This window comes from Schistocerca nitens, chromosome 1 (assembly GCF_023898315.1).
Source record: "Schistocerca nitens isolate TAMUIC-IGC-003100 chromosome 1, iqSchNite1.1, whole genome shotgun sequence".
NCBI classification, from domain to species: Eukaryota; Metazoa; Arthropoda; class Insecta; order Orthoptera; family Acrididae; genus Schistocerca; species Schistocerca nitens.
Genome location: NC_064614.1, coordinates 1,302,392,890 through 1,302,537,068, shown reverse-complemented (window position 1 = coordinate 1,302,537,068; position 144,179 = coordinate 1,302,392,890). Strand labels below are relative to the sequence as shown.

The 144,179-nt window shown below is 42.1% G+C and overlaps 1 protein-coding gene and 1 non-coding gene across 3 annotated transcripts; both read left to right on the top strand.

The window, feature by feature from the left end:
• The first annotated feature begins 50,643 nt into the window (after positions 1–50,643).
• Positions 50,644–119,715, top strand: LOC126240049 (uncharacterized). Of its 2 annotated transcripts, none has more exons than XM_049947902.1 (3): positions 50,644–50,777; positions 105,513–105,637; positions 119,279–119,715. In XM_049947902.1, exons 2-3 carry the CDS (start codon positions 105,524–105,526, stop codon positions 119,489–119,491), a joined length of 327 nt encoding a protein of 108 aa, XP_049803859.1. In that variant the 5' UTR covers positions 50,644–50,777; positions 105,513–105,523; the 3' UTR covers positions 119,492–119,715. The 2 variants fall into 2 exon arrangements, with proteins under 2 accessions (XP_049803859.1, XP_049803860.1); XM_049947903.1 differs by lacking the exon at positions 50,644–50,777 and adding an exon at positions 56,637–56,737.
• Positions 103,079–103,153, top strand: Trnas-cga (transfer RNA serine (anticodon CGA)). Its single transcript has one exon. It is a non-coding gene; the product is annotated as a tRNA-Ser (tRNA).
• Positions 119,716–144,179: the final 24,464 nt, after the last annotated feature.

The following is a 144,179-nucleotide window of genomic DNA, read 5'->3' as shown; positions in this document are numbered from 1 at the left end:
TTGAATAAGGCATCGGCAGAGGGAGGGTGTTACGGTTACAGAAAACAGGCAGTGGTGCATCGGCTGGATGGTATTGGAGTCCTAGGAGAGCTGCCATGCGGCCACCAGAGCCTTGCTACTCACTTGGAGAGAAGGCGGCATGAGGCCTCCATATTTCAATCGCGACGAATTACCTCTGTCGCAATGTCAATGGGACGTTGCAAGGAAAACAGAAAACATTTTGTGGTAGTTCGGAAACCAGCTACTGGCACCCAGAAGAGATTAAATGAACCGACGGCAACTATGTTCGTCCCCTCGAGAGAAGTCAATATGGTGATGTAGCATTTAATAGCGACACTCATTGTATAAGGCAATGGCAATGGCAGGGTGCTACGGTTACAGAAAACAGGCAGTGGTGTATCGGATAAATGATACTGGAGTCCCAGGAGACCTGCCATGCGGCGACCACAGCATTACTACTCAGTTGGAAGGAAGGCGGCATGAGGCCTCCAGATATCAATCGCGAAGAAATTCCTCTGTCGTAATGTCAATGAGACGATGCAAGGATGACAGAAAACATTCTGTGGTACTTCGGAAACCAGGTACTTTCACCCAAAAGAGATTAGATGGAACGAAGGAAACTATCTTCGTCTCCTCGAGAGAAGTCGTTATGCTGATTGTAGTATTTAATAGCGACACTAACTGTATAATCCATCGCCAATGGGAGGGTGCTACAGTTACAGAAAATGGGCAGTGGTGCATCAGATACATGCTACTGGAGTCCCTGGAGAGCTGCCATGCGGCGGCCACAGCCTTACTACTCACTTGGAGAGAAGGCGGCATGAGGCCTCCAGTTTTCAATCGCGGCGAAATTCCTCTGTCGCAATGTCAATGTGACGTTGCGAAGATGACAGAAAACATTCTGTGGTACTTCGGAAACCAGCTACTGGCACCCCGACGATACTAAATGAACCGATGGGTACTTTATTCGCCTGCTCGAGTGAATTCAATATGGTGATTGTAACATTTAATAGCGACACTAATTGTATAAGGCATCGGCAATGGGAGGGTGCTACGGTTACAGAAAACCGGCAGTGGTGCATCGGATACATGCTCCCGCAGTCCCAGGGGAGCTGCCGTGCAGCGACCACAGCCTTGCTACTCACTTGGAGAGAAGGTGGCATGAGGGCTCCAGATTTCATCGCGACGAAATTCCTATGTCGCACTGTTAATGGGACGTTGCGAGGATGACAGAAAACATTCTGTCGTACTTTGGAAACCAGCTACTGGCATCTTGAAGAGATTATATGAGCCGACGACAACTTTTTTAGTCTCCTTGAGAGAAGTCAATATTGTGATTGCAGTGTATAGTAGCGACACAAATTATATATGGCATCGGCAATGGGAGGGTGCTACGGATACAGAAAACGGGTAGTGGTGCATCGGACACATGCTACTGGAGTCCAGGGAGCGATGTCATGCGGTGACCTCTGCCTTGCTACTCCCTTGGAGAGAAGGTGGCATGAGGCCCCCAGATTTCAATCGCGACGAAATTCCTCTGCCGGAATGTCAATGTGATGTTTCGAGGATGACAGAAAACATTCTGTGGTACGTAAGAAACCAGCTACTGGCACCCAGAAGAGACTAACTGAACCGACGGCAACTTTGTCCGTCTCTTCGAGAGAAGTTATGCTGATTGTAGTATTTAATATCGACACTAATTGTATAAGGCATCGGCAATAAGAGGGTGCTACGGTTAGAGAAAATGGGCAGTGGTGCATCGTATACGTGCCTCTGGAGTCCCAGGAGACCTGCCATGCGGCGATCGCAGCCTTGCTACTCTCTTGGAGAGAAGGCGGCATGAGGCCCACAGATTTCAAACGAGACGACATTCCTCTGCCGGAATGTCAATGTGACGTTGTGAGGAAAACAGAAAACAATCCTCGGTACTTCGGAAACCAGCTACTGGTACCGACAAGAGATGAAATGAACCAGCGGCAACTTTCTTAGTCTCATCGACAAAAGTCAATAAGGTGATTGTAGCATTTAATAGCGACGCTAATTTTATAAGGCATCGGCAATGGGAGGGTGCTACGGTTACAGAAGAAAGGCAGTGGTGCATCGGATACATGCTCCCGCAGTCCCAGGGGAGCTGCCGTGCGGCGACCACAGCCTTGCTACTCACTTGGAGAGAAGGTGGCATGAGGGCTCCAGTTTTCAACCGCGTACGAAATTCCTCTGTCGCAATGTCAATGTGACGTTGCGAGGAAAACAGAGAACATTCTGTGGTCCTTCGGAAACGAGCTACTGGCACCCAGAAGAGATTATATGAACCGACGGCAACTTTGTTCGTCTCCTCGAGAGAAGTCAATATGGTGTTTTTAGTATTTAGTAGCGACAAAAATTGTATAAGGCATCGCCAATGGCAGGGAGCTGCGGTTACAGAAAACCGGCAGTGGTGCATCGGATACATGCTACTGGAGTTGCAGGAGAGCTACCATGCGGCGACCACAGCTGTGCTACTCTCTTGGAGAGAAGGCTGCATGAGGCCTGCAGATTTCAATCGCGACGAAATGCCTCTGTCGCGATGTCAATGGGACGTTGGGATGATGACAGAAAACATTCTACGGTACTTCGGAAACCAGCTATTGGCACCCAGAAGAGATTATATGAACCGTCGGCAAATCTCTTAGTCTCCTCGAGAGAAGTCAATATGGTGATTGTAGGATTTATTATCGACACAAACTGTACAAGGCATCGGCAATGGGAGGGTGTTACGGTTAGTGAAAACGGGCAGTGGTGCAACGTATACAAGCTACTGGAGTTCCAGGAGAGCTGCCATGCGGCGACCACAGCCTTGATACTACCTTGGAGAGAAGGCGGCATGATGCCTCCATATTTCAATCGCTATGAAATTCCTGTGTCGCAATGTTAATGGGACGTAGCGAGGATGACAGAAACCATTCTTTGGTACATCGGAAACCAGCTACTGGCACCCAGAAGAAATTGTATGAAGCGACGGAACTTTCTTAGTCTCCTTGAGAGAAGCCAATATGCTGATTGTAAGATTTAGTAGCGACAGAAATTGTATAAGGCATCAGCAATTGGAGGGTGCTACGGTTACAGAAAACATGCAGTGAAGCATCGGATACATGCTACTGGAGTCCCAGGAGAGCTACCATGCGGCGACCACACCCTTGCTACTCTCTTGGAGAGAAGGCGGCATGAGGCTTGCAGATTTCAGTCGGGACTAAACTTCACTGTCACAATATCAATGGCACGTTGCGACGATGACAGAAAACATTCTGTGGTACTTCGAAAACCAGCTACTAGCTCCCAGAAGAGATTAAATGAACCGACGGCAACTTTGTACGTCTTCTCGATCGGAATCGTTATGGTGATCGAAGAACTTAGTACCGACACAAATTGTATAACGCAACGGCAATGGGACGGTGCTACGGTTACAGAATAAGGGCAGTGGTGCATCGGACACATGCTACTGGAGTCCCAGGAGAGCTGCCATTCAGCGACCACAGCCTTGCTACTCTCTTGGAGAGAAGTCGGCATGAGTCCTCTAGATTTCAATCGCAGGCGAAATTCCCGTTTCAAAATGTCAATGGGACGTTGCGAGGATGACAGAAAAAATCCTGTGGTTCCTCGGAAAATAGCTACTGGCACACACATGAGATTAAATGAACCGACGGTAACTTTGTTTGTCTCCTCGAGAGAAGTCAATATGTCGACTGTAGTATTTTATAGCGACAAAAATGTATAAGGCATCGGCAATGGAAGGGTGCTATGGTTACTGTAAACAGGCAGTGAAGCATCGTATAGATGCTACTGGAGTCCCAGGAAAGCTGCCATGCGGCGACCAGAGCGTTGCTGCTCTCTTGGAGAGAAGGCGGCCTGAGGCCTCCAGATTTCAACCGCGACGTAATTCCTCTGTCGCAATGTCAATGGGACGACGCGTGGATGACAGAAAACATTCAGTGGTACTTCGGAAAACAGCTACTGGCACCCAGAAGAGATTATATGAACCGATGGAACTTTCTTAGTCTCCTCCAGTGAAGTCAATATGGTAAGATTTAGTAGCGACACAAATTGTATAAGGCATGGGCAATGGGAGGGTGCTACGGATACAGAAAACATGTAGTGAAGCATCGGATACATGCTACTGGAGTCTCAGGAGAGCTGCCATGCGGTGACCACTTCCTTGCTACTCTCTTGGAGAGAATGTGGCATTTTCAATCGCGACGAAATTGCTCTGTAGCAATGTGAATGGGACGTTGCGAGGATGACAGAAAACATTCCGTTGTACTTCGGAAAACAGCTACTGGCACCCAGAAGAGATTATATGAACCGACGGAACTTTCTTAGTCACGTCGAGAGAAGTCAATATGGTGATTGTAGGATTTAGTTATTGTGGTCTTCAGTCCTGAGACTGGTTTGTTGCAGCTCTCTATGCTACTCTATGCTGTGCAAGCTTCTTCATCTCCCAGTACCTACTGCAACCTACATCCTTCTGAATCTGCTTAGTGTATTCATCTCTTGGTCTCCCTCTACGATTTTTACCCTCCACGCTGCCCTCCAATACTAAATTGGTGATCCCTTGATACCTCAGAACATGTCCTACCAACCGATCCCGTCTTCTGGTCAAGTTGTGCCACAAACTTCTCTTCTCCCCAATCCTATTCAGTACTTCCTCATAAGTTATGTGATCTACCCATCTGATCTTCAGCATTCTTCTGTAGGACCACATTTCGAAAGCTTCTATTCTCTTCTTGTCCAAACTATTTATCGTCCATGTTTCACTTCCATACATGGCTACACTCCATACAAATACTTTCAGAAATGACTTCCTGACACTTAAATCTATACTCGATGTTAACAAATTTCTCTTCTTCAGAAACGCTTTCCTTGTCATTGCCAGTCTACATTTTATATCCTCTCTACTTCGACCATCATCAGTTATTTTGCTCCCCAAATAGCAAAACTCCTTTACTACTGTAAGTGTCTCATTTCATAATCTAATTCCCTCAGCATCACCCGACTTAATTCGACTACATTCCATTATCCTCGTTTTGCTTTTGTTGATGTTCATCTTATATCCTCCTTTCAAGACACTGTCCATTCCATTCAACTGCTCTTCCAAGTCCTTTGCCGTCTCTGACAGAATTACAATCTCATCGGCGAACCTCAAATTTTTTTTTCTTCTCCATGGATTTTAATACCTACGCCGAATTTTTCTTTTGTTTCCTTTACTGCTTGCTCAATATACAGATTGAATAACATCGGGGAGAGGCTACAACCCTGTCTTACTCCCTTCCCTTTCATGTCCCTCGACTCTTATAACTGCCATCTGGTTTCTGTACAAATTGTAAATAGCCTTTCGCTCCCTGTATTTTACCCCTGCCACCTTTAGAATTTGAAAGAGAGTAGTCCAGTCAACATTGTCAAAAGCTTTCTCTACAAATGCTAGAAACGTAGGTTTGCCGTTCCTTAATCTTTCTTCTAAGGTAAGTCGTAAGATCAGTATTGCCTCACGTGTTCCAGTATTTCTACAGAATCCAAACTGATCTTCCCCGAGGCCGGCTTCTACTAGTTTTTCCATTCGTCTGTAAAGAATTCGTGTTAGTATTTTGCAGCTGTGACTTATTAAACTGATAGTCCGGTAATTTTCACATCTGCCAACACCTGCTTTCTTTGGGATTGGAATTATTATATTCTTCTTGAAGTCTGAGGGTATTTCGCCTGTTTCATACATCTCTCTCACCAGATGGTAGATTTTTGTCAGGAGTGGCTCTCCCAAGGCCGTCAGTAGTTCCATTGGAATGTTGTCTACTCCGGGGGCCTTGTTTCGACTCAGGTCTTTCAGTGCTCTGTCAAACTCTTCACGCAGTATCTTATCTCCCATTACATCTTCATCTACATCCTCTTCCATTTCCAAAATATTGTCCTCAAGTACATCGCCCTTGTATAAACCCTCTATATACTCCTTCCACCTTTCTGCCTTCCCTTCTTTGCTTAGAACTGGGTTGCCATCTGAGCTCTTGATATTCATACAAGTGGTTCTCTTCTCTCCAAAGGTCTCTTTAATTTTCCTGTAGGCAGTATCTATCTTACCCCTAGTGAGACAAGCCTCTACATCCTTACATTTGTCCTCTAGCCATCCCTGCTTAGCCATTTTGCACTTCCTGTCGATCTCATTTTTGAGACGTTTGTATTCCTTTTTGCCTGCTTCGTTTACTGCATTTTTATATTTTCTCCTATCATCAATTAAATTCAATATTTCTTCTGTTACCCAAGGATTACTACTAGACCTCGTCTTTTTACCTACTTGATCCTCTGCTGCCTTCACTACTTCATCCCTCAAAGCTACCCATTCTTCTTCTACTGTATTTCTTTCCCCCATTCCTGTCAATTGTTCCCTTATGCTCTCCCTGAAACTCTGTACAACCTCTGGTTCTTTCAGTTTATCCAGGTCCCATCTTATTAAATTCCCTCCTTTTTGCAGTTTCTTCAGTTTTAATCTACAGGTCATAACCAATAGATTGTGGTCAGAGTCCACGTCTGCCCCTGGAAATGTCTTACAATTTAAAACCTGGTTCCTAAATCTCTGTCTTACCATTATATAATCTATCTGATACCTTTTAGTATCTCCAGGGTTCTTCCATGTATACAACCTTCTTTCATGATTCTTAAACCAAGTGTTAGCTATGATTAAGTTATGCTCTGTGCAAAATTCTACCAGGCGGCTTCCTCTTTCATTTCTTAGCCCCAATCCATATTCACCTACTATGTTTCCTTCTCTCCCTTTTCCTACACTCGAATTCCAGTCACCCATGATTATTAAATTTTCGTCTCCCTTCACTATCTGAATAATTTCTTTTATTTCATCATACATTTCTTCAATTTCTTCGTCATCTGCAGAGCTAGTTGGCATATAAACTTGTACTACTGTAGTAGGTGTGGGCTTCGTATCTATCTTGGGCACAATAATGCGTTCACTATGCTGTTTGTAGTAGCTTACCCGCATTCCTATTTTCCTATTCATTATTAAACCTACTCCTGCATTACCCCTATTTGATTTTGTGTTTATAACCCTGTAGTCACCTGACCAGATGTCTTGTTACTCCTGCCACCGAACTTCACTAATTCCCACTATATCTAAATTTACCCTATCCATTTCCCTTTTTAAATTTTCTAACCTACCTGCCCGATTAAGGGACCTGACATTCCAAGCTCCGACCCGAAGAACGCCAGATTTCTTTCTCCTGATAACGACATCCTCTTGAGTAGTCCCCGCCCGGAGATTCGAATGGGGGACTATTTTACCTCCGGAATATTTTACCCAAGTGGACGCCATCATCATTTAATCATACAGTAAAGCTGCATGCCCTCGGCAAAAATTACGGCTGCAGTTTCCCCTTGCTTTCAGCCGTTCATCAGTACCAGCACAGCAAGGCCGTTTTGGTTATTGTTACAAGGCCAGATCAGTCAATCATCCAGACTGTTGCCCTTGCAACTACTGAAAAGGCTGCTGCCCCTCTTCAGGAACCACACGTTTGTCTGGCCTCTCAACAGATACCCCTCCGTTGCGGTGGCACCTACGGTACGGCTATCTGTAACGCTGAGGCACGCAAGCCTCCCCACCAACAGCAAGGTCCATGGTTCATGGGCGGGGGGGGGATTTAGTAGCGACAAAAATTGTATAAGGCATCAGCAATGGGAGGGTGCTACGGTTACAGAAAACATGCAGTGGTGCATAGGATACATGCTACTTGAGTCCCAGGAGAGCAGCCATGCGGCAACACATAGTCTTGCTACTCTCTTGTAGAGAAGGCGGTGTGAGGCCTCCAGATTTCAATAGGGACTAAATTTCACTGTTACAATATCAATGGCACGTTGCGAGGATGACAGAAAACATTCTGTGGTACTTCGGAAACCAGCTACTGGCCCCAGAAGAGATTATATGAACCGACGGAACTATCTTAGTCACCTCGAGAGAAGTCAATATGGTGATTGTAGGATTTAGTAGCGACACAAATTGTATAAGGCATCGAAAATGGGAGGATGCTATGGTTACAGAAAACAGGCAGTAGTGCATCGGATGCATGCTACTGGAGTCCCAGGAGAGCTGTCATGCAACGACCACAGCCTTGCTACTCTCTTGGAGACAGGACAGCATGAGGCCTCGAGATTTCAATGACGACGTAAAACCTCTGTCGCAATGTCAATGTGATGTTGCCAGGATGACAGAAAACATTCTGTGGTACTTCGGAATCCAGCTACTGGCACCCATAAGAGATTAAATGAACGGATGGCAACTTTGTTTGTCTCCTCGAGAGAAGTCAATATGGTGATTGTAGGATTTAGTAGCGACACAAATTGTATAAGGCATCGACAATGGGAGGATGCTATGGTTACAGAAAACAGGCAGTAGTGCATCGGATGCATGCTACTGGAGTCCCAGGAGAGCTGTCATGCAACGACCACAGCCTTGCTACTCTCTTGGAGAGAAGGCGGCATGATGCCTGCAGATTTCAATCGCGACGATATTTCTCTGTCACAATGTGAATGGGACGTTGCAAGGATGACAGAAACCATTCTGTAGTACTTCAGAAACTAGCTACTGGCTCCCAGAAGAGATTAAATGACCGACGACAACTTTGTTAGTCTCCGCGATCGAAGTCGATATGGTGATTGTAGTATTTAATAGCAACACAAATTTTATAAGGCATCGGCAATGGGAGGGTGCTACGGTTACAGGCAATGGGCAGTGGTGCATCGTATATGTGCTACTGGAGTCCCAGGAGAGATGCCATGCAATGACCACAGCCTTGCTACTCTCTTGGAAAGAAGGCGCCATGAGGCCTGCAGATTACATTCGCGACGATATTTCTCTGTCACAATGTCACTGGGTCGTTCAGACGATGACAGAAAACATTCTGTGGTACTTCAGAAACTAGCTACTGGCTCCCAGAAGAGATTAAATGATCCGACGACAACTTTGTTAGTCTCTGCGATCGAAGTCGTTATGGTGATTGTAGTATTTAATAGCAACACAAATTTTGTAAGGCATCGGCAATGGGAGGGTGCTACGGTTACTGAAAACGGGCAGTGGTGCGTCGTATACATGCTACTGGAGTCTCAGGAGAGCTGCCATGCAACGACCACAGCATAGCTACTCTCTTGGAGAGAAGGCGGCATGAGGCCTGCAGATTTCAATCGCGACGATATTTCTCTGTCACAATGTCAATGGGACGTTGCGAGGATGACAGAAAACATTCTGTGGTACTTCAGAAACTAGCTACTGGCTCCCAGAAGAGATTAAATGAACCGACGACAACTTTGTTAGTTTCCGCCATCGAAGTCGTTATGGTGATTGTAGTATTTAATAGCAACACAAATTGTATAAGGCATCGGCAATGGGAGGGTGCTACGGTTACAGAAAATAGGCAGTGGTGCATCGTATACGTGCTACTGGAGTCCCAGGAGAGCTGCCATGCAACGACCACAGCCTTGCTACTTTCTTGGAGAGAAGGCGGCATGAGGCCTGCAGATTACAATCGCGACAATATTTCTCTGTCCCAATGTCACTGGGACATTGCGAGGATGACAGAAAACATTCTGTGGTACTTCAAAATCTAGCTACTGGCTCCCAGAAGAGATTAAATGATCCGACGACAACTTTGTTAGTCTCCGCGATCGAAGTCGTTATGGTGATTGTAGTATTTAATAGCAACACAAATTTTGTAAGGCATCGGCAATGGGAGGGTGCTACGGTTACTGAAAACGGGCAGTGGTGCGTCGTATACATGCTACTGGAGTCTCAGGAGAGCTGCCATGCAACGACCACAGCATAGCTACTCTCTTGGAGAGAAGGCGGCATGAGGCCTGCAGATTTCAATCGCGACGATATTTCTCTGTCACAATGTCAATGGGACGTTGCGAGGATGACAGAAAACATTCTGTGGTACTTCAGAAACTAGCTACTGGCTCCCAGAAGAGATTAAATGAACCGACGACAACTTTGTTAGTTTCCGCCATCGAAGTCGTTATGGTGATTGTAGTATTTAATAGCAACACAAATTGTATAAGGCATCGGCAATGGGAGGGTGCTACGGTTACAGAAAATAGGCAGTGGTGCATCGTATACGTGCTACTGGAGTCCCAGGAGAGCTGCCATGCAACGACAACAGCATAGCTACTCTCTTGGAGAGAGGGCGGCATAAGGCCTGCACATTTCAATCGCGACGATATTTCTCTGTCACATTGTGAATGAGACGTTGCGAGGATGACAGAAAACAATCTGCGGTACTTCAGAAACTAGCTACTGTCTCCCAGAAAACATTAAATGAACCGTCTGCAGCCGGCCGAAGTTGCGGTTACAGGCGCTGCAGTCTGGAGCCGCAAGACCGCTACGGTCGCAGGTTCGAATCCTGCCTCGGGCGTGGATGTTAGTGATGTCCTTAGGTTAGTTAGGTTTAACTAGTTCTATGTTCTAGGGGACTAATGACCTCAGCAGTTGAGTCCCATAGTGCTCAGAGCCATTTGAACCATTTTTGAACCGTCTGCAAATTTGTTAGTCTCCGCGATCGAAGTCGATATGGCAATTATAGTATATAATAGCAACACAAATTGTATAAGGCATCGGCAATGGGAGGGTGCTACGGTTACAGAAAACGGGCAGTGGTGCATCGTAAATGTGCTACTGGAGTCTCAGGAGATATGACATGCAACGACCACAGCCTTGCTAGTCTCTTGCAGAGAAGACGGCATGAGGCCTGCAAATTCAAATCGCGACGATATTTCTCTGTCACAATGTCAATGGACCGTTGCGAGGATGACAGAAAACATTCTGTGGTACTTCAAAATCTAGGTACTGGCTTCCAGAAGAGATTAAATGAACTGACGACAACTTTGTTAGTCTCCGCGATCGGTTATGGTGATTGTAATATTTAATAGCAAAACAAATTGTATAAGGCATCGGCAATGGTAGGGGGCTACGGTTACAGAAAACGGGCGGGTGTGCATCGTATACATCCATATGGAGTCCCAGGAGAGCTGCCATGCAACGACCATTGCCTTGCTACTCTTTGACAGAAGGTGGCATGAGGCCTGCAGATTTAAATCGCGACGATATTTCTCTGTCACATTGTGAATGAGACGTTTCGAGGATGACAGAAAACAATCTCCGGTACTTCAGATACTAGCTACTGTCTCCCAGAAAACATTAAATGAACCGACTCCAAATTTGTTAGTCTCCGCGATCGAAGTCGATATGGCAATTATAGTATATAATAGCAACACAAATTGTATAAGGCATCGGCAATGGGAGGGTGCTACGGTTACAGAAAACGGGCAGTGGTGCATCGTAAATGTGCTACTGGGGTCTCAGGAGAGATGACATGCAACGACCACAGCCTTGCTACTCTCTTGCAGAGAAGACGGCATGAGGCCTGCAAATTCAAATCGCGACGATATTTCTCTGTCACAATGTCAATGGGACGTTGCGAGGATGACAGAAAACATTCTGTGGTACTTCAGAAACTAGTTACTGGGTCCCAGAAGAGATTAAATGAACCGACGACAAATTTTATATTCTCCGCAATCGAGGTCTTTATGTTGAATGTAGTATTTAATAGCAGTACAAATTGTATAAGGCATCGGCAATGGGAGCGTGCTACGGTTACATAAAACGGGCAGTGGTGCATCGTATACGTGCTACTGGAGTCTGTAACATTATGTGATTGCCTTATCATTTTAAATCATTCACTAATCGAGCAGTCGCTCGGCAACAGCAACAGTTAGCAAATAATGTTGCGAGATTGTAAAAGGTGAACGACCTGTGACGTAACTTGTTTATTGTCGAAGCGCCGTCAGAGATGCAGTGAGTTATTGACTTTGAAAACCGCGGCGCGAAAAACGGACAGAAGAAGAACACTTTTACACATTTTTTTTTTTTTTTTTTTTATGTATGAGATATTCTCGATGAACAGTTACTCATTCTTCTCTTGTCTCTTGTAACTTGTGTCGGACGCGCATGTCTTGCCGCCGTATTATTATCGTTAAAAATAATATTGTTTTAGTGTAAAGAAAATGTGTAATACTAAAAGTGCCTAGCAGTAGATTTATCGTGCGGCGTGTATGTGAAAACGTCAAAGGAATTGTTTTCATTACGAGAAGTGCCAGTCAAAACGGCATCCATGTTAAATCCTTCATTGCAGTGTAAGTTCGTCTATTAATTGCCATAAATTCAGAGTTAAATGGAACTGGTGTATGGACTATTTATTTAATATAGAATCAATGTCTCACTCCTTCATGAAGTTATTTAATTTTCTTTATGTTTCTGCCAAATAGAGAGTTCACAGTCACGAATTCTTTCGTCGAAATCGGACGGAAGTTGTATGCGGCAAAATATTTTCTCCGCGCCATATTCTACTGGTAAATGCATGATAAACTACGGTCCCTTAGGAAATTCATGTTGAGCTATCCAAAAATAATTATATTTTGAATAGGCATTGACTCTCCTCTGCAATGCAACTTCCGACTGATCAGACGATCCAACAAGAAACAGCCGCACATGGTCGGCGTTCGCAAATATGTTTCCACCGCTGATTATAGCTATATGTTACAGCACAAAAGTAGCATATTGTTATAATTAGCGACTACGAACGGGGACATTTATAACTGTATGTTTATGTATACACATTACGTAAACATATCGTTATAATTGGCGCCCGAACAGGGACCCGAATTAAAAAAAAAACTTAAAGGAATAAAAATTTATGTAAGATAGGCATTGTGGAAATATTCATAAATAATTGCAGCTAATCTTGTGCTTTTTATTTGTTACATGACATCAAACGCCATCCAATAAAATTTCCATTGAGCGAAAGAAACGAGATATTCAGAGAAAATTACGGAAGAGAGATTTTTTTTTTTTTTTTTTTTTTTTTTGGAACCGAATTTGTGCGAAAATCTAGTTGCAACGCCCAAGGCAGTCATCAACAACGTAAGTTAAAATTTCGTTAGCCATAGCCAAGCTTCCTTAATTTCATCCGACATTAATCAATTTGTGACGATCTTTAGTAGTTGCAGTAAAAATTTGCTTTGAATTCAGTAGATTGCATTTAGTACAGTAGAAATTTCTTCAAATATTGTTTGAATTACAATGTTGTGTATTGCATATCGTTTGTTTTTAAATGTCCGCTGCCTGTTCACGGAGCTGACCAGCCTTAGTTTTCATTTGTTTTGAACAGTGTGCAGCCATACTTTCTTTACGGTCCAAAATAGTCTCTTGTTCTCGTGACGTGCATCTCCCGACATTCCGATCTTGTGACGTAGCAGTGACAACTGACTAGCAACCGATAAATTACATCTCTGTCGACAGCTGACGGCCGTAGATCAAACGAACTTCATTGACTTACTGTTTGTAAATAAGTGAGCTATGGCAGACGATAAAATGTCATCACTAGATTCAAATGAACAGAATGAAACGAGTGAAGTGTCGCGTCGCTTACGGTCCCGCACGATAATTAGTAGGGCTGAGACACCAATTGAAACAATTGTAGAAAGTGAAGTGGGAATTCTTACGGACTTTGGTGCCTCACACCATAATGTTACTGGTACTGAACTAGACAATGCCAGCATAGTTTCTGCCACTAGTAGTCGTAGCCATATACCGGTTACAAGGGAGGCAGGTGAAAGCAATTCAGGGATAGTGACAGACGATGTATTCAAACAGCTACTGAGTCAAATAAGTCAAATGATGCAGGACGGAAATCGCCAAATGTTAGCCTCTCTTGAAGATAAACTGTCTACAGTAAACGAAGAAATAAAAACTGTTAGAGAAAACGTAGCCAAAGAAGTAGCAAAGCAAGTTAAGGATGCTGTTTCTCAAATGCGAAGTGGAATAATTATCGAACTGAATGACACTTTAGCTACCATGCAAAGCGAGACAGCTGACATCCGAAACGCAACCAAGAATCTTGATTCCACCGTAACCACGGTTAATCACAGATTAGACAGAGTAACTACGCAGGTAGAAAAATTAACCGAGGGAATGTCAAACTTGACTCTGGAAACGGAAACGAAAGTAAAGGAGAGGCTAGATAGTCATGAGAGAGAATTTAGAGAAAAGTATGAGAACTGGATTGCTGGAAAGGACAAATTTGTCGAAGATAAAATTAACAAAGACCTAGTAGAGACTGTGAAAGCAACCACTCTTGGTATCTTGCCAGCTCCTGGAAGCTCCGGAGATACCGTAATGTCTGAACTCGGTAGCATTAGGCGTACCCTTCAGCAAGAATTACCAAATTGGAAGCAAGAGGTAACGGAACAGCTAAATAACCTGAAGGCACAAGTGAGTAGCAGTTCCCGAATACAGAGACCGAATTTTCCTAACTCTTTAGCCTCAGAGGAAGAAGATGAATTATTTCGTCAATTCCGAATACATGTTGTATCTAATGAACACACTTCACCACCACATATTCCAGTTAGTCACCGAAACCAAGATTCTGACTCAGTAGTAAAAATGATGAAGGAAGAAAGCATGATAAAGCATCGAGTTTTTCAAACCTTTAACCCGGAAAAACGAAATATCCACCCAATTGTTTTTCTTCGTGGATTTTCCGGCATTTTTCCAAATTCATGGACTGATAGACAGCGTATCCAAATTGTTACCGGATATATAGGTGGCGAATCGGCAATATGGGGAACAGAAATGGTTGATAAGTGTCGAACATATGAGGAGTTTGAGCACTGTTTCCTCAGCAAATTTTGGAGCGAAGGTGTTCAGAAGCGCCTTCGAAAAGAAGTCTATAATGCAGAACAATTTGACCCCAGGAATAGTAGCCTGAGAAAGTACTTCGAAAAATATCTTGGCAAAATTAGGTATTGGGATAACCCTATCAATAGTAAAGATGCAATTATGATTCTCAAGTCTAAATTACCCATTTCGATTCGTGAAAAGCTGATAGCCATACCAGATGATGATCCAGATACCTTTCTGTCGATATTAGATTCCCTAGACCTGATCTATGAGGACATGAGAGCTAACAAACCGCGGAATACTCCGCACAATTCTTGGCCACAACATTACGACAGTAACGGCTATGAAAAGCCAGGGAACGATTCAAAAAATAGTAACGATTGGCAAAACGGAAATAAAGGCAGTGGGTATCCGCACAAAAGGAATAGACATAATCAACACAACCGATTCAATCCCGTGTATAACACGACTGGTAACCAGTACGGCAATCAATCGTACAAGCAGAAGTTTGGAAACGGTTTCAGTCAAAAAGATTGGCAACAGCAGAGCGGATCGCAATGGAATGCACCGTACTCGCGCAGCCAACACTCAGATTACGGGCAGCAACAAACAGCTGATAACGCCCACTCATACCAATACAACTCCGCGCCTAGTAAAAATCAAGCGCAGGGAATGTACAGAAACACACAGTTTAACGGCAAACCACAGTGTGAAGGTGGATTTCACAGTAACAATTCCGGAAATCATAATAGTAATAAAAATCATCAGACCCCGCGAAGGCATTACAATCCCCCTGTATTTTTCGCAAACGCGGAAGACAGTAACACGTATTGGACACCAGAACAAACGCAGCAACATTTTGACACGAGGTTTGTGCATAACAGTAATTTTGTTCCTCAGTGTTCTCATAATGTCAGATTGGTCGAACTTTCTAATGATGAAGGCCAATCAAAACCACACAAACAGGAAAACTAAGTTCAGCATCTGAAAGCTCCGTAAGCGATGCTGTGAGACAGAATGGGGCTACCACTTCGACGGAGAGACTAATCATGACGTACTTGTACTGAGATACAATGACGGGATTGATATGAGACAAGAATTATTACAAGAGAAAGAGACGACTGACGGTGATGAACCGATAGATGACCAAAACTTCCTATAGCCGGAATTTTGACGACTCTAATCCTAGATACAGGTGCCAATATTAATGCTATGTCCTTATGTTTCTATAAGCAAATTAGTACATTAATTGAAATTCCAACATTACCCGTCCAAGGATGTTCAAGTCAATTCAATTCCTAAGTGTAACAACATAAGCGCTAGTTTAGACGCCAGAATAAGACAAGCTCGAACAACGTTGACCACCCAAGCCAATTTACGCAAGAAGGCGTATGACAAACATATTAATAAGGTGTTAACTTATAAAGTAAGCGAAAAGGTCTTCCTAAAAACACACTTTAAACCATCGTTGCTCTTACACAAAAATCGAAAATGGTAAAGTCTTTTTGAGGGACCTTACGAGAGCCTTCGTATACTGCATACAGGTTGTTATCTGATTTCTGAACCCGCAAATGGAAAAATAAAAGGGTTATACCATCACTCTGATCTTAAAAAATATCATGCTACAGAATAAGTCAAAAGGAAAGCTTTATAATGACAAGAGAAGGTTAGCCGCTAGTGACTAAGTGACAACTGATTTGACTTCGTTAAAAAAAAATGCTTAGAATATATTACACGACAGTGAGTCTATCTTGCTATACAGCAGACAATTTAAAATATGTTACCTTGAGCCATAATTTAAGTACAGACAAGCTGATAAATGAAAAAAAATTCTTGTTTAACAAAGAACGTGATCAACTCCAAGAACTCTAGTTTTAAGATTTAGTTTTAAGGAGATAATATTTAAGAGAGAAAAATGAAATATAAAGCGAAGGATGTGCCTAACAAGCCGGCTTCTGCGATATGAAATGCTAAAGAAGTGAAAATAAAACATAGTATGTAAGAATTTTTTTTTTAAGTTCAAGGAGCAATGATCCAGAAACGAAATTTATTTTCGTCAAGGACAAGGGTCGCTTGACAATTATTAGTTCCTGATCCCACTAAAAAGGAAAACAAGTAACTAGTTTCTAAGTCAGCTATGTCTAGATTAAGTTCTAATGTACATAGAAATCTGGAACAGGTTCATCTCTGCATTAAAATAAAGTAATGTTCACGAAGCATGTGAGTTACTTGTAAGTACCAACATGACCACGAAAGCGCTATCCTTCAGCTAGATAAACAAAGTAGCATTAATTGTAATTGAAATACGCAGGTCAGATACATTCAAAGCCATAAGTGAAATAAATACCAAGTATAAGAGCGTAAGTGGCAAGGACAAAGCAATGATGACTTAAGGTCATATATAGAGGTCAATGCAGTGTAGCGCAAGCAGGCGTCAAGGCGAGAATAAAATGACAATGAAACAGCCGGCAAAACAACGCAACTAGTTCTTAATTGGAGCGCGTACGCAGACGTACGGCGCAAGGGGAAATTAATTTCTAAGTCATAAGGAACAAAGAGTTGTTTGCTAGATTTCTTCTTCTATGTATTATTATACCTATGTCTTTCTTCTGAATTTGTTTAAATACCCTAACCCGCCTAAACCCGTCCCGTAGACTTGACGTCACAGATTGAGAAATGCGGTTGACGTGGAAGGCTGGTTTGGCATACGATTTTCAAAAGGAAACGCGTGAACGAAATCGGGAAAAGCTAGTTTTGAAATGTCTTTATTTTTCCTTTTAAAGTCAATCCGAGACGGAAACCGAGATCGCGATAAGGAATTTGAATATTTTCTTGAATGGTGTTCTGTTCTCATGTGCGAGGGCGATCAAATGTGACTGATTGATCCTCACATCTAGTAAAAAGAGAATTTTTGTTGAAATGACAATGAATCTAATAAATAGAAAGAACGGTTGAAATGAATTAAAATAATAATAATTGCTAACAGATCGGAGAAACTAATGTATTGTGACTGTGAACTAAAAGCATAATTAGTCTTAGAGAAAGATGAGGAACAATGTAAAGCGAAATGTTAAAGATAGTTACCAACAAAGTAACAGATTTTGAAATGGACATGATAATCGAAGCTCTCAATTAGCAAGCTTCAAAGTGAGACAAACTATTTGATTATAAACTGTAAAAAAAAAAATGTGTACATAGTAGTGTATAAGTGAAGGCTTAAAATGGTGTGGAAGTCTGCCACAGACACGATGAAGATAAAAAGTGTTAAACGTGCAGATAGGCTGACGGACAATGATAGTCCGGTTGTGTAACCGAAGGCGGTGATGTGATTACGTGCAGTGCATCGGAAACCAAGTGTGTTAGCTGCTTTGCAAAGTGCGAGCGCTAGCCTACCTTAAAATCTTCAAAATCGGCTGGAAAATGTGGAGACAGGGATGGTTTCAATGGAGTCTCTGTCCCTGGTAATCCTCGTCCCTCCGCACCAGCTCAGCAAACCACAACACCATCGACGCAATGTGTTCGCTGAACCGTGCGCGGAAAAGCTGAAGTACCGCGTGGAGGCTGGTGAGCGCCTCGAGTTGCGATTCAGCTCTAACAATCAGCCTGTGTCAACGTACATCGACGCAACAAACGCGTTAAATTTAAAGTGATGTACTAGCACAGCACTCCCGCTGCAGTTCGTCGAAACGGACTTTCCATGAAAGCCGCTCCCAAAATAAAAGACTCTTATATGAGTTCACAACCATGCTAATGTTATATCCCGTGAATGAAATGCGAACAGCCAAACCACACGCGAATAGTGACAAAGTCAAATTCCTATGAATCCCAAGTCCTATAATTAGATTTAAGCTTAGTTCTTACACTAATGGGTATTTATATTTTTTGTTACATGTAACGTGTGTACGTAACGTGCGAGTGAGACTCGCCCGCCAGAGCTGATGAAAAGTTTTCTACTCGGAGACCGCAAAGTAACGATCCAACTTCTCAAGGCATAAGCTTCACCTGGAGAAGAATCAAATTTTAACTTTCCTGTCAATACACAGGAAAGTTAAAAATCAATACACACTTCCCCCATGAACCATGGACCTTGCCGTTGGTGGGGAGGCTTGCGTGCCTCAGCGATACAGTTGGCCGTACCGTAGGTGCAACCACAACGGAGGGGTATCTGTTGAGAGGCCAGACAAACATGTGGTTCCTGAAGACGGGCAGCAGCCTTTTCAGTAGCTGCAGGGGCAACAGTCTGGATGATTGACTGATTTGGCCTTGTAACATTAACGGCCTTGCTGTGCTGGTACTGCGAACGGCTGAAAGCAAGGGGAAACTGCAGCCGTAATTTTTCCCGAGGACATGCAGCTTTACTGCATGATTAAATGATGATGGCGTCCTCTTGGGTAAAATATTCCGGAGGTAAAATAGTCCCCCATTCGGATCTCCGGGCGGGGACTACTCAAGAGGACGTCGTTATCAGGAGAAAGAAAACTGGCATTCTACGGATCGGAGCGTGGAATGTCAGATCCCTTAATCGGGCAGGTAGGTTAGAAAATTTAAAAAGGGAAATGGATAGGTTAAAGTTAGATATAGTGGGAATTAGTGAAGTTCGGTGGCAGGAGGAACAAGACTTTTGGTCAGGTGATTACAGGGTTATAAATACAAAATCAAATAGGGGTAATGCAGGAGTAGGTTTAATAATGAATAAAAAAATAGGAGTCCGGGTTAGCTACTACAAACAGCATAGTGAACGCATTATTGTGGCCAAGATAGACACAAAGCCCATGCCTACTACAGTAGTACAAGTTTATATGCCAACTAGCTCTGCAGATGATGAAGAAATTGATGAAATGTATGACGAGATAAAAGAAATTATTCAGGTAGTGAAGGGACACGAAAATTTAATAGTCATGGGTGACTGGAATTCGTCAGTAGGAAAAGGGAGAGAAGGAAACATAGTAGGTGAATATGGACTGGGGGGAAGAAATGAAAGAGGAAGCCGCCTTGTAGAATTTTGCACAGAGCATAACTTAATCATAGCTAACACTTGGTTCAAGAATCATAAAAGAAGGTTGTATACCTGGAAGAATCCTGGAGATACTAAAAGGTATCAGATAGATTATATAATGGTAAGACAGAGATTTAGGAAACAGGTTTTAAATTGTAAGACATTTCCAGGGGCAGATGTGGATTCTGACCACAATCTATTGGTTATGAACTGCAGATTGAAACTGAAGAAACTGCAAAAAGGTGCGAATTTAAGGAGATGGGTCCTGGATAAACTGAAAGAACCAGAGGTTGTAGAGAGTTTCAGGGAGAGCATAAGGGAACAACTGACAGGAATGGGGGAAAGAAATACAGTAGAAGAAGAATGGGTAGCTCTGAGGGATGAAGTAGTGAAGGCAGCAGAGGATCAAGTAGGTAAAAAGACGAGGGCTAATAGAAATCCTTGGGTAACAGAAGAAATATTGAATTTAATTGATGATAGGAGAAAATATAAAAATGCAGTGAATGAAGCAGGCAAAAGGGAATACAAACGTCTCAAAAATGAGATCGACAGAAAGTGCAAAATGGCTAAGCAGGGATGGCTAGAGGACAAATGTAAGGATGTAGAGGCTTGTCTCACTAGGGGTAAGATAGATACTGCCTACAGGAAAATTAAAGAGACCTTTGGAGAGAAGAGAACGTAAGAATATCAAGAGCTCAGATGGCAACCCAGTTCTAAGCAAAGAAGGGAAGGCAGAAAGGTGGAAGGAGTATATAGAGGGTTTATACAAGGGCGATGTACTTGAGGACAATATTATGGAAATGGAAGAGGATGTAGATGAAGATGAAATGGGAGACAAGATACTGCGTGAAGAGTTTGACAGAGCACTGAAAGACCTGAGTCGAAACAAGGCCCCGGGAGTAGACAACATTCCATTAGAACTACTGATGGCCTTGGGAGAGCCAGTCATGACAAAAATCTACCATCTGGTGAGCAAGATGTATGAGACAGGCGAAATACCCACAGACTTCAAGAAGAATATAATAATTCCAATCCCAAAGAAAGCAGGTGTTGACAGATGTGAAAATTACCGAACTATCAGTTTAATAAGTCACAGCTGCAAAATACTAACGCGAATTCTTTACAGACGAATGGAAAAACTGGTAGAAGCGGACCTCGGGGAAGATCAGTTTGGATTCCGTAGAAATGTTGGAACACGTGAGGCAATACTAACCTTACGACTTATCTTAGAAGAAAGATTAAGAAAAGGCAAACCTACGTTTCTAGCATTTGTAGACTTAGAGAAAGCTTTTGACAACGTTAACTGGAATACTCTCTTTCAATTTCTGAAGGTGGCAGGGGTAAAATACAGGGAGCGAAAGGCTATTTACAATTTGTACAGAAACCAGGTGGCAGTTATAAGAGTCGAGGGGCATGAAAGGGAAGCAGTGGTTGGGAAAGGAGTGAGACAGGGTTGTAGCCTCTCCCCGATGTTATTCAATCTGTATATTGAGCAAGCAGTAAAGGAAACAAAAGAAAAATTCGGAGTAGGTATTAAAATTCATGGAGAAGAAGTAAAAACTTTGAGGTTCGCCGATGACATTGTAATTCTGTCAGAGACAGCAAAGGACTTGGAAGAGCAGTTGAACGGAATGGACAGTGTCTTGAAAGGAGGATATAAGATGAACATCAACAAAAGCAAAACGAGGATAATGGATTGTAGTCAAATTAAATCGGGTGATGCTGAGGGGATTAGACTAGGAAATGAGACACTTAAAGTAGTAAACGAGTTTTGCTATTTGGGGAGTAAAATAACTGATGATGGTCGAAGTAGAGAGGATATAAAATGTAGACTGGCAATGGCAATGAAATCGTTTCTGAAGAAGAGAAATTTGTTAACATCGGGTATAGATTTAAGTGTCAGGAAGTCGTTTCTGAAAGTATTTGTATGGAGTGTAGCCATGTATGGAAGTGAAACATGGACGATAACCAGTTTGGACAAGAAGAGAATAGAAGCTTTTGAAATGTGGTGCTACAGAAGAATGCTGAAGATAAGGTGGGTAGATCACGTAACTAATGAGGAGGTATTGAATAGGATTGGGGAGAAGAGAAGTTTGTGGCACAACTTGACTAGAAGAAGGGATCGGTTGGTAGGACATGTTTTGTGGCATCAAGGGATCACAAATTTAGCATTGGATGGCAGCGTGGAGGGTAAAAATCGTAGAGGGAGACCAAGAGATCAATACACTAAACAGATTGAGAAGGATGTAGGTTGCAGTAGGTACTGGGAGATGAAGAAGCTTGCACAGGATAGAGTAGCATGGAGAGCTGCATCTAACCAGTCTCAGGACTGAAGACTACAACAACAACAACGTCAATACACAAACAATGAAAGCGTAAAAATTATAACAACTAGTGAGCAATGGAAAATGGACACGTGTGAGAAATTCCATGTGTGAGAAGTATATGTGTATAAAAATGGACACGTGTGAGAAATTCCATGTGTGAGAATTGTGTGAGAATTATGTGTGTATAAAAAGATGAATCCTATGTGTTTTCTTTCAGGAACAAAGAGCCTATGAGCTCTGGACAATAACTTGAGGCCACAAAGATGGTCGGTATGAACTCTGTAAAAAAAGGACTGTGGTGTCACCGCTAGACACCACACTTGCTAGGTGGTAACTTAAATCGGCCGCGGTCCTGTAGTACATGTCGGACCCGCGTGTCGCCACTGTGGGATCGCAAACCTAGCGCCACCACAAGGCAGGTCTCGAGAGACTGAGGAGACCTCGTCCCCAGTTGTACGGACAACATAGCTAGCGATTGGACGTGCTAAGCCTTGCTCTCATTTGCCGAGAGATAGACAGTAGAATAGCCCTCTGCTAAGTTAAATGGCGACCACCTAGCAAGGCGCCATTTGTATCAGTGCCAATAGCTTACGAGTATGCAGGAGAGATGTATTCCAACAAGAGAATAAAGTTAAGTATTAAAAAAGCTACGTATTTTTCTTTAGTGCATTTATAAGTCTCATGTTCCAGACTTCACGCCCGTCTGCGTTAGCCTTGCGTGCCCTATCGGCTACAGCATTGTGTCTGGGCTGTATGGTCTAGACACAACAAGGACTGTAATGAGTAGAATGTCCATTGTAAACTTCGTAGATTTACTGTCTTAGTTTTTTAATTTTTTGTGTATCTTTACCTTAAGAACTGACTTTGTCTATAATCAAATGACACGAATACTGTGTTTGATCAATGTAAATCTGTAAAGTACTCAATCCCATAATGTTAACGGCGACATGTGAATCTTGGTAATCTCTTTGATTTCCAAGATTCCCATGGAAGGCAATGTAACATTATGTGATTGCCTTATCATTTTAAATCATTCACTAATCGAGCAGTCGCTCGGCAACAGCTACAGTTAGCAAATAATGTTGCGAGATTGTAAAAGGTGAACGACCTGTGACGTAACTTGTTTATTGTCGAAGCGCCGTCAGAGATGCAGTGAGTTATTGACTTTGAAAACCGCGGCGCGAAAAACGGACAGAAGAAGAACACTTTTACACATTTTTTTTTTTTTTTTTGATGTATGAGATATTCTCGATGAACAGTTACCCATTCTTCTCTTGTCTCTTGTAACTTGTGTCGGACGCGCATGTCTTGCCGCCGTATTATTATCGTTAAAAATAATATTGTTTTAGTGTAAAGAAAATGTGTAATACTAAAAGTGCCTAGCAGTAGATTTATCGTGCGGCGTGTATGTGAAAACGTCAAAGGAATTGTTTTCATTACGAGAAGTGCCAGTCAAAACGGCATCCATGTTAAATCCTTCATTGCAGTGTAAGTTCGTCTATTAATTGCCATAAATTCAGAGTTAAATGGAACTGGTGTATGGACTATTTATTTAATATAGAATCAATGTCTCACTCCTTCATGAAGTTATTTAATTTTCTTTATGTTTCTGCCAAATAGAGAGTTCACAGTCACGAATTCTTTCGTCGAAATCGGACGGAAGTTGTATGCGGCAAAATATTTTCTCCGCGCCATATTCTACTGGTAAATGCATGATAAACTACGGTCCCTTAGGACATTCATGTTGAGCTATCCAAAAATAATTATATTTTGAATAGGCATTGACTCTCCTCTGCAATGCAACTTCCGACTGATCAGACGATCCAACAAGAAACAGCCGCACATGGTCGGCGTTCGCAAATATGTTTCCACCGCTGATTATAGCTATATGTTACAGCACAAAAGTAGCATATTGTTATAATTAGCGACTACGAACGGGGACATTTATAACTGTATGTTTATGTATACACATTACGTAAACATATCGTTATAAGTCCCAGGTGAACTGCCATGCAACGACCACAGCCTTGCTACTCTCTTGGAGAGAAGGCGGCATGAGTTCCTCAGTTTTCAGTCGCGACGACATTTCTCTGTCACAATGTCAATGGGACGTTGCGATGTGACAGAAAACATTCTGTGGTACTTCAGAACATAGCTACTGGCTCCCAGAACAGATTTAATGAACCGACGACAACTTTGTTACTCTCCCCGTTCGAAGTCGTTATTGCGATTGTAGTATTTAATTGCAACACAAATTGTACAAGGCATCAGCAATGGGACAATGGGAGGGTGCTACGGTTACAGAAAACGTGCAGTGGTGCATCGTATACGTGTTATGGAGTCCCAGGAGAGCTGCCATTCAGCGACCACAGCCTTGCTACTCTCTTGGAGAGAAGGCGGCATGAGGCCTGCAGATTTCAATCGCGACGATATTTCTCTGTCACAATGTCAATGGGACATTGCGAGGATGACAGAAAACATTCTGTGGTACATCGAAAACCAGCTACTAGCTCCCAGAAGAGATTAAATGAACCAACGGCAACTTTGTACGTCTTCTCGATCGGAGTCGTTATGGTGATCGAAGAATTTAGTACCGACACAAATTGTATAACGCATCGGCAATGGGACGGTGCTACGGTTACAGTGGTGCATCGGACACATGCTACTGGAGTCCCAGGAGAGCTGCCATTCAGCGACCACAGCCTTGCTACTCTCTTGGAGAGAAGTCGGTATGAGGCCTCTAGATTTCAATCGCAGACGAAATTCCCGTTTCGAAATGTCAATGGGTCGTTGCGAGGATGACAGAAAACATCCTGTGGTTCTTTGGAAAATAGCTACTGGCACACAGATGAGATTAAATGAACTGACGGTAACCTCGTTTGTCTCCTCGAGAGAAGTCAATATGTCGACTGTAGTATTTTATAGCGATACAAATTGTATAAGGCATCGGCAATGGGAGGGTGCTGAGGTTACTGTAAACAGGCAGTGAAGCATCGTATAGCTGCTACTGGAGTCCCAGGAAAGCTGCCATGCGGCGACCAGAGCGTTACTAATCTCTTTGAGAGAAGGCGGCCTGAGGCCTCCAGGTTTCAACCGCGACGAAATTCCTCTGTCGCAATGTCAATGGGACGGTGCGAGGATGACAGAAAACATTCAGTGGTACTTCGGAAAACAGCTACTGGCACCCAGAAGAGATTATATGAACCGACGGCAACTTTGTTATTATCCTCGAGAGAAGTCAGTATGGTGATTGTAGCATTTAATAGCGACACTAATTGTATAAGGCATCGGCAATGGGAGGGTGCTACGGTTACAGTAAACAGGCAGTGGTGCATCGGATACATGGTACTGGAGTTTCTGGAGAGCTGCCATGCGGCGACCACAGCCTTGCTACTCACTTGGTGAGAAGGCAGCATGAGGCCTCCATATTTCAATCGCAACGAAATTATTCTGCCGCAATGTTAATGGGACGGTGCGAGGATGACAGGAAACATTCTGTGGTACTTCGGAAACCAGCTACTGGCACCCAGGATAGATTAAATGAACTGACGGAAACTTTGTTCGTCTCCTCGAGATTAGTCAATATGGTGATTGTAGCTTTTAAAAACGACACTAATTTTATAAGGCATCGGCAATGGGAGGGAGCTATGGTTACAGAAAACAGGCAGTGGTTCATCGGATACATGCTACTGGAGTACCAGAAGAGCTGCCATGCAGCGACCACAGCCTTGCTAGTCACTTGGAGAGACGGCGGCCTTAGGCCCCCAGATTTCAATCGCGACAAATTTCCTGTGTCGCAATGTCAATTGGACGTTGTGAGGATGACAGAAAAAATCTGTGGTACTTCGGAAACCAGCTACTGGCACTGAGAAGAGATTAAATGAACTGACGGCAACTCTCTTAGTCTCCTCGAGAGAAATCAATATGGTGATTGCAGTATTTAGTAGCGACACAAATTATACAGGGCTATTACAAATGATTGAAGCGATTTCATAAATTCACTGTAGCTCCATTCATTGACATATGGTCACGACACACTACAGATACGCAGAAAAACTCATAAAGTTTTGTTCGGCTGAAGCCGCACTTCAGGTTTCTGCCGCCAGAGCGCTCGAGAGCGCAGTGAGACAAAATGGCGACAGGAGCCGAGAAAGCGTATGTCGTGCTTGAAATGCACTCACATCAGTCAGTCATAACAGTGCAACGACACTTCAGGACGAAGTTCAACAAAGATCCACCAACTGCTAACTCCATTCGGCGATGATATGCGCAGTTTAAAGCTTCTGGATGCCTCTAAGGGGAAATCAACGGGTCGGCCTGCAGTGAGCAAGAAACGGTTGAACGCGTGCGGGCAAGTTTCACGCATAGCCCGCGGAAGTCGACGAATAAAGCAAGTAGGGAGCTAAACGTACCACAGCCGACGGTTTGGAAAATCTTACGGAAAAGGCTATAGCAGAAGCCTTACCGTTTACAATTGCTACAAGCCCTGACACCCGATGACAAAGTCAAACGCTTTGAATTTTCGGCGCGGTTGCAACAGCTCATGGAAGAGGATGCGTTCAGTGCGAAACTTGTTTTCAGTGATGAAACAACATTTTTTCTTAATGGTGAAGTGAACAGACACAATGTGCGAATCTGGGCGGTAGAGAATCCTCATGCATTCGTGCAGCAAATTCGCAGTTCACCAAAAGTTAACGTGTTTTGTGCAATCTCACGGTTTAAAGTATACGGCCCCTTTTTCTTCTGCGAAAAAAACGTTACAGGACACGTGTATCTGGACATGCTGGAAAATTGGCTCATGCCGCAACTGGAGACCGACAGCGCCGACTTCATCTTTCAACAGGATGGTGCTCCACGGCACTTCCATCATGATGTTCGGCATTTCTTAAACAGGAGATTGGAAAACCGATGGATCGGTCGTGGTGGAGATCATGATCAGCAATTCATGTCGTGGCCTCCACGCTCTCCCGACTTAACCCCATGCGATTTCATTCTGTGGGGTTATGTGACAGATTGAGTGTTTAAACCTCCTCTACCAAGAAACGTGCCAGAACTGCGAGCTCGCATCAACGATGCTTTCGAACTCATTGATGGGGACATGCTGCGCCGAGTGTGGGAGGAACTTGGTTATCGGCTTGATGTCTGCCGAAACACTAAAGGCGCACATATCGGACATTTGTGAATGCCTAAGAAAACTTTTTGAGGTTTTGTATGTGTGTGCAAAGCATTGTGAAAATATCTCAAATAATAAAGTTATTGTAGAGCTGTGAAATCGCTTCAATCATTTGTAATAACCCTGTATAATGCATCCGCAATGGGAGGGTGCTACGGTTACAGAAAACGGTCAGTAGTGCATCGGATACATGCTACTGGAGTCCCAGGAGAGCTGCCATGCGGCGACCACAGCCTTGCTCCTCTCTTGGAGAGAAGGCGGTATGAGGCCTCCAGATTTCAATCAGGACTAAATTTCACTGTCACAATATCAATGGCACGTTGTGAGGATGACAGAAAACATTCTGTGGTACATCGAAAACCAGCTACTAGCTCCCAGAAGAGATTTAATGAACCGACGGCTACTATGTTCGTCTTCTCGATCGGAGTCGTTATGGTGATCGAAGAATTTAGTAGCGACACAAATTGTATAACGCATCGGAAATGGGAGGGTGCTGCGATTACGGAAAACAGGCAGTGGTGCATCGGACACATGCTACTGGAGTCCCAGGAGAACTGCCATGCGGCGACCACAGCCTTCCTACTCTCTTGCAGAGAAGGCGGTATGAGGCCTCCAGATTTAAATCGCGACGAAATTCCTTTGTCGCGTAGTCAGTGGACATTGCGAGGATAACAGAAAACATTCTGTAGTACTTCGGAAACCAGCTACTGTCACCCAGAAGAGATTAAATGAACCAACGACAACTCTCTTAGTCTCCCCTCGAGAACTCAATATGAGGATCGTAGTATTTAGTAGCGACAAAAAATACATAAAGCATCGGCAATGGGAGGGTGCTACGGTTACTGAAAACGGGCAATGGTGCATCGGATAAATGCTACTGGAGTCCCAGGAGAACTGCCATGCGGCGACCACAGCCTTCCTACTCTCTTGCAGAGAAGGCGGTCTGAGGCCTCCAGATTTAAATCGCCACGAAATTCCTTTGTCGCGTAGTCAGTGGACATTGCGAGGATAACAGAAAACATTCTGTAGTACTTCGGAAACCAGCTACTGTCACCCAGAAGAGATTAAATGAACCAACGACAACTCTCTTAGTCTCCCCTCGAAAACTCAATATGGGGATCGTAGTATTTAGTAGCGACAAAAAATACATAAAGCATCGGCAATGGGAGGGTGCTACGGTTACTGAAAACGGGCAATGGTGCATCGGATAAATGCTACTGGAGTCTCAGGAGAGCTACAATGCGGCGACCACAGCGGCGACCACAGCTACTCTCTTGGAGACAAGGCGGCATGGGGCTTGCAGATTTCAATCGGGACTAAATCTCACTGTCACAATATCAATGGCACGTTGAGACGATGACAGAAAACATTCTGTGGTACTTCGAAAACCAGCTACTACGTCCCAGAAGAGATTATTTGAACCGACGGCAACTTTGTTCGTCTTCTCGATCGGAGTCGTTATGGTGATCGAAGAAGTTAGTAGCGACACAAATTGTATAAGGCATCGGCAATGGCAGGCTGCTACGGTTACAGAAAACAGGCAGTGGTGCATCGGATACATGCTACTGAAGTTGCATGAGAGCTACCATGCGGTGACCACCGCTGTGCTAATCTCATGGAGAGAAGGCGGCATGATGCCTCCAGATTTCAATCGCGACGAAATTCCTCTTGAACAATGTCAATGTGACGTTGTGAGGAAGACAGAAAACATTCTGTGGTGCTTCGGAAACCAGCTACTGGCACCCAGAAGAGATTAAATTAACCGAAGTCAACTTTGTTCGTCTCCTCCAGAGAAGTCAATATGGTGATTGTAGCATTTAATAGCGAAACTAATAGTATAAGGCATCGGCAATGGGAGGGCGCTACGGTCACAGAAAAGAGGCAGTGGTGCATCGGATACATGCTACTGGAGACCCAGGAGAGCTGCAATGCGGCGACCACAGCATAGCTACTCACTTGGGAAAAAGGCGGCATGAGGCTTCCAGATTTCAATCGGGACGAAATTCTTCTGTCGCAATGTTAACGGGACATTGTGAGTATGACAGAAAGAATTCTGTGATACTTCGGAAAGCAGCTACTGGCACCCAGAAGAGATTAAATGATTCGACGGCAACTTTGTTCGTCTCTTCGAGAGAAGTCAATATGGTGATTGTAGCATCTAATAGCGAATCTAATTGTATAAGGCATCGGCAATGGGAGGGTGCTACGTTTACAGAGAACAGGCAGTGTTGAATCGGATACATGCTATTGCAGTCCCAAGGGAGCTGCCATGCGGCGACCACAGCATAGCTACTCACTTGGGGAAAAGGCGGCATGAGGACACGAGATATCAATCGCAACGAAATTCCTCTGTCTCAATGTCAATGTGACGTTTCGAGGAGGACAGAAAACTTTCAGTGGTAATTCGGATACCAGTTACTGGCCCCCAGAAGATATTAAATGATCCGACGGCAACTTCGTTCGTCTCCTGGAGAACAGTCAATATCGTGATTGTAGCATTTAATAGTGACACTAATTGTTTAAGGCATCGGCAATGGGAGGGTGCTACGGTTACAGAACGCAGGCAGTGGTGTATCGGATACATGCTACTGGAATCCCAGTAGACCTGCCATGCGGCGACGACAGCCTTGCTACTCACTTGGAGGGAAGAATGCATGAGGCCTCGAGATTTCAATCGCGACGCAATTCCTCTGTCGCAATGTCAATGTGACTTTGCGAGGATGACACAAAACATTCTGTGGTACTTCAGAAACCAGCTACTGGCACCAAGAAGAGATAAAATGGACCGATGGCAACGTAGTTCGTCTCCTCGAGAGAAGTCAATATGGTGACTGTAGCATTTCATAGCGAAACTAATTGTATAAGGCATCAGAAATGAGAGGGTGCTACGGTTACAGAAAACGGGCAGTGGTGCATCGGATACATGCTACTGGACTCCCAGGAGAGCTGCTATGTGGCGAACACAGCCTTGCTACTCACTTGGGGAGAAGGCGGCAAGAGGCCTCCATATTTGAATCGCAACGTATTTCCTCTGTTGCAATGTCAATGGGGGTATTGCGAAAATGACAGATAACATACTGTGGTACTTCGGAAACCAGCTACTGGTACCGAGAAGAGAATAAATGCACCGACGGCAATTTTCTTAGTCTCCTCGTGAGAAGTCAATATGGTGATTGTAGCATTTAATAGCGACACTAATTTTATAAGACATCGGCAATGGGAGGGTGCTACGGTTACAGAAAACAGGCTGTGGTGCATCGGATAGTTGGTATTGGAGTCCTAGGAGAGCTGCCATGCGGCCACCAGAGCCTTGCTACACAATTGGAGAGAAGGCGGAATGAGGCCTCCGTATTTCAATCGCGACGAATTTCCTCTGTCGCAATGTCAATGGGACGTTGCAAGGATGACAGAAAACATTCTGTGGTACTTCGGAAACCAGCTACTGGCAACCAGACGAGATTAAATGAACCGACGTCAACGTTCTTAGTCACCTCGAGAGAAGTCAATATGGTGATTGCAGTATTTAGTAGCGAAACAAATTATATAAGGCATCGGCAATGGGAGGGTGTTACAGTTACCGAAAATAGGCAGTGGTGTATCGGATACATGCTACTGGTGTCCCAGAAAACCTGCCATGCGGCGACCACAGCCTTGCTACTCACTTGGAGAGAAGGTGGCATGAGGCTTCCAGATTTCAATCGCGACGAAATTCTTCTGTCGCAATGTTAACGGGACATTGTGAGGATGACAGAAAACATTCTGTGGTACTTCCGAAAACAGCTACTGGCAACCAGAAGAAATAATGAACCGACGGTAACTTTGTTCGTCTCTTCGAGAGAAGTCAATATAGTGATTGTAGCATTTAATAGCGACACTAATTGTATAAGGCATCGGCTATGGGAGGGTGCTACGGTTACAGAAAACGGGTAGTGGTGCTTCTGACACATGCTACTGGAGTCCCAGGAGAGCTGCCATGCGGCGACCACAGCATAGCTACTCACTTGGGCAGAAGGCGGCATTAGGCCTCCAGATTTCAATCGCGACGAAGTTCCTCTTTCGCAATGTTAATGGGACGTTGGAAGGAAAACAGAAAACATTTTGTGGTAGTTCGGAAACCAGTTACTGGCACCCAGAAGAGATTCAATGAACCGACGGCAACTATGTTCGTCCCCTCGAGAGAAGCCAATATGCTGATTGTAGCATTTAATAGCGACACTCATTGTATAAGGCAATGGCAATGGCAGGGTGCTACGGTTACAGAAAACAGGCAGTGGTGTATCGGATAAATGATACTGGAGTCCCAGGAGACCTGCCATGCGGCGACCACAGCATTACTACTCAGTTGGGAGGAAGCGGCATGATGCCTCCAGATTTCAATCGCGATGAAATTCCTCTGTCGCAATGTTAATGGGACGTTGCGAGGATGACAGGAAACATTCTGTGGTACTTCGGAAACCAGCTACTGGCACTCAGGATAGATTAAATGAACCGACGACAACTTTGTTCGTCTCCTCGAGATTAGTCAGTATGGTGATTGTAGCTTTTAATAACGACAATAATTTTATAAGGCATCGGCAATGGGAGGGAGCTATGGTTACAGAAAGCAGGGAGTGGTGCATCGGATACATGCTACTGGAGTACCAGAAGAGCTGCCATGCAGCGAGCACAGCCTTGCTAGTCACTTGGAGACAAGGCGGTCTTAGGCCTCCAGATTTCAAACGCGACAAATTTCCTGTGTCGCAATGTCAATGGGACGTTGTGAGGATGACAGAAAACATCTGTGGTACTTCGGAATCCAGCTACTAGGTCCCAGAAGAGATTATTTGAACCGACGGCAACTTTGTTCGTCTTCTCGATCGGAGTCGTTATGGTGATCGAAGAAGTTAGTAGCGACACAAATTGTATAAGGCATCGGAAATGGCAGGGTGCTACGGTTACAGAAAAGAGGCAGTGGTGCATCGGATACATGCTACTGGAGTTGCCGGAGAGCTACCATGCGGCGACCACATCTGTGCTACTCTCTTGGAAAGAAGGCGGCATGATGCCTCCAGATTTCAATCGCGACGAAATTCCTCAGTCGCAATTTCAATGTGACGTTGCGAGGAAAAAAGAAAACATTCTGTGGTGCTTCGGAAACCAGCTACTGGCACCCAGGATAGATTAAATGAACCGGAGACAACATTGTTCGTCTCCTCGATTGGAGCTGTTATGGCGATCGAGGTAGGGACACAAATTCTATAACGCATCGGCAATGGGAAGTTGCTACAGTCACAGAAAGCAGGCAGTGGTGCATCGGATACATGCTACTGGAGACTCAGGAGAGCTGCAATGCGGCGACCACAGCTTTGCTACTCACTTGGAGAGAAGGCGGCATGAGACCTCCAGAATTCAATCGGGACGAAATTCCTCTGTCGCAATGTCAAAGGGTCTCTGCAAGGATGACAGAAAGAATTCTGTGATACTTCGGAAAGCAGCTACTGGCACCCAGAAGAGATTATATGAACCGACGGAACTATCTTAGTCACCTCGAGAGAAGTCAATATGGTGATTGCAGCATTTAATAGCGAAACTAATGGTATAAGGCATCGGCAATGGGAGTGTACTACGGTGACAGAATAAGGGCAGTGGTGCATCGGATACATGCTACTGGATTCCCAGGTGAGCTGCCATGCGGCGACCACAGCCTTGCTACTGACTTGGGGAGAAGGCGGCCTGAGACCTCCAGAATTCAACCGCGACGAAATTCCTCTCTCGCAATGTCAATGGGACGTTGCGAGGATGACAGAAAACGTTCTGTGGTACTTCGGAAAAAAGCTACTGGCATCCAGATCAGATGAAATGAACCGACGACAACTTTCCTAGTCTCCTCGAGAGAAGTCAATATGGTGATTGTAGTATTTAGTAGCGACACAAATTGTATAAGGCATCGGCAATGGCAGGGAGCTGCGGTTACAGAAAACCGGCAGTGGTGCATCGGATACATGCTACTGGAGTTTCAGGAGAGCTACCATACGGCGACCACAGCTGTGCTACTCTCTTGGAGAGAAGGCGACATGAGGCCTGCAGATTTCAATCGCGACGAAATTCCTCTGTCGCAATGTCAATGGGACGTTGAGATGATGACAGAAAACATCTACGGTACTTCGGAAACCAGCTACTGGCACCCAGAAGAAATTATATGAAGCGACGGAAATTTCTTAGTCTCCTTGAGAGAAGTCAATATGGTGATTGTAAGATTTAGTAGCGACAGAAATTGTATAAGGCATCAGCATTTGGAGGGTGCTACGGTTACAGAAAACATGCAGTGAAGCATCGGATACATGCTACTGGAGTCCCAGGAGAGCTACCATGCGGCGATCACACCCTTGCTACTCTCTTGGAGAGAAGGCGACATGAGGCTTGCAGATTTCAGTCGGGACTAAATTTCACTGTCACAATATCAATGGCACGTTGCGAGGATGACAGAAAACATTCTGTGGTACTTCGGAAACCAGCTACTAGCTCCCAGAAGAGATTAAATGAACCGACGGCAACTTTGTACGTCTTCTCGATCGGAGTCGTTGTGGTGATCGAAGAACTTAGTACCGACACAAATTGTATAACGCATCGGCAATGTGACGGTGCTACGGTTACAGAATAAGGGCAGTGGTGCATCGGACACATGCTACTGGAGTCCCAGGAGAGCTGCCATGCGGCGACCAGAGCGTTGCTACTCTCTTGGAGAGAAGGTGGCCTGAGGCCGCCAGATTTCAACCGCGACGTAATTCCTCTGTCGCAATGTCAATGGGACGGTGCGAGGATGACAGAAAACATTCAGTGGTACTTCGGAAAACAGCTACTGGCACCCAGAAGAGATTATATCAACCGACGGAACTTTCTTAGGTTCCTCCAGTGAAGTCAATATGGTAAGATTTAGTAGCGACGCAAATTGTATAAGGCATGGGCTTGGGAAGGTGCTACGGATACAGAAAACATGCAGTGAAGCATCGGATACATGCTACTGGAGTCTCAGGAGAGCTGCCATGCGATGACCACTTCCTTGCTACTCTCTTGGAGAGAATGTGGCATTTTCAATCGCGACGAAATTGCTGTGTAGCAATGTGAATGGGACGTTGCGAGGATGACAGAAAACATTTCGTTGTACTTCGGAAAACAGCTACTGGCACCCAGAAGGGATTATATGAACCGACGGAACTTTCTTAGTCACGTCGAGAGAAGTCAATATGGTGATTGTAGGATTTAGTTATTGTGGTCTTCAGTCCTGAGACTGGTTTGTTGCAGCTCTCTATGCTACTCTATGCTGTGCAAGCTTCTTCATCTCCCAGTACCTACTGCAACCTACATCCTTCTGAATCTGCTTAGTGTATTCATCTCTTGGTCTCCCTCTACGATTTTTACCCTCCACGCTGCCCTCCAATACTAAATTGGTGATCCCTTGATGCCTCAGAACATGTCCTACCAACCGATCCCGTCTTCTGGTCAAGTTGTGCCACAAACTTCTCTTCTCCCCAATCCTATTCAGTACTTCCTCATTAGTTATGTGATCAACCCATCTGATCTTCAGCATTCTTCTGTAGGACCACATTTCGAAAGCTTCTATTCTCTTCTTGTCCAAACTATTTATCGTCCATGTTTCACTTCCATACATGGCTACACTCCATACAAATACTTTCAGAAATGACTTCCTGACACTTAAATCTATACTCGATGTTAACAAATTTCTCTTCTTCAGAAACGCTTTCCTTGTCATTGCCAGTCTACATTTTATATCCTCTCTACTTCGACCATCATCAGTTATTTTGCTCTCCAAATAGCAAAACTCCTTTACTACTTTAAGTGTCTCATTTCCTAATCTAATTCCCTCAGCATCACCCGACTTAATTCGACTACATTCCATTATCCTCGTTTTGCTTTTGTTGATGTTCATCTTATATCCTCCTTTCAAGACACTGTCCATTCCATTCAACTGCTCTTCCAAGTCCTTTGCCGTCTCTGACAGAATTACAATCTCATCGGCGAACCTCAAAGTTTTTATTTCTTCTCCATGAATTTTAATACCTACTCCGTATTTTTCTTTTGTTTCCTTTACTGCTTGCTCAATATACAGATTGAATAACATCGGGGAGAGGCTACAACCCTGTCTTACTCCCTTCCCTTTCATGTCCCTCGACTCTTATAACTACCATCTGGTTTCTGTACAAATTGTAAATAGCCTTTCGCTCCCTGTATTTTACCCCTGCCACCTTTAGAATTTGAGAGAGAGTATTCCAGTCAACATTGTCAAAAGCTTTCTCTAAGTCTACAAATGCTAGAAACGTAGGTTTGCCTATCCTTAATCTTTCTTCTAAGATAAGTCGTAAGGTCAGTATTGCCTCACGTGTTCCAGTGTTTCTGCGGAATCCAAACTGATCTTCCCCGAGGTTGGCTTCTATTAGTTTTTCCATTCGTCTGTAAAGAATTCGTGTTAGTATTTTGCAGCTGTGACTTATTAAACTGATAGTCCGGTAATTTTCACATCTGCCAACACCTGCTTTCTTTGGGATTGGAATTATTATATTCTTCTTAAAGTCTGTGTGTATTTCGCCTGTCTCATACATCTTGCTCACCAGATGGTAGAGTTTTGTCATGACTGGCTCTCCCAAGGCCATCAGTAGTTCTAATGGAATGTTGTCTACTCCCGGGGCCTTGTTTCGACTCAGGTCTTTCAGTGCTCTGTCAAACTCTTCACGCAGTATCTTATCTCCCATTTCATCTTCATCTACATCCTCTTCCATTTCCATAATATTGTCCTCAAGTACATCGCCCTTGTATAGACCCTCTATATACTCCTTCCACCTTTCTGCTTTCCCTTCCTTTCTTAGAACTGGGTTTCCATCTGAGCTCTTGATATTCTTACGTTCTCTTATCTCCAAAGGTCTCTTTTTTTTTCCTGTAGGCAGTATCTATCTTACCCTAGTGAGATAAGCCTCTACATCCTTACATTTGTCCTCTAGCCATCCCTGCTTAGCCATTTTGCACTTCCTGTCGATCTCATTTTTGAGACGTTTGTATTCCTTTTTGCCTGCTTCATTTACTGCATTTTTATATTTTCTCCTATCGTCAATTAAATTCAATATTTCTTCTGTTACCCAAGGATTGCTACTAGACGTCGTCTTTTTACCTACTTGATCCTCTGCTGCCTTCACTACTTCATCCCTCAAAGCTACCCATTCTTCTTCTACTGTATTTCTTTCCCACATTCCTGTCAATTGTTCCCATACACTCTCCCTGAAACTCTGTACAACCTCTGGTTCTTTCAGTTTATCCAGGTTCCATCTCATTAAAGTCCCACCTTTTTGCAGTTTCTTCAGTTTTAATCTACAGGTCATAACCAATAGATTGTGGTCAGAATCCACGTCTGCCCCTGGAAATGTCTTACAATTTAAAACCTGGTTCCTAAATCTCTGTCTTACCATTATATAATCTATCTGATACCTTTTAGTATCTCCAGGGTTCTTCCATGTATACAACCTTCTTTCATGATTCTTAAACCAAGTGTTAGCTATGATTAAGTTATGCTCTGTGCAAAATTCTACCAGGCGGCTTCCTCTTTCATTTCTTAGCCCCAATCCATATTCACCTACTATGTTTCCTTCTCTCCCTTTTCCTACACTCGAATTCCAGTCACCCATGATTATTAAATTTTCGTCTCCCTTCACTATCTGAATAATTTCTTTTATTTCATCATACATTTCTTCAATTTCTTCGTCATCTGCAGAGCTAGTTGGCATATAAACTTGTACTACTGTAGTAGGTGTGGGCTTCGTATCTATCTTGGGCACAATAATGCGTTCACTATGCTGTTTGTAGTAGCTTACCCGCATTCCTATTTTCCTATTCATTATTAAACCTACTCCTGCATTACCCCTATTTGATTTTGTGTTTATAACCCTGTAGTCACCTGACCAGATGTCTTGTTACTCCTGCCACCGAACTTCACTAATTCCCACTATATCTAAATTTACCCTATCCATTTCCCTTTTTAAATTTTCTAACCTACCTGCCCGATTAAGGGACCTGACATTCCAAGCTCCGACCCGAAGAACGCCAGATTTCTTTCTCCTGATAACGACATCCTCTTGAGTAGTCCCCGCCCGGAGATTCGAATGGGGGACTATTTTACCTCCGGAATATTTTACCCAAGTGGACGCCATCATCATTTAATCATACAGTAAAGCTGCATGCCCTCGGCATGCCAGATCAGGCCAGATCAGTCAATCATCCAGACTGTTGCCCTTGCAACTACTGAAAAGGCTGCTGCCCCACTTCAGGAACCACACGTTTGTCTGGCCTCTCAACAGATACCCCTCCGTTGTGGTGGCACCTACGGTACGGCTATCTGTATCGCTGAGGCACGCAAGCCTCCCCACCAACAGCAAGGTCCATGGTTCATGGCCGGGGGGGGGGGGGGGGAGGGGGGGGATTTAGTAGCGACAAAAATTGTATCAGGCATCAGCAATGGGAGGGTGCTCCGGTTACAGAAAACATGCAGTGGTGCATACGATACATGCTACTTGAGTCCCAGGAGAGCAGCCATGCGGCAACACATAGTCTTGCTACTCTCTTCGAGAGAAGGCGGCTTGAGGCCTCCAGATATCAATCGGGAAGAAATTCCTCTGTCGCAATGTAATGTGATGTTGCTAGGATGACAGAAAACATTCTGTGGTACTTCGGAAACCAGCTACTGGCACCGAGAAGAGATTAAATGAACCGACGGCAACTTTGTTTGTCCCCTCGAGAGAAGTCAATGCGGTGCTTGTAGTATTTAATAGCGACACTAATTGTATAAGGCATCGGCAATGGGAGGATGCTATGGTTACAGAAAACAGGCAGTAGTGCATCGGATGCATGCTACTGGAGTCCCAGGAGAGCTGCCATGCGGCGACCACAGCCTTGCTACTCTCTTGCAGAGAAGGCGGTATGAGGCCTCCAGATTTCAGTAGGTACTAAATTTCAGTGTCACAATATCAATGGCACGTTGCGAGTATGACAGAAAACATTCTGTGGTACTTCGGAAACCAGCTACTGGCCCCAGAAGAGATTATATGAACCGACGGAACTTTCTTAGTCACCTCGAGAGAAGTCAATATGGTGATTGTAGGATTTAGTAGCGACACTAATTGTAAAAGGCATCGGCAATAGGAAGGTGCTACCTTAACTGAAAACAGGCATTGGTGCATCGGATACATGCTACTGGAGTCCCAGGAGAGCTGCTAATCGGCGTCCACTGACTTGCTACTCTCTTGGAGAGAAGGCAGTATGAGGCCTCCAGATATCAATCGGGACTAAGTTTCACTGTCACAATATGAATGGCACGTTGCGAGGATGACAGAAAACATTCTGTGGTACTTCGGAAACCAGCTACTGGCCCCAGAAGAGATTATATGAACCGACGGAACTATCTTAGTCACCTCGAGAGAAGTCAATATGGTGATTGTAGGATTTAGTAGCGACACAAATTGTATAAGGCATCGAAAATGGGAGGATGCTATGGTTACAGAAAACAGGCAGTAGTGCATCGGATGCATGCTACTGGAGTCCCAGGAGAGCTGCCATGCGGCGACCACAGCCTTGCTACTCTCTTGCAGAGAAGGCGGTATGAGGCCTCCAGATTTCAGTAGGTACTAAATTTCAGTGTCACAATATCAATGGCACGTTGCGAGTATGACAGAAAACATTCTGTGGTACTTCGGAAACCAGCTACTGGCCCCAGAAGAGATTATATGAACCGACGGAACTTTCTTAGTCACCTCGAGAGAAGTCAATATGGTGATTGTAGGATTTAGTAGCGACACTAATTGTAAAAGGCATCGGCAATGGGAAGGTGCTACCTTAACTGAAAACAGGCATTGGTGCATCGGATACATGCTACTGGAGTCCCAGGAGAGCTGCTAATCGGCGTCCACTGACTTGCTACTCTCTTGGAGAGAAGGCAGTATGAGGCCTCCAGATATCAATCGGGACTAAGTTTCACTGTCACAATATGAATGGCACGTTGCGAGGATGACAGAAAACATTCTGTGGTACTTCGAAAACCAACTACTGGCACTCTGAAGAGATTAATAAACCAACAGCAACTTTGTTCGTCTCCTCGGGAGAAGACAAAATGGTGATTGTAGCATTTAATAGCGACACTAATTGCGTAAGGCATCGGCAATGGGTGGGTGCTACGGTTACAGAAAACAGGCAGTAGTGCATCGGATACGTGCTACTGGAGTCCCAGGAGAGCTGCCATGCGGCGACCACAGCGTTACTCTTCTCTTGCAGAGAAGGCGGCATGCCCGCATCTCGTGGTCGTGCGGTAGCGTTCTCGCTTCCCACGCCCGGGTTCCCGGGTTCGATTCACGGCGGGCTCAGGGATTTCCTCTGCCTCGTGATGGCTGGGTGTTGTGTGCTGTCCTTAGGTTAGTTAGGTTTAAGTAGTTCTAAGTTCTAGGGGACTGATGACCATAGATGTTAAGCCCCATAGTGCTTAGAGAAGGCGGCATGAGGCCTCCAGGTTTCAATAGCGACGAAATTCCTCTGTCGCAATGTCAATGTGATGTTGCCAGGATGACAGAAATCATTCTGTGGTACCTCGGAAACCAGCTACTGGCACCCAGAAGAGATTAAATGAACCGACGGCAACTTTGTTTGTCTCCTCGAGAGAAGTCAATATGGTGATTGTACGATTTAGTACCTACACTAATAGTGTAAGGAATCGGCAAAAGGTGGGTGCTACCTTAACTGAAAACAGGCATTGGTGCATCGGATACATGCAACTGGAGTCCCAGGAGAGCTGCCATGCGCCGACCACCGCCATGCTACTCTCCATGACAGAAGGCGGCATGAGGCCTGCAGATTACAATCGCGAAGATATTTCTCTGTCACAATGTCAATGGGACGTTGCGAGGATGACAGATAACTTTCTGTGGTACTTCACAAACTAGCTATTGGCTCCCAGAAGAGATTAAATGAACCGACGACAACTTTGTTAGTCTCCGCGATCGAAGTCGTTATGGTGATTGTAGTATTCAATAGCAACACAAATTGTACAAGGCATCGGCAATGGGAGGGTGCTACGGTTACAGAAAATGGGCAGTGGCGCATATTATACGTACTACTGGAGTCCAAGGAGAGCTGCCATGCAACGACCACAGCCGTGCTACTCTCTTGGAGAGAAGGCGGCATGAGGCCTGCAAATTTCAAATGCGACGATATTTCTCTGTCACAATGTCAATGGGACGTTGCGAGGATGACAGATAACTTTCTGTGGTACTTCAGAACCTAGCTACAGGCAACCAGAAGACATTAAATGAACCAAAGACAACTTTGTTTGTCTCCGCGATCGAAGTTGTTATGGTGATTGTTGTTTTTAGTAGCAACACAAATAGTGTAAGGCATCGCCAATGGGAGGGTGCTACGGTTACAGAAAATGGGCAGCAGTGCATCGTATACGTTCTACTGGAGTCCCAGGAGAGCTGCCATGCAACGACCATAGCCTTGCTACTCTCTTGGAGAGAGGGCGGCATAAGGCCTGCAACATTTCAATCGCGACGATATTACTCTGTCACAATGTCAATGGGACGTTGCGAGGATGACAGAAACCATTCTGCGGTACTTCAGAAAATACCTACTGGCTCCCAGAAGAGATTAAATGATCCGACGACAACTTTGTTAGTCTCCGCGATCGAAGTCGGTATGGTGATTGTAGTATTCAATAGCAACACAAATTTTGTAAGGCATCGGCAATGGGAGGGTGCTACGGTTACAGAAAATGGGCAGCAGTGCATCGTATACGTTCTACTGGAGTCCCAGGAGAGCTGCCATGCAACGACCATAGCCTTGCTACTCTCTTGGAGAGAGGGCGGTATAAGGCCTGCACATTTCAATCGCGACGATATTTCTCTGTCACAATGTCAATGGGACGTTGCGAGGATGACAGAAACCATTCTGTGGTACTTCACAAACTAGCTACTGGCTCCCAGAAGAGATTAAATGATCCGACGACAACTTTGTTAGTCTCCGCGATCGAAGTCGTTATGGTGATTGTAGTATTTAATAGCAACACAAATTTTGTAAGGCATCGGCAATGAGAGGGTGCAACGGTTACAGAAAACGGGCAGTGGTGCGTCGTATACATGCTACTGGAGTCCCAGGAGAGCTGCCATGCAACGAACACAGCCTTGCTACTCTCTTGGAGAGAAGGCGGCATGAGGCCTGCAGATTACAATCGCTAAGATATTTCTCTGTCACAATGTCAATGGGACGTTGCGAGGATGACAGAAGAAATTCTGTGGTACTTCACAAACTAGCTACTGGCTCCCAGAAGAGATTAAATGAACCGACGACAACTTTGTTAGTTTCCGCCATCGAAGTCGTTATGGTGATTGTAGTATTTAATAGCAACACAAATTGTATAAGGCATCTGCAATGGGAGGGTGCAACGGTTACAGAAAATGGGCAGTGGTGCATCGTATACGTGCTACTGGAGTCCCAGGAGAGCTGCCATGCAACGACCACAGCCTTGCTACTTTCTTGGACAGAAGGCGGCGTGAGGCCTGCAGATTTCAGTCGCGACGATATTTTTCTGTCACAATGTCAAAGGCACGTTTGACGATGACTGAAATCATTCTGTCGTCCTTCAGAAACTAGCTATTGACTCCCAGAAGAGATTAAATGAACCGACGACAACTTTGTTAGTCTGCGCGATCGAAGTCGTTATGGTGATTGTAGTATTCAATAGCAACACAAATTGTTCAAGGCATCGGCAATGGGAGTGTGCTACGGTTACAGAAAATGGGCAGTGGCGCATATTATACGTACTACTGGAGTCCAAGGAGAGCTGCCGTGCAACGACCACAGCCGTGCTACTCTCTTGGAGAGAAGGCGGCATGAGGCCTGCAAATTTCAAATGCGACGATATTTCTCTGTCACAATGTCAATGGGACGTTGCGAGGATGAGAGATAACTTTCTGTGCTACTTCAGAAACTAGCTACAGGCAACCAGAAGACATTAAATGAATCAAAGACAACTTTGATTGTCTCCGCGATCGAAGTTGTTATGGTGATTGTTGTTTTTAGTAGCAACACAAATAGTGTAAGGCATCGCCAATGGGAGGGTGCTACGGTTACAGAAAATGGGCAGTGGTGCATCGTATACGTGCTACTGGAGTCCCAGGAGAGCTGCCATGCGGCGAGCACAGCCTTGCTACTCTCTTGGAGAGAAGGCGGCATGAGGCCTGCAGATTTCAATCGCGTCGATATTTCTCTGTCACAATGTCAATGGGACGTTGCGAGGATGACAGAAAACATTCTGTGGTACTTCAGAAACTAGCTACTGGCTCCCAGAAGAGATTAAATGAACCGACGACAACTTTGTTAGTCTCCGCGATCGAAGTCGTTATGGTTGATTCTAGTATTTAATAGCAACACAAATTATATAAGGCATCGGCAATGGGAGGGTGCAACGGTTACAGACATTGCTGCAGTGGTGCATCGTATACGTGCTACTGGAGTCCCAGGAGAGCTGCCATGCAACGACCACAGCCTTGCTACTCTCTTGGAGAGAAGGCGGCATGAGTTCTTCAGTTTTCAATCGCGACGATATTTCTCTGTCACAATGTCAATGGGCCGTTGCGAGGATGACAGAAAACATTCTGTGGTACTTCAAAATCTAGCTACTGGCTCCCACAAAAGATTAAATGAACCGTCGCCAACTCTGTTAGTCTCAGCGATCGAATCCGTTATGGCGACTGAGTATTTAATAGCAACACAAATTGTATAAGGCATCGGCAATGGGAGAGTGCTACGGTTGCAGAAAACGGGCTGTGCTGCATCGTATACGTGCTACTGGAGTGCCAGAAGAGCTGCCATGCAACGACCACAGCCTTGCTACTCTCATGGAGAGAAGGCGTCATGAGGCCCGCAGCTTCCAATCGCGACGAAATTTCTCTGTCACAATGTCAATGGGGCGTTGCGAGGATGACAGAAAACATTCTGTGGCATTTCGGGAACCAGCTACTGGTTCCCAGAAGGGATAAAATAAACCGTCGGCAACTTTGTTAGTCTCCACGATCGAAGTCGTTATACTCATTGTTGTATCTAATAGCAACACAAATTGAATAAGGCATCGGCAATGGGATGGTGGTACGTTTACAGAAAACGGGCAGTGGTGCATCGCATACATGCTACTGGAGTCCCAGGAGAGCTGCCATGCGGCGACCACAGCCTTGCTAGTCTCTTGGAGAGAAGGCGGCATGAGGCCTCCAGATTTTAATTGGGACGAATTTTCTGTGTCACAGTGTCAGTGGGACGTTGCGAGGATAACAGAAAACATTCTCTGGTACTTCAGAAACTAGCTACTGGCTCCCAGAAGAGATTAAATGAACCGACGGCAACTTTCTTAGGCTCCGCGATCGATGTCGTTATGGTGATGGTAGTATTTAATAGCAACAAAAATTGTATAACTCTTCGGCAATGGGTGGTTGCTACGGTTACAGAACACAGGCAGTGGTGCATCGGATACATGCTACTGGAGTCCGAGGAAAGCTCCCATGCGTCGACCACAGCCTTGCTTCTCTCTTGGAGAGACAAGGCGGCATGAGGCCTCCAGATTTCAATCGCGACGAATTTTCTCTGTCACAGTGTCAGTGACACGTTGTGAGGATTACAGAAAACATTCTGTGGTACCTCAGAAACTAGCTACTGGCTTCCAGGACAGAAGTCGGCATGGAGCCTGCAGAATGCAATCACGTATGAATTTCTGTGTCGCATCGTCAATGTGAGGGTGCGAGTGTCATAGTAAACCGGCAGCGGTGCATCGGTTAAAAGCTTCTGTACTCGCAGGAGAGGTAAAACAAATGGTTCAAATGGCTCTGAGCACTATGGGACTTAACTTCTGAGGTCATCAGTCCCCTAGACTTAGAACTACTTGAACCTAACTAACCTAAGGACATCACACACACCCATGCCCGAGGGAGGATTCGAATCTGCGACCGTAGCGGTCGCGCGGTTCCAGACTGTAGCGCCTAGAACCGCTCGGCCACCCTGGCCGGCGGAGAGGTTCCATGCGGTGACAGTATCCTTGCCAGGATCATAGATGGTAAAGGGGGCTTTGAAAATCGGATGTATGGCTGAATCGGTAGCATTCAGAATGAAAACTCAGCACAATTCATGGTTCGATGGTACAAATCTTGTTTTGGTCTTTCTTTTTTCTGTTTAGTTTGGAATACCTAAATCTTTTAAATGTAAAATTCATCAAACATATGGTAATAAACACAGATCTATTCATCATTTTAATGGAAAATGCTCGTCTTCTTCTTAATAGCATACTGCACACAGAATTACCATACCTCTGCAATATGAACCCAACAGAGCAGAACTGATCTGGAGCTAAGTTGGGAGATCTGTCGCGAGAAATAAGAAAAAGACATTTAAGCTACCAGACGTAATGGATGAAGGAAGCTTTTGTCACACGTCACTGCCGAACGCTGGCGGGACACAGAACGGCACACCAAAGGAAGAGAAGAAAATGTGTCACTTGGATGGCTTCGTGGATTCTGTTGGCGATCGACTTGTTATCAATGTAGCAGATGACAGATCCATTACTGAAATGTATTTCTCAGATCGGCGTACGGAAGGTATAACCAAACTACTGAACCTATAAATAACACGTTTAGTAGCTTCAATATTTAACTATACGGTGAAATCCCTGAAATACGCTTTTGCGTCAGACATATCACGCGAAGAAACATTACCTTGTGTATATGTTAGCAATTTTCATCAATCTCGTTTTTCAATGCAATACTACACTATTGGCCATTAAAACTGCTACACCAGGAAGATGACGAGCTACAGACGCGAAATTTAACCGACAGGAAGAAGATGCTGTGATATGCAAATGATTAGCTTTTCACAGCATTCACACAAGGCTGGCGCCGGTGGCGACACCTACAAGGTGCTGACATGAGGAAATTTTCCAACAGATTTCTCATACATAAACAGCATTTGACCGCGGCGTTGCCTGGTGAAACGTTGTTGTGATGCCTCGTGTAAGGAGGAGAAATGCGTACCATCACGTTTCCGACTTTGATAAAGGTCGGATTGTAGCCTATCGCGATTGCGGTTTATCGTATCGCGACATTGCTGCTCGCGTTGGTCGAGATCCAATGACTGTCCACAAAATATGGAATCGGTGGGTTCAGGAGGGTAATACGGAACGCCGTGCTGGATCCCAACGGCCTCGTATCACTAGCAGTCGAGAAGACAGGCACATTATCCTCATGGCTGTAACGGATCGTGCAGCCACGTCTCGATCCCTGAGTCGACACATGGGGACGTTTGCAAGATAACAACCATCTTCACGAACAGTTCGACGACGTTTGCAGTAGCATGGACTATCAGCTCGGAGACCATGGCTGCGGTTACCCTTGACGTTGCATCACAGACAGGAGCGCCTGTGATGGTGTACTCAACGACGAACCTGGGTGCGCGAATGGCAAAACGTCATTTTTTCGGATGAATTCAGGTTCTTTTTACAGCATCATGCTCGTCGCATCCGTTTTTGGCGACATCGCGGTGAACGCGCATTGGAAGCCTGTATTCGTCATCGCCGTACTGGCGTATCACCCTGCGTGACGGTATGGGGTGCCATTGGTTACACGTCTAGGTCACCTCTTGTTCGCATTGACCGCACTTTGAACAGTGGACGTTTCATTTGATTGGCTCTACCCTTCATTTGATCCCTGCGAAACCCTACATTTCAGCAGGATAATGCACGATCGCATGTTGCAGGTCTTGTACGGACCTTTCTGGATAGAGAAAATGTTCGACTGCTGCCCGGGCCAGCACATTCTCCAGCTCTCTCACCAATTGAAAACGTCTGGTCAATGGTGGCCGAGCAACTGGCTCGTTGCAATACGCCTGTCACTACTCTTGATGAACTGTGGTATCGTGTTGAAGCTGCTTGGGCAGTTGTACCTGTACACGCCATCCAAGCTCTGTTTGACTCAATTCCCAGGCGTATCAAGGCCCTTATTACAGCCAGAGGTGGTTGTTCTGGATACTGATTTCTCAGGATCTATGCACCCAAATTGCGGTAAAATGTAATCACATGTCAGTTCTAGTGTAATATATTTGTCCAATGAATACCCGTTTATCATCTGCATTTCTTCTTGGTGTAGCAATTTTAATGGCCAGTAGTGTATATCAGCTAAGAACGACACCATGTTGCGCTTTTCGGCTGGTCCCGTAAGAAGCGTGTGGGGTTGGAGTTTTAGTGAATTGTATTTCCTTCTCTTTAAAAATGAAGTGACGTTCGAACCTATAATGTTTCTCTGCTGATATCTTCTTGAGTCTTCACTGCTACTGCTGACAGCGTTTTAGTTGTACCAGCTGGCTGGCCAGTGCCGTCCCAAGTTTAAATGCACCGGTAAACCCGTTACGGACCCATTGGAGTGTTTTTTTTTACTCAGTTACGTGGATATTGTACAATTATAATGTAGACAGAGTTATGACCTATAATCCTTGTGAAGATATCCATCGATGAAGTAGAAGGAGTTGGCCAATAGGAAGTTCTTTAATTCACTCTGAAACCGATCTTTATCACTTACAAGACCTTTGATATGCTCTGGTAAGTTATTGAATATATGAGTAGCCATCTATTCGACTCCTTCTTGTACTTATGTCAAGCTTTTATAGTCCTTATACAGATTGTTTTTGGTTCTGATATTATATCATATTTCACACTATTTTGTGTAAACAGAGACATGTTGGAAATGACAAAGGACATCAATGAGTACATATAGTGAGAAGTAGTAGTTAGAATACCAAGTTTCTTAAAGAGGTCTCTGCATGATGATCTAGGACTGACACCAGATATAATTCTAATGAGTTGTATCTAAATTTGGAAAATGTTCCCTTTGTGAGAGGAGTTTCCCCAAAAGATGATTCCATAACTCGTTAGTGAATGGAAGTAGGCCGGATAAACTAACTTCTTCATTTTTAAATCACCTATTTCTGCTATCATGCGTACCGCAAATTTAGCTGAACAAAGGCGTTTCATTAGGTCTAGAGTGTGAGTTTTCCTAAAAATTTTACACTGTCTACAGCTTTAATTTCATTGTTTGAATACATTATACTTATAGTGTCAGGTATTCTTTGTGAGGTACTAAACAGTATGTACTGGGTCTTGTCAAAATTCAGTGACAATCCATTTGCTGTGAACCAGCCATTGATACTTACAAATATTTCATTAGCTGATTGCTCAGTGAGATCACGGGTACTTTTATACAAATACTTGTATCATCTGCAAATAAGACAAAATTTGCATTTTGTGACACTGCATATGGAAGGTCATTAATGTATAATAGGAACAGCAGGGGACCTAAAATAGAGCCCTGGGGCACCCCTTGCCTGATGGTTTCACATTTCGAATGACTGTTGTTATGTGGTAAGCCTGATACAGACACACACTGTTTTCTGTTGAAAAGATAGGATGAGAACCATGTATGGCCCAAGTTCCAGCCCCTATACCTTCATGAATCAGCTGTACCAATCTTCCCTTCCCAGTCCTGTTTAGGTGTAGGCCATGCCCAGTGAAACCCCATTTGTTCATAGTCCCGATGGGCACCAGAGAAACATGACCGAAGTTGGCTGTCCTCAGAGCATTTCCTAACCCCTAACTGATTCGTCTCACGGTTCCATCAAGGTGTGGTCGATCATATTGCCAGAACAGCTCAACAAAGTATACGTTGGTGCCATGAGTCAGGAAGCTATGTTGTCGTCACCACCTATGTCATAAGCCCCATCCCTGTCCAAACTGTTTCCTGCCCCACCCACTATCACTACATGATCCTCTTTTGTAAAGTCCTTACATAAAGTCCTCTATCACATGACTTAGCCGTGCATTTGGCTTGAAGATACTGGTGGCCTGGTACATTGTCCCAAAACTTTCCTGTAACTGAGGGCCTACACCTCACCCATGGCTACTACCTAGCAGCAGCACTTTCTTCCACCTAACACTTTGTACATTCATAGGCTTCTTGGCCTCTGTTGAAGTGTGCTGCACATTTCCTGCTCCTCGTTCTACCTGATGCTCTTCTCCACTTAACTCTGTCAGTGGTAGATACCCATTTTTGGTGTTGATGATAAAACTGTCAGTTCGCGTTCTGTTTCTTCCTATCCTCCTACCAGCTGCCAGTTCCCAACCACCCACCTCCCCCCTAGCTCCCTTGATCCTTATCAGTTCCTTCCTTGCTTCTTCCAACTGTGCCTGAAGGGTACAGATTTTCCTTTCCTGTTCCCCAATCAAAATATTCCTACAGCATTCTCTGCAGTTCCAGGAGAGAGCCTCTTCTGTTCTCCCAACATTCTCCCCACTGCACCCCCCTCCAGTGAAAATATTTCCTACAAGATTGGCAACAAATCCTTCTACTCACTAGGCTATAACAGCGCCCACATTTCCCACCCGTGGTCAGTTTCGAAAGAGTAATTAAATTTAAAGAATGTTTTAAATTTGACAAGGACGCAAGATTGGATGTGTGTAAACAAAAAACGACTCAAAGGTCTTATGTGTCTTTGTTGTTGTTTTTGTGTTGATTTAGAGATACAATGACAGGAGACTGAATTAGTAATTACTTTGCTTTTAGAGAATTTACGTTATCAAGCGTGTTTGTTCAGGTTTTTCAACATTTTATAACTAGAAAAATTTAGGCCTAGATCGCGTCTATCTAACTAGTAAAAAATACGAAATGTATTACTTAAATACGATTTAGAAACGTTCAATTACACTTTTATTGCGACAATAGACACTGATGAAACTAGTAGCTGTCTGTTTTAAACGAATTTTGCACTACCAAGAAAACTTGAACAGAATTTTTGTGTTTCTGTCACGCAAAATTTCGGGTTATGTAGCGATTATCAGGACTTCAGATAACAGGAAGTTTTTTTCAAGAACAAGCCTTGCTGGGAAGCAGTTGTGTTACAAGAACGGACACTACAGCAAGTATACAAAACAAAGAAAATTTAAATTTGACACTACTCAGTCTTAAAAAAAGATCTTTTAGCGGACGGGGAAAATACCTGTAACTCACCAGCTTTAAGTGAAGAATCTAGGAATAAACTACAAACTCACAGGTTTAGAGTAATTAAAGCTGTCAGAGAAGTTCAACCAACAACTCTTCTCGCGAGGCATAGTTCATTTGAATGGGATGAAGACTTAAGAACTGATTCATTTGGAACTGCCCTCCGTCTTGCATTTCGCAGTCGTTCGCAGTGTATAATTGTAGAAGTAGATCAGGTTGTAATGCAAGAAATAGCCCGCACGACGAGAACATCGTATATTTCAGTCAAATCAATCGTGCGCTCCTGAGGGATATGTATCGTTTTATTTCTTATGCTGGAATGTATTAAATACATAGTTATAACTATTTCAGCAAACTAATTTAACTACTGAAACACAAAATAATAGAAACAATCTGATTTTTTCTTAAATTACATCTCTTGCATTCATAATAATTTAGCAATATTTGGTGACATAACTGAATGGAGAGACCGCTACAGTTTCGACAGGAACTACAGAAGTACGATTTCATAGCCTTCATTAACCACTCAGCACTGACTGAAGCATGGGTGTGCTCCAGATCGCTGTAGCTTCTAAACGACGGCTCGCAGAGGTTAAGTTACGTGCGACTGTAAAAACACACACATAAAACGTGGCACTCTTCTCTCGCAGGTTCAGAGCGCGCTGGTTATCTCAGACCAAGTTTTCCCTGCTCCAGATACCCATCGAGTCTCACGATGAGTCTTGTTTGTGTGCACTTAGTCCGCGACTGAACTTGCTGTAGAAACAGTGTGTTTAACGGCTCTCTGTAGTACTAAAAACAGTCTTATTACTGCAATGTGTCAGTTTTAATTTCGCATTACACGGACGTATATCTTATTTCTTTAAATAATAGTGAGAGAAAAGTAATAACTATCATAGTGTTTCCCAGGAGTTGTGAGTTAAACTATTGCATAGCTGTTGCATTTGTTAAGTGGCTGTACTTATACGGCGACAAACAGGAAGACGAGAAGAATGCAAAAAGCCCTGATGCAACAGTATACTAAGCGAACGTTTTTAGAACGCTAGAAAAAGATCGAAAAATCTTTATTCTTCTAGAAAACAAAAAAATCCATCCAACAGTTGTTGATGTCACCGCAAGTGCGTAATAAGGAAAGTTAGTGTGTCGCTGCCAGGCAATCGATAGTGCATTGAAAAACATGAGCTATCGACGCCGGCGTGAGCGCGAGGAGAAGAGATGACGGCGCGTCTTCCCCGCCGCAGCTCGCGGAGAAGCGACCAATGGCGCTCGCTTTCGCTGCCAAGTTGCGTCGAGGCCTTGTGCTTTTTTCCACGGAAGCGCACGTGCCATTGGCTCGTAGCTTCACTAGGCAGAGCTTATATAAAGACACGCAGAAATGTATACTGGTTCAGTCTTTATCACAGGTGTACCAGGTGAAGCTCTGGTGAGTAAGTTGTGACTTCTTCGATAGTAAGTTACTGGCTTTAACTTGTTGTTGGTCGCAGACGTAAGGTAGTATGTTCCAAGTGCGTAATTGCTTCACCAAATTGTGAACCTACGTGACATTCCGAAGGTTGTTTCTTTCATAACATAGATGACAAAGGGTATCGTTGATTCCAGCTAATTGATAATTAACGATTTTTCATCTGTAGTTAATTATGGATTCTTGTGCCAGGGATAGGAAACAATCATTAAATAATAAGACTAGTATATCTCTGAAATTCGTGCTTTTTATTAACTGAAAAGTTCTCGAAATCGTTGGAATACTTGCAACTGGTGTGAAGTTATAAGCAGCAATCGCTTTCACCTCTCTCTGTTTGGGACAATATGTATCCTTCTTTCAGCACGGGTAACGATTGATCTTGTGCAATATATCTTTACCAACAGAGAAGATTACATTGTTGATCAGGTTCTTCTTATTTTCTACAATTTTACTACGAGTTTGGTAAAGACTACGGTCTTTAAAATAATACCAGATGAAAACATGCTAAAGTCCTAACGTCAAGGCATATGGTAGGTGTAGTGGACTGACAAGGCAGCCAGTCCACAGTGACGGGTAGCCGAGAGGGCACACGTACACACACGCCGACTGGCGCGAAGTCTGGAACAGGATTCGTAATGAATGTGATAAAGAAAAGAACGTAGCTACTAGAACACTTAACTTTTATATTGTCCTTTGGTATACAGCATTCTGGATGATACAAATGAGACTCTATCTTGAGGTACATGCAATGGTACAAATGGCGCCTTGCTAGGTCGTAGCCATTAACTTAGCTGAAGGCTATTCTAACTGTCTCTCGGCAAATGAGAGAAAGGCTTCGTCAGTGTAGTCGCTAGCAACGTCGTCGTACAACTGGGGCGAGTGCTCGTACGTCTCTCTAGACCTGCCTTGTGGTGGCGCTCGGTCTGCGATCCTGACAGTGGCGACACGCGGGTCCGACATGTACTAATGGACCGCGGCCGATTTAAGCTACCACCTAGCAAGTGTGGTGTCTGGCGGTGACACCACAGTAGGCCAGGAAATCAAACATCCTCTAACAATCCAAAGATACTGTACAGAATTCATCTCTCATCAACGAACGAATGCAGTTGCCCACTGTGTAGCTGAAAAAATTAGCTAGTTAAGATATTGGATACCGTTACAACAACTGAAGGTAATTTGCACCGTTAACCAAAATAAAGTTTCAGCTTCTTACAATCATGAGGCAACACCAGCAGTAAATTTGGCGGTCATGCAGCACTCGATCTTCTTGAGGCTTGAATCTGCACAATGTGTGAAGGTCACCAATCGGGAGAAACAAGTTTCGTTAGGAAGAGTTTATTCCCTTCCAAACGTGAAATAATCTCTTTGTCAAATAGCAGACAGGGGAAATATCTCTGGAGTGAGCCATAGACTAAATATCTCTGGAGTGAGGACTCACATACGCAGAACAGATTTTGTGTTGTCAACATACATTGCCGGCCTGGTCACGTGATCTCGGGACGTCGTGTGTTTGTTCGTATAGCGCCCTGTATATTTAGAATGTCACTACATCCCTAGTACAGACGGATTCTTTTCGTACGTGGATTATTTATATATGTTGCGACGACATTTTAACAGTATCCATTTGATACCGGGAATAAACCAGCTACGTAACTTTTAAGGGCAAGTGATATTACATTCAGCTTCTTTGCGATAGGTATCATAGTTCAGATGCACTCGATTTTTGGCAGTTTTTGGTATGATACCGCACTTTATAGTATTACAGAGCCTCAAGTACATTTTTGCAGTGATAGTCCTGCAAAACGACTTGACAGTACGTTAGTACTTTCGCAAGTGTCCGAAAAACACCGAATTTACCACACATTAGCGGTTATATCCCTGCTAATTCGTCCTTTTTTCTTGTATTTCTGCGTATTTATTTTCTCGTTTTTGCGACCTAAAGTACAATTTTTCTTACTGGTGGCACTTTGAGGTATTTATTTAACGCATTTTAAGTAGTTGCTCCCAGTTCATTAAATAAATAGTAGACGGAGTAATCTCTATACATAATTGACAAGTCACTGATAAATGCATGGAGGATAGTATTTACTGAAACAACTAACCTTTCCCTTTCCTGTTCCACTAGCAAATTTACGAGAGGAAGCGATTGTTTGTAAGCTTTTGTACGAGCCGTAATATCTATTATATAGTCATAAAATCGTAGAAAAATAGGTCTACAGAATCAAGTCTTAATTATAATGTGTCTCGAAATTTTTAAACGTATACAGTGTCTCTTACTAAAATGAAAACTATAATTAGAGCTATATGGAATGTACCCATGCAAAGTTACTATCCCTCCTTTCACACATTTTTCTTTCCATCCGTAGCAACAACGTAATTCACCATCGCTATTACACTATCAACAAACGGTGAAACACAACAAAAACTCTTGATATTATAAACTTCAAACGGTGCAGAAAGCACACAGGCACAGCGAAGTTCCGAGATCACGTGACAATCCTGGGTTAATGTTGACAACATGCGCAGAACGCAATGCTCACTCCAGAGATATTTACTCTACGGAGTGAGCACTCCGTTCCACGCATTTCAACTGTGAATGTCACGTGACTTGAGATAACGCTATTTGTTTACGCGTTCTGCGAAGTTCGAATTTCTAATATGACGTGTCTTTACGTCGTTTTTACCATATGCTTATTCGTAATAGGTACAAAAAACTACTGGTATTTGAGCATGTGGAACAAATAGCATTTCTTTTGATGTGGCGAACACAGTACGTTTATCTTTCATGAATCCTTCGACATGTTGTGTTATTTTAGCTGTCTTTTGAATAACAGTTTTAAACCTGTTATTATATGCGTAAAATGTGTATGATTGTTGACAAGTCTTTGCCCATCTGCAACAGTCATTGCTGATAGTTGATCTCGGTGCTGATACACATAATAGGCAACTGAAACCCATAGCTTAAAAAATGTCCATTTCGTTTGACCTGATGAACCTCAAAGAGAATGTGTAGGAGTTAGACGTTCTTCCTTTTGATTTGTTTCTGATAGCTTAAATATACTTCATCTGTGGTAGCTTTTATTGTTTTAAACTGGAATATACTTAACATATTTTGTTCTCTAACTTGAAGAAATAGTTCTGTGTTTTATTGTATATGGGCTCTACAATGCATGCCTTAACAGGTATGAGCGCTTCTTCATCTTACTGTGAAACAAATCTTAATCTACTGCAAGCTCTTTGCTTTCAAGACATTGCGAAGAGATAGTATCGCTCAAAACAAGAAAAAAATGTCTAAAATGCATACCTTAAAGAGCTATGAGCATCTGCTCAGTGGAAGAAACGTGTTTCACAGTAGCGAAGATGAACAACTGCTCATAGCTCCCAACGTATCCATGTTTACTGGACATTTTTTGTTTTGTTCCGGACTAACACCTCTGAAAATGAAGTAAAGAGTTTGCAGTAGAAGTGGTTTGTTTCACAGTTTAGAAGATGAGGAAGTGCTCATAGCTATTGAACTATGCCCTTTAGAGAACTTGTTCACTAGACGTTTTTGCTTCGAATGATCGTCCCTGTCGTATCCTTGTCTACTGCGCATTCGTCGTGGGATACTATGTATATATTTTTAATATTTGGGGCATATCTGGGTTTGTAGTACATTTATCAAGTTGCTTGATTTTTTCACATGTTGCTTATTCTGTAATTTCGTGGGCGCTTGTACATCGGCTGCTTTAAATAAATACGTCGAAGCAAAATTTCGTGCTACCCTTAAAAAAGAAGAAAAATAAATACAAAAAAAATTGAAATAAAATAATGAAAGTGAAGTTATTTTCTTTCGGGACACTTTCAGACGCACTGACCTGCTGTAACTCGAGTCGCAATGCAACAATGGCAGAAACGTACTAGAACATGGCGTATAAAATCTAAAAAGAATGATGGCTGCCCCAGAAACCTGAAAATTAGTAAACATGTGCTGTAGTACTTGTCGCAAAGAAGCTAAATGCCACATGTTTTTCCTCCTCAAAGCTAAAAGCTAAATCCAAGTGTGCCTACGAAACGCCAATCCACGGCTTATGTAAGGGCAATCTGCCTTACTACCTGTGCAATCAGATTCTAAACCTACAGGATACTTTACAGATGAACCTTAGGCATCCTAAGGTCATATCTTGACAACACGGGTTATGTTCTGGGCACCTGAATGCACCCTCCATAGATATTTCTACTGTACGGCAAATAGCGTGCATTTGAGGCTACCGCTGCTGCAACTGCATCCGATATCAGTATCGTATGATAGATCCGTCATTCCTATAAGGCTTTTTGGACAGACTTCCTAAGTGAGAAAGGAAATACCATTCGTATGCATTCGACGCCTTCGTTACTTGTTCTATGCTAATCGGTATGAGCCTTCACAACTGCAGTGTGTGTAGCAACTCGTACTGAGTGTTCTTCTATTTCGAGTTCTGTAGCTGCTTTCTACCTGTCATGGTGCCCTGCGGGGCAGGTGCAGCACCCACCCCTCCCCACCTCCTCCTCGCCAGTAAAACAGTCTTCCCAAAGCTAACTTCCATCCTGTCTGCCACAAAGGCAGACGTATTCGTTCAGCATAAGTCTGAAAGTTGGCAGAACATGCAATGGACACTGACTAGCAGCAAAAGTAGCGAGTCCATCCGGACTGCTTCGCTATTCGCCTCAAAACTAGTGTATCAATGCCCCCTATATCTCCCCCCCCCTCCCCCTGACCCATTCCTTCTCTTCCTGCAGCCAAGATCATGGATACGCTCTTCAGAAATTTCTCAACCTAATGCTTTTTGCAGAACTTTATTCATTTGGAAAGTATTAAATCACCATACAAATGTGACCACATTATAAGACCTACCTGCCACCTACAGCGTACGTGACTCAGAGAGTATTCTTTGCCTGTGGTCTGTACATATTATTTTGCTGTCGGGAGACTAACGTTCAGATTATGCGAATTCTTTCAATATTCACATTTTCAGTAGTTTAAGATTATCTGGTAACAAGAGGAAGAAAAACATGATGAATCAAATGTACAACGCTACTGAGAGCTTTGGGAACCCAGAGCCACCTGGAAATTTCAGCTGAAAGGAGAATATACTCGGACGGCGAAATGGTTTTGAAATTTCACGACAAATGACTCTGGGAACACCTTCTGCTACTCAGTATCCATTAAATGCTCTTGATTTTTTCGAACTCTTACTAAATTGTATAGTGGGGAAACCTGAGAGTTCGTTTGGTGAAGCTCATAAGTTTCTTTCCCCCAGAAGGGAGGGAGGGTGGGGGTGGGGGGGGTGAAGCGGGACAACTACGCATCTCTGCCGTTGACAGAGTGCGCCTATGTACATACACAGACACACACACACACACACACTATTTCTTTTTGTGTTCATGCACTGGATTGGCCACATGTCTTCTACATTTGGTTACTTATTATGTTTAAAAACAAATCCGAAGAGGCCTTGAAGGCCCAACAGTACCGGTACCGACCGGCCGCCGTGTCATCCTCAGCCCTTAGGCGTCACCAGATGCGGATACGGAGGGGCATGCGGCCAGCACACCGGTCTCCCGGCCGCTGTCCGTTTTCGTGACCGGTGCGTACCGTGTCATTGGGTTCTAAAATATTCAAGCACATTTTTTGGACACCATATATATGTAGTTACATTTCTAGATGGAAGCTGCAGCCGATTAAACAGAAATAGTTGTTTAAATTGTTTCGGCGAGCCTGTTCCACAATGCAACAGATAATTCAAATTATCACATCATAATCATTTAAATGGGAAATCAACAGTATCTTGTTTGTTAAAGGTGTCTCTGTCTCCGTGCGCTGTTGCGGTCCAAGGAATGGTCGATATGTTGAAGAGGCAGTATTTATTAAGGACGGCTGTAACGTGCGTATGATATACAGGGTGAGTCACCTGACGTTACCGCTGGATATATTTCGTAAACCACATCAAATACTGACGAACCGATTCCACAGACAGAACGTAAGGAGAGGGGCTAGTGTAATTGTTTAATACAAACCATACGAAAATGCACGGAAGTATGTTTTTTAACACAAACCTACGTTTTTTTAAATGGAACCCCGTTAGTTTTGTTAGCACATCTGAACATATAAACAAATACGTAATCAGTGCCGTTTGTTGCATTGTAAAATTTTAATTACATCTGGAGATATTGTAACCTAAAGTTGACGCTTGAGTACCACTCCTCCGCTGTTCGATCGTGTGTATCGGAGAGCACCGAATTACGTAGGGATCCAAAGGGAACGGTGATGGACCTTAGGTACAGAAGAGACTGGAACAGCACATTACGCCCACATGCTAACACCTTTTTATTGGTCTTTTTCACTGACGCACATGTACATTACCATGAGGGGTGAGGTACACGTACACACGTGGTTTCCGTTTTCAATTACGGAGTGGAATAGTGTGTGTCCCGACAGGTCAGACCAATAGATGTTCAATGTGGTGGCCATCATTTGCTGCACACAATTGCAATCTCTGGCGTAATGAATGTCGTACACGCCGCAGACGTCTGGTGTAATGTCGCCGCAGGCTGCCACAATACGTTGTTTCATATCTTCTCGGGTTGTAGGCACATCACGGTACACATTCTCCTTTAACGTACCCCACAGAAAGAAGTCCAGAAGTGTAAGATCAGGAGAACGGGCTGGCCAATTTATGCGTCCTCCACGTCCTATGAAACGCCCGTCGAACATCCTGTCAAGGGTCAGCCTATAATTGCGGAATGTGCAGGTGCACCATCATGCTGATACCACATACGTCGACGCGTTTCCAGTGGGACTTTTTCGAGCAACGTTGGCAGATCTTTCTGTAGAAAAGCGATGTGGTCGCCAATGATTCCGCACCATACACTTACAGTCCACGGTCGCTGTCGCTCTACCTGTCTGAGCCAGCGAGGAAAACGTCACGAGACTTGTTGTCCACTCAGATGTGGTAGCGGCCATACTTCGGCTTTGCTCATACATGCGATCAGTTACACATTAGACATAGCGCACACCGCTTTGTGCTTCACTGTGATGCCGAACGGTACTTTTAACACACTAACGTCTTACGACCAGGACAACGCTTACTAAGTTACGAAATCGTAAGCTGACATTTAGTGATTAACTTCATCTGATGTTGTAGCTAAGTGTTGCACTTTCTACAGATCCGACGCTCGTCGCGTCTCATGAGAGAAACAGATTATAAAATGAAATTGTGTGCGGTTCGTGGCTGTTTTCTCTTTAACTCAGTTGTTGTTCTACTGTGTATATTAACAAGTCGCATGAAAAGCAGTCAATTTTGTTCCAAAAATGGTTCAAATGGCTCTGAGCCCTATGGGACTTAATATCTGAGGTCACCAGTCCCCTAGAACTTAGAACTACTTAAACCTAACTAACCTGAGGACATCACACACATCCATGCCCGAGGCAGGATTCGAACCTGCGACCGTAGAGTCAATGTTGTTAATCAATTGTAAAGTGGAAATTTCTTCATTACCCTGCATGCCCGTGTTTTTCCTCCTACCAGAAAACTGGAACTTTCGAGTCGTCCCAGTACAGCTCAGTTAGTAACAGCAGTGTTTACGATAGGCTGCGTGAGGCGTTCGTTTCCTGGTGTACCTAATGTTTTTACTCTCTCAGAAAGCTCCATAACGTTGAAAAGCGTGTAGGAACAACTCTTTGTGTACGAGTAAACCATGCTCCGCCATAGTTCTTGCTGACTGTGTTCCACAGCTTTCATGAATCGCAGAAATGACACAAAATACGTAAAGTCCAGTTTTTCAACTGTACCACCGGTTCGGGTCAGAGACCAATTTGCAGCACAATTTTTTGTCAATGGCAGTAATTATATATAGGGTGACAGTTACTGAACTATATAAAATAAAATCGTCATAACTTCTCAACGATTTCCATTTGGACGTTCAAATTGCACCGTTGGCCGCGGGTTATGACGGGAATTAGTACGCGAATAGTTTGGTTTATCCCACGGTCATGTGGATGGTGAATGGGTTGCGAACGAGGCCGCGTGTACCCTGGTCGGTGGCAGCGTTGTCCGCTATAAGTAAGGCCCCAGATTCGAGTGCTGATGTGCGGAGCAGTTGCTGCTTTGGAAATATTTTGAGTAGGTGGTGTTAGATATTTTATTGTTAAAAACTGCAATACGGAACACACAGCTTTACTAGTTATTCTGTTTTTGACAGTCTATGTCAGTCGACTTCAGACCACTCACAGATCGTAAAACCGATTCAAATGTGTATTACACAAGTCCAATGGTTGCTCATTCTGAAAAGCTTTACTAAAATCGAACATGTAATATACCAAACGTGTCCTCAGTCTTACAATGTAAATGTTATATTGTAGCAGAACTTTTCAGAATGAGTAAGCATTAAGTTTTAGAATACACAGTTGAAAATATTTTATGACCCTGCTGGTGTGAAATCGATTGTCAAAAGTAAATAACTAATACAGCTGTGTACTGCGTAATACAGTTCGCAACATTCGCCTTTATTGGCTCACAAACACACAAGCACACACACACACACACATTTATGGTGAAAATTAGCTGACAGTAGAGGATACTAAAATGACTGCTTTGAGATGGAGAACTAATTTACTTTTTATTGGAATCAAAAAATTACATTATATGAATGTGTGGTCTCTGTTCTTTCTGACATGTCAGAAAGGACAGACACCACTCGGAATACGCATCTGTGATACATTATACATAAACTGAAGGTGGAGGGGGCAAAAAGCTCCACAGGGACATTAAGCGAATCCATTGATCATCAGTGACGAGTGAAAATGTGTGTCGAACTGGTGTATCTGCTGCTTTCTAGGCAGGTGTGTTAACCACTGCTCCCTGGCACCTGCGCGGACTATCTCAGCAGGCCTCGCAGTCGACCCACATTCCCACAGAGCGCCACCTATCTGCGGTCCCCGTCAATTTCCTCCACGCCCACTACTCTGAGGTTACCGCAGGAGGTCTACATCTACATCTACATGATTACTCTGCAATTCACATTTAAGTGCCTGGCAGAGGGTTCATCGAACCACAATCATAATATCTCCCTACCATTCCACTCCCGAACAGCGCGCGGGAAAAACGAACACCTAAACCTTTCTGTTCGAGCTCTAATTTCTCGTATTTTATTTTGATGATCATTCCTACCTATGTAGGCTGGGCTCAACAAAATATTTTCGCATTCGAAAGAGAAAGTTGGTGACTGAAATTTCGTAAATATATCTCGCCGCGACGAAAAACGTCTTTGCTTTAATGACTTCTATCGCAACTCGCGTATCATATCTGCCACACTCTCTCCCCTATTACGTGATAATACAAAACGAGCTGCCCTTTTCTGCACCCTTTCGATGTCCTCCGTCAATCCCACCTGGTAAGGATCCCACACCGCGCAGCAATATTCTAACAGAGGACGAACGAGTGTAGTGTAAGCTGTCTCTTTACTGCCAATGAAACGCATCCTTTGGCTCGCCTTCCCCACAATATTATCTATGTGGTCTTTCCAACTGAAGTTGTTCGTAATTTTAACACCCAGGTACTTAGTTGAATTGACAGCCTTGAGAATTGTACTATTTATCGAGTAATCGAATTCCAACGGATTTCTATTGGAACTCATGTGGATCATCTCACACTTTTCATTATTAAGCGTCAACTGCCACCTGCCACACCATTCAGCAATCTTTTCTAAATCGCTTTCCAACTGATACTGGTCTTCGGATAACCTTACTAGACGGTTAATTACAGTATTATCTGCGAACAACCTAAGAGAACTGCTCAGATTGTCGCCCAGGTCATTTATATAGATCAGGAACAGCAGAGGTCCCAGGACGCTTCCCTGGGGAACACCTGATATCACTTCCGTTTTACTCGATGATTTGCCGCCTATTACTACGAACTGCGACCTTCATGACAGGAAATCACGAATCCAGCCGCACAACTGAAATGATATCCCATAGGCCCGCAGCTTGATTAGAAGTCGCTTGTGAAGAACGGTGTCAAAAGCTTTCCGCAAATGTAGAAATACGGAATCAACTTGAGATCCCCTGTCGATAGCGACCATTACTTCGTACGAATAAAGAGCTAGCTGCGTTGCACAAGAACGATGTTTTCTGAAACCATGCTGATTACGTATCAATAGATCGTTCCCTTCGAGGTGATTCATAATGTTTGAATACAGTATTACAGTATATGCTCCAGAACCCTACTACAAACCGACATCAATGATATAGGTCTGTAGTTCGATGGATTACCCCTACTACCCTTCCTAAACACTGGTGCGACCTGCGCTATTTTCCAATCTGTAGGCACAGATCTATCGGTGAGCGAGCGGTCGAACATACTTGTACGTCTTAATGGTGCGTGGTGCCTGTTCTTTCATATAAATGATTCGCCTAAAAAGGTAATGGATCCACCTTCCTCAGTGCAGACGCACAAGTGTGTCCAACCTTTCGAGGAAATCTCAGAGCAGCGAGCATGGAGGAAACGGCTGGGGGCTGCAGACATGTGCCGCTCTGTGGGAATGTGGATCGACTGCGAGCCGCGCAGAGATGGTCCGCGCAGTTGCGCTGACACTGAGGCCCAGCTTGGCACCTGCCTTGCAAGTAGGAGTTCCTGGGTTCGAATTCTGGTCCGTTACATATTTTCACTCGTCGCTGCTGATTCCGCATGATGTCCCCATGTAACTGACGTCAGTAATCGATAATCCCTTCCCTTTCCTTTCCTTACTTCCACTCCCCTCCACCTTCAATTTACATATCAACAAATTACAGTTTATAGTGACGATTTAAGTACGCAGCAACTGTTCACACTGGGGACCGTTTCCCTCAGTGTATTACAATGTAATCCGTTGATCGAACTCAATCCTGAGTTCAAAATCATTTGGTCACGTTGCTTGCACACTTTGATTATGATTTTGATGTGACAATTATTGTTTCGTCAACTGTGCTCCCTGAAATGATCATTTGAAGGGTAAGTTGACGGAGTATTGTTAATGCATCTCCCCCCACGCAGTCAAACTCAATCTCCTCAGATTGCATCGAGAATCTCAGCCAGCACTCTCCCTCGCTTGAACGATCCAGTGTCTTTTCCGTTAGTTTCTTTCCACGCTAGTCAATGTCTTCCACTTGGAATGATGCCAGTTTACGAAACTTTTCTCTGTATAGCTTTCCGTGCGTTACGTCCTTTTTTTATCACACATCCATTTCATGACTCCAAGCATGCTGTTGTACTTGTTATTCTTCTGGTCTTCGGTCCCAAGTTCATGGCTAAAAATACAGACTCTTATCATCAAACACTGCAGTTTAGTTTCCGTAACATATCAGAAGTAATAAATCCAATTTTTTTTCTGTTATGGTGTGTTACAGTATTATTTTATTTAGTTACATGCAACTTGATGACACTGCCATCCTGTAAATGTCGAAACAACTATTTGTCATAATAATCTTCATCCTTGGGCTTTCATCCTTTTTTCATTTCCATTGCTGTGTTGTTGTTGTTGCTGTTGTTATTGTGGTGGTGGTGGTGGTGGTGTCTTTAGTCTGAAGACTGGTTTGATGCAGCTCTCCACACTACTGTATCCTTTGCAAGCATCTCTGCATAACTACCTACTGGAAGGTACTGCCTCTTGAATCTACTTACTGTAGTCAAAGCCTGGTCTTCCCCCCTCCCCCCCCCCCCCCACACACACACACATTGCAATCTTTGCCGCCCACAAAAGGGGACATTTGCTCCTTCTGGAATGTGACGTGCAATCTTTCCATTCACTATAAAATTTTCACACAGTTTCAGATATGGTTATGTGTTATTGGCCCAAACTGTAGATCTAACGTTGCCAAGTGTGAAAGATACTATTGCGGCTTTAGCGATCGCTGTACAACTTGGGTTTGTTTGGTTGTCAGACTGTTCCCAGTAAAAATTATGCCGATGCTTTTGTGCAGTGGTGGTGTCGATGCTGTCGTGGACTCGAGGTGGATATGCTGACCACAGAAGGCTGACGAAATAGTCCCCTGTCTATCCTCTGTCCCTTCCTTGTCAACCCGTTTTAAAGGAACTACTTTCTGGCGAAAGTCGACTACTCAAAGCACATTTTTTTTTGTCTGCGTATAAATCAGCAGCCAACCATGACGGAAGTGTGCTTATGGCGTCAATTATCTATAGATTTTGCCGACTGTGGAGTTCTAAATTTCCGAGTACGCTGGACACTACGCATGTGCAGACAGAGCGGACTTGGGCGGCGTCTGTCAAGTCGAAAGTTAACCTATTCTGGCCGAGCTGACCACTATTACGGTAATGGCTTTCGTGCTTTCTCGTCTCCTTAATATTTATTCTGTTGTTTCCTTTGTTTTCGGGAAAAACTAAAAACTTTCACAGGGTCCTGACATTTTTTCCTGCTACTGTTCTCTTACAAGATAGACGAATATCAGAGATCAAAAAGATATTTACGTATTACGAGGAAAAATCCTATACTATGCACAAATAAGAACGTAAATAGATAAAGCATTTTCATAGAAAAATATTTCAACCTTGAAAAGATCGAAGTTATTTGAAGAGAAAAATAATTTTCGGCGTTATTTGGCACTTAGCTCGAAAACAAGATTTAAAGGATAAAGCAAAAAGACGCTATTTACTGTTCTAGATATTATTTGATGTGTTTGTTGGTATATACCTTCCCGGACAGATAAATATATACCGGTACTTTCTAAAACTGGATGACACTTTTCCTATTCTTTCAGTTCTCAGGAGTGTAGAGAATTTACCAAACGACCTTCGACAAGAACTTCCACTGTGAATATTGCTGTGGACGTTGATTAACTCTGTTATCATAGCCTACTCCAACATTTGGCTACTATATTTCTAGTTTTTCGTAAAAACGTTAGTCTCCCATGAACTCACTTTTATCGTTAAGATGCCAGACTACACGGCAGACACCTCTCACAACACACACAGTTTTGGCACTGATGCGTAAACGGAAACAACCACTCGAGACAGACGAGACTCAAAAAAAAAAAAAAAAAAAAAAAAAAAAACGCCAGGGGCGCTGCGGTAGACCCGCTTGTCTCGAATAGTCAACTGGAACCAGAAAGGCGATCGCGTAAAAGGGCCTTACCGAGCTACAGAAAGACTGGCCGTTCCAACGCCCTGGCGTCCGATTTCTGCTGCCTGTTCCAAGCACGTCCTAAATGTGGCAGCAGCATACCCGCACAAAATCCGTCCCCAGTGTCCTCACGTCATGGACGCCCTCTCACATCAAGGCACAACTTCATCATAACAACAGTTCACCAGTTCTCTGTACAAAAAAAATAAAAAAAAAAAGAAACCTTGGAACAGCTTTCTGAGGCGACATTCAGTTTTATAATGGTAGAGCGCTAGCAGTACACTCTCAAGAACACAGTCTTGCTGTACCGTTGGTGTGTTCATCTGTACTTCTCCCATGGACTCAAATGGGTAAGTCGGAAGGCTAATATAAGACTTTCTGCTCTAGAAGAGAGGGAACAAAGAGTGAAATTTCGAAGTCGAAAACATCTTTACTCACGTTGTCAGCTTCACCAACCCCATGGTAATCAACACAGTGGAACAAGCAGCCATATGATGACGAATTCAGGCGTCTAGCTAACAAGAGTGCACAATAGTGTGTCGAACTGGGGCGACGAGGGTCATCTTGTTTCAGTCCTTGGTACGGATGGGAAAAACCGATCTGTTAAAACAGATACCGACATTTCAGTTATGAATAACCACCCTTTTGCGGTATTTTTTTTGCCTCGTTTATAACAAGTGTTTTCTATTGGTTATTAATAAGCGAATAAAAAATCGGAATATCAATTAGACATAGCAGACGTCCTAAATTGTTTCATTTTTAAATAAACCTTTCTTTTTTACTCGCAAAATCTGCATTGGTTTGAAATATTGCGTTATTATAGAAAACAAGAAAAGCAATCAGTGCTATTTTAATAATAATGCTGATGCAAACGGACAACACACACATTGCATAAGGACTAGTACAGCGCTACTGAGACCGATAATGTCCCTATCGCGGTGTTTCGTGTCTACAAGTTTTCTACGCATGTGCGTACGGTGTGCAAGGCTTGCCCCAACCTGGTCTCTAAAGTAGTCTTTGGGCTGTTGTCGCCGGACATAGGTTATTCTACAGAATGACACAAACCTTAGTTTGGAAATATTTCTACAAAGTGATGTAGCAATGAAGTACAATGGTTCATTTGCTTTGAAAGATTAAAGACTTGTCTGCCATTTCTATGAAATAAAAAAAGAGAAAGCAATTTATGGTAAAAGTAATTAATTAAAAACTTACAATGATTCATTCGTAGTATGAATTAAAAATAGAAAGTAGGTGATCCGCTGCGTGTACCTGCATAACACGCCTTTATCCGCTTGTACGCCTTGAAAACGGACAAATTAACACGAAAAATAGATTTCTTCAGTCTCAGTTGTCACACTGTAGCACTGACTATTCGCAACGCCCGTTTTTGAACAGAGGTTCAAACATTAGAATAAATAGGATAACACTGGTGATTTTTTGTAGTATTCAACCACATATCACTTTTCAAGAAAAGCAGCGAACAGTTGGCGGAATAAGTTTTCTTTTATTCGCCTATTTAATTTAATACTTAGATTCTGTGTATCTTGAAATTGAGTGAGCCAAATTTTTCAGTCATGTTTTGGACTTCGACGTTTATTACAGGAAATAATAGGAATAAAAAATCGAAAGTCGGTTATTTCAGAAACTGGTTATTTTGAGCGCTTGTAAGTGTCAGGTTAAACCGACATGAAAAAACCGAAAACCTGTTGTTTCAGCGATAACAGCCACTCCTAGTCCTTGGGTATTAAGAATCGGTTGTACCTATCATACTTACGATGTGTTGAACGGGGGGGAGGGGGCGGGGGTCCACATTCATCTTGTCAAATGCTGGCCCTGTATACACTTTAGCAAGCAACCCAGAAAATGTAGCACAATAATTTTATCTTCGAACTCTTCCATTGGTCCCTGTTTGCGTACAAAAAACGACAATAATGGAATTTTGGGTCCGTCTTGGTGAAAAACACTTTTGTTATTTATTTATTTATTTTCCAAATAAAAATACCACCATCATCAGTGAATTCTTTAATTCGTACTTACTACATGTCACAGCATGGCTTTAAGATAATTATCGCTATTTGCACAAACAGCGACAACAATCTTAAATCCGTGCTGTGATGTACGATAAATGAGAATTAAAGAACCCAGTGATGATGGCGATATTTTTATTTGGAAAATAAATAAATAAATAACAAAAGTGCTTTGCATCAAGACGGACCGAAAAGTCCCTTATTGTTGTTTTTCAGAAAATGTAGGTTTAAAAAAACATTTTTAAGCTGTGCTTATGCCGCCCAGCTTTAACAACGCAATAAATTCCTTACATTAGGAGATTTGAACTGTTTCCTAAGCAAACAAAGTGTTAGAGATGGCATCAGAACTAAATAAACGTTTTCAAAATTTACGTCCTGTTTTAATCAATGGGTTTCTTTTGTTTTTATTTATATTATATTTTTGTAACCAACAGGACATTATTAGGTGTTTGGTTTGTTTTCCTGTTTCATATTTTTGACTGTCATGTAGATATATGAACAAATGAACCAGACTCCGTAGCCGAGGTCGCTAACGTGCGCTAGTGCAGAGGCACCTCGACTCGGAGGTAAGCCGGTTCGAATCTTGATGGTGGCAAATTTTCTCTGCAAGTATTTGGCCGGCAAGAGGAGGAGAGGTGGTGGCGTAAAGTTCCTTTGCGCCAGTGTGCTGGATTAAAGTCCAGACCTCTCCGCACCGTCTCAGGAAGTGGGGGCGTGCGACACTCTTGATGGTGATGCGTCCGTCAGATAGTGACGTTAACGCTGATCTCGGTACCCCCCGCCCCCCGCGGCTATTCGAGAGATGTAGGCAGTGTGCTGGCGCCGAATTTCGCACTCTTCCTTCTCTATTCGTCCACAACAACACAAAACCCAGCACTACACTGCACCAAGCACTCGTCACAGACATCCACACACACACCTGCCACATGTGAGGAAGGCAACTGCAAACCACCTTCGCAAGGACCTTGCCAAGAGCGGCGATCATGAACCTGCTCCCCAACGCTCATGTCATTAGTATGGAACTACTTTGGCTTTTGATATGAACAAAAATATCTTTATTGGATATATGTTCCTTCTTTTACGCAAAAACACTGCTTATTCTTTTTCCCAAATATGTTTCGGCGCCTCTGTGCCATCATCAGTGGATTTTATTTATTGAAAACTGTAATAAGTGAATATATTTTACTTTGTAACTGGTCTAACAAAGTGACAAAGTTTTTATTCGTTTTTCTTATTACCATGATGTTACAGTATACGGTTTTGTAGGACCATCTGCATGGTGTCCTGCACTGATAGTTTGTCATCTGCAAACCAAACGATGTAAATGTGATTTCTTTAGGATTCACTTTGTTAAATCAGTTACTACCTGTAATATGTTGACTTTTTACAGTTTTCAGTAACCAAAACCCGCTGATGATGGCAGAGAGGTGACGAAACATATTTGGGTAACAAGAAAAAACAGTGCTTTTGCATAAAAGCCGGAAGCTGCACTACTGGCAATTAAAATTGCTACACCACGAAGATGACGTGCTACAGACGCGAAATTTAACCGACAGGAAGAAGATGCTTTGATATGTAAATGATTAGCTTTTCAGAACATTCACACAAGGCTGGCGCCGGTGGCAACACCTACAACGTGCTGACATGAGGAAAGTTTCCAACCGATTTCTCATACACAAGCAACAGTTGACCGGCGTTGCCTGGTGAAACGTTTTGGTGACTCGTGTAAGGAGGAGAAATGCATACCATCACGTTTCCAACTTTGATAAAGGTCAGATTGTAGCCTATCGCGATTGCTGTTTATCGTATAGCGACATTGCTGCTCGCGTTGGACGAGATCCAATGACTGTTAACATAATATGGAATCGGTGGGTTCAGGAGGGTAATACGGGACGCCGTGCTGGATCCCAACGGCCTCTTATCACTAGCAGTCGAGATGACAGGCATCTTATCCGCATGGCTATAACGGATCGTGCAGCCACGTCTCGATCCCTGAGTCAACAGATAGGGACGTTTGCAAGACAACAACCATCTGTCCGAACAGTTCGACGATGTTTTCAGCAGCATGGAATATCAGCTCGGAGACCGTGGCTGCGGTCACCCTTGACGCTGCATCACAGACAGGAGCGCCTACGATGGTGTAGACGACGAACCTGGGTGCGCGAATGGCAAAACGTCATTTTTTCGGATGAATCGAGGATCTGTTTACAGCATCATGATGGTCGCATTCGTGTTTGGCGACATCGTGGTGAACGCACATTGGAAGCGTGTATTCCTCATCGCCAAACTGGCGTATCACCCGGCGTGATGGTATGGGGGGCCATTGGTTACAGGTCTCGGGCACCTCTTGTTCGCATTGATGGCACTTTGAACAGTGGACGTTACATTTCAGATGTGTTACGACCCGTGGCTCAACCCTTCATTCGATCCCTGCGAAACCCTGCATTTCAGCAGGACCCCATGTTGCTGGTGCTGTACGGGCCTTTCTGGATACAGAAAATGTTCGACTGCTGCTCTGGCCAGCACGTCCTCCAGATCTGTCACCAATTGAAAACGTCTGGTGAATGGTGGCCGAGCAATTGGCTCGTCACAATACGCCAGTCACTCCTCTTGATGAACCGTGGTATCGTGTTGAAGCTGCGTGGGCAGCTGTACCTGTACACGCCATCCGAGCTCTGTTTGACTCAATGGCCAGGCGTATCAAGGCCGTTATTACGGGCAGAGGTGGTTGTTCTAGGTACTGATTTCTCAGGATTTATGCACCCAGATCGCGTGAAATTGTAATCACATGTCAGTTCTAGTATAATATATTTGTCCAATGAATACCCGTTTGTCATCTGCGTTTCTTCTTGATGTAGCAATTTTAATGGCCAGTAGAGTATGTCCAATAATTAAGCTGCAGACACGGAAAGAAAGACAAGAGCTGCAGATCCAAAAAGATAAAAAAATATCTTTGTGAATATTTTGTAGCTTGGTTCCCCAATTCGTAGGATACTTTTTTATTAATTAGATGAGTATGCAGTTACACATAATTAAATCAAAACATTTACAGTTAAAGCATTTATTCACTCAACATATTCATGGCACATAAGTGCTCACTTCGAGACCAGCAACTTTTATTAAAAGAATGTATTACGTAAATTATTATTATTATTATTATTTCAATGTTCTGGCACTCGACTTATTGTCATTCGCCGCCTTTATTCCCAATACAATTTTGTCAAATCTGAATTACAAACACGTAATTTTCTAAACTCTTTTAAATGTTTGTTGTTCGTGATCGAACCAATCTTATGACAGAACAAATTCTGGAGACTGCAGTATGGAGATCATATGCAGGTGGGCTGCCAAAGAGCCGTGTCCAGCAGTCAAGCACAATATGAAACTTCCTGGCAGATGAAAACTGTGTACCGGACCGAGACTCGAACTCGGGACCTTTGCGTTTCGCGGGCAAGTGCTCTACCAACTGAGCTACCCAAGCACGAATCGCGACCCGTCCTCACAGATTTAATTCTTCAAGCAGAATATGGGTTCAGCTTATCTTCTCGGTCCACTACCGAGTCCCGTGCGTGAGAGACATAAGAACGTACCCTTCTTATGGTTCATCCGCACGGGATCTCGCTTGCTACTTGATAAATTTGCTGAATTTTTTACATGATTGGTACGACTTTCTCGTACGCAATCAAGGTATAATCTGATCTTCACGTTTGTATGGGCCATTTTAAAGCTAATTCATTTTATGAAGAAAGAATCCGTCTTAGTTTTCTCCGTTTTTTTTTTTTTTTTTTTTTTTTTTTTGTGGCTCCAGAAGATGGGTTTGAATCCCGAAACCTGGGTCATGTGTTCGATTTTTTTAATTCAAAAAAAGGATTTGGCAAGTACAACTGGAGCGGATGTATTCATCATGAAAAATTTAGCAACAGTTGAGAATAGCCCGCGAAAAGTTTACTACCGGTTCTCCATTAGTTTTTTTCCAGATCTTTCCCTCACGTGAAATTTTATTGGATTATTTTAATTCCTCTCGAAATATGTTGTTGGTTGGGTGGGCAGAGGCAACCAAACAGTGAGGTCATCGGTCCCATCAGATTAGGAAAGTAAGTCGGCCGTGCCCTTTCAAAGGAACCATCCCAGCATTAAAAATGTGTTATTAATAAAGCGTTTCACTGCAAAATACGACATGTTAGTTTCCCCAATCTGTTTAGTTTTTGGTCCTTTTTGGCCAGAAAATCTGAATTATTATTACAATCTAAGCCACAGTAAAATGGTACCCACTGAACTACAGTTGTTCTTCTGTCGTAGACGTTTAATTACTTATTGGGCTCCTTCAACGTGAACGATTTTTTGGATCTTGTATGCTGATAACTGCCGATATTACTGCTCTGGAATCACAAAATATAACTTCTTTGTAGAATGTGCGGATACAGCTGTTCTTACGCTACCGTTTCCTTCTTTTTTCCATTAATTAAGCATTTGTGTAGACTGGAACCACTGAACTTCAGTGTATCTGAGATTTATTGTTTCCAGTGCTGTAACTCTCGTCATTAATTTATCTGCTTCATTTTTTTGTAATTAACCATTATATCCAGCTGGTAGTGAAACTGAGGAAACAGAATTGGAGAGAGCGAGAAAATGTAATTTAGACCGTCTCCGTCTGGTTTAGCTAACGTACAATGTCTACGGAAGATATTGAAGATGCATCTCATTACAAAAATTTATCCTCAGTTAAAATCTTATATTATCAATGGCATTATGGTGTCACTTGATGGTGCTTAAGGAGTTGCACACCCTGAAACGTCCCCTTAGAAAAATTAATGAATTACTGTGTTGGTAAACCCCTTACGTTATATGATTTTCAAACAGCTGAGCAAAACTGAACGTACTCAGACATTTCTCTCTTTACTTACTCTGATCAACATTAAACTGACACACAATATTTTTAGCGCAACGCAATCTGACTTTCAAAAATCCCTACAAAAGAATGGCCCTGACTGACAATAACCTATACCTTTCATGAATCACAAAAATCTTCGTTACTCAAACTACTGCAATACAGCGAGCGCGAATACTGCCAGTTAAATAAAAGATTCTAACTACTGAAGGCACTAACTATTGATATTGATAGGCATAGTTAGCAAATGATAGATTTTGATAGAGAACAAACAATGTAATATATATATATATATATATATATATATCAGTTCATGACATCCAGTCTTACAAATTTAATCTCTCTTATGGACACACGTCCAGATCATCCGCTCACAAAACTCCATCTCACTCCCCACATCCACCACTGCTGGCGGCTCACCTCCAACTGCGCAACGCTGCGCTGTTCACATCCAACTGGCCAACACTACAATAGCGACTATTCCAACAATGCCAACCAGCCACAGAGTTTACACAGCACAGTCAGTGATTTTCATATAGAGCGCTACGTGGCGTTACCAACATAAAAACCTAAACAGCCTACTTACAACCCCTTGGTCAATGTCAGAGGCACCATTCTTGTTGAGAGGCAGCGGCCAGTAGAGGATGCTTGCTGTTAGTAATACTCGGGCGTTGGTCACCCACACAGCGCTGGAGAGACTCTGTCAACTTCGCACTTACCATTGTCATCTTCTGTTTTTAATGGCTTACGGAATCTGAGAATCTGAGACAAAGTTATGCCAAGGGTTCGTACCACTGCACAAATTGTACCTGAGGGATAGCGTATCTAGAAAGACATGATGTTCGGTCTTTCAGTCTAGTGACTTATTTTAAAATCACACGAAGAAAAGCACGCTAGAGACCGTCATAAGCAGTTTCCGGAGTTTCCTACTATCCTTGTTATTGTGAGGCATGGGCTTGTGTTTTGTGCAGCGTTAGTAAATGTTACGAGTTCAACATATTTAAATGCTTTACAGTGAGGTGACGAAAGTCTTGGGATTGCGATATGCACATATACAGATGGCGGGAGCGTCGCGTGCACAAGTTATAAAAGAGCAGTGCATTGGCGGAGACGTCATTTCTACTCAGCTGATTCATATGAAAACGTGTCCGACGTGATAATGGCCGCAAGCCTTTGGACACGGAGTGATGGTTCGAGTTAAACGCATGAGACATTCCATTTCGGAAATAGTTAGGGAATTTAAAATTTCGGGATCCACAGTGTCACGGGTGTTCCGAGAATACCAAATTTCAGGTATTACCTTTCACTTTGAGGTTCGCCGATGACATTGTAATTCTGTCAGAGACAGCAAAGGACTTGGAAGAGCAGTTGAACGGAATGGATGGTGTCTTGAAGGGAGGATATAAGATGAACATCAACAAAAGCAAAACGAGGATAATGGAACGTAGTCGAATTAAGTCGGGTGATGTTGAGGGTATTAGATTAGGAAATGAGACACTTAAAGTAGTAAACGAGTTTTGCTATTTGGGGCGCAAAATAACCGATGATGGTCGAAGTAGAGAGGATATAAAATGTAGACTGGCAATGGCAAGGAAAGCGTTTCTGAAGAAGAGAAATTTGTTAACATCGAGTATAGATTTAAGTGTCAGGAAGTCATTTCTGAAAGTATTTGCATGGAGTGTAGCCATGTATGGAAGTGAAACATGGACGGTAAATAGTTTGGACAAGAAGAGAATAGAAGCTTTCGAAATGTGGTGCTACAGAAGAATGCTGAAGATTAGATGGGTAGATCACATAACTAATGAGGAGGTACTGAATAGGATTGGGGAGAAGAGGAGTTTGTGGCACAACTTGACCAGAAGAAGGGATCGGTTGGTAGGACATGTTCTGAGGCATCAAGGGATCACCAATTTAGTATTGGAGGGCATCGTGGAGGGTAAAAATCGTAGGGGGAGACCAAGAGATGAATACACTAAGCAGATTCAGAAGGATGTAGGTTGCAGTAGGTACTGGGAGATGAAGAAGCTTGCACAGGATAGAGTAGCATGGAGAGCTGCATCAAACCAGTCTCAGGACTGAAGACCACAACAACAACAACACCTTTCACCAAGGACAACGTAGTGACCGACGGCTTTCACTTAACGGCCGAAAGCAGCGGTGTTTGCATGGAATCGTCAGTGCTAACAGACAAGTAACGCTGCGTGAAATAACGGCAGAAATCAACATCTGACTTACGACGGACGTATCCGTTAGCACAGTTCGCCGAAATCTGGCGTTAATGGGCGATGTGAGTAGACGACGAGCGAGTGCCTTTGGTAACAGCACGACATGGCTTGCAGCGCCTCTCCTGGGCTCGAGACCAAATCAGTTACACCCTAGACTACTGGAAAACTGGGTCCCATTCACACGCTTCTTGATTTCGGTTGGTGAGAGTTGATGGTAGGGTTCGAGTGCGGCGTAGATCCCATGATAGTGTGGACTCAGATTGTCATCAAGGCGCCGTGCAGCTGACGGTGGCTCCGTAACCGTGTGGGCTGTGTTTATAGACTGTGTCCTCTGGTCCAGCTGAACCGATAATTGAACTGGAAATGATTATTCGTGGACTTCACGCTCCCAAACAACGATGAAATATTATTGAAAGATACTGCGCCATGCATTTGGCCGCAACTGTTCGTTGTTTGAAGAACATTCTGGACAGTTCGAGCGAATGAGTTGGCCATCCAGATCGCCAGACATAAACGCTGTCGAACATTTATCGGACATATTCGAGAAGTCAGTTCGTGCACAAAATCCTACACTAGCAACACTTTTGTAATTACAAGCGGCTACAGCGGCAGAATAGCTTAGTACTTCTACAGGGGACTTCCAACAACTTGTTGAGTCCATGCGACGTCGACTTGTTGCACTACGCCGACAACAGGAGGTCCAACACGGTATTACGATGTATTCCGTCACTTTTTTCACCTCAGTGTATAATAAATTAGAGCAGTTTGGTGGGTACTGTTAATTCTTTACTTACAGTGTTTTATGATGAGTAAATTACATAATGTGTGGACAGTTAAGCCAACTTCGTCCGCCGGACACCATCCGTTTCGAAACATTTTAAACTTGGAAGTGTGTTTTCATATTACTATTTCTTCTTCATTTGATTTAACATAATGATAATTGATGAGTAGTAGAGTAATAATGCAACACATGTATCATTAAATACAGTATTAAACAAGATCTTTTCGATTGCAACACTTTTAAATTCGAACAGAATATTTCTTCCTAGGCTCATGACCATGTTTTACCTTGAAACAGTTTTTCGCATTTGGAAAAAAAACTTACTTTTCTGGCCTAATTTTCGTAATTTCCGAAAAGGTTGCAGCACACATAAAGTGAATGCTGTCATTTCAAAATGGAAGAAGAAAATATGTTAAACTTCTATTATAGGAAAGTCTGAAAAGTTTTCCAAGATTTAACACTCTCCCCTACTAATGAACAGACAGCCGATTTCCAGGTCATAAAAAGTGCATTTTAGACGCCCAAAATATGTTCAGTCGTTACCTCATTTGGGCTACATAAAAAATAAAATAGGCCCTAAAAGTATTATGCAGAACAACTAAACAAAATATAAAATACACAGTATTGACATATGAGCACATGAACTGAAAGACTGTAGAACATTAACATTACAGTTAGCCTGTGAAATTCAGCAGAGTCCTCTAGCTGGAGACAGCAAGAACGGTGTCCCTCAGGCTTCAGTCTCATGTCCCTAACTCTTCTTTATATACATACCTCGATAAAAGTTTGGAATATCATAATGTTTACTACAATGACTTACCCACTGAACTTTGTACAATTCCTTGTTAACAAAAGAAACGTAATTCCTTCTAAAAATTAGAACGATCTCGGTTAGTTAAAAAAATCATTTCAAAACAAAGCAGGCTCTCTCCTAATTGTACATATTGAAAACTAAAACAGAAAAAATCTTAATCTCATGATGGATGAGTTCTTCCATTCTGTGTGGCATGCTCTCGATGAGACCATCAAGTTTATCTTGGGTTATGAGATCTCACTCCTCAATGGCAGCTTCAGTGAGATCCTGAAGTCTGTCAGGTAGATTCGCACGTGTGCAATGGCCACCTTCAACAGATCCCATGCATGCTCAGTTGCATACATGTCAGAGGATTGTGCTGGCCAGTGTATTCGGTTGATGTAGCATCTCTGAAGATACCAAGACGCTGCTAGAGTACGGTGCAATCTGGCATTGTGATCGACTAGGTTCGAAATTGTCGTCTTCTTCGCGTCTGTAGGGTCTTACAATCGTTTGGAGGTATCAGGGACCACTCAGATCGCCGTAGATGGCAATCAGAGGGGTCCGCTGTCCCCTCATCATTTTCTGCCAAAAAATTAGACTTACACCTGCAAATGGATGGACTTCCTGAATGTACCGCCGTTCCTGGTGTCGTCTAACGCTTCTCCAAACCCTAACACGTCTTGTGTCCGGTCGCAAACCAATCCTGGTCTCGTCATCAAACATGACATTTCTCCATTCTGCTATGGTCCAATGTTGTTGTGTAACAGTCTAGATCCTTTAATTGCGTCGATCCCGTTGTTTCAGTGCAAAACTACTCATTGGTCGTCTGGAATGATGACCTCCCTGACGCAATTTTCTGTGCACTGTTTGGTCTGATATACGAAGCCCTGGTACCCAGGAGAAGACATTTCCAATATTTTTGGCAGCTGATATTGGGCACCTGCAAGCCGACAGTTGGAGAAAACGATCTGCATTGATGTTGTCATGCGAGAACGACCACTGCGAGGTCTTTCGTTCACATTTCCCGTCTCTACACGTCCATCCACTCGATTCAATTTGAAACGAGACTCGTCCGACCAGGCAACATGTCTCCAGTCATCAACTGTGGAATGTCGGTCTCGACAGACCAGGGGAGGCGTAAAGTTTTGTGTCGTGCAGTCATCAAGGGAACACAAGTGGTCCTTTGGCTCCGAAAGCCCATATCGATGATGTTTCGTTGAATGGTTCGCATGCTAACGCTTGTTGATGGCCCAGCACTGAAATCTACATCAGTTTGCGGAAGGGTTGCACTTCTGTCACACTGAACGATTCTCTTTAGTCGTCGTTGGTCCCGCTCTTGCATGATCTTTTTCAGCCACATCGATGTCGGAGATTTGATGTTTTACCAGATTCCTGATATTCACGGTACACTCGTGAAATGGTCGTACGGGAAAATCCTAACTACATCGCTACCTCGGAGATGCTGTGTCCCATCGCTCGTGCGCCGACTATAACACCATGTCCAAACTCACTTAAATCTCGATAACCTACCATTGCAGCAGCGGTAACCGATCTCGCTCCAGTGTATTACTACATGCTTTAACTTCCTGTATCTCTGCTTTGTATACTTCATAAACCAATGTCACTGCCCTACCTATAAATCACCATTACTGTGGTCACGGTGAGCGTTTAGAAAATTTTACTAGCGACAGGTAAAAAAGCTTAACTACCTGCGTTAGATAACAACAGGTGTGACAGAGGCGTACTTCACTTACGGCAGATGTTGGGCATGACTGCTGCATTCAGGGAAGCTCGATTTTCCGCTAAGTATGCATGCTGCTGCACGCAAGCTCTTTTTTCGGTATTTCCTTCGATAGATCTTAAACTAACATACATTTTGAACAATGAACATGTTACAGTCTATACGTCCATCGGTACACTAGGTACCCGTTTATTTTGGCGGCTGGGTGACAAAAATTCGACAGTGGCCTCGCTTTCCTACACCGAGAGTACGTGTATAACAAAAGAGACAAGTGAGGTATTCTTTTACTACAGTGACGAGGCAGCTTTAACTGTCAACTTGCCTAGATGTCTCCCCCTCCCCCCCCCCCCTTCCATCAGGACTCAGTTCAAGGCCTACGACTATCTATCTTTGTGCAAACAGGCAATTAGCCAGGATTCTATGACCTACAGATTTTTTTTTTCCTTCCAAATATCGACTTCAGTCCACCTGCCTTCGATTCTTGAGAGCAATTCTAATCTTTTGAAAATACAAGAATTTTACGTTACAATGAAGAAATAGGTACCTTTTAGCATTTTAAAGCTAAAATAGGCGTTAACGTCGAAAAAGTCTGTTTCAGGCGTTATAAAATCAATACTTTTTTTAGGTTAATTAGTTATGAAAGGGGTAAGTACAAGTTTATTTGCAACAAGGAACTCAGAAAAAGAATAAGTTTTAACCTAAGGGTCCGCAATCTACTAATGAAGTACATTCACCCCTTAGGTATCCAAATAATCTATGTTAAAAAATATTGATTTTAAATTATCAATCGTTGTGTATTTCCTGTCAGATTTAGTTCTGTGTTCGACACGGTCTCAGACTAGTGGTATCAGTTGAGCTAATTATATCGAAAATGGCAGTTTCAGAATCTTGCCTCCTGTTAGACACAACATCGTACAAGAGCTGCCACCACCTCAAATATTCATTTCCCGACTTTTGTTTCCTGATCTCAAAATAAGGCTCCTCCACAGTCTGTTTAATTTTGACATGATGATTTGGGAACCATGTACGTTTTCTCTCATGTTCACGTCTCACACTCTGGCTGTTATTGCTAGGTTTGCGTACGAAGGGACTTCCGAGTATCTTGGCAGGCCAAGTACGTTTTACTGAACGCTGTACAACACTTCAAAGTGACACAGATACGTGACGGTATTCTTCAACGCAGTCACACAACGGTCGGAACAGCCTGCTATTTGAACGTCCTTATGGTTGGAAATCTACTTGTCCCCCTACGTCCTTTCAGCTTCCCAAAGAGATGGAAATGGTAAGGTGTAGGATCTGCACATCCTGACCACCATCACACATGTCTGTGCGACGATGGTCAAATTGTTGACACCATTTCACTGCCGCTGGACGCGACATTGTATTTGGTCCACATATCGGAACTATTTCATTGTGAGCCTGTGTCAGTTTAGACGTTTTGTCCACAAGACTCGCACTGCCCCGCGTACTTCAGTCTTGGGGTCCGTTTCCAGCTGTCGCGCCATTTCATTCCCACACTCTGGTGCATCTGTTGTCCGTACTGCAGCATAACCACAGTCTAACATAGTCTTTTTTTCGCACTGCTGTCGGCTGTCAAGTGACACTTCTGAGTACGATTTCGGGTGAGTGCGAATGCTATGATTTATATTGATTTGTAATATAGCTTTTACAATAGAGAGCGTATGAAGTGCCATAAAAATCGAAAGTTAACTCATAAACGACACTAAGTTTCTCATTCTTTAGTTTCTTAAGGACCCTGGGAGGTATGAAACTGTAGATTACAGGACTGTTCCTCTACGATCCTTTTGTAACGTATGGATACATATTGAAGAAAGTCATTTTCCTTTAATAACAAAAAATTGCTAGTAAACACTGGAAGACCCGACCTTTTACAGAAAGCAGGGAAGAACCTAGTTCCACAATTGTTGCTACATCTGAGCCACAAACGACAAGAATCTTCAACATATTCGCTTTTGAAGCAAAAGTAATTACATTTACAAAAGTATTCGTACGTCAGAAACTCGAATGAAGTCTAAGAATAAGTGAATCATTAGACTCCACATTAGAAAGAAAAAAAATTATACGTCAAGGGAAGTGTCTATCACAATAAAAAAAAAGAACGTACAGCAACAGAAATATATGCTTCTTGTGCATTAAATATGTGTTTATATTCTCTTGCTATCAGTGAAGTAAGCTGTGGTTATTCACAAGTTCAAAGATGTTTCTTCACGAACAAGTTGTAGCCTACGTCACTGAAATTCGACAGTTTTTAGATTTATTTCACAATAATTCATGTCCCTTGGTAATTTAGTCGGGCACGGAGTTTTGCTATTTAGGGAGTAAAATAACTGATGATGGTCGAAGTAGAGAGGATATAAAATGTAGACTGGCAATGGCAAGGAAATCGTTTCTGAAGAAGAGAAATTTGTTAACATCGAGTATAGATTTAAGTGTCAGGAAGTCGTTTCTGAAAGTATTTGTATGGAGTGTAGCCATGTATAGAAGTGAAACATGGACGATAACTAGTTTGGACAAGAAGAGAATAGAAGCTTTCGAAATGTGGTGCTAGAGAAGAATGTTGAAGATTAGGTGGGTAAATCATAACTAATGAGGAGGTATTGAATAGGATTGGGGAGAAGAGAAATTTGTGGCACAACTTGACTAGAAGAAGGGATCGGTTGGTAGGACATGTTTTGAGGCATCAATGGATCACAAATTTAGCATTGGAGGGCAGCGTGGAGGGTAAAAATGGTAGGGGGAGACCAAGAGATGAATACACTAAGCAGATTCAGAAGGATGTAGGTTGCAGTAAGTACTGGGAGATGAAGAAGCTTGCACAGGATAGAGTAGCATGGAGAGCTGCATCAAACCAGTCTCAGGACTGAAGACCACAACAACAAGAACAACGGAACGCAAACATATAACAGTCGTTTTGTTAATTAATCATTAAAATAAGCCGCGCGGGATTAGCCGAGCGGTCTTAGGCGCTGTAGTCATTGACTGTGCGGCTGATCCCGACGGAGGTTCGAGTCCTCCCTCGGGCATGGGTGTGTGTTTGTCCTTAGGATAATTTAGGTTAAGTACTGTATAAGCTTAGGGACTGATGACCTTAGCTTTTAAGTCCCATAAGATTTCACACACATTTGAACATTAAAATAAATAAAATATACCTTATCCTTCGACACATGTTACTGTCTACTTTCTCACCGCCTGGAGCGCTGGTGTTGCTCTAGCTGTCAAACGGTAATAACTTTCACACCGGAGAATGTGTATTTGTTCAACTGTGGCTTAACTGTGTCTGCCGGAAACCCAGAACGTGTACACTCTTCTGACAGCTTCACTTAGTTCCTACATTCCCTATGTATGAAAGGTCACGGCCCATTCCTTTGCCATGTCTCATCGACAATGAGTCTTTTCTCGCTATCTATCTACCAAGTGTCTGTAAAGTTGTAACCAAAGCAGAGAAAAAAGTCGCTAAGACAATCACACGGACACAAGGAGAAGCTGTTTCTCTCTCTTGGTCGATGTGAGTTTTCTGCAGAATAGAGTAGTTTCAACACAAGACTCTCTGGTTGAGCAGAATTCCAACCTACATGTGTCTGCGAAAAACTTTTAGTGCCAATTTTGCATTTCATGTCATATGCTTGACTGTTTCCACGTGCGTGTGGGTGATCTAAGCCTATTCATTTGTATCTCTTAGCAAGCGTGGTCAGGTAACAATTTTGCAAAAACGATATCTGTTTTCTGTTTGGAAAAAAAAACGGAACTGCACCAATTAATATCAGCTTCAACACGGACAGTTACCACTGAAGCGACACACACATACACAGGAAAGAGAGAGAGAGCGAGAAAGAGAGAGAGGGATTGAGGGAGGGAAGGATGAAGAGAGGGGGTTAGGGGGAAGAGAGAGAGACTGAAAGACACACACAGTGACGGAGTTATGCATACACGTGCGAGCCGAGTGTGCATCATTTCAAGGGCATGAGTGTAATACGTAATTTCTGGTAGTTACTTCCGTGGCCATGAACGCCACTGTAATTAAACAGAGAAGCGCAACTAACGCTGCATCGCCAACAAACGCCATATACTGTAGTAGAAAGTGGTTCTAAGTAGGATCGACAGCACACACACGTCTGAACAGCGGTTCTCAACACTAGAAGAAAATTACTGATCTGTTCCGTAATAATGATTGATTGCACAAGGCCGTAGGTTTTCTAATCCTGCAACTCTGTCTTGTGTATCAGTTGCTACATTCTTCCGTCGCCGTGACTAGCGAGTAGCTAGCCTGATTGGCACACCAAGGAGCTGGGTTCAGTACCAGGTGTCGCAAAGGAATTTCCGTGCAAAGACGTCCAGGAATTGTGGTCGTTATGGAAACAATTTTTCTTGATATATTTCTTTTTCAGTAAGCGCATTTTTAACAGCCCTACAAACATCTGTGCCCTTAGTAGTTACTGTCAACGACAGTATCGGCATCATTTCTTGTTTGGTCTCATTTCCAACACAATATCGAACAACGCAGCTAAACGGTCAGATTTAGTGACATCTGTACTTTCGTCGAGACAGCGAAATACAAGATCACTTTGTGACAGAGCAGTTTGACGCCAGCCACCAAACATAAAATTTTCGCTAATTTTTTTTCCAAAATTTCGATTTTAAAATTGCTACATTAAGCACAAAATAAACGTTATCAAAATGGTAGAAACAAATTCCTGCTACAGAACTTTATTATTTTGATCATTCAGTTTGTTGTCCTGGTTGTAACGAGCTAATCAGTTTGGTCAGAAACGATAGCAGTCAAAAGTTACTGCAATTATAAAATTTCGTACATCTGGCCCTAGTGAAAATCTGATGAGGTAATAGCTGAATTCGGAAGAAAAGACCATTTCCAAATTAAAGAGTTATTTTTCCTCTTTTCAGTAAATTGTTTATATCAACTCAAACTTAATTATTTTATATTCCTCAGAACCTTCAGGATATAAAATGTAGACTGGCAATGGCAAGGAAATCGTTTCTGAAGAAGAGAAATTTGTTAACATCGAGCATAGATTCAAATGTCAGGAAGTCGTTTCTGAAAGTATTTGTATGGAGTGTAGCCATGTATGGAAGTGAAACGTGGGTAATAAACAGTTTAGACAAGAAGAGAATAGAAGCTTTCGAAATGTGGTGCTACAGAAGAATGCTGAAGATTAGATGGGTAGATCACATAACTAATGAGGAGGTATTGCATAGAATTGGGGAGAAGAGAAATTTGTGGCACAACTTGACTAGGAGAAGGGATCGGTTGGTAGGACATAATCTGAGGCATCAAGGGATCACCAATTTAGTATTGGAGGGCAGCGTGGAGGGTAAAAATGGTAGAGGGACACCAAGAGACGAATAAACTAAACAGATTCAGAAGGATGTAGGTTGCAGTAGCTACTGGGAGATGAAGCAGCTTGCACAGAATAGAGTAGCATGGAGAGCTGCATCAAACCAGTCTCTGGACTGAGGACCACAACAACAGAACCTGCGGGGTATAAACATCTTGTAAAGACATTTCATATACATGGTGATTCATAAGGCATGTCACATAATTCGTGTGGTGATTCTAATGTTAAAATAAACCGAAAAAGTCGTATGAACTATGTCCGATTTCCGATCGTTACAGCCGGCCGAAGTGGCCGCGCGGTCCTGGCGCTGCAGTCTGGAGCCGCGAGACCGCTACGGTCGCAGGTTCGAATCCTGCCTCGGGCATGGATGTGTGTGATGTCCTTAGGTTAGTTAGGTTTAACTAGTTCTAAGTTCTAGGGGACTAATGACCTCAGCAGTTGAGTCCCATAGTGCTCAGAGCCATTTGAACCATTTTTTTTTCCGATCGTTACAGAACTGGAGCGGGTTGAAGACTACACACATCCATGAATGATTATGAAGACAAATGTGCATATTACTTATCGAAATGCTGTGTATGCGCTGGGGTGGACAGAATAATGGTGGGTCAGATGACTGATCCTTCCTGCAAGAGGTGTTCAAAAAGTCCCCTGCCTAACTCAGTGCACTTGTCAAAGCATTGGAGGGTGTGTTGTGTTGGACATCGATCATCATCATGGTGGACTTCAATGCGGGCGACAGCATCGGTGATGCGAGCGATAAATCCTTCACGTGTATCCACCTTCGTAGCGTACACATCCCCCTTTAACGAGCTCCATAAACATAAGACCAATCGCGTTAGGTCGGGTGATCTGGCAGGCCATTTACTGGGTCCGCCACGGCCAATCCACCGTTGAGGAAATGTGTTATTCAGATACTGGGATATTTGTTTGGTACAGTAAATCGGTGGTCCATCATGTTGTAGGCACATCTGCCGTCGTTGCTCTAATGTCACATCTTCCAAAAAGTGCAGGTAGGTCTTCTATCATGAAATTTGCATATGCTGCAGCTGTGATGCAGTTTGGCAAGAACCCAGGCATACTAATGAGGAAGGCTCCTTAATTAAAAGTTGCTAAATTTTACGTAGCTAAATTTAAAACATACATGATGAATTCCATGGTCATACACATGGGATTCCCACTGCATAGGTCTAAATTAGTACTTCAATAGATACTGCTCGTGAGAAATAATATACAAATAAAATATAAGGACAAAATCAACAGTCAATAAAAAATGGAACATTCTGACCGATAGAATTTGTGAACCAGTTCAGTAATATCTTGGAGACAGTCTTTATAAGGCGAAAAGCTCGCGCCGTTTTCAGCCAGTCTGCTTTTAGTCTTGACCTAGTCTGTTCTAAGTCTGCTCTTAATTAAGTTTTTATCATTCTGTTCATTTCGTTCTTAGTCTTTGGCTGGTATAGCTAGCCTGTTTTTTAGCCCAGCATCGGAAATTGTTCATGCTGTTCCCTGTTCTTTTAATTCAGGCTGAGAGAACATGTTTTATAGTTATGAACAATAGACAACGAAAAGTGTTTTACTATTTTTGTGACTATAGTAACAGTTTTGTGACTTTTTCTATGTGACTGTGCATGCAGTTCGTGGTCTTGCGGTAGCGTTCTCGCTTCTCGCGCACGGGGTCCCGGGTTCCATTCCCGACGGGGTTAGGGATTTTTCTCTGCCTCGTGATGACGGGGTGTTGTGTGTCTTTTATCATAATTTCATCCTCATTGACTCGCAAGTCGCCGTAGTGGCGTTAAAGAACTTGTGGAGCGGCGGCCGAACCGCCCCGCCAGGGGTCTCCCGCCCACCAATGCCATACGCTCATTATTATTATTACTTAACTGTGTGTAAAGCAGCGTATGGTCACCTCATCCGTACGGTGTTGTGGTCATTGCTTGTTACTACATTTTGTTACTGTATTTTGTCCTACGCGATGTAACAGTGGATGAGCCTGTGTTATGATAATGTGTCCGCACACTCTGTGACTTGCAGTAAGTGAGCACGAGCAAAAATCTGTCATCTAAAACTCCCATGCCACTTAGGCTCCGATGGCTCATTCACGATGAACTTTCGTACTATAACTTCAAATGTAGGCGAACAAATGGGTTATTTCAATTATGTAGGCGTATCTAAATTCGTCGTTCAACGCCGCCCTGAAAGCCCATGGTCTAGTGGTTAGCATTACTGCTTTTCAAGTGCAGTGTCCTGGGTTCAATTCCACGTCAGGTGGGAGATTTTCTTAGCTGAGGCACAGGCTGTCTGAGTCGTTCTAACAATTTTATCTCATCTTCATCGACGTACAAGCCGCCAAAGTGGCGTCAAATAGGAAGACTTGTAACAGTCGACACAATCCTGTGGCGTTTTGCGTACTGACAGAGTTATTCATTCGTTCTTTACACTTGAAACCAGTCATACTTTAGCTTTTCTGTCGATTGGAGCATGTAATCAGTCATTCGTTAATTCAGCACTGTTTACTGGTTTAGGTGACTGAGTCATCACCCAGATATTCTTCTGAGTGAAAGTAAGCTGTAGTGCTTACATTGGGCATCACCACTCGCAGGCGTACATGCAGACATCTCAGTGGGTGCACCAAAGTTAAAATAAGCAATATACAATTTCGTTTAATTATGTACTCAAAGACTAGCTCTTCTTTTCACCATTTAAAACTGATAAATAGCTTGTGCACATTAAATAGTTTTAGGTGCAATTAACACGTAATAATGGAAGAAGCATCACTGGGAATACTAAGTTGAGCAAGCATAAAAGTTCTCTTGGGGTATGTGAACTAGAAAAGAACATTGCCTAATTTTTGTGACTGTTTGCATTCCGTTTTACTGCACCGGTGTGTGATCACTTCGACTAATTAAACAAAACCGAAAATACTGCTTGTCCCGCTCGCTATACGTCAGCGTCCTTCTACTGCCAGGGCCAGGGAGACAGTCGGTGCGAGGAGGTGGCGCGGTGGCCGATCGCAACGCGCCACCTCCTCACGGCGGCTTTTATCCTGGCCCTGACAGCAGCAGGAGGCGGCTATGTGCGGCGGCGCCACGCGCCGGCCACCTGCTGCTGTCTGTGCTAGGGTGACAGCCGGTGCAAGGAGGTAGCGCGTTGCGATCGGCCACCGCGCCATCTCCTCGCACCGGCTGTCACCCTGGCCCTGGCAGTAGTAGGACGCTGACGTAGAGCGAGCCGGAGAAGCCCTCCCAGCCAATGTACACTTTTCTCACTTGTTTGATCTTATCTGACGGTGTCCTGTTCCTAATCCATTACATAGGAAAACATTTTTATATGTCTTTCTTGCATTCACAGCATTAGATCTGCACCAGATGGCCAATATTTGGAATAATTTTTTTCAGCATAAATCAGTTTGGCTTAACACATTAGAATATCTACCAAGTTTTGATGCCATACGATAATTACAGCCAACATTGGATCTCTGTGAATAGCTTTACATTAATTATAACCATCGAGTATGAGCACATATTCAGTGCCTAAATGCACAAAGTAAGTCACAAATCGACTCAAAATGAAGTGCATGAGAGACAGCATTAATCAGTGGCAGAAGTTCACATTTTAAATGAATCACTGAGGGTATGAGGGATGGCATCAAACATCCTTATGTGGTATTATGCTTGTACCACTTGGCAGCACATTTGGAACCAATTTTTATATTCTACAGGATAATCACAGTCTCCAACATTTCACAGAGGTATTACTTGTATGCTAATCTGGAACTAACTCTTGCAGAGATGTGTGCATGGTGACAGCTTACGAGGACTGTACTGCGTGACCTTCTACACGATGTTATGGTCACAGATTGTTGTACTAGTGTGTGTGGTGAGAAGATGCTATTATGTTAAGAGCAGAGGGCAAATTGAAGATTTTGGGGTGGAGTTGTTGTATCAAGATTGACATATGAACACATTGTAATTTCACAAAGTATGTAATGGTTTGGAAGATTAGCTTTTGTTAATTTGGTTGAGCTATTTGTTACAATAGCATTTTGGTTTACAGGACATGTAGTTGACTGATAAAGTGTAAAAGTTCATGGAACCATTTTGTTTACCTAAATTGGAAATAACCTACGATGTCACTAAATCTGCCTGTTTAGCTGTATTGTTCGATATTGTGTTGGAAATGACACCAAACAAGAATTGATGCCGATACTGGCGTTGACAGTAACTACTAAGGGCACAGATGTTTGTAGGGCTCTTAAAAATGCACTTCTCTGTTTAATTACAGTGGCGTTCATGGCCACAGAAGTAAGTACCAGAAATTACGTATTACACTCATGCCCTTGAAATGATGCATACTCGGCTGGCACGTGTATGCATAACTCCGTCACTGTGTGTGTCTTTCAGTCTCTCTCTCTTCCCCCTACCCCCCTATTCATCCTTCCCTCCCTCACTCCCTCTCTCTCTTTCTCTCTTACCACTGAAGCGACACACACACACACACACACACACACACACACACAGGAAAGAGAGGGAGAGAGAGAGAAGGCACCATTGCGACACACACACACACAGGAGAGAGAGAAGAGAGAGAGAAGGCACCATTTTGAAATTTATCACAAATTATCCAATTTACTCAGTGTTGTCATTAATTCATAAAAAATTATGGCAACAAATGTACAGTGGTAAAAGCTGGAACTGAACACCAGTGTTATCATGCAGTGAAGGTACTGATTTCATCTTGCTGTCAATGTACAGCACTTTTTGTATGACCAGAATCTCTTAGGGTTTTCTGCAAGATTTCAAGACAAAGTTGTATTGTGGAAACTATTGAAATCATCTTGCATTGATGTCTGCATTAAATTTCAAGCTTCCATAAAACTCCACCAATCTTGGGATTTTGCACTCTTTTTAATTTAATAGGCTTTTTTCATTGCTTCTGCGACAGTATTCTGACCTGTTTTGTGTACCACAGAGGTCAGAACCATCATTTATTATTTTTTTGGTATATATCTCTTAATTGTTGTTGTTATTATTTCTTTGAATTCAAACATTTGGTTTATTGTTACATAATTGGATCAGACGAAGTTGAGACTGCCTCTTAAAAAGGTATCAAGCAAGTTTTTAACTGTTTTGTCAAACTTGTAATGTCCTTTAAAAGAAATAAACTTGAAGATTACACTGAATAAATGTCTGAACTGCAGGATGGATACAGAACTCAAGTTATCACGTAGCATATTGTAACTGCAAGTGGTGTGCTTACTCTGTGTTACTGTTAGCAAAAACTTTATGTGCATTGATTGGGCAATGTAACTCCCAATGCCAATAAAGAAATTCAGTCACTGCAAAAACACATTCAGCCCCTTAGGCACTGAATCCCTTGTCCCTGTTCAAAACCAATAACTTTGGTCCCTATGCACATAACAAATAAATTAAACTGTCTTACTTCTGAAACAGCAATGGTGGAATGCAATATATTCTGATCTCTCATAAAAAAATTTTAAGTATGCTAACTACAGGCTCAGCAATGTGCAATGCTGGCAGTAATACTTTTAAATGCATATAAAATTCTTTTGGCTGATAAATGAGAACTTTTATGAAAAAACAAACTTCTCTGATAAGATAAGATACTTTATTGTCACATACCATGTTTTTATACAATCAATCAATTGAGAACATTGGTGACATTGAAAATCATATGACCTGGACAGGCAGGTGGTACTGAGTGTTTTTTAGCAAAATTATATTTCAAGTTAAGTTTGGCTTTTCAAAAACAACTACAACTGAAGTTACATTGTTTAGAATACTACATCATATTTACTAAATGATCCACAAACAATGAGATTTATACAGCAATTATTATATATCATCACTAAACCAGCATAAATGCAAATCATCAAATTACATATAGCTTTGTTAACAAATCACAGAAACATTACAAAAGTGAAATTCAGTTTATGTGCGTTCTGGGGTTACTCAACAATTACAAATTATCAACCAACTCATCTATACTAATGTGCTGGCAAAAACAAAAATCATCGTTATTTAACATCTTTACCTTGCTTACATGGAGACTTCTGCTTCCATGTTCAACAATATTGACATACCTACATTACTCTAACACTTGGTGGTTTCACACAGCACACCACAAAAACTGCCTACTCTATCGTCTTTCACTCACAGACAGCTACCTACCACTGTGCACCTAACACTCTCTTACTCCAACACTACAATCTCAGACCACAAGCAGCATCTTTGGCTCTGCGGTCGTGCACAATCAGCGATCTGCATTATAAAGCCTATCAGAGACATACATCGTTTATCATATTCGGGTGCCACATACAAATATTCTAGCGTTTTCCTGACGACTGGAGACTGTGTGGTACTGGGGTGGAAGACTCACGCGTCTCTCGCAGGTGGTTTAGGTATTGTGTACAGCCGATATTCTTCTCAGGACAGATGGCTGTGTCAATCTTCACACTGCTTCTTCTCCAAAGATTTCATGCTGGTTAGGGAAATGATGCTATACTACTTCTCTACTTTTGAAATGATTCATTACTCTCAGAATACTTTTATATGAACTCTACTATATTTTCTTATTCACAATAATACAAATACACAAGTTTCAGATGCTCTTTGAAGTCTCGTAAATCGACCTTGTCTGGAAAACATTAGTGCGTAACATATACCATTACAGTCTCTTTTGGTTTTAATAACCTTTGTCAAAACAGCTCTTGCTCCTATCAAGTCAAACAACAGAGTATATGAGTCTCTAGATAAAATATAATTCATTTGTTCTCAACAGTCACTACTATTTCACTGTAAAAGAGTAGTCCTTGATTACTCCTTGAACTGGACATAGGGCTTCCAAGGCGTGTCCAGCCACCACTTGTTAGCGCCGATAGACTGCCACAACTTTAGTCTTCTCGTAAGAGGTTAGGTTAGGTTAGTGGTGTTTAACGTCCCGTCGACAACGAGGTCATTAGAGACGGAGCGCAAGCTCGGGTTAGGGAAGGATCGGGAAGGAAATCGGCCGTGCCCTTTCAAAGGAACCATCCCGGCATTTTCCTGAAACGATTTAGGGAAATCACGGAAAACCTAAATCAGGATGGCCGGAGACGGGATTGAACCGTCGTCCTCCCGAATGCGAGTCCAGTGTGCTAACCACTGCGCCACCTCGCTCGGTCTTCTCGTAAGACACGCCCATCCTGCACACACATAAAATACGAAAATATTCAGAACAAGAAAGAGATATAGCAATTTAAGTCACTTCGGGATGAAATCAGGAGGAAATGAAATGGCTATGGGAAAAGTTGATGAAATCGTAAAAAAAAAAAATAGTTATTGGAAAAACAGATCTGGCATAAAAGTTAAAAGCAAAGGGTCAACATTAAGAGTACAGTAGGATTTCTACAGAGGAGAGAGCAGACAGGTGAAAAGAGTCCATTGATGGCCTCTAATATGGGAAGAAGTGCCTGCTAACGTGGTAAAAGAAGAAACAGTTATTGATTTGGAGAACACATGGTACACAGTATTAGAGCCAGGGTTTGAAAGAGATATGCTAGACTGTTGACTAAATAAGGTAGAAGGGATTCAAAATATTCCTCCTCAGTTTCTTAAGCCATTGGGGGAAGAGATATCAAGATAGAAAGTAGAGTCTAACAGCCTAGAGACATTGGTGTGTCATCCGACACAGCCAGTGCAATAGATTTTCCATCTGAGCCACTGAGGGCACAAGTGACATAGAGACTAGCCACATGTGTGAATTCCACCAGGGCCAAGAGCAGTGCCGAGGATGAAGATATCGATTTCGCCTCGGCCAATTTCCAGCCAAATACAATCCACCAATGAATGGACAACAACCGACAGAAGCCTAACCGGAAGATAGAACAGCAGCTCTTATCCACTTGGTTACAGATCGTTGTCCAGGGCTGACTTAGACAGCCAATGTCATTCAGTGGTATCTTATAAGTGAACAGACAGTTGTAAGTCACATTTGTTATGTATTGTGAAGTTTATCCACGATTATTTGCACTTAGTCATCAAGGTCCTTTTTTGTGTTATATCACGAGCAGTGTTGCAGACTTCATATTTCAACTAGTCACAAAGATAAGTAAACCTTTTTAACTCATTTGTGTGACTTTGTTACTAATTTGTTGGAGTGTCATAGAAACTTCGTTCTCCTGACCATGGGCCATAGCTGTGTAATAGTGGCAGGGAGAAAGTGTCTTAGCAGTGTACTGCACCAGAAGCTGTTTCACAAATCCACCAGCTCAGCCTCAACAGCAGTAGCAACAAGGCCTTTACAAAACTGGTGACAAGAGTTTACAAAAGACATAACATCAGATGTTTGGAAGAATATCATCCGCACAGTCCCAAAGACAGCCAAGTCAAATGAATGTGAGAACTATCACATAGATTGACAGCACATGCATGACCAGAGAAATATACAGATGAATGGAAAAGAAAATTGAGTATCTGTTAGCTGACATTCAGCTTGGTTTTAGGGAAAAGTAAAGGCACTAGAGAGGCAGCTCTGATAGTGTCACTGACAATAGAAGTAAGACTTCAGAAAATCAAGACAATTTCATTGAATTTTTTGATGCAGAAAATGCGTGTGACAATTAGAAGTGGTGCAACATGTTTGAATCCTCAGGAAAAAGGTAAATTCTATAGGGAATGGTGGGTAATATACAACTGTACAAGAACCAAGATGGAACAATAAGAATGGAAGACCAAGAGAGGAGCACTCTGACTAAAATGGGCCTAAAGTGGGGATGCGGTGTTTCTCTTCTACTATTCAATGTATATATCAAAGAAGCAATGAAGGAAATAAAAGGAAAGCTCATGAGTGGGATTAAAATTTGGGGTAGTAGATTATCTATGATAAGATTCACTGATGACATTGCTGACCTCTGTGAAAGTGAATGCATCACTCATTGGCCTTAATATGAGGAAGAAATATCTGAGAATGTATGTTTTAAGCACAGTATTGTATGAAAGTGAAGTATGGAAATGGAAAAACTGAAAAAGAATAAAATAAAGTTTTTGATATGTAGTGTTACATAAAGTTGCTGAAAAGTAAGAGGATTGATATGTATTATTAAATGGTTAGGACAGCCACAAGCCCTAGTTGCAGGTTTCCTATCTAACAGCTGCCAAAAGCAACAACAATTTGATTCTCAGTATTTCATATAATTATTGGTGTAATTTTAAATGCTTTGATGATCTACTCATTAGGAGAAATAATCTTATGTTAAAAGTTTAAAACAGTAAGTCAAGTATTAAAGTTGCAAATTACATATAAGTCTTGTAACAGTGAACCTCATGGCATGCAAATAGCCCTTGACTTTATTCATCCAGTATTTGCGAATGAGACTACTTTGCAACTTCTAGTAAACTTTACACATAATTTCAAACCTGTTCAAAGCAAACTGATACCTCCCCTACCCTCAGAAAATAATGAAAAGAAAAAAAAAATATCACTTACTACTTTTTGCTGTTCATGCAGTAAAACTTCAGCATCAGGCATGACATTTTAATTTATTTTTTATTTACTACTAATTCTATTGACAACACATTTTGTAGAAAGTATCCATATTTACCACTGAATATATCCACAAAATTAAATCATTTATGACATACAGTTGAAAAGATATGACACCATAAACACTGAGATGCTTAACATCAAATATTAAATGCATCAACGTATTGGGAAAGTAAACAGACATTTGAAGCTTTTTTGGCATGGGAATTTGATTACTTAAAGAACAGGATGTGCATGTTTCGAGGGGAGGGAGGGCTTAGTTGTAAGAAAAGGAATGAGGTTCTTCATGGAACCAAGGGAGAAATGAATGTATGGAAAACAAGCTATAAGAAGCAGTTGGATTACACAGCATGTGTTATGACATCAGGGAACTGCTTTTATGATACTAGAAGTAAAAAAAAATTAAAGGAAGAGATTGGCACGGATCATGAAATCATCATTGACCACATCAACCTGCCAGAAGGCTGATGACAAAAAAAGAAGCTGTAACATTGAATCACAGAGCATTTTGATGAATATTGTCTAAAAAACTGCTTTTACTTGTATTCATAATTTCTTGATACTTACCAAATTATCATGTGATTGAAGCCATATGACCTGGTAAATGTACAGAACATGAGAGGTGCATATCTTTCTGTGCTATGACGAACACATAATCGTTCTGAATATTATGCCATTGAGCGTTGACTTCTGCAACACATTGACAGGAGTGTTTTCAGAGGAAGAGTATAAACCTGCCTTGAGAACTATCTTGATACATAACTCTGTTAAGGGGACCTGTAATCTGGCTCATAGTGCCTCCTGCATCATTCTCATTTTTCATCAACTGCCAGGCTTGAAAATGGATGCTGGAACATTACTTAAAACTGGAATTGGCTCATGTTACAATGTGCACATTCTTACAATATATAGAATTCAGGTCTGTAGTAGGTGGCACATATCTCCACAGCTATTGATCCAAGAAGAACACCACAGAGTATAAATTCTTCACCTTCTAGAAAAACAGACCTAAACCTACATCTGACTAGATTAAAGAGCCAACTACACTTCATAGCAGATGTTATTTCTTTCTTTGTTTCTCTACTGATCCATCATACCAAAGATAGAAAAAAAATGCACTGTGAAAGTTTTGTATGCTAAGGCACACTGCAAGTATTTTTAAAACATGTTGAAAATTACCACTATCATTGCCCACAAGGCAGCTGAAGAAATGTACACCCCTAGCAGAGCAGGAACAGATAGCGCACACGTAACACGATTGGCACATAGCTTTGGCTGGTGGTCCTCCATAACTAGATCATTCAACACAATTGAATTTGCAACATACTCATTATCTAGTTCCATGTGGACCTCGAAGACAAGCTTAGATCAGTATGTACAAAGGCATTTAAGCAGTCATTCTTCCCGCACTTAATATGTAAATAGAACAGAATGAAAATGTAAAATGTTGTACAATGGGAAGCACTCTTGGCCACGCACATCACACTAGTTGCAGTGTATGGGTGTTGATGTATAAGTAAAGAACAACAGCTACCAGTTCCTTTTGAAGTATCGGTGCTCTATTAACAGTGGAGATAAAACTGAATTATATTTTCTTCACATATGTCTGCTAACGGAATCTGTCTTCATGCTGGGTCCTGAGTTTCACAGTAATGTAGATCCAATTAACCTTCCAAATCTTCAAATATGAAATAGGAAGAACACAGTGTACATCTCATTCTCCCAGTGACATACATGTGATTGTGTCATTTGCTGGGTAATTCCTACATCTGCATCACATCCATGCTCTATAAAGCACTATGAGGTGCATGGCAAATCATAGGCATCTGCAGAAGTAGGGGGTTGGGGTGGGAGGGGTGGTGAGGGGGCAGCATTTGCCCTCTCATCTGGTATCTGGAGTTGTTATTCACTGCAGAATTCTTATACACTTTTAGAAGTGAGGGGGTACCCATCTCTTCTTTGGAAAATAATTCGTGTTTTGTGTCACCAGACAAATTTAGTTCTTGTGGTATGACACATCTCAAAACTGAACAACTTATTTGTATATAAAAAATATAATTTTAGAGTTTTGCCCCCACCCCCTCCAGATATATTTCCGCAGATGCCCCCATGGCAGAGGGCATTTTCCCACTGTATCAGTTATAAGGGCTTCTTGTTGTTCCATTTGTGTATGGAGCATGGGAGGAATGACTGTTTAAATGCCTCTGTATGCACTGTAATTAATCTAATCTTGCCCTCATATCTCTATGGCAGTGACACACTAGATTCATCATTTAAAACTTTCTTGAAACCTTGTAAGCAGGCTTTTCTTGGAATAGTTTGTGTCTATCTTCAAGTGTCTGCCAGTTCAGTTTCTTCAGCATCATTGTGACCATCTCCCATGGGTGAAGCAAACCTTTGACCATTCATGCTGTCCTTCTCTGTATGCATCCAATGTCACCTGTTAAAACCTATTTGGAATGGGTCCTGTCAACCCCCCCCCCCCCCTCCCGGCCCAAATTTAAGCAGTATTCTAGGATGGGACACACATGTTACTTGCAAGCTATCTACTATGTAGACTGATTGCATTTCCCTAATATTCTAGCAATGAACGAAAATCTGCCACTTGTTTTACTTACAATAGGGTCTATGTAATTGTTCCACACAAGTGTTATGTTGAGGTATTTGTATGAGTTTACCAATTCCAACTGTGACTTGCGGATATTGTAGTCACATGATACATCATTTCGTTTTGTAAGGAGCACAATTTTAAATTTCTGAACATTTAAAGCAAGTTGTCAATCTTTGCACTACTTTGTAATCATATCAAGATCCAACTGAATATTTGGCAGTTTTTTTTCAGATGATTCTTCATTACAGATAATTGTATCATCAATGAATGGTCTGAGGTTATTATTATATTGCCTGTGATGTCATTAATATACAATATGAATGGAAATGGTTCCAATACAGTTCCCTGGGGCACAATGAAGTTACTTTTACATCTGCTGATGACAATATGAACAGAAATGGTTCCAGTACAGTTCGTTGGGGCACACATGAAGTTACTTTTACATCTGCTGATGACTTTCCATCCAAGATAACATGCTGAGTCCTCCCTAGCAAGAAATCCTCAATCCTTTCATAAAATTCTGTTTGTAGCTGATACAATCATACTCTTGATAATAAGAATAGATGCCATGCAGAGTCAAAAACATTTCAGACATTACAAAATACTGCATCTACCTGACTGCCTTGATCCATGGTGTGTGAGAGTAGTGTGAGCTGAATTTCACATGACTGATGTTTTCAGAATCCAAGCTGGTTGGCATGGAGGATGTCATTCTATCTGAGATATCTTCTTTCAAATGATGTTCACTTTTTTATAGTACTGGAAATTGTGGTTTGAGCTATGATAACTGAGCCAATAAGAATTCAGAACATCAATACCTTTTTAGTACAAAGAAACCATGTAGAGATACTTTCAGTTATGAGGGAAAGACTGTGTATTTTTAGTTAAGCAGTGTACGGGAAGAAACACCTAAATATATTCACTATGAAAATCTAGTTGTTTTTAAATCAGAATGTAAATTGCAAAAATAGAAGAAAGAATTACACAAAGAAAGCAATCTGTGCTGAAATGAAATTCAGAAAAATATGCAAGAGAAATGATTATAAAGATTTAGAACTGCACTCAAAGGACAATGTACTGTTGTCAATGGAGATGTACAGGACTGGCTATTTAAATTGCAAGTGAAATGGACATTTGTGATTACCAAGCTTCTTTGTGCTCATTAAGCAGATTCAAGAAATCATATAGAACAGGAAATTTAGAAGTTACAAAGTTAACATTAAGTAAATGAATACATGAGATTCCTTTAATCTTTAACTCTGTAGAGTAATTTGCAGCCGACATGAAGATGAAACTTGCTGTTTTACCTGCAACTGCTGACCTGTCAGGTTTTATGAAACAACTGCCCTTTATCATTTCATGGTGAAAAAATAAAAGACAGTCAGTTAAGCAATCATAATTCTACTCACATCATTATTGTTCTCTATGAAAATACATTACATAAGAGTGTTATGGCATGTTTTTATGCAACAGTTTTAGTATGTATGAGAAGATTACTATATCCACATATTTCTATCACTCTTCAGAAACCCCCGAGGCAAATTAGAACCAAAAATTTTTAAAAATAAAATTAATAATGTTATAGTTGATGTATCAAAATCTGGAAAAATGTGAAATAATAGTTCGCAACATCTTACCAACTGCAGGAAATAATTAATTGTTTTTATTGGACTTTTAGCCTGGTCACAACAATCCCTCCATCTTTCAGGAGAATGACACAGACATTATTGATGCATTATGGAGTCTACCAAAACAATTGCCTTGATTAGGAAATTCTATGGATTTTTGAAAAAATATTTTCTTCCTTGAGGAGGAGAGAGGAACAACTCACTCAAAACCCAAAATGATGATATTTGAGCGACCCACCTGTAGTGAGGGCGAGAGAAGACAAAGATGAAAGTTAGAGGAGGGGATGTGATCAGAAAAAGAGTAGGAGGTCAAAAATAGCACACCGATAACCACTGTCCCACCTTCAGTCCAGATATGATAAAGTGAGCAGCAAAGACAGATTAAGAGGAAAAGAAATGAATAATGAATAGTGCAATTAAGAACAAGGGAAAAGCAGTGCATGGAAACATGGGGGGGGGGGGGGGGGGGGGGTTTGAAGACTAAACATTGCCTATGTATTATATTGTCTCTGACGAAGGGCTCCTCAGAAAACTTAGCAACGTGTGTCTCTCTTGTTTATGTGGCTATCAGCCTCTCAGGCCATAAACCATATAATGAGTTGTTGCATTAGCTCCTTATAAAATTACATTTCCCTTTTTATCATAGTTAAAACAGAAAAAAAAACTTCATCAGGTTACCTTCCATTCAGCCTGCCTTCCACAAACAGTATTATTCAATGAACTGTAGGTGAAGCCCAATCAACAGGTATTTACATGCATTGTGCAAAAGTAATAGTGGTATGTAATATACAAGCCATATGAGTTAAGCCATTAGTTGTAAGTTTTTATGACATCATCTAACTATGTACTTCTTGTATTCTTAGCATTGAGAATGGCTTGCTTGTAGCTGAAATCTAGATCTGCACAATAAAATTTAAAAAGGATGACTGCTGCAATCTATGATTTACAAGGAGAAAAACTGCTAAAGGTGATTTATTTGCACTGCACTTAGTAAAGTTGAGAACGAATCTTTCACTCTGAAGTAACCCCTCCCCATAACCCATGGACCATGCTATTGGTGGGGTGGCTTAAATGCCTCAGTGACACAGGCAGCCATACAGTAGGTGCAACCACAATGGAGGGGTATCTGCTGAGAGTCCAGATAAAGATGTGGTTCCTGAAGAGGAGAAGCAGACTTTTTAGAAGTTGCAGGATCAACAGTCTGGATGACTGAATGATCTGACCATGTAACATCAAACAAAATGGCCTTGCTGTGCTCGTGCAACAGCCAGCTAAAAGTAAAGGTTTAGTTAAATGATGTTGACATCCTCTTGGGTAAAATATTCTCAAGGTAAGATAGTCCTCTACTCAGGAGAATGGCATCACCAGGAGAAACAAAGCTGATGTCCTATGGATTGGAGTGTGAAATGTTATATCTCTTAATTGGGCAGGTAGGTTAGAAAATTTGAAAATGGAAATGGATAGGCTGAAATTAGATATTGTTGTAACACACAACGTAAAAATACACCATCACTTCTAGAACAAGTATAGCTTGTGGTCACAAATATGAGGTTTAACAATGAGTACAATGTTCAGGGTGCCACATGCCTAGACAGTCACAAACCGTTTAGTAACAAAGTGAATTATATGTGGAGCCAGTGCAGTTAGGGTGAGTGCTAGGTGGCCATCACTCACTTATGCATGAGGTAGGTGGAAATGAATGTTACTGTGCAATCATCCTGTGCTGTTTCTCAGCCGCCATGTCTTTTAGTAGCAGCCACTGTTGGAGATGTCAGTCAGTGCCCAATGCCTAGATGATAGTCAGGTGAATTAACACAGATATAAAGGGAATTGGTGCAGTCAGGTGCAAGGAGGAAGGGATCTTCTAGTCAGGTAAATACAGGGTTATAAATGAAAAATCAAACAGGGCTAATCCATGAATAGGTTTAATAATGAATAAGAAAGTAGGAATGTAGGTAACCTATTATGAACAGCATAGTAATACATTATCATAGCAAAGATAGATACTAAGCCCATACACATCACAGAAGAAGAAGTTTATATGCCCACTAGCTCCCCAGATGATGAAGAGATTGAAGAAATGTATGATGAGGTTGAACAAATTATTCAGATAGTTATGGGATACAAAAATTTATCTGTGATGGGGGGCTGGAATTAAAGTAATAGGAAAAGGAAGACAAGGAAAAATAGTAGGTGAATGTGGACTGAGTGAAAAGAATGAAAGAGAAAGCCATCTGGTAGAATTTTGCACAGAGCATAATTTTATCATTGCTAACATTTGGTTTAAGAATCATGAAAGAAGGTTGTATATGTGGAAGAGACCTGGAGACACTGGAAGCTTTAATATTGATTATATAATTGTGAGACAAAGATTTTGGAACTGGATTTTTAGACTGTAAGATATTTTCAGAGGCAGATGTGGACTCGACCACAATTTATTGGTTATGATCTGTAGACTAAAATTGCATACGTAGGAAATAAAGGTGAAAGGACCTGAATAACTTAAAAGAACAGGAGGTTGATTAGGGTTTCAGAGGGAGCATTAGGCAACATCTGACAAGAACAGAGGAAAGGCATACAGTAGAAGACAAATGTGTAGCCTTGAGAGAAGAAGTAGTGAAGGCAGCAGAGAATCAATTAGGTAAAATGACAAGACCTAGTAGAAAGCCCTGGATATTGCAGGAGATACTGAATTGGAATGATGAAAGGAGATAATATAAAAATGCAATAAATGAAGCAGGCAAAAGGGAATACAAATGTTTAAAAAATGAGATTGGCAGGAAGTGCAAGTTCACTATGCAAGAATGACTCAAGGACAAATGTAAGGATTTAGAAGCATGTTTCACAAGGCAAAAGATAGATACCACCTACAGGAAAATTAAAAAGGTTTTTGCAGAAAATGGAAGCAGATGTATGAATATGAAGAGTTCATATGGGAAACCAGTACTAAGCAAAGAAGGAAGACCTCAAAGGTAGAAAGACTAAACATTATAGAGGGTCTATACAAGGGAGATAAACTTGAAGACAATGTTATAGAAAGGGAAGAGGTTGTAGATGAAGATGGGATAGGAGAAATGATACTATAAGAAAAATCTGACAGAGCTCTGAAAGACCCTGGAGTTGTCACCATATTGTAAAAACTACTGATAGCTTTAGGAGAGTCAGCCATGACAAAACTATACCATCAGTTGTGCAAAATGTTTGAAAGATACTTAATATGCTCAGACTTCAAGAAGAATGCAATAATTACAATTCCAAAGAAAAAAGGGTGATGACAGGTGTGAATATTACTGAACTATCAGTTTAATATGTCATGGTTGCAAAATACTAACATGAATTCTTTACAGAAGAGTGGAAAAACTGGTAGAAGCCAACCTCAGGGAAGATCAGTTTGGAATCCGAAGAAATATACAAACATATGAGGGAATACTAACCCTATACCTTCTCACAGAAGATAGGTTAAGGACTGTCAAATCTATGTTTATAGCATTTGTAGGCTTAGAGAAGGCTTTTGATAATATTAAACAGTGGAATGATGGGTTGGAATATTAACAATTATGAAAGGAGCTCTCCCTTCATCACCCAATGCCGCCCCGGATTGGAGCAACTGAACCATGTTTTATGTTAGGGCACTGATTATCTGTCGTCATGCCGAGAAAAGGAGGGACACTTTACCCATGGTCCCACCCCTCCTAAAATGGTGTTCCATCAGCCACCCAACCTCTACAACATCCTAATCCATCCCTATACCACAACCAACCCCTAGGTGCAAGACCTGCCCAATCCACCTACCTGGCACTTCCTATTCCAGTCTTGTCTCAGGCTTGTCCTATCCCATTACAGTCCAGGTCACCTGTGAAGACAGCCATGTTATATACCGGGCTACTGCAATCATTGCACAGCTTTTTATAGTGGTATAACTACCACTCCGCTGTTCACCAAGATGAATGTCCTATGCCAAACTCTGGCCAAGGGCAAAGTGGACTAACCTGTGGCACAACATGCAGCTGGCAGGTGAGCAGATCATACTCAGTTTTAATGGCTGTTTCACAACCCAGACCATCTGGATCCTCCCCTTCACCACCAGCTTTTCTGACTTGCACAGATGGGAGTTATTCTTACAACACATTCCCCGCTCCTGACATTATCCCAGCCTGAACAGCCTCAACCAATGATAACCTACTGTCTCCAGACCCTCCACCCAACAGTTTCTCCCCCCTCTGTCCTACAACTTCCACCAAATTCACATCCTCTCGCTCTCATTGCACTCACTCTCTGGCAGTGCACACACCAGTCTTCTCTCCTCTCTGCTCTGCTCCTCTCCTTTTCCACTATCCCACCCCCTTTCCCACAGCCTCATGACGCTGCCCAAGTCTTGTCCTGTCACATTCTAAAGTAGTCCCTACATGCTCTGCCACAAAATGCTCTTCTTCCCCCCCCCCCCCCCCCCCGCCCTCCCCACATCCATCTGTACTCTGCCGTCACACCTCCTTTCCCACCATGCTCTCAATTGCTGCTTTTGTTCAATGTAACAGTGGCAGTCCAGCTAAAGCCACCAGATATACCAATCCTGTGTGCCTGGGATGTACCTGTTTGTGTGAAAGTGGGTGTGCTTTCATTTCTTTTTGGAAGAAGACCTTTGCCAAAAGCTTAGTGTGTAGCAGTCTTTTCTTTATGTCTATCTGCAACTGAGGGTGTTGTCTTTCTGGTGAGTAGCAATCTATCTTTTTCATAAATTTTGATAACATTGACTGGAATACAATCATTGAAATTCTGAGGCTAGAATTGGTAAAATACAGGGGCAAAAGGCTATTTCATCTTTTACAGAAACCAGACGGTGGTTATAAGGGTAGAAGGGCGTGAAAGGGAAGCACTCATTGAGAAGGAGATGACACAGAGCTGTAGCCTATCCCTAGTGTTATACAACCTGCACATTGAACAAACAGTAAAGGAAACCAAAGAAAAATTTGGAGTGTGAATTAAAGTTCAGGGAGAAGAAAATAAAAACTTTCAAGTTTGCCAGTGACATTGCAATTCTGTCAGAGACAACAAAGGACTTGGATGAGTAGTTGAATGGAATGGACATTGGCTTGAAAGGAGGATAGAAGCCGAACATCAACAAAAGCATAATAAGAATAATGGAATGTAGTCATATTAAATCAGGCAATGTTAATGGAATTAGATTACTTTTTCTATTTGGACAGCAAAATAACTGATGATGGCAGTTGTAGGGAGGATAGAAAATGTAGACTGGCTATGGCAAAAAAAAAAAGGGTTTCTGAAGAAGAGAAATTTTTTAACATCAAATATACACTCCTGGAAATGGAAAAAAGAACACATTGACACCGGTGTGTCAGACCCACCATACTTGCTCCGGACACTGCGAGAGGGCTGTACAAGCAATGATCACACGCACGGCACAGCGGACACACCATGAACCGCGGTGTTGGCCGTTGAATGGCGCTAGCTGCGCAGCATTTGTGCACCGCCGCCGTCAGTGTCAGCCAGTTTGCCGTGGCATACGGAGCTCCATCGCAGTCTTTAACACTGGTAGCATGCCGCGACAGCGTGGACATGAACCGTATGTGCAGTTGACGGACTTTGAGCGAGGGCGTATAGTGGGCATGCGGGAGGCCGGGTGGACGTACCGCCGAATTGCTCAACAGGTGGGGCATGAGGTCTCCACAGTACATCGATGTTGTCGCCAGTGGTCGGCGGAAGGTGCACGTGCCCGTCGACCTGGGACCGGACCGCAGCGACGCACGGATGCACGCCAAAACCGTAGGATCCTACGCAGTGCCGTAGGGGACCGCACCGCCACTTCCCAGCAAATTAGGGACACTGTTGCTCCTGGGGTATCGGCGAGGACCATTCGCAACCGTCTCCATGAAGCTGGGCTACGGTCCCGCACACCGTTAGGCCGTCTTCCGCTCACGCCCCAACATCGTGCAGCCCGCCTCCAGTGGTGTCGCGACAGGCGTGAATGGAGGGACGAATGGAGACGTGTCGTCTTCAGCGATGAGAGTCGCTTCTGCCTTGGTGCCAATGATGGTCGTATGCGTGTTTGGCGCCGTGCAGGTGAGCGCCACAATCAGGACTGCATACGACCGAGGCACACAGGGCCAACACCCGGCATCATGGTGTGGGGAGCGATCTCCTACACTGGCCGTACACCACTGGTGATCGTCGAGGGGACACTGAATAGTGCACGGTACATCCAAACCGTCATCGAACCCATCGTTCTACCATTCCTAGACCGGCAAGGGAACTTGCTGTTCCAACAGGACAATGCACGTCCGCATGTATCCCGTGCCACCCAACGTGCTCTAGAAGGTGTAAGTCAACTACCCTGGCCAGCAAGATCTCCGGATCTGTCCCCCATTGAGCATGTTTGGGACTGGATGAAGCGTCGTCTCGCGCGGTCTGCACGTCCAGCACGAACACTGGTCCAACTGAGGCGCCAGGTGGAAATGGCATGGCAAGCCGTTCCACAGGACTACATCCAGCATCTCTACGATCGTCTCCATGGGAGAATAGCAGCCTGCATTGCTGCGAAAGGTGGATATACACTGTACTAGTGCCGACATTGTGCATGCTCTGTTGCCTGTGTCTATGTGCCTGTGGTTCTGTCAGTGTGATCATGTGATGTATCTGACCCCAGGAATGTATCAATAAAGTTTCCCCTTCCTGGGACAATGAATTCACGGTGTTCTTATTTCAATTTCCAGGAGTGTAGATTTAAGCGTTAGGAAGTTTTCTTCTGAAGGTGTTTGTCTGGACTGGAATGTATCCATTTATGGAAGTGAAACATGAACAATAAACAGAAATAGAAGATTTTGAATTGTTGTGCTACAGATGAATGCTGAATATTAGATGGTAGAGCATGTAATGGATGAGGTGGTACTGAATAGAACTGGAGAGAAAAGAAACCTGTGGCACAGCTTGACTAAAAGAAGGGATCTGTTTATAGGACATATTCTGAGACATCGAGGTGCACCAAATCAATATTGGAGGGGAGTATACGTGTTAAAAAATGTTGTTGGTGACAAATAAATGAATAAAGCAAGCAAATTAAGAAGGATGTAGGTTGCAGTAGTTATTTGGAGATGAAGAGGGTTGTACGAGATAGAGATGCTTTTAGAGCTGCGTCAAACCTGTCTTTGGACTGAATACAACAATAAATAAAACATGTCTGATAATGTCAGTAACATTTAAAGAGTAGGCCATAAAGTGTACCAATGTAGTTCAGTTGATAAGAACATTTCTCATGAAAGGTGGAACTCCAGAGTTCATTCCACATCTGGCTGGCAAACAATTTTAATTTGAAACCTCCTGGCAGATTAAAACTGTGTGCCGGGCCGAGACTCGAACTCGGGACCTTTGCCTTAGGGGACAAGTGCTCTACCAACTGAGCTACCCAACCACAACTCACACCCCATCGCAGGAGAGCTTCTGTAAAGTTTGGAAGGTAGGAGACAAGGTACTGGCAGAAGTAAGGCTGTGAGGACGGGGCGTGAGTCGTGGTTGGGTAGCTCAGTTGGTAGAGCACTTGCCCGCGAAAGGCAAAGGTCCCGAGTTCGAGTCTCGGCCTGGCACACAGTTTTAATCTGCCAGGAAGTTTCATATCAGTGCACACTCCGCTGCAGAGTGAAAATCTCATTCTGGAATCTTAATTTCTCAGGAAATTTTCTTACAGCATTTTTCTGTTCTAAGTGAAAGATTCATTCTGATAACAACTCATATGCTGTGACTGGACTATTCTTCATACTATTCCTTTCCTAATTTATAATGACAAGCTACACATTAAAAATGCTTCGTTTGAGTGACTTCGTGTATCATAACCAGAAGTTGTACCACTGCAGAGGATTTTTTTCAAGTAAAAGTGATGATTCAGACCCACAAAATCAAACCAAATACCTCACAAGCATAATACAGTTCATACAGTTCATACTTGGTAGAAAAATACCATGACCTGTCACAGTTGGTGTACCCATGTAAATGAGTTTTCATACATTAGGTACTGGGTTCATTTACCCATGGATGATAAGTTTAGCATACAAATCTTCCTCTTTAACACATTGACTGCCACATGCACTATGATGGATGTTCCACTGCCAGGCCAGGCACATGGAATTGATGTGCAACTTATCTGTGGCTACTGCTGGGCACATGGAATCAAGTCTGCAGTTCCGCAATGGTTGGCAGTGGCCACACAACAGTCAATGTGTTAATGCTTGCTGTCAGATTTCCATGCTTGTGACATGTACCAAATGTCATTTATCTTTATAGGAGTGTCCATGTGTTCATTTTGCTGTCTGATTTCTTCCCATTATGTGATCATGTTGCTTATATAATTCTTTTTAGCATAATTTAGTCTGAGGAATGACTGTTGAAGTAGATAAAGGAAATAAGTTCAATTCTCATTTGTTGCTGAGGAATACTGACTTAAAATCACATCCGTGCTGACTGATATGCCACCTACCTCACTGTTAATCACACTAGTGGCTTTAATGTGAGTCATTTATATCCTTGTTTTAGGTACTAGGAGTTACTGAACTTAGGAACCCCTATCACATACATATTGTTTGTAATTAAAATTCTGGAATTTGCAGCAATAATCCTTGCATTTAATCAGGCATATCTGTGTCACAACTTTCTCATGTAACAAAACATAAATAGCAATAAATTGTGATAACCTGTGATGAGAAAAATCTGGAATGAATCTTTAAACCTATTAATGAGTGACAGACCATTTTACTGGTCAATCATGGTGTGGTTTTTATGCAGTTCTACATTACATTTCATCCTGATTCCAAGCTGAGTCCTTATTTCAACCTCAAGCCCACAATGCACAGACAACTCCAGAGTGAAAAAAAAAAGAACAGAAGTGAAAATTTATTCTTCTGTGCCAAAAGATGTTATTTATTTAAAATATAGCATGTAAAACTTTGAGTCAAACTAGGACTCATATCCAATCATCTGTCTTTGTCAGCAAGTATTATTCTAATGACTGCCATCTAGACTGACTGATAGCTTCATTCTCACATGTCAACCTGTTTATGGGCCACCGAGGGGAATAGTTTCCTGCTGCACAAGATCCAACACTGCTTATCTACTCATAGTTCTGGGCCCTAGACCAAGACATGCTATATCCTCAGTCCTTAATTGCCTTCATTCCTTTTCTCGCATCCCTTCACTTGGCCCTCTTTATGTATCACTTTCCTGGATGTTGTCATCCATCTCTTAACAATCTCTATTCATACAAAAGGCATCCCTCCCCACTAAAAAGTCTCTCCCATAGAGTCTAACTTCCCACAGTCCTGAAAATGATACAACTACTATTCAAGGAGTGGGGAAATAAGTGGAGAGATGAAGGGAAGGTAGGTTGAGACCTATGGGATGGATAGGCAGCAATGAAATAGGATAGGACTGCTATATGAGTCAGGTTATCTTGTTGCAGGCAAAAGATGTTGCTTATTAGCTCAGTTAATGAAGACCAAAGAAGACTGATCAGGGGAATAGTTGCAAATTTTTGTATTGGGTAGGGTACTGCCGTGAACAATGCGCTAAAAATTGTGAATGGTGGGGTGTGAACATTGGGTTGGGTGGCATTTAAGGATCTCCTTTACTCTAACTGACACATTCCCTTGTCCCAGTCAAGCAGTCAGATTGGAGCAACATTTCTGTATGTGAGTGTGAATTGTTTTGTTTTGTTTGTTAATTCTGAGAAAAGACATTGCACAAAAGCTTAGTGACAAGTTCAGTTTTGTTTATGTACCTATCTACTGCTAAATCTGTCAAATATATGGTGAGTGGGTACCTTTCCTGTCAATAGTTTTACAGATGTTTTAATTATTATAAGATATACACCTAAAATGTGTCAAATAAGGGTAACTATTTTAAAAATAAATTACATATTTTACTGTTGAATATACACCACTGAAAATTAATTCCAGGAGGACTAGAGATGGATGCTAAACAGGCTAATGTGATTGCACTGCTCATCAGTGGCCTCATCTTATGTGCAAGTGCTATGCCTCAAGGAGGAGCTGATGCCACAACTGAAGGCCCACCAATGCCTGTGAGTAAAATTCACTGCAAATAAATTCCTTATAGTCTCAGAACCAAATTCAACACTCATTGTCTCAGTGAAAAAGTAAAGTGCTCATGAGGGGAGAAGAAAATTAAATGAAACTTCATGGGTTGAAAGGGTATGTGATGTTATTGCAGTGATTACAAAACTGAGTCATATTTACAAAGAACTTTGCACCATGGGTGCACTTAGTATGACGTTGCACCCTCTCTGGCCTGGATGCAGGCACTGATTCAATTGTGAAAGGTGTCATAAAGCTGTTGTCCCCGCTTTGAGGCAAGTGGCCCACAACTGTTGTAACTTATCCTTGATATCTTAAATACTGACTGTGGAACAGAGTTGATGTCTGGCTGGTCCCACACATGTTCTGCTTGGATCAGATCGGGGACCTTGCTGGCCACAGAAGTACCTCAACATCACACAGACAGTTCGTAGAGACACGAGTGGATGACTATTGTTCTGTTGAAATATGGTACCACAATACTGTCATGTCAGAGATAACATATGAGGATCCAGGATGTCCATGACGTACAGTTGGGATCTAAGGTGTCACCAAGTGGGTCCCCACACTATGACACCAGTGGTAACACTACTGTGTATAGGAAGTAAGGGACCTTTACCAGTTTGCCACCATCTTCGCTAATGACTGTCATCCAGGGTAGTGCAGAACCATGATTCATTGCTGAACACAATGCAACACCATTCATCAGCAGTTCAAGCTTCCAAATCATGGCATCACTCCAAAGACAGTCATTTGTGTTGTGGTGTTGGTGGCAGCCTAGGGTATGGTAATTCCCTAGTCTGTCTGCTGGCAGTCTCCGGCACCGATGGTGCAGGATGACACAGAATGAGACCCCTTTCAAACTCTGTCAGATGCTGGTAATATCTTCATTCTGAAGACTATCACAAAAACAGTATATCTCTTTTTTAACAATGTCTTAGTTCAAAAATTCAAAGCTAAAATGATAACCTGCTAAAGAACATAAAGACATTTACTTTGGCTCAGAAAAATGATGCCCAATATAGAAGAACACACATTTCCAGTAAACTGCAACAACCACAAAACATTCAGCTACCAATAAATTTAAGAAAAGCTTGAACAACTTATTGACTCCCAACTGCTTCGGTTTCTTAGCACAAAGACACATACATATACATTCTGTGACTTTGTAAATTAAAATTATCTTCATCTTTTTTTTACTTTTCCCGCACCTGTTAGATCTTCATTATTACGGTTCTGTTGAGTGAACATCAGATTTAAGTGTATTAATTATTATTGCAACATATATTCTGTATTATATTTTTCTGACATGTTCCAGAGCCAAGAGCATATGCTCAAAATGGGTCTATGGTATGATCGATATATCTAATTTAATCTAGAGGCTGACTCAAAGGTTGTGCTCTACCTGGCTACATTATTTTGAGTACACTTGACTGTATAGAAATGACTAGGTGATTGGTGGGAAACCACTGTAATTTTCCTCCACAAACTGGAAGGGTCTCAGGAAACTGGTAATTATAGGCCAGTCAAATAAACATTTATTGCCAGTGAGATGACAGGGTGATTCTGTGATGATGTTACAAACCTTCAGGGATGATGGAGAAGGGTAAAGGTATCAGTTTGGGGTGAGGGACCCTGATTGGGAAACAACTGAGTCAGAAGTTACCAGCAAATCTTTCTGATACCTCTGACAGTGGAATATGTGTATTGGTAGTGTTGTTGCTAAAACTGTAGAGTAGGCAACTTTCAGAGGTGGCAGCATGAACCAAAATAAGAAAAAAATATCCAATAAACAAGGGCTTTAAATGCATACATTAAAAGCTGTGGAACACGTCTCTTCCATTGAACAGTTGTCCATACCTCTTAAGGTATGCATTTTAGAACCCATGTTTATTGGACATTTTTTCTTGTTTTGGGCCATAGTATCACCTTTGTATGTTGTCTGCCCTACAGTTTTAGCAACAACAGTACTGGTGCATGTATCCCACTGCCAGAACTACCAGGAAAATATTTTCTTATAACTTTTGACTCTGTCACTTCAAGACCAGGATCCCTTACCTCAAATTGTTACATTTAGCCTTTCCCATCATCCATAAAGATTATAACACCATCAAAGAATCACACTGTGTATTTATATTGTAAATAGTAGTTTACATTAGTTTCAGGAAGGTCTTCTAGGACTATGATTTGAATGGTTTGTTCAGGACATAGACTTATTAGAAGAGATGTGTCAACTATCTGTATTGCTTTGGAACTATCATAATCATTTCATACAGTTCATCATTAACTCTCAATTGAAAAATGACAAACTTTAGTGAAAACAAGTGGAGGAAGAGGGTCTCTAATATTTCACTGCTGCAGTGAGATGGCGACAATCTCAAAAAGTGGTGACACTGATATTTGTCTGTCCACAGGTCCATTTTTTCTATTATGAATGAATGGCCATTGACCTTCCACACAAGATAAGTACCCACACAGACAGCTAGAGCAGCAGTGTGCATATCGTTATGAAAGCCTCTGTTTGCAGATTATCAAATACAAATTGTTACCCTAATTTGTGGGCCTGGACTTTAACTTAGAGCTCCACATAATAGTACATTGCTATTTATGATGACTCTGGCTCTGTTAACTGGTACTGACTGGAGTAGAAGTTACTTGCTGTTTTAATGTGTGCCCTGTAGTGCAGTTTTGGCTATTTATTTTACTTCAGTCTTGATTTCCATAACAGTGACCTACCAAGGCTGTGTCAGACTACAAAACAAAAGTTGTGATGAAGAGCTCAAACACCTGTGTATTAATAGTGCACCATGGACACAGATTTCACTGAATTGTGCCAGAAGCAGCTGACGTTGCACAACAGCGACAACAACAGAAAATTCAGAGACATTTCAAGATACTATAGGACTGCTAGTAGAATGAATTGCTAAAATGCACAGCAGCACAGGAGAATCTTCCCCCCAACAGCTCAAACACCAGTGATATGTACAATAGTATTATTAGCACCTATGTTGCTGGCATATGATGATTCAGAGGAAATTTGGAATAGGTAACTTCAATTATTTCTGTTATTTTGCAAGGCTAGTAACATTTCTGATACTCATATTCAATCTCCTTTGCAATTATCTTCTAATGGGCACCATGGTCTAGGTGTAGCATCTTTGATCAGTAATCAGAATGTCTTGAACCTGGGTTCAGCAACAACCACTGCTTACATTTTGAATAAAAATCATCAGTGGTGGCTGAAGATTTATGACATAAGGAATTACTCCTTTTTTCCAACAGCCTTCTCAAAGAAGATGCAGGAGCAGGCAGAGATTCATGATGCCTTATTTCTCTTGGGTAGAAAACTGCCTGTAACCATCAACACAAACAGAAGATGAAGAGGTAGAGAATATACACTCCTGGAAATTGAAATAAGAACACCGTGAATTCATTGTCCCAGGAAGGGGAAACTTTATTGACACATTCCTGGGGTCAGATACATCACATGATCACACTGACAGAACCACAGGCACACAGACACAGGCAACAGAGCATGCACAATGTCGGCACTAGTACAGTGTATATCCACCTTTCGCAGCAATGCAGGCTGCTATTCTCCCATGGAGACGATCGTAGAGATGCTGGATGTAGTCCTGTGGAATGGCTTGCCATGCCATTTCCACCTGGCGCCTCAGTTGGACCAGCGTTCGTGCTGGACGTGCAGACCGCGTGAGACGACGCTTCATCCAGTCCCAAACATGCTCAATGGGGGACAGATCCGGAGATCTTGCTGGCCAGGGTAGTTGACTTACACCTTCTAGAGCACGTTGGGTGGCACGGGATACATGCGGACATGCATTGTCCTGTTGGAACAGCAAGTTCCCTTGCCGGTCTAGGAATGGTAGAACAATGGGTTCGATGACGGTTTGGATGTACCGTGCACTATTCAGTGTCCCCTCGACGATCACCAGTGGTGTACGGCCAGTGTAGGAGATCGCTCCCCACACCATGATGCCGGGTGTTGGCCCTGTGTGCCTCGGTCGTATGCAGTCCTGATTGTGGCGCTCACCTGCACGGCGCCAAACACGCATACGACCATCATTGGCACCAAGGCAGAAGCGACTCCCATCGCTGAAGACGACACATCTCCATTCGTCCCTCCATTCACGCCTGTCGCGACACCACTGGAGGCGGGCTGCACGATGTTGGGGCGTGAGTGGAAGACGGCCTAACGGTGTGCGGGACCGTAGCCCAGCTTCATGGAGACGGTTGCGAATGGTCCTCACCGATACCCCAGGAGCAACAGTGTCCCTAATTTGCTGGGAAGTGGCGGTGCGGTCCCCTACGGCACTGCGTAGGATCCTACGGTCTTGGCGTGCATCCGTGCGTCGCTGCGGTCCGGTCCCAGGTCGACGGGCACGTGCACCTTCCGCCGACCACTGGCGACAACATCGATGTACTGTGGAGACCTCACACCCCACGTGTTGAGCAATTCGGCGGTACGTCCACCCGGCCTCCCACATGCCCACTATATGCCCTCGCTCAAAGTCCGTCAACTGCACATACGGTTCACGTCCATGCTGTCGTGGCATGCTACCAGTGTTAAAGACTGCGATGGAGCTCCGTATGCCACGGCAAACTGGCTGACACTGACGGCGGCGGTGCACAAATGCTGCACAGCTAGCGCCATTCGACGGCCAACACCGTGGTTCCTGGTGTGTCCGCTGTGCCGTGCGTGTGATCATTGCTTGTACAGCCCTCTCGCAGTGTCCAGAGCAAGTATGGTGGGTCTGACACACCGGTGTCAATGTGTTCTTTTTTCCATTTCCAGGAGTGTATATGAGAATACTGAACATGTATCTCAATATGTAATGGGAAATGAAAATTTAATAGTCATGGGTCATTAGGACACTTAAGCAGGGGAAGGAGTAGAAGACAGATTTACAAGAAAACAAGGTCTCAGCAGTAGGAATGAGAGAAGAGAAAGACTAGCAGAGATCTGAAATAAATTTCTGCTAGTGGTAGCAAATACACTGTTCAAAAATCACAGGCAATAGGTACACTTGAAAAACACCTGGAGACATGGGAAGATCCAGCTGCATTACATCATGGTCAAACAGAGATAGTGCAGTCACTAATAAGACTGTAAGGTGTACACAGGAGCAGATATGGGCTCAGATCATAAATTACTAATGATAAAGAGTATACCAGAGTTTAAGAGAATTGATCAGAAGAATCACAGTGTAAAGCAACAGTATACTGAACTACTGAGGAATGATGGAGTGCATTTTATTTTCCGTAATGTCATGTATACAGCAATAATGAATACCATAATAGGCAGTTCAGTTGAAGACAAATGGACATTTCTAAAAAGGGCAATTGCAGAAGTAGGGCAGACAGACAAATATAGATATGAGAAAGGTAACTGCAGCGAAACCTTGGATAGCAGATGAAATACTTCAGTTGATCAACAAAAGAACAAAATAAAGTTCAGGAAAAGACAGGAAGTACAGGGGAACCAAGGGAAAATAGAAGAAGGGAAAAGTGAAGAATTTGAAAAAGAGATGGTGATCAAATGGTCTGATTCAGCACACAGAAATGTCAAAACCATCTTCAGTAAAATTCAGAGCAAAGAAACCAACATTAAGAGTGCAAGGGGAACTCCACTGTTAGATGCAGAGGGGAGAGCAGATATGTGAAAAAGAGTACATTGAATTCTTTTACAAGAAGAAGAAACAGTCTAACAGTGTTATAGAAGAGGATATGCAAGTAAATATGGAAGACATAGGGGAGCAACTATTAGAGTCAGAGTTCAACAGTAGCAACCAATGACTATTCTAGATGGTTTGTAGACTCTACGAATCTGGAGACATATCACCAGGCTTTCAGCAAAATAGTACCCATGCAGTCCTGAAGATGGCCAGAATAGATAATTGTGGGAACTACTGCATCATCGACTATCACTGCTCATGAATCTGAACTGCTGACAAGAATAATAGAAGAACAGAGAGGAAAACTGAGTGTCTGCTAGATGATGATCAGTTTGGCTTTAGAAAAGTCAGAAGAGAGGCAGTTCTGAACTTGCACTTGATAATGGAAACAAGACTGAATAAAATGAAGTTCATGTTCATAGGATTTCTCTACTGGAGGGGAGGGAGGGAAAGCATTTGGAGCAGAAAATGAAGCAAGATGATTGAAATTATCAGGAAAATAGGTATAAGCTATAGGGAAAGGTTGGTTGGTTGGTTTGGGGGATTCAAGGGACCAGACTGCGACGGTCATAGGTCCCAAAATGGTTCAAATGGCTCTGAGCACTATGGGACTTAACATCTATGGTCATCAGTCCTATAGGCAAAGATGGGTAACACACTATATGTACAAGAACCAATAGGGGAAAGTTAGAATGAAGGACCTAGAATGAAGTGCTTGGATAAGACAGATTGGAAGACAGGGATGTAGTGTACTACCTGCCTACTCCCTAACAATGGAAAGTCCAGGCTGGAATATCAACAATATTATGAAAAGAATAGATTCACACACACACACACACACACACACACACACACACACACACACTGAGCTAGATCAGTATAATATGTTGCCTTTCAGTGTTGTGAGTACATCTACAATATTTAAAAAAAATACTGAGAGCAGGTTATGGAGAGGGCATCACAAACTGTGAACTGTTTTGATGACATTACAGTCCCTGAGTCTGAAACCTATAATGGATATTTTACAGACTTGAGAGTTATTAGGTTTGAGTGTATATTAAGTAAGTATAATTATTTTTTCAAACTGATCATTCAGTACCTAAGCCAGACCTGAGAAAAGGTCCTCTCAGGCCCTCATCAATATGATTGATAATCTTCCTGCATCCTAAAATTTGAAAGAACTCTTGTCATTCTTGTACAAAGCAACTTACCATGTTAAATTTATACTGAATGCTGAGCAGTGTCATATCCTCACAATCAAATTAAAAAGGGGAGACAAATTCTTGTGGTCCATCACAAGACATTTTGTCCTAGTGACAGATGCTCAGCAGTTCTGGATAGGCACAGTTCTGTCATATAACTCTGTTCATGACACAAAACAACTGAATGCAACATAAGAGTGGCAGACGTGAATCATAGCCAAATAGAAAAGGCAGCACTGACTATTTTTCGCACTAAAAACGAATTTCATTTTTTTGATGTAGGATAAAATTCCAACTGGTTGCAGGCCACAAGCTGCTAAATTTGACACATTCAGTACCATGGAAAGCCTACCAGATTATAGAATGCAATGATTATAGCAGTGGGTGCTTTAAGAAAAATTCATCAACTACATGCTCACCACTTCACATACCAATGCCAACACTCTGTCAAAATTGCTATCGTTAATCACAAATTTGATAAGCGAGAGCCATTTTGTTCAAGAGAGATATATGGTTACTTGTTGAAGAGGCTCTCTCTAAGTTACCGTATGTTGCCCAAATCTTACCAACAACTTCAGTAGCTACAATCTTTGCCATAGAGAATGTGCAGCCGGCCGCTGGTGGCCGAGCGGTTCTGGCGCTACAGTCTGGAACCGCGCGACCGCTAAGGTCGCAGGTTCGAATCCTGCCTCGGGCATGGATGTGTGTGTTGTCCTTAGGTTAGTTAGGTTTAAGTAGTTCTAAGTTCTAGGGGACTTATGACCTCAGCAGTTGAGTCCCATAGTGCTCAGAGCCATTTGAACCATTTTTTTAGAGAATGTGCCTCACATCACCACATCTGACAATGGCCCAGGAGTCTGAGTGACCCACCCTTCCTTTTAACCTTCCCCACCCCATCCCAGTCTCATCCCTAGGGAAGGAACTATTAGTTCATCTATTGACAATACTACACATCCATCTTGTGAAATCAGGTGCTGGACAGCAATTCTGTACCATGATTTAGCAGGTGTCCCAACTGAGTCCCTTCACTGTCAATGTGAGTAACATAGCAGTAGTCATATTTCTTGTTAGTATACTTTACAGAAGCAATGTGCAGTAGCTGTTTTTAGTTGTGAATGTATACCTTCATTCCATCTATGTATCAGAAGGCACTCATTCATTCTGAGATTTCTGGAGCACAATGTGTGAATAAATGAATGAATTTTCATCTGTGCATCCAGGAAGGGCGTCTACATTCTTTTTAAGGCTGTAATTTTCACAGAGCAAGTCAAATTGTAGAATGCTAAATTACAGTAGCTGATCTATTTTGTATCTATGTAACTGGTAGTTTCTATCCCCACCACCCTGCAAACATACACCACACATCTATTCTTATTCTCCATAGGGCTTCATTTCATTTCAGTCTATACAAATTTATGAGGGTGAGAAGATTGGTCAGATTATTTAGTTAGTTATGCACAGTAATTTAATGACAGCAAATACAGGGATTTCATGTTTCCTTATATTCCCGTACATTCCTGGTGGTGCTATCTAGCAATTTATTTTGTAAAAAACATAACAAACATGCTGCAGTGATCTACAGTTCATGGCTTAAATTCATTAGTATTGTTCAAAGGACAGTCCTGTTATATGAGGGTCATTTCAAAAGTCCTGCACATTGCACAATCGTTATGGTGGCATAATAAGATTGAAAGTGATGTAAGTTGTGAGTGAGACTTTAGATGATGATGATATTTGGTTTGTGGGACACTCAACTGTACAGTTATCAGTGCCTGTACAAATTCCCAATCCTTAGGCATTGCATTTGCAGATGTGTTTGCTAGTTTGCATGGCTGTGTCATGAGTAATTCAATATTAAAAAGGAAGCTGAAACTGAGTCAGGTTGGATTTCATGTAGTGACCAGTGTTCCAATATCCAAATCGAATCGCTACATGATGGAAAGAACCATATGGAAATCTACAGTGCTTTGAGAGAGAGATATGTGGGAATTATGTAGTGGAGCATAGCAAAGTATCATGATGGTATGCATGTTTCTGTAAAGATCAGATAAGCACTAAGGACAAAACAGGGAGTGGTAAGAAGTGGAAGGCCATCAGCTGCAACAGACTGCACCTATCAGGTTATTGTTCATGACATTTTGAGAGAGGATACACAAAGAACACATGAGGAAATTGCATATGAGGCCAGAATGTCTGTCACTCCAGTTTAAAGAATATTAAGTAAAAAGTTCCAAATGAGAAAAATTACTGCCAGGTTGGTTCTGCATGATCTGAGTGAAGAGAAGAATCATGAAAGGATTCCTTCTACATCATTGAACAAAAGGAGAACAGTTTCTGAAAAGGATTGTTGCACTGATGAATCCTGGATAGGAGGTTTTGAGCCATCTACATCTACATCTACATCTACATCCATACTCTGTGAGCCACCTGACCGTGTGTGGCAGAGGGTACCTTGGGTACCTCTATCGCTTCTCCCATTTATTCCAGTCTCATATTGTTCGCAGAAAGAAAGATTGTTGGTATGCCTCTGTGTGGGCTCTGATCCCTCTGATTTTATCCTCATGGTCTCTTCACAAGATATACATAGGAGGGAGCAATAAACTGCTTGACTCCTTGGTGAAGGTATGTTCTCGAAACTTCAACAAAAGCCCGTACCGAGCTACTGAGCGTCTCTCCTGCAGAGTCTTCCACTGGAGTTTGTCTATCATCTCCATAATGCTTTCGTGATTACTAAATGATCCTGTAATGAAGCGTGCTGCTCTCCGTTGGATCTTCTCTATCTCTTCTATGAACCCTATCTGGTACAGATCCCACACTTGTGAGTGGTATTCAAGCAGTGGATGAACAAGTGTACTGTAACCTACTTCCTTTGTTTTCAGACTGCATTTCCTTAGGATTCTTTCAATGAATCTCAGTCTGGCATCTGTTTTACCAACGATCAACTTTATATGATCATTCCATTTTAAATCACTCCTAATGCGTACTCCCAGATAATTTATGGAATTAACTGCTTCCAGTTCCTGACTTGCTATATTGCAGCTAAATGATAAAGTATCTTCCTTTCTATGTATTCGCAGCACATTACACTTGTCTACATTGAGATTCAATTGCCATTCCCTGCACCATGCATCAATTTGTTGCAGATCCTCCTGCATTTCAGTACAATTTTCCATTGTTACAACCTCTCTACATACTACAGCATCATCCGCAAAAAGCCTCAGTGAACTTCCGATGTTATCTATAAGGTCATTTATATATATTGTGAATAGCAACGGTCCTACGATACTCCCCTGCGGCACACCTGAAATCACTCTTACTTCGGAAGACTTCTCTCCATTGAGAATGACATGCTGCATTCTGTTATCTAGGAACTCTTCAATCCAATCACACAATTGGTCTGATAGTCCATAAGCTCTTACTTTGTTCATTAAACAACTGTGGGAAACTGTATCAAACACCTTGTGGAAATCAAGAAATATGGCACCTACCTGGGAACCCGAGTATAAAGCCCTCTGAGTCTCGTGGACGAATAGCGCGAGCTGGGTTTCACATGACCGTCTTTTTCGAAACCCATGCTGATTCCTACAGAGTAGATTACTAGTCTCCAGAAAAGTCATTATACTCGAATATAATACGTGTTCCAAAATTTTACAACTGATCGATGTTAGAGATATAGGTCTATAGTTCTGCACATCTGTTCGACGCCCCTTCTTGAAAACAGGGATGACCTGTGCATTTTTCCAATCTTTTGGAATGCTATGCTCTTCTAGAGACCTACGGTACACCACTGCATGAAGGGGGGCAAGTTCCTTCGGGTACTCTGTGTAAAATCAAACTAGTCTCCCGTCAGGTCCAGCGGCCTTTCCTCTTTTGAGTGATTTTAATTGTTTTTCTATCCCTCTGTCATCTATTTCTGTATCTACCATTTTGTCATCTGTGCAACAATCTAGAGAAGGAACTACAGTGCAGTCTTCCTGTGAAACAGCTTTTGGAAAAAGACATTTAGTATTTCGGCCTTTAGTCTGTCATCCTCTGTTTCAGTACCATTTTGGTCACAGAGTGTCTGGACATTTTGTTTTGATCCACCTACCACTTTGACATAAGACCAAAATTTCTTAGGATTTTCTACCAAGTCAGTACATAGAACTTTACTTTCGAATTCATTGAACACCTCTCGCATAGCCCTCCTCACACTACATTTCGCTTCGTGTAATTTTTGTTTGTCTGCAAGGCTTTGGCTATGTTTGTGTTTGCTGTGAAGTTCCCTTTGCTTCCGTAGCAGTTTTCTAACTTGTACCACAATGGCTCCTTTCCATCTCTTATGATCTTGCTTGGCACATACTCATCTAATGCATATTGTACAATGGTTATGAACTTTGTCCACTGATCTTCAACACTGTCTGTACTTGAGATAAAACTGTTGTGTTGAGCCATCAAGTACTCTGAAACCTGCTTTTTGTCACTTTTGCTAAACAGAAAAATCTTTCTACCTTTTTTAATATTTCTATTTACGGCAGAAATCATCCATGCAGTAACTGCTTTATGATCGCTGATTCCCTGTTCTGCATTAACTGTCTCAAATACTTCAGGCCTGTTGGTCACCAGAAGGTCTAATATGTTATCACCACGAGTCGGAACTCTGTTTAACTGCTCAAGGTAGTTTTCAGATAATGCACTTAAAAAAATTTCACTGGATTCTTTGTCCCTGCCACCCATTATAAACATTTTAGTCTCCCAGTCTATATCTGGTAAATTAAAATCTCCACCCAGAACTATAACATGGTCAGAAAATCTACTCGAAATATTTTCCAAATTTTCCTTAAGGTGCTCTGCCACAACAGCTGCTGAGCCAGGGGGCCTACAGAGACATCCAATTACCATCTTTGAGCCTGCTTTAACCATGACCTTCACCCAAATTATTTCACATTTTGGATCTCCGTCAATTTCCTTTGATACCATTGCACTTTTTATCGCTATAAACATGCCTCCCCTTCACTGTCCAGCCTGTCTCTGCGGTGTACATTCCAATCTGAGTTTATAATTTCATTACTGTTTACATCTGGTTTCAGCCAACTTTCCGTCCCTAGTACTATGCAGGCATTGTGACCGTTTATTAATGAGAGCAGTTCTGTGACCCTTCTATAGACGCTCCTGCAGTTTACTATTACCACATTAATATTGTTATTCCCTGTTACGTTTTGTCTAGTACTACCTTATTGCATCTCAGGAGGTGTCTTGTCGGGCCTAGGGAGGGAATTCTCTAACTTAAAAACCCCACATATGCCCTCTACACATTCTCTGCTACCCTTGTAGCTGCTTCCTGCGTGTTGTGCACACCTTACCTATTCAGGGGGACCCTACATTTCTCCACCCAATAGCGGAGGTTGAGAAATTTGCAACCCAGATCTCCACAGAATCATCTGTGTTCCAGAACTGAAACCTCAGTCATCACAATGGAAAAGTTCCAACTCTCCATTTCACTGCAAACAGTCGAAGGTGAAACTGATGATGATTTTTGCATATGACATGAATGGAGTCATAGCTACAAACAGAGTGCTCCAATGGATGTCACTAACAGACACATACAGCAAGCAGTTTCTGCAAAACGTTTTGCACCCTGAATTCGTCAAAGAAGGCCTGACATGCTAACAGCTGGTGTCCACATTTTGTGGATAATGCAAGACTGCATATTGCCTTACCTGTGAAAGAAATGCTTGACAAATGTGGATGGGAAACACCTCCCCACCCAACATACAGACTTTAATTTGTTTTCCAAATTGAAAGAACAAGTCTGTGAAAAATGTTTTGTTACAATTGGTGAAGCTTCCAGTGAGGTGGTGTGAGTAATCAGACAACTCAACAATGAAGGTGCCCTATCCAGAATACAGAAGTTGCCAAAACATTGGGAAGCTGTCGTAAGGGAGAATGGAAATTATGTTGAAGTTCTGTGAAGGTATTTTGTAAAATCCATAATTTTCTTTGGTTCTATCTAACTGTGTGCAGAGCTTTTGAGATGACCCTCATATGCTAAATCAGACATGCAGAGCATGAGGATATGTTTCAGACTATTCCATAGGGATCTTCCTTCTGTGTCAATGGATGTGTATGATGTGCTGGTTAACAATGATTTCAGTAAGACCCAATGTTCAAAGATGAATCATTTCCATGTGATCACATACTATAATGTGTTTCAATTTCCCGTGTCTGATGGGCGCAAGAGTGTTTGTAATTTGTGTAAGGAGAAACAAAACACCCTGTACATTGATCAAATATATTTCTGAGTAAAGTAGGTAAACCTTCATTCAACATCAGTATCATGTAAGTCTGAAGGCTTTTGTGGCCATTGCCATTCAGGGTGAAATCTTATGTGCTGTCAGGGCATGTCATGTTCTTCTTCAAATTTCTTCTTACAAAGTTAATGTTTCAAACAGTGTTCAGGTAACTCAGGACAGCAGAAGATTCCAGCTGAAGGGTTGCAACACTGATTGTGTAAGAAGAAGTTTGAAGAGGGAAATGATGTGGTGTACCAACCTAGAAGATTTTGCAACACACATCAACATTGATTTCAGTGTTCAGATGTCTTTAGTTGATAATTTTTGCTGGATTTTTTTTTAAATTATTAAAAATATATGTATACATATATAATGTAAATAACATAGTATACATTGAATTATCATGTGTCCCGTATAGAAATTATACTGTGTCTGGAAATAATTCTCTTTTTATATTTCAGTACAATTTTGAGTGGAAAGTTGAAGACCCACCTACAAACAATTACTATGGACAACAAGAAAGTGGAAATGAAGCAGGGCGAGTCGAAGGGAAATATTATGTATTGCTGCCTGACAAGAGACTGCAGACAGTCACATACTATGTAGAGGGTGACAGTGGCTTCAGGATTCAGATCTCCTATGAGCAGAATGCAAATCCTCTTGGAGTAAAATAATCAGAAAAAGGAAATTCTGGCTGGTTACTATGAGACAGCCCTCATCCATTCTACATAGAGTGATGTTATCATCTGGCATGCAATGCTAAAAGACACAACAAAAATTCTCAACCCAGAAAGACATCTATCTGTGGATTAAATTAAGGCATAATGCTGTTTTTCTATTTCCTTTTTTAATAAAAACTGTATGTCCTTCACTTCAATAAAAAATGCATGAAAATGTAGTCATACCATAATAAAGCTAATTTCCTGCAAAAATGTTGTTTATTGTGACGTTGCTGAAATACAATACTAATAAATAACATTGAATTTCATATCTCCAAAGTTACAGATCCCTTCTTCGATAGCAAGAGAGGTAACATGAGTAGACATGTTGGAAGTGACAGAGTTAAAATACCATGTACCATTTTTGAAGTTAGAGTTCCAGTGTGTTCTTTAGAACTTTCACACAAAGATTTCATACACATTTCTCCATATTCTAATTATCAACAAAGCTTTATATTTAGAAAAAAATATATTTGTTGCAGTACAAAACTGACTGATTCCTAATATTTTCCTATGAAAATATTGTAGTAATTTTGGTATATACTGCTTAAGGTGTATAAAATACTGGTTATTAATACAAAAAAGTACACACATAAATATGAAGTTCGTGAGAATATCCAGGTCATTGTGAATAAATTCAAATCTTGTCCACAGTAACCTCAAGACTGTTATCATGACTGTTTAATGCCTACACTGACAAAAGTTTCAGAGTATTCAAGAGATAACAACCAATGTTCAGTGTAAAGAGCTCAATGTGAACTAGCTAGAGTCATGAGTAGTAGACAGTGATACAGCCAACCAGTGATACAAATTCTGCAGTGTCCTGTAATCCCCTTGGCTTCAGCCTTTGCTCGTCCCTGTTCTCCACCTGCCTCCATTCCCTCCCCTGCTCCCACTTCAGCCTCACACATGCCTATTATCCCTCCCGTGCATTCGCCATGTCCTTTCTCCTTATCTGCCTCTCTCTCTCTCTCTCTCTCTCTCTGTGTGTGTGTGTGTGTGTGTGTGTAGCACAGGCTAAAATTGATTAAATTAACAATTGCTTGTCAACTCATAAAACTCTAACGATGTTAATTAAACAATCTACAAAAATATTATCTTGCCATCCTGAAGTGAAACTTGAAAATTTATCACACTAAACAATCAGCAAATGTGTTTGTGTCACACATGTGACACATTTGAATCAGTGTCTTCTTCACCGTTACTCTCAAGGACTGGCCATTGTCATCCAGTTGCTTTTCTGCATTCTTGATGATTAATCCAATGATAAACACTATTTTAATATTCCTGTTTGTTCTCCTGACGCATTTGTGCAGCAATAGAATTAACAGAAGAATTCAAATTGGGTCTGTCTCAAAGGGACTGGATGGAAGTTGGGCTGAAATAGCACACAGAATGTAGGACTCTGGGGTTTTGTAGCATGTCATTGGTATTTGCAGAAATTTATCAAGGAAGGTGCACGATTCCAAAAATTGCCGTTTTTCTCTATAAGTGACTTGGCAAATTTGAGAGCTTGTTGTGGCCTAAGAATTAAAATTGAGACTACAGGTTCTCTAAATTTACCCAAGAGAGCTCTGTGAGAAATGTACCAAGCACAGACATCACAAGAAGAACTGCAACACCACAAGATGATTATTTGTGAAAAATGTGTCATCTTTCTGTCAAAGATTCACATTTTATTCACTGAGAATTTCAGTTACACTTTCATACAGGTTACACTGGACCCATTCAATGTCTGTTGTCATGTTAACTTGATAAGGACTTCAAACAGTGGAACAGTACTGTAGAACTGGTCACACTAGTGTCTTATGTGCAAGTTGATTTTCAAGTGCATTAGATTTTCTGATAATTCTTCCAATAAATCTTAAGTGTCCCAATCAGGTTGCCTAAATCTATGTTTATGTGATCATCCCATTTCAAGTCACCTCGTAATATTACTCTAATGTGATGTGCTCAAGATGACCACCAATAATCTTGTAATCAAACACTATCAGGTTATTTCTCTTTGTTATAACCATAATCTTCACTTATACAGATTAATGTGAGCTTCCAGTCATTACACTCACAGGAAATATTGTCCAAGTCTTTCTGCATTTCATTACAAAACAACCTTCAAATTGGATATTACACCATCTCTTAAAAGTCGAAAATTGTAACAAGATAGTCTGGACTGCAATTTGTAATCTTATTGCTGCATGTTGCACTGTGTTGTGCCACATAGGAGCTGAGAAGATAGGAACTCTTGAACAGTATATCTTTTCAATCCTAAAATTTTCTTAACATGATTAATGCATTTTCATATCTAGCTGAAGTGTAGATGAATACATTTACAGTATACCATGGCCATTTTTTTTTCAGAGCTGTCCTATTGTGGAAAACTGAATGTAGTCTCAGATGGTCATGGCAGATGTTCATCAAAGGACAAATGGTGAACCACTTTTGTGATTTTGTAGTGCAGCAGGTAGAGGGGGAGTCCTTGTGTGAACTGGAGTCCAATGTTGAGCAGGTATACTGCAGCTGTATTTATATCATGCTTGGAATTGGCACCAAAACCTGCACGCCAGGGCACTGGTGAACCCTTTTCTGTAGCTCAGTAAGTTTTGTTTGAGGATGATGCCCTGGGAAGGTTCACATTCACCTTTACTGCAGGAAAGCATCACAAGCGCAAGGGAGTGGCATAATTTCATATGAACAAGCTATCAGACAAACAAACACAAGTTCTGAAGTGATTAGTGAAGCCACAGTATTTCCTGCTGCTCTTGAGAGTGTTAAAGCTGAGAACTGAGGCTAAACAGAAACATAAATAATCAGTTCTAGAAATGAGTAAGAATTTTGTAATGAATAAAACAATAAAACATTTGTATGCCAGATGCCCCATGAGGGAGAAAATGCCACAAGCCTGCCCCCCCCCTCCTCCCCCCTGCCCTTGCAGATGGAGTACATCTAAACAAATACCACTACCTGGTTACTCATTTCATTGGAGTATTAAGGACAAAAATCTTATAGTTGGTAGTTTATTGAAATATTCTTCACTAAATTCTATAGTTAATTTAAACATCCTTTATCAGATGATGTGTCTTGTAGACTAAATATAACAGTTCTCCGTGTTAGTGTACTGTAATCAGTTGGAGCCCTGATTAGACAAGTGTGAGGCTCCTTACAAAGCCTTTTAAAATATATGGGCAATCAAAAAGTCTCTGCTCAAAGGATGTACAGTCCAGAACCAGTAGGCCAATCAGGGAAAATCACCGTGAGCACTGAGGCAATTACCCCACTGATGCGCTGGATCGAAGATACCTGTTTGGTAAAACACCATATCCTGCTGTGTGAAGAAGACCATAACTGCCTGCTGCACATCCTCATCAGACAGGAATTGTCGACCTGACAAGACCTTTTTTAAGGGACTGACAGCACGATATCGCATGGGGAGAGACGATTACATGGTGGATGCTGAATGTCTCCCAAATGACTTGGCATAACTTCAGTACTATGACATTTATGATATGGAGGTGTGTGTTATCATGAAGTAGCAGCACCCCTTGCAACATGGCACACCAATCCACAATGGTAGTTTTTGACAGACATGCTGCCCCATACACAGTCTACACTTTTTGAATGACTAAGTGTGTTTGTTCTACGGCAGTCAATAAAAGACTATCAGCATATTATTTGCAGTTGTTTGCAGATGATGATGTCATTTATAAACCAATAAAGTCATATGAAGATCAAAACAAATTGCAAAATGATATCTGTATATAGCAAAAATTGGCAATTGATCCTAAATAACAAACAGTGTGAGGTCATCCAAATGAGTGCTAAAAGTAATCCGGTTAAACTTCATCTACATGATAAATCAGTCAACTCTAAAGACCATAAACTGAACTAAATTCATAGGAATAATATTTACAAACAATTTAAATTGGAAGGAACACAGAGAAAATGCTGTGGGGAAGGCTAACCAAAGACTGCATTTTATTGGCAGGACGCTTAGAAAATGTAACAGATCTACTAAAGAGAATGCCAAACCTATGCTTGTCCATCCTCTTTGAGAATACTGCTGCACAGTGTGAGATCCTTACCAGATAGGATCTATGGATTGATGGAGAATGTTGAGAAAGTTCAAAGAAGGGCAGCAGGTTTGTATTATTGGGAAATAGGGGAGAAAGTGTCACTGAAATGATACAGTATTTGGGGTGGACATCATAAAAACAATGGCATTTTTCATTGCGGCAGAATCTTCTCCCAATATTTCAATCACTAATTTTCTCCTATGAATGTGAAAATATATTGTTGACATCAACCTACAGAGGGAGAAATGATCATCATAATAAAATCAGGGAAATCATAGCTTGCACAGAAAGATATAGGTGTTCATTTTTTCTACGTGCTGTACGAGACTGTAATAACAGAGAATTATTGCGAAGATGGTTAGATTAACCCTCTGTCAAGCACTTAAATGTCATTTGCAGAATATCCATGGTCCAGTTTGGATGCATTTGGTAATAACATTGCCATAGTTCATGTTTCTGCATTTAACACACACACACACACTGGAAAGATACAAATGCCACACTAATATCTTGCCTACATGCCGGTGATTATGTACCCATATCAGAGTCATGGTACACAGCATATTCATTGCAGCAACTTTCTCAAATGGAAACTTTTTGATTGCCTCTCATATCACAGAGAGAGAGAGAGAGAGAGAGAGAGAGAGAATACCCCATGAATCTACATCTATACTCTTCAAGCCACTGACGACTGTACAGTGCGTGAGAGGTGATGCTTCTGTTTGTACTACTTATTAGGGTTTCTTGCTGTTCCATTAGCAGCTGCAGCATGGGAAGAAAGTCTTCAAATGCCTTTGTGCATACTGTAAGTAGCCTAACATTGTTTTTACAATATGCATGTGATGTGTAGATCATTGTTATACAACATATTCCTGTAGACCTCTCTTAATGCTGGTTCTCAGAAAGGAACACGAAGGTTTTTGCAGGATAGTTGACATCTATCTTCTAGCACCTGCCTCTTCAGGCTCTACAGCATATCCCTGATGCTGTTTCATGGATTAAACAAACATGACACCATATGCACCGTTCTTATTTCTATATGTTCAATATTCCAGGACACCTCTATTTAATGCTGGTCCCCCCCCCCCCCTTCCCCACTTGAACAATATTCTAGGACATACAACATGAGTGTTTTGTAAGCAATCTCCTTTGTAGATTTTTGTGCACTACCCTGCCAATGAATCAAAGTCTGCCACCAGCTTTACTTACAATTGAACCTATGTGATCATTCCATTTCATAACTGCCTCAATTTGTACACCCAGGTATTTGTCTGACTTTACTGACTCCAATTGTGACTCACTGGTATTGCAGCCATAGAATACTATGTTTGGTTCTGTTGAAATGCAAGGTTTCACATTTCTGAACATTTAAAACAAAATGCTGATCTATGCATCACTTACAAATTTTATCAAGATCTGACTGGGTATATGTGCAGATTTTCTCAGAGAGTATTTCATTACTGATAACTGCATGCATTACTGATAACAGCAGGCAAAATACCCTCAGACTTCAAGAAGAATATAATAATTCCAATCCCAAAGAAAGCAGGTGTTGACAGATGTGAAAATTACCAAACTATCAGTTTAATAAGCCACGGCTGCAATATACTAACGCGAATTCTTTACAGAAAAATGGAAAAACTGGTACAAGCCAACCTTGGGGAAGATCAGTTTGGATTCTGTAGAAATGTTGGAACATGTGAGGCAATACTGACCCTATGACTTATCTTAGAAAATAGATTAAGGAAAGGCAAACCTTCATTTCTAGCATTTGTAGACTTAGAGAAAGCTGTTGACAATGTTGAATGGAACACACTCTTTCAAATTCTGAAGGTGGCAGGGGTAAAATACAGGGAGCAAAAGGCTATTTACAGTTTGTACAGAAACCAGATGGCAGTTATAAGAGTCAAGGGACATGAAAGAGAAGCATTGGTTGGGAAGGGAGTGAGACAGGGGTGTAGCCTCTCCCCAGTGTTATTCAATCTGTATATTGAGCAAGCAGTAAAGGAAACAAAAGAAAAATTTGGAGTAGGAATTAAAATCCATGGAAGAAATAAAAACTTTAAGTTTTGCCGATGACATTATAATTCTGTCAGAGACAGCAAACGGCTTGGAAGAGCAGCTGAATGGAATGGACCATGTCTTGAAAGGAGGATATAAGATGAACATCAACAAAAGCAAAACGAGGATAATGGAATGTAGTCGAATTAAGTCGGGTTATGCTGAGAGAATTAGATTAGGAAATGAGACACTTAAAGTAGTAAAGGAGTTTTGCTATTTGGGGAGCAAAATAACTGATGATGCTCAAAGTGGCGAGGATATGAAATGTAGACTGGCAATGGCAAGGAAAGCGTTTCTGAAGAAGAGGAATTTGTTAGTGTCGAGTATAGATTTAAGTGTCAGGAAGTCGTTTCTGAAAGTATTTGTATAGAGTGTAGCCATGTATGGAAGTGGAACATGGACGATAAATAGTTTGGACAAGAAGAGAATAGAAGCTTTCGAAATGTGGTGCTACAAAAGAATGCTGAAGATTAGATGGGTAAATCACATAACTAATGAGGAGGTACTGAATAGAATTGGGGAGAAGAGGAGTTTGTGGCACAACTTGACTAGAAGAAGGGATCGGTTGGTAGGACATGTTCTGAGGCATCAAGGGATCACCAATTTAGTATCGGAGGGCAGTGTGGAGGGTAAAAATCGTAGAGGGAGACCAAGAGATGAATACACTAAGCAGGTTCAGAAGGATGTAGGCTGCAGTACGTACTGGGAGATGAAGAAGCTTGCACAGGATAGAGTAGCATGGAGAGCTGCATCAAACCAGTCTCAGGACTGAAGACCACAGCAACAACAACTGCATCATTACAAAACTCTGAGGTTATTACTAATATTGTCTGCCAGATTTTTAATATACAGTATTAACAGCATGGATTCAAACTACTTCCATGGAGCACTTATTAAGTTACTTCTACATCCGTCAATAATTCTCCATCCAAGATAATATGCTGCATCCTCACTACCAGTAAGTCCTCAGACCAGACACAAGTTTTATTTAATACCCCATATGATCATAAGTGTTAGTGATACCAAGTAAAATGTTTCCGGAACCCAATACCACATTTACCAGCCCCCCTGATTCATAGCTTTCAGTACTGTGTATTCTCCAAGAAAAATGCAAGCTTGGTTTTTCATGATGTTTTAAGAACAAATCACTGACTGACATGGAAGAGGTCATTCTGTTCAAGGTACCCAGCCAAGAATCCAACATTGTATACAGGGTATAACAAACAAGTATGGCTAACTTTCAGAAAACATTTCTCACACACAGGGAAATAAAATGTGTTATACGGACATAGGTCCCTAGACATGTTGCCCTATACACAATCTTCATTCTCTTTTGGATGTTTGTTCTATGGCAGCCAAGAAAAGAATAACAGCATGTTATTTGCATTTGTTTGCAGATGATGCTGTCATTCATCAACTAGTAAAGTCATATGAAGATCAAAACAAATTGCAATATGATTTAGAAAAGATATCTGTATTGACCCTCAATAACAAAAAGTGCGAGGTCATCCATGTGAGTGTTAAAAGGAATCTCTTAAACTTCAGTTACATGATAAATCAGTCAAATCTAATGACTGTAAATTCAACTAAATATCTAGGAATTACAATTATGAACAATTTAAATTGGAAGGAACACATAGAAAATGTTATGGGGAAGGCCAAGCTCATTTTGCACTTTTCTTCATAATCATATCAATCATGGGAAACACAGAAATGGAGCACACCAGCATTACATGAGGTGTTCGAAATACCCATCTGGTTGCATTTGATTAGAATGTACAATAAGTTGTAATTCTTAGGTTCACTAGCAGTTTGTTGTTCTTATTGAATGAAGGCAATGTTGATATGTTACTTGTGTCACTCCTTGTGTTGACACTAATTTATTACTCTACTGTCAGCAAGCATGTAGCATCAACTGTTGAGTGTTTATCATGGATTATGCAAACATATAGCATCAGCTGTTTAGTGTTTGGTTTCTGGTACAGTGCAATGGTAGTGTATGCAAGTGCTGAGTTCACAGATGCCCATTTTCTGTATGTACTAGAAAATGGTAATGGCTGTGGTGCTCAGAATTTTCATAGGGAGATACTTCCAGAACAGGTGGCTGCTTCAAACAATAGACCATCAGCTTATGGAGAATGGAACATTTAAGCCTACCAACCCTGGCTGTGGGAGGCCTAGAAAGATGGGGATCCTTAACTGGAGGAGGAACTTCTTTGCACAACTGATGACAGCTCTGGTGTCGTCATAAATCAAACAGCTGCAACAAGTAATGCTGACTACAGTACTGACTGGGCAGTGCTACATGAGAACCTGCTGCATCTGTACCATGTACAGTGTGTGCAGGCACTACTAGCAATTGATTTTCCTGCATGGGTACATTTCTGTAAATGATTTATTCTACAATTTGTAAACCCTCATTTTAGTCCAAAAGTTCTGTTCATGATGAGGCTTCATTTCTGTGTGATCAGACTGTAAACTTTCACAATATACGCCTGTGGGCTGTCAAGAACCCTCACAAAATTGTATAATTACATCAACAAAGAATTTTTATCAACATTTGAGTCGACATTATTAGTGACTGTTTGCTAGGGCCTCACACTCTTCCACCCAGGCAAATACCTTCAGAAAAGACTTCATAACACTTAAACCTATACTTGATGTTAATGAATTTCTCTTATTCAGAAACACTCTTCCTGCCATTGCCAGTCAACATTTTATATCCTCTCTACTTCGGCCATCATGTTATTTTGCTGCCCAAACAGTAAAACTCATCTACTACATTTATTTTCTCATTTCCTAATCTAATTTCCTCAGCATCAGCTGATTTAATTTGACTACTTTCCATTATCCTTGTTTTGCTTTTGTTAATGTTAATCTTATATTCTCCTTTCAAAATACTGTCCATCCCATTAGCCAGCTTGTTCAAATCCTTTGCTGTCTCTGACAGAATTACAATGTCACTGGCAAACCTCAAAGTTTTTAGTTCTTCTACCTGAGCATTAGTTCCTACTCAAAAACATTCTTTGGCTTCCTTTACCGATTGCTCAATGTACAGATTGAATAACATCATGGAAAGGCAACAATGCTGTCTCATTCCCCCCTCAACCCCTAAACAAATACACACACACTCCCTCCCCACCCCCCTTTCCCCCTCTCTCTCTTTTTAACAACTTTTGAGTTGTACTACTTCTAACAGCCCTAACATGTTCTCGGTATTACAATGCTGAAAACTTAAAATAAAATTACTGTCCATCTGCCTAAAGAATTTAGAAGTCATTATATTAGGATCTGTTTAAATTCCAGTTATAGTTTAGATGTTTAGTACATGTTGAAATCAAGTGCAAATCAGTCAATTATATTTGAAAGTGATTGTTTTGTTCATCAGAATTTATATATATAATAGGAAATTATCGGTAATGTATCCATACAATGGTCAGGGTGTGGTACCATAGTTTGCGGTTGACAGGTATCGAAGTGGTCTGAATATATTGTCCCATTCTGTCACATTACACAGGGATATTAGTGCATCAGAGATTCAGTGCAACAGTGGGTTGATGCAATTATCCTTGCTAATGGAGGGCATTTTGAACATTTCATTTAGGAAAGTAATATGTAAAATAAGGGAAAGGTAATCACTTGCCTGTAGTGGGTCAGTGCATAGAGCACAGTAACACATAATCAAAAAAAGCATTCACACTAGCTTTTGAACACTCTCTCTTTTTACTGCATGGCCGCAGCAGTGTGCAGTTGAGTGTTTGTGGTGTTGTTGTTGTGTGTGTGAATGTGTGTACTATTGCTGGAAAAAGAGCTAATGGTTGAAGGCTAGTGTGAATGCTGTTTTCTGTTATTCATGCATCCATCCACTGTATGTGAGTGGTTGGGTTTCCCTTATTTTACTTATTGCTCCATTCAAGAGTTTCTATTATTGTTACTCATTTAGGAAAGTTTTTTTTTTATTCTGTGCTGATACATTCTATTCCTGTGTGATTTCCATGATTTATAGATTGAAGAGTTGTAGAAACTAAGCTCCAACATGGAAATAAAGTGTTTCCAGGGCAATGTCCATACAACATATTTTCTTTCTCTACATGTGAGGAATGTTTCCTGAAAGTTTGGTCATGCCTTCTCATTATTGATACCCAGTATGTTCCATTTCCCCCCCGCCCCCCCATGAACCATGGACCTTGCCGTTGGTGGGGAGGCTTGCGTGCCTCAGCGATACAGATGGCCGTACCGTAGGTGCAACCACAACGGAGGGGTATCTGTTGAGAGGCCAGACAAACGTGTGGTTCCTGAAGAGGGGCAGCAGCCTTTTCAGTAGTTGCAGGGGCAACAGTCTGGATGATTGACTGATCTGGCCTTGTAACATTAACCAAAACGGCCTTGCTGTGCTGGTACTGCGAACGGCTGAAAGCAAGGGGAAACTACAGCTGTAATTTTTCCCGGGGACATGCAGCTTTACTGTATGATTAAATGATGATGGCGTCCTCTTGGGTAAAATATTCCGGAGGTAAAATAGTCCCCCATTCGGATCTCCGGGCGGGGACTACTCAAAAGGAAGTCGTTATCAGGAGAAAGAAAACAGGCGTTCTACGGATCGGAGCGTGGAATGTCAGATCCCTTAACCGGGCAGGTAGGTTAGAAAATTTAAAAAGGGAAATGGATAGGTTAAAGTTAGATATAGTGGGAATTAGTGAAGTTCGGTGGCAGGAGGAACAAGACTTTTGGTCAGGTGATTACAGGGTTATAAATACAAAATCAAATAGAGGTATTGCAGGAGTAGGTTTAATAATGAATAAAAAAATAGGAGTGCGGGTTAGCTACTACAAACAGCATAGTGAACGCATTATTGTGGCCAAGATAGACACAAAGCCCATGCCTACTACAGTCGTACAAGTTTATATGCCAACTAGCTCTGCAGATGATGAAGAAGTTGATGAAATGTATGACGAGATAAAAGAATTTATTCAGGTAGTGAAGGGTGACAAAAATTTAATAGTCATGGGTGACTGGAATTCGTCAGTAGGAAAAGGGAGAGAAGGAAACATAGTAGGTGAATATGGATTGGGGGGAAGAAATGAAAGAGGAAGCCGTCTGGTAGAATTTTGCACAGAGCATAACTTAATCATAGCTAACACTTGGTTCAACAATCATAAAAGAAGGTTGTATACCTGGAAGAATCCTGGAGATACTAAAAGGTATCAGATAGATTATATAATGGTAAGACAGAGATTTAGGAACCAGGTTTTAAATTGTAAGACATTTCCAGGGGCAGATGTGGATTCTGACCACAATCTCTTGGTTATGAACTGCAGATTGAAACTGAAGAAACTGCAAAAAGGTGGGAATCTAAGGAGATGAGAGCTGGATAAACTGAAAGAACCAGAGGTTGTAGAGAGTTTCAGGGAGAGCATAAGGGAACAATTGACAGGAATGGGGGAAAGAAATACAGTAGAAGAAGAATGGGTAGCTCTGAGAGATGAAATAGTGAAGGCAGCAGACGATCAAGTAGGTAAAAAGACGAGGGCTAATAGAAATCCTTGGGTAACAGAAGAAATATTGAATTTAATTGATGAAAGGAGAAAATATAAAAATGCAGTAAATGAAGCAGGCAAAAAGGAATACAAACGTCTCAAAAATGAGATCGACAGGAAGTGCAAAATGGCTAAGCAGGGATGGCTAGAGGACAAATGTAAGGATGTAGAGGCTTGTCTCACTAGGGGTAAGATAGATACTGCATACAGGAAAATTAAAGAGACCTTTGGAGAGAAGAGAACCACTTGTATGAATATCAAGAGCTCAGATGGCAACCCAGTTCTAAGCAAAGAAGGGAAGGCAGAAAGGTGGAAGGAGTATATGGAGGGTTTATACCAGGGCGATGTACTTGAGGACAATATTATGGAAATGGAAGAGGATGTAGATGAAGATGAAATGGGAGATACGATACTGCGTGAAGAGTCTGACAGAGCACTGAAAGACCTGAGTTGAAACAAGGCCCCGGGAGTAGACAACATTCCATTAGAACTACTGACGGCCTTGGGAGAGCCAGTCCTGACAAAACTCTACCATCTGGTGAGCAAGATGTATGAGACAGGTGAAATACCCTCAGACTTCAAGAAGAATATAATAATTCCAATCCCAAAGAAAGCAGGTGTTGACAGATGTGAAAATTACCAAACTATCAGTTTAGTAAGTCACAGCTGCAAAATACTAACGCGAATTCCTTACAGACGAATGGAAAAACTGGTAGAAGCAGACCTCGGGGAAGATCAGTTTGGATTCCGTAGAAATGTTGGAACACGTGAGGCAATACTAACCTTACGACTTATCTTAGAAGAAAGATTAAGAAAAGGCAAACCTACGTTTCTAGCATTTGTAGACTTAGAGAAAGCTTTTGACAATGTTAACTGGAATACTCTCTCAAATTCTGAAGGTGGTAGGGGTAAAATACAGGGAGCGAAAGGCTATTTACAATTTGTACAGAAACCAGATGGCAGTTATAAGAGTCGAGGGGCATGAAAGGGAAGCAGTGGTTGGGAAGGGAGTGAGACAGGGTTGTAGCCTCTCCCCGATGTTATTCAATCTGTATATTGAGCAAGCAGTAAAGGAAACAAAAGAAAAATTCGGAGTAGGTATTAAAATTCATGGAGAAGAAGTAAAAACTTTGAGGTTCGCTGATGACATTGTAATTCTGTCAGAGACAGCAAAGGACTTGGAAGAGCAGTTGAACGGAATGGACAGTGTCTTGAAAGGAGGGTATAAGATGAGCATCAACAAAAGCAAAACGAGGATAATGGAATGTAGTCAAATTAAATCAGGTGATGCTGAGGGAATTAGATTAGGAAATGAGACACTTAAAGTAGTAAAGGAGTTTTGCTATTTAGGGAGTAAAATAACTGATGATGGTCGAAGTAGAGAGGATATCAAATGTAGACTGGCAATGGCAAGGAAATCGTTTCTGAAGAAGAGAAATTTGTTAACATCGAGTATAGATTTAAGTGTCAGGAAGTCGTTTCTGAAAGTATTTGTATGGAGTGTAGCCATGTATGGAAGCGAAACATGGACGATAACTAGTATGGACAAGAAGAGAATAGAAGCTTTCGAAATGTGGTGCTACAGAAGAATGCTGAAGATAAGGTGGGTAGATCACGTAACTAATGAGGAGGTGTTGAATAGGATTGGGGAGAAGAGAAGTTTCTGGCACAACTTGACTAGAAGAAGGGATCGGTTGGTAGGACATGTTTTGAGGCATCAAGGGATCACAAATTTAGCATTGGAGGGCAGTGTGGAGGGTAAAAATCGTAGAGGGAGACCAAGAGATCAATACACTAAGCAGATTCAGAAGGATGTAGGTTGCAGTAGGTACTGGGAGATGAAGAAGCTTGCACAGGACAGAGTAGCATGGAGAGCTGCATCAAACCAGTCTCAGGACTGAAGACCACAACAACAACAACATGTTCCATTTTACTAAAAACATTCCAACGGAATTTTAATTTAAGATTTCTATAGTGGTTACAAATATATAACAAATATCATGGGTCTGACAACAATAGCAACAGACAATCCTGTTTACTTTATGAGATGCCTAACAAACTTACCAACCACGAGACAGCTGCATAATCTCTGCACTGGAAATGTTAGAATTCTGAAGCACCATGTAAGATAGCAAAGGCCAACTTCTTCTTCTTCTTCTTCTTCTTCTTCTTCTTCTTCTTCTATGATATCAGGCCCAATGAATTGTATTGTGCACTGCTACAAATTTCCTCATCTATTGTATTCTACTCATTGCTGTTATCCACCTCTTTCCAGCCGGCCGCGGTGGTCTAGCGGTTCTAGGTGCTCAGTCCGGAACCGCGCGACTGCTACGGTCGCAGGTTCGAATCCTGCCTCGGGCATGGATGTGTGTGATGTCCTTAGGTTAGTTAGGTTTAAGTAGTTCTAAGTTCTAGGGGACTGATGACCACAGATGTTAAGTCCCATAGTGCTCAGAGCCATTTGAACCTCTTTCCACATCTATTGATGCTTGATTGAAATCTTCATGGAGGCCATCCCTCCAATGCTCCTTGGGTGTCCTCGGGGGTCTCTTTCCTGTAGGTGTGAAATCCAGGAGCTTCCGAGGCCATCTGTGATCTTGCTGAATATGCTCCACCAAATGATCCTCAAACGAAAGACTATAGATAACCAAGTCATCCAAATAATTATACACACAGACTAACTTCAAGTCGCCAAGGATATTATTCAACAAACAAGTAAGCACAGCCACTCCAGTTGCTAGTCCAAAAGAAACTCTGTTGACCTCAAACAAATTCCAATCAGTACAAAATGCGATAACATGTTTACATTCTTCAGCCAGTGGACTCTGATAATAGACCTGATTCAAATCAAGGACCGTAAACCAATTAGCGCCGGCAAACCAAGTAAAAGAATTATGCAGAACAGGTAGGGGTACGAATTCAGGGACAACCTTAGTGTTTAAATGGTGGTAGTCAACCACAGGTCTGAAATCACGCCCCTGATCTTTAGTTACAAGAAATATTGGGGAAGCAATCTCATGCCATAAGGGCAAGACCACTTCAATTTAAAAAACGGCTGAAAGCCAATAACTTAAAGCTCAACCAAAATCAGAAATTTAAAAGCAAAGCCTTATCTTAAAACAGTTCCTTAAATAGGCTGAGGGCCCAAGAATCTGACACTTTAAGAGAAAAACAACTTAAATTCAAAATTGGCTGAAGGACCAACACTTAAGACTCAATAACATTAATTTTAAAAATGCCAAAGGCCTTACATAAAACAGTTCTTAAATTAGGCTGAAGGTCCAAACCATCTAACACCTTAAGAGCAGAACAACTTTTATTCAAAATCAGCTGAAAGCCCCAAGAATCTGATACTTTAAGAGCAAAAAAAAGCTTAAACTCAAAATTGGCTGAAGGCCCAACACTTAAGACTCTATAACATTAATCTGAAAAATGCCAAAGGCTTTATGTGAAACAGTTCTTAAATTAGGCTGAAGGCCCAAACCACCTCATGCCTTAAGGGCAAAACAGCCTTAATCTAACAATCGGTTAGAAGCCATACAAGTACAAACAACAAGAACAAACAAGAAGAGAAGGCAGCACACCCAAGGGCACTCAGAATTTCCGAGGGTCAGCCAGGAATTCAAATGCTGACACTCGCTTAGGCCAGACAGGCAGTCAGCCCAACCATTGTTGTTCCAACGACAACCCAACTGACAGACAGTCAACGGACCCACCAACAAGATAACCTCCGCTTCACCCGACCAGCACACAACAGGGAGTTCAATGGAACAACATAGAAGGTATTGGCACCCACAACCAATTATACATTGAGCTGTCAAACTACACACTGTGCTGAACAGGGGCAATACGCTGAGGAAAATACACTGCCTGAATTTACGTCAACGGCCAGAGCAGGCAACCGGAATGTTAATGGCCACAAGGCAGAAGATTCCGCTGGTGCCCTACAATTCAAATAACCAAGTACAGTCAAACTCCACCAGAGGGTCGTTAAAATTTGCCAAGTTGAAAACACACCTTTTTGCTCGCAGGAATATCCCAACAGCCAACAATGAACTCCAAACAACAAAATGTGAATAGCCGTGACTTGCTGGTAGATTAAGTCAAAATTTAACTTTCATGTCCAGGATTGGTGAGCCACGAACCTCGTAGCAATGGGAACAGCACCACCACACTTCGACACCACATAGAGGCCGCCAGCGGGCCCGGCCAAACTACCCACCGCGGAGACTTCCTGGCTGCTCCATGCCAACTGACCAACTGTCCACACATGGCTCAGCCAGCAACTATAAGCGCCAAGCCAAAGATAGTCCAAGGTGCGAATATCGATACACACCACTGCTGCCACCCATGGAAACAGAGGATAACAGCATAATCACGATAACCACAGGAAACTAAACACAGAATAGCAACCAAGGTTTAATCCAATGCGTACCATGAGCCAGCCATGGCCCAATTCCCCCCCCCCCGCCCTCCCCCCCCCCCCCCCCCACCTCTGACTTAACACAGGGAGGGGGTGATTCAACCCCTGAGCTACCTGAACTTAACTTGGCTAAGGTGAACACAATACTGCTTACCTGAACTGTTCTCCTTGACCAACAAATTTACCGCGCCTAAAATATGCACAATAGTGCAAGGTCCCAGAAAACGAGGAGTAAATTTACTAAGATTCCCAACACGTACCTGACTCCCCATGAAATTGTGGACATAAACTTGATTCCTGGCCTGCCCTTAAAGGTTTCTCAATTACAGTTATAGTGCTCAGCATGCTTATTATGGGCTCTGAGTATATTATGCCTGGCCCAGTTCCAGTTTTCGTTGATAACACAAGGACTAATATCGGCTGGAATAGGATCTTGAATTCCCCATAAGTTCGAAAGAGGGGAATTAACCGAATAGCAAAGGATCAAGGAGACAGGCGCAGCTCACTGGCGGTATTGAAGGTGAAACTAAGCCAGGGAAGACTTCAGTCCCATTTACTAGGGATTTTCTGATGACAAATAGTCAATGTGGACTTAAGACTTCAGTTAACTCTCTCCGCAAAAGACCCTTGGGGATAATACGGGGTGGTCGTGATATGCCTGACACCATTCTGAAAACAGAAGGCCTTGAAAGGAGCCGAAAGAAAAGCAGGAGCATTATAGCTAACAAGCTGCTTGGGTAGGCCAAAAACACTGAAGACATGAGTTAAATGATAAATAGTGGTGGCAGTGGTAATATTTAGGCTCGGCAGGAGCCAAGTAAATCTGGAGAATGTATCAATAATAACTAGTACATATCAATGACCCTTCTTAGAACGAGGTAACAGTCCTAAATAATCAATATAGAGCTTGTGCATAGGACGGGACTCTCATTCAGAACTCAACAAACCCTGCTGAGGAGCATTCTTGAGTTTGGCTACATTACGTAAGCGGCATTGGGATATCATCTCTCTCACATCCTGGTCCATGGAGGGCCAAGTTAAATGCTCCTGGATTTTTTGGAGAGTCTTATAAGTACTCAAATGATTCACGAAAATAACAAAAAACCGGGCACACCAAAGTTAGAGGAAAATATATCTTGCACTGCTTAGCCTCGTCCACCCTCTTGCAGAGAATACCACTCCTAACAACATACTCATCCAACAGCTCTCCTGCCAACACACGTTGCTTAAACAGGGTCCTGATCCTGATGCTGAGCCACATCTTCAAACAAGAGGGGAATTTCACCCAACACCATACAATTAAGACTGTCTCCCTCTACCTGCTGGTTTTCTGCACTAGCTGTAGTTTTGGTGAACATCTGCAAGGATATTTTCAGAGCCCCTCCCATGTTTAATTTCAAACTGCAATGTCGAAATGCATACTGCCCACCTGGCAATACAGCCAGTTTTACATGGCCTAGCCAACACCCAGCACAAAGCCTGATTGTCATTTTCTAATTGGAAAACCCAATGTTCAAGGTAGAAGCGGTACTTCTCTAATGCAAATAAAATGGCCAAAGCTTCGCACATGTAGATGGAGTACTTGAGTTTGGCATCAGTTAACTGATGAGACGCGTAGGCTAATGGCTGTCTCTGCCCCTCAAACTCCTGGGGGAGAACAGCTGAAATACCAGCATTAGAAGCGTCAGTTTGAACAGCAAACCTTTTATTAAAATTGGGTACCCCGTGAACCAGAGGACTGGCTATTGCTGCCTTAATATGCTCAAAGGCAGCCTCCTGGGCGGTTCCCTATTCAAAATGCCCGCCCTTCTGACATAATTGATTTAAGGGTGCCACCAACTGAGCAAAATTGGCAACGAAACGCCTAAAATAATTTGCCATGCCTATGAATTTAGCAATTCCCCACTTATCAGAAGGTGGAGGCAAAGCCTGTAAGGCTTTAGTTTGCTCTTGGTCAATGTGAATACTCTGACCCAACACTATATGACCTAAGAAAGATACCTGCCGCTTGGCTAGCATCATCTTACTAGGCTTAATGTTCGGCTCCCTGTAATCTCAAAAAATCTTGCTGAATATGCTCCACCAAATGATCCTCAAATGAAAGACTATAGATAACCAAGTCATCCAAATAATTATACACACAGACTAACTTCAAGTCGCCAAGGATATTATTCAACAAACAAGTAAGCACAGCCACTCCAGTTGCTAGTCCAAAAGAAACTCTGTTGACCCCAAACAAGTTCCAATCAGTACAAAATGCGGTAACATGTTTACATTCTTCAGCCAGTGGACTCTGATAATAGGCCTGATTCAAATCAAGGACCGTAAACCAATTAGCGCCGGCAAACCAAGTAAAAGAATTATGCAGAACAGGTAGGGGTACGAATTCAGGGACAACCTTAGTGTTTAAATGGTGGTAGTCAACCACAGGTCTGAAATCACGCCCCTGATCTTTAGTTACAAGAAATATTGGGGAAGCATAAGCAGATGTATAAGGCCTAATCACTCCTTATTGGAACATCTCAGATATCTTAGCCTTGAGCATCTTCAGCTTAGGGGGTGGGAGGTGGTATGGGGACTGCCTAACAGGAATATTGTTGGACAGACAAATATGATAATCAAGAAAGTTAGTCACGCCCAGGTTATCAATAAGGAGCTGGGGAAAACTGTGCAACGAATCACATAACTGAGAAGCCTGATGTGGCAAGAAATGCGCCAGATCAGACTCGTTAGCTATGGCCTCAACAGCCAACGCCCCAACAGTTTGATGAACACTAGGTTTAGTGCATTCGCAAAGGCCAAACTTCTCTCCAGGAGCGAATTTAAAGAAAAGGGTGTATCCATAATAATCCAAGACCAACCCAGTTTTATTGATGAAATCACACCCGAAAATGGGCATTAATGGGCAGTTCCTTAACCAAGGCTAAAGACATAGGCCAGGAAAAATCGCCAACCAATATACTCCCCCTGGACCCAACCATACAGAGGCAACACAAGGCCGTTGGCCACCCGACATCTCTGCACTGGTGAAGGGACCAACCAAAGTTTAGTGAGATGTCAAAATTCCAAAAACCACTTGAAGCTTAATAATGAAAAGGAACTACCAGAATACAAAAGAGCACAAAGCGGCTCGCTCCCTACCCGTGAACAAACGTAAGGCAAGGGGGGTGATGACCACCCGAGTACGCCAATCCCTGAAAGCTCGAACACGAGTTTGCGGCCATCTATTGGCTATGGGTGCACGAGGCTGAACACAAGAGCGCACCAAATGAGCCGTACTGCCGCACCTGAAGCAACACGGGGGTTCCCTTTCGATAACTCCAGAGGATGTAGATGCGGCGGAATCAGCACTGACACCCCACCCCTTAGCCTCTTGACGTACATGGTTCTCAAGTGGTAAAGTGGATGCTGCTACGACCAAGTCACAGAGCTCTTCCCAGGTCGAAGGCTGCTTACGGAAGACAAAATGTGACTTATCCACCACCCGCATTCCCCTAAGAATGATAGAGACCAATTCTTATTCAGGTAAATCAATTAGCAAGGCCAAAGAGGCTGTCTGAACTCTATCGACAAGCTGATGTAACTGCTCCTTACCCCGCTGCACTTCCCAAATGTAATGACACTCAATCTGTTTACGAACCCCAGTGGTCAACCTTTGGCTAATTACAAGCTCCCTTAATTGCTGCAAGGAAAACCCTTCAGCCATGGCTTGTGAGAAGAGGTTCTGCAACTTGCCTCTAGCTAACGAGTACAACAATGACAAAATTACTTGGTGCGGAACACGAAAGGCGGCCGCATGTTGTTCTAGGCGAACCAATAACCACAATAATTTTTCCACCTGATCGAGTCGCTCCACAGCCAATTCAGTAATATCTTGGAAAAAATAGGCCAGAGGATTAGGCAACTTGGAAAACACAGCATCTAATTTGACAGAGGATGTAACAGCACCACCACCATACTGGCTCTCACTCTCACCCTGACAGCCCAAGTCCCTATCTTCAACTTTCCTCCCATCCAACTCCAAACATGTACGGTTAAACTGTAATGCGCTCACCAAAGTTCCCAACTCAATGGTTAATTTTTTGTGATAATCTTCCAAATCTAACGTGCTTAAAACCACTATCCGATTAGTTAAGTGCATTAACTGTGCCCACACCCTGTCCTAGGTTAGGTTTCCTCCAAAAGACAATCTGTGTCCTCAAGGCCTTTAAAGGCCTGAAACAAAAATTAAATTGCCACTTCTGTCTCACCCACCACCGCCGGCTTGACGTCAACCGGCAGAAGAACAGCAGCGCGCAAATGGGTTACCAATTCTGGAACACTGCCCTCAGCTGGTTTGCGCCTCATTGTCAACTTCTAAACAAGGTGGTACTTTCTCAGCAGGCCAGTCCCTGGACACTGTCTAACTGCCATGATGATAAGCACCTGGAACAAGTAACAGCCAAAAGTCTGCAGCTCGTGGTCGTGCGGTAGCATTCTCGCTTCCCACACCTGCGTTCTCGGGTTCGATTCCCGGCGGGGTCAGGGATTTTTCTCTGCCTCGTGATGACTGGGTGTTGTGTGATGTCCTTAGGTTAGTTAGGTTTAAGTAGTTCTAAGTTCTAGGGGACTGATGACTGTAGATGTTAAGTCCCATAGTGCTCAGAGCCATTTGAACCATTTTTTTGAACAGCCAAAACAATATGGTGCCACAAAACACAAACGAAACAAGAGTGAAACTGACAGCAACTAGAATGGCAAGCACAAGCGCCACCATGCTCTTCTACCAGTGAGCTGCCTTGTAAACCTGCAGGACACGACAGATAGTTTAAGTTGTGGAAAGGGGCCAAAATAAGCGGCTGTCAGTTACACTCAAACATACAACCTTTTATTTGATCAAACTTCAAGAGCCAAGAATTTTTTTTTAACACAGCTTTAGTTTTGGAACTGAATTAGCAGCTGAATGCACCGTACAATCTCATGCCTTAAGGGCACAACCACTTTAATTTAAAAAACGACTGAAAGCCAATAACTTAAAGCTCACCCAAAATCAGAAATTTAAAAGGCAAAGCCTTATCTTGAAACAGTTCCTTAATTAGGCTGAAGGCCCAAGAATCTGATACTTTAAGAGCAAACAACTTAAATTCAAAATCGGTTGAAGGCCCAACACTTAAGACTCAATAACATTAATTTTAAAAATGCCAAAGGCTTTACATAAAATAGTTCTTAAACTAGGCTGAAGGCCCAAACCATCTGATGTGTTAAGGGCAAAATAACCTTAATCTAACAATTGGCTAGAAGCCATACAAGTAAAAACAACAAGAACAAACAAGAAGAAAAGGCAGTTCACCCAAGGGCACTCAGAAGTTTCGTGGGTCAGCCTGGAATTCAGACACTAACGCTCGCTTAGGTGAGACAGGCAGTCGGCCCAACAATTGTTGATCCAACGGCAACCCAACTGACAGACAGTCAACGGACCCACCGACAAGATAACCTCCGCTTCACCCAACCAGCACACAACAGGGAGTTCAATGGAACAACATAGAAGGTATTGGCACCCACAACCAATTATACACTGAGCTGTCAAACTACACACTGTGCTGAACAGAGACAATACGCTGAGGAAAATACACTGCCTGAATTTACGTCAATGGCCAGGGCAGGCAACCGGAATGTTAATGGCCACAAGGCAGAAGATTCCGCTGGTGCCCTACAATTCAAATAACCAAGTACAGTCAAACTCCACCGGAGGGTCGCTAAAATTTGCCAAGTTGAAAACACACCTTATTGTTCGTGGGAATATCCCAACAGCTGACAATGAACTCCAAACGACACAATGTGAACAGTCGTGACTTGCACGTAGATGAAGCCAAAGCTCAACTTTCATGTACAGGATCAGTGAGCCACGAACCTCATAGCAATGGGAACAGATCCACCACACTTCGACACCACACAGAGGCCACCAGCGGGCCCGGCCAAACAGCAAAAAATGAGCCGCGGAGATTTCCTCGCTGCTCCACACCAACTGACCCATTGCCCGCCACAGCCCAGCCAGAAACTATAAGCGCCAGGCAAAAGATAGTCCAAGGAGCGAATATGGATACACACCACTGCTGCCATAATCGCGATAACAGAGGGAGACTAAACACAGAATAGCAACAAAGGTTTAATCCAATGCATAGCATCAGCCAGCCACAGCTCATGAGGAGCTTATGGAAGTCCTGTTTCTGGATACTCCATGTCTTAAGCCATATAGAACAACAGGCTGGATCAGGGTTTTGTATAGTCGAATCTTGAACTGCCTGGAGAGATATCTGGACCGAAGCAGTTGTACTAAGCTGTGGTGTAATTGGTTTACTGCTTGTATTCTGGCACTTATATCTGCTTCACATGATGAGTTCTCAGTGAAAAGTGCCCATAAGTATTTAAATTCATGTACTCACCTGCAGTGATTGTAGATAACCAGCAGTCTGACTTTAATCACACATCATAACGAGGTGCTCTGTCTTGGCTTCATTTATGTTTAGCCTCCTTTAGTGTTCTGGTCATTTGCTCCAACTCCTCTTCAGACCTAGAGAGTAAAGATATATTGTCTGCATAGGCTAAGTGTGCTAGTCTCTTTCCTTCGATTTCAATCCCTTCGTTCTCTTGGAAGGTCTCGCATATGATCTTCTCAAAGGCAAAGTTGAACAGAATAGGCAACAAATCATCTCCAGCAAAGGTCAACACATTAGCTAATTGAGATCTTCCTTTAATAGTTTACTGCAACTGTTTCAAGTTGTTGGGCTATATAATAAATAATTGTTTAATTGTAAAAAATTGAGGGTGCATTCTAAATGACAAATTGACATCAGGAATTTATTTACAAAACGGAAAGTTACATAATGAGTAACTTGACAACTTAACTCCCGGGTTGAACAATTGTGTAAATTTAATTTTTGTTTAAGTTCTAGCACTAGTGTATTTCTTTTGTGTGGCTATAATTATTAAGAGGAAATATGGCCCTGTAAGTGGCAGTTAAGGAATCATGACAGTGATAAAACTAAATTCACCAGCTCTAATAAAGCTGATGCAATAAAATAGTTGGGTTCTTCAACACTTGCAGAACCTTGCCATGTTTCATAGAGCTTCCACACTTACAGTGAAAGCTTTTCTAGAAATGTGCCTCTGAGTGTCCTGTATAACATTTTCAGCAAGTAACAACCAGGATAATCACTGCTATTTTGTGAGTAGTACTCTGAAGTACACAACATAAGATTCTTACAATAAAAGAACAAAAAGAGGTTTTCTTAAACATCCAGGCATTTGGGAAAAATGGTTAGAAATAAAAGAACATTTCTTGAAGGTCGTGAAATTATCAGTACTTTTCTTACAGATCCTTTCTAGACTCTCGATTTACACACACTTGCATGGCATGCAGAATACAAAAGCTTTATTCCACCTTTGAGCATATTTACATGCAACTGGTGTAGTCAGTGTTAACACACTAATAATAATAATAATAATAATAATAATAATAATAACAATAACAATATCCGCCAGTACATCAATGCAATACAGCTACATCCAAACTTATATATACAATTACAGAAATCCGTAATTATTGATACATGTTCAATTACCCGAAAGTTCCTAAATGCAATATAACATATACCGTACAGTTAAAAGGAAGTGACGCTTGATCAAGGTCCGCGTCACTTTCCATTTTTAACCAGACTTAACGTCTGAGAAAGTAAAGAAATAATAATAATAATAATAGTATAAATTTGGACAAATGTCATTAACTACAATATAATAATCCCAGATGGTTACAAAACAAATTTCTGAAAATGTTAATAACAACAAAAAGTTTCCTAACACATCAATTACAAGGTAAATGAACTACATACTTCAGTGAATTACAAATAAATAGTCATACAGATAATTAACAATAAGTACATGAAACAGTAATAAAATAGTTGCACAGTGTGGTCTATGTATAGTTTCCAGTTAATTTGTTGTTCTCATAAGGAAAGCGGGTCATTTGTCACATACTCAAGGAACTCTTGAGCAGAGTAAATTACCTTACTTTTCATCCACCTTGAAATACTTGTTTTATATTTATTTACTGGCACTGTGTAGGCCTTTTCAGGTAATTTGTTGGAGTAGACAGGGCCAAGATATTTGTAACTGTTATGTGTCTTCGCAAACCTAGCATATGGCATATTAACTGTATGTTCACTTCTTATGTTATGGTCATGAACTGTCCTTCTTAAGTCAAATTTACTCACATTCTCTATAATGAAGACAAGGCAGCTGTAAATATACAGGCCAGGCACTGTCTTTGTATTTAGTTTCTTAAAATAATCTTGACATGATGCATATGGGCTAAGTCCCACTATGCACCTTATGGCTTTCTCTTGCCATTTAAACAGTAATTTTGAGCCATAATAGTATTCCGTAACTCAGGTGTGAATGGAAGAATGCAAAATATGTACATAACAGAAGTTCTTTACTGACACTGCTCCTCAGCTCGTATAGCAGATAGGTGACATGTGCCAATTTGCCACATATCTTCCCTGAATGGGTATCTC

Excerpts from the sequence above, each read along its gene's own strand:
- LOC126240049 (XM_049947902.1), top strand. The coding sequence starts at position 105,524 with ATGGATGCTAAACAGGCTAATGTGATTGCACTGCTCATCAGTGGCCTC. Across the intron at positions 105,638-119,278 it reads CTGAAGGCCCACCAATGCCT|TACAATTTTGAGTGGAAAGT; the intron begins GTGAGTAAAATT and ends TTTATATTTCAG.